We start from the raw sequence: 144,179 nt of genomic DNA, 5'->3' as shown, positions 1-144,179 counted from the left end.
TTCCTAAATATTTTATTCTTTTCATTGCAATGGTGAGTGAGATTGTTTCCTTAATTTCTCTTTCTGTTTTCTCATTATTAATGCATAGGAAGCAAGAGATTTCTGTGTATTAATTTTATATCCTGAAACTTTATTATATTCATTGATTAGCTCTAGTAATTTTCTGGTGGTGTCTTTAGGGTTTTCTATGTAGAAGATCATGTCATCTGCACACAGTGAGAATTTTGCTTCTTCTTTTCCAATTTGGATTCCTTTTGTTTCATTTCCTACTCTGATTGCTATGGCTAAAACTTCCAAAACTATGTTAAATAGTAGTGGTGAGAGTCGGCACCCTTGTCTTGTTCCTGACTTTAGGGGAAATGCTTTCAATTTTTCGCCATTGAGGATAATGTTTGCTCTGGATTTATCATATATGGCTTTTATTATATTGAGGAATGTTCCTTCTATGCCTGCTTCCTGGAGAGTTTTTATCATAAATGGATGTTGAATTTTGTCAAAGGCTTTCTCTGCATCTATTGAGATAACCATATGGTTTTTATCTTTCAATTTGTTAATGTGGTGTATCACATTGATTGACTTGTGAATACTGAAGAATCCTTGCATCCCTGGGATAAACCCCAACTGGTCATGATGTATGATCTTTTTAATATGTTGTTGGATTCTGTTTGCTAGAATTTTGTTGGGGATTTTTGCATCTATGTTCATCAGTGATAGTGGCCTGTAGATTTCTTTTTTTGTGGCATCTTTGTCTGGTTTTGGCCTTAGGGTGATGGTGACCTCATAGAATGGGTTTGGGAGTTTAACTTCCTCTGCAATTTTCTGGAAGAGTTTGAGTAGGATAGGTGTTAGCTCTTCTCTAAATTTTTGGTAGAATTCACCTGTGGAGATTTCTGGTCCTAGGCTTTTGTTTGTTGGGAGATTTTTTATTACAGTTTTGATTTCTGTGCTTGTGATGGGTCAGTTAAGATTTTTTTATTTCTTCCTGGTTCAGTTTTGTAAGGTTATACTTTTCTAAGAATTCATCTATTTCTTCCAAGTTGTCCATTTTATTGGTATCTAGTTGCTGATAGTAGTCTCTTATGATCCTTTGTATTTCTGTGTTGTCTCTTGTGATTTCTCCATTTTCATTTCTAATTTTGTTGATTTGATTCTTCTCCCTTTTTTTCTTGATGAATCTGGCTAGTGGTTTGTCTATTTTATTTATTTTCTCAAAGAACCAGCTTTTAGTTTTGTTGATTTTTGCTATAGTCTCCTTTGTCTCTTTTTCACTTATTTCTGCTCTTATTTTTATGATTTATTTCCTTCTACTAACTTTGAGGTTCTTCCTTTCTTTTACTAGTTGCTTTAGGAGTAAAGTTAGGTTATTTATTTGATTTTTCTCTTGTTTCTTGAGGTATGCTTGTATTGCTATGAACCTTCCTCTTAGCACTGCTTCTATTGAATCCCATAGGTTTTGGGTTGTCGTGTTTTCATTTTCATTTTCATTTGCTTCTATGCATATTTTTATTTCCTTTTTTATTTCTTCAGTGATTTGTTGGTTATTCAGAAGTGTGTTGTTTAGCCTCCATGTTTGTATTTTTAATAGGTTTTTTCCTGTAGTTGACATCTAGTCTTACTGCATTGTGATCAGAAAAGATGTTTGTAATGATTTCAATTTTTTTAACATTTACCAAGGTTGGTTTATGGCCCAGGATGCAAGCTATCCTGGAGAATGCTGTCTGTGCATATGAGAAAAAGTTGAAATTCATTGTTTTGGGGTGAAATGTCCTATAGATATCAGTTAGGTCTAACTGGTCCATTGTATCATTTAAGTTTGTCTTTCTTTGCTAATTTTCTGTTTAGTTGATCTATCCATAGGTGTGAGTGGGATATAAAGTCTCCCACTACTATTGTTTTACTGATAATTTCCCCTTTGGTTCAGTTCAGGTCAGTTGCTCAGTCGAATCCGACTCTTTGCGACCCAATGGACTGCAGCACTCTACCCTTCCCTGTCCTTCACCAACTCCCAGAGCTTACTTAAACTCATGCCATTGAGTCGGTGATGCCATCCAGCCATCTCATCCTCTTTCGTCCATTTCACCCACATTCAATCTTTTCAGCATCAGGGTCTTTTCCAATGAGTCAGCTTTTTGCATCAGGTGGCCAAAGTATTGGAGTTTCAGCTTCAGCATCAGTCCTTCCAATGAATATTCAGGATTGATTTCCTTTAGGATTGACTGGTTGGATCTCTTTGCAGTCCAAGGGACTCCCAAGAGTCTTCTCCAACACCACAGTTCAAAAGCATCAATTCTTTGGTGCTCAGCTTTCTTTATAGTCCAACTCTCACATCCATACATGACTACTGGAAAAACCATCGCTTTGACTATATGTACCTTTGTTAGCAAAGTAATGTCTCTGCTTTTTAATATGCTGTCTAGGTTGGTCATAACTTTTCTTCCAAGGAGCAAGCATCTTTAAATTTCATGGCTGCAGTCACCATCTGCAGTGATTTTTGGAGCTCCCAAAAATAAAGTCTCTCACTGTTTCCAATTATTTTCCCATCTATTTGCCATGAAGTGATGAGACCAAATTCTATGGTCTTGATTAGCTAAATGTTGAGTTTCAAGCTAACTTTTTCACTCTCCTCTTTCACTTTCATTAAGATGCTCTTTAGTTCTTCTTTCTGTAAGTGTGGTGTCATCTGCATATCAGAGGTTATTGATATTTCTCCCAGACATCTTGATTCCAGTTTGTGCTTCATTCAGTCCAGCATTTCTGATGATGTACTCTGCATATAAGTTAAATAAGCAGGGTGACAATATACAGCCTTGATGTCCTCCTTTCCCAATTTAGAACCAGTCTGTTGTTTTATGTCTGGTTCTAACTGTTGCTTCTTGACCTGCATACAGATTTCTCAGGAGGCAGGTCAGGTGATCTGGTATTCCCATCTCTTTAAGAATTTTCCACAGTTTGCTGTGATCCACACAGTCAAAGGCTTTGGTGTAGTCAATAAAGCAGAAACAGATGTTTTTCTGGAACTTTCTTGCTTTTTCTATGATCCAACAGATGTTGGCAATTTGATCTCTGATTCCTCTACCTTTTCTAAACCCAGCTTGAACATCTGGAAGTTCACAGTTGACATACTGTTGAAGCCTGTTGGAGAATTTTGAGCATTACTTTACTAGCATGTGAGATGAGTGCAATTGTGCAGTAGTTTGAGTATTCTTTGACATTGCCCTTCTTTGGGATTGGAATGAAAACTGACCTTTTCCAGTCTTGTGACCACTGCTGAGTTTTCCAAATTTGCTGGCATATTGAGTGCAGCACTTTCACAGCATCATATTTCAGCATTTGAGATAGTTCAACTGGAATTCTATTACCTCCACTAGCTTTGTTCATAGTGATGCTTTCTAAGGCCCACTTGACTTCACATTCCAGGATGTTTGGCTCTAGGTGAGTGATCGCACCATTGTGATTATCTGGGTCTTGAAACTCTTTTTTGTACAATTCTCCTGCGTATTCTTGGGACCTCTTCATAATATCTTCTGCTTCTGTTTGATCCATACCATTTCTGTCCTTTATCAAACCCATTTTTGCATGAAATATTCCTTTTGTATCTCTAATTTACTTGAAGAGAATTCTAGTCTTTCCCATTCTGTTGTTTTCTTCTATGTCTTTGAATTGATCACTGAGGAAAGCTTTCTTATCTCTGTTTGCTATTCTTTTGGATCTCTGCATTCAGATACATATATCTTTTCTTTTCTTCTTTGCTTTTTGCTTCACTTCTTTCCTCAGCTATCTGTAAGGCCTCATCAGACCATCATTTTGCCTTTTTGCATTTCTTTTTCTTGGGGATGGTCTTCATCACTGCCTCCTGTACAATGTCATGAACATCCATCCATAGTTCTTCAGGCACTCTGAAAGATCTAATCCCTTGAATCGATTTCTCACTTCCACTGTATAATCATAGGGATTTGATTTAGGTCATACCTGAATGGTCCCCTTTCATACTTGTTAGCATTTGACTTATGTATTGAGGTGCTCCTATGTTGGGTGCATATTTATTTATAGTTGTTATATCTTCTTGGGTTGATCCTTTGATTATTATGTAGTATCCTTCTTTGTCTTTTTTCAGTCTTTATTTCAAAGTCTATTTTATCTGATATGAGTACTGCTACTCCTGCTTTCTTTAGGTCTCCATTTGCATGAAATATCTTTTTCCAGACCTTCACTTTCAGTCCGTATGTGTCCCTTGGTTTGAAGTGGGTCTCTTGTAGACAGCATATATAGGGGTCTTGTTTTTATATCCATTCAGCCAGTCTTTGTCTTTTGGTTGGGGCACTCAACCCATTTACATTTCAGGATGGGGAACACATGTATACCTGTGGCAGATTCATTTTGATATTTGGCAAAACTAATACAATTATGTAAAGTTTAAAAATAAAAATAAATAAAGTAATTATTAATAAGTATGATCCCTTTGCCATTTACTTTGTTGTTTTGGGTTCAATTTTATAAGCCTTTTCTGTGTTTCCTGTCTAGAGAAGATCCTTTAGCATTTGACAAAGAGCTGGTTTGGTGGTGCTGAATTCTCTCAGCTTTTGCTTGTCTGTAAAGTTTTTGATTTTTCCTTCATATCTGAATGAGATCGTTGCTGGGCATAGTAATCTGGGTTGTAGGTTTTTCTCTTTCATCACTTTAAGTATGTCCTGCCATTCCCTTCTGGCCTAAAGAGTTTCTAATGAAAGATCAGCTGTTATCCTTATGGGGTGTTATCTGTGTGTTGTATCCCCTTGTGTGTTATTTGTTGCTTTTCCCTTGCTGCTTTTAATATTTGCTATTTGTATTTGATCTTCATTAGCTTGATTAATATTTGTCTTGGGCTGTTTCACCTTGGGTTTATCCTGTTTGGGACTCTCTGGGTTTCTTGGACTTGGGTGGCTATTTCCTTCCCCATTTTAGGGACATTTTCAACTACTAACTCCTCAAGTATTTTCTCATGCCCTTTCTTTTTGTCTTATTCTGGGTTGCTTTTTCTTTCTAAGATTTTTTGATGTGGACCATTTTTAAAGTCTTTATTGAATTTGTTACAATATTGCTTCTGTTTTATGTTTTGGTGTTTTGGCCATGAGACATGTGAGATCTTAGCTCCCCTACCAGGCATCAAACCCATACCCCCTGCATTGGAAGATAAAGTATTAATCACTGGACCACCAGGGATGTCGCCATCCCCTACTCTTTATTGATGACCCAGCCAGTCCTTTCTGCATTCACACTGCAGTAGTCATATATGCCTATGACAGCTGTACTTCCAGAAGTCCCCGATTTGGCTCAGTCATTTCAACCAGGGATCACCAAAACTGAATTACCACTCAAACACTCTGGATGTTTGAACACAGCTCCTGGATCCCTGGGTGCTTCTAATCATCAACCAGGGGGAGCAACCATTCAGCTAACCAACAGCAAGAAGGTGGAGAAATCACAGACCCAAAGCTGAGGGAAGGGGAGAGTGAGAGCTAGCTGACCTCGGGCTCTGAGAGCCTTCCCTCTTACACCTTCCCACGGTACATCTCAGTTTCCTGTATCACCTAATATTGATGTTACAGCAGCATCTGGGCTACTTCAGATTGACAACCTTGAGGGCTGCAGCATCATGTCAGCTGTCACTTTGAATTCACCCTGGATCATCGGAGTAATTGCATAGAAAGGCAGCAGAATGCTCAGGCCCCACCCAGCCCCTCATATGGTTCTCTCTTCTGACTTCTCTCATTCAAAATACAGCTTCTGAGCAGAATCACCCTTTTCTCCCAGCTCCCACCTCCATCCTGTCTTCAAATCCACTCTTCAAAAATCCTCCTTCCTAAAGTGCACAGTTGTTATAGAATATTTTTAAGTTACAAAGGGATTGTACATATTCCAAAAATTTCCTTGTTGAAATTTCTTTGGAACTCAAAGCACATTTCCCCAAAAAAATGGTGTCAGACAGATTCTTAGATCACCCATAAAGCTCTGTTTAACATATGATTAGATTAATTCATCATACTTTACTCTTTTAGTTACTGCTTATGTGATGGATGAGTAAACCAAGGCCCACTGAAAGTGAGTTGCCCAACCCAAGGCTCTCAAGGAGATTGGAGTGAGGACAGAGAATACTTGGAGGTTGTGTGACAGGTGGCTTTGATGGGCTGGAGCTCAGGCAGTGGAGAACATGCTGGAGACAGGGTTGTATGGACACAGTTCGAAAGGCATTAGAGGAAAAGGGATGGAGAGTCTCTGAAAATGGATAGAATTTCAAAACTGAATATCACAAACTTTAGTCTCCAATAAAGACATAAAAAATAACCAAAGAGTGCAGATCTAATATGTGGAAATTGTCATGGCAACTCATTCCAGGGTCAGGGAAAGCAAGCATCTGAGAACTGCATAACCCTGTCTTCTGACTCTTTATCAGGGGACTGGGTGATTAAGGAGAATGAGAGGGCAGCTGTCAACACAATCACAGTAAGTGTCTCCCTTTCTTCACTGCCCACACCACCTCCCCATCAGTCATAGATATCTCACAGGTGGGCCGTCCATGATAGAACATAACCCTCCTTTAAGGAAGGGAGTAGTGTTTCCCACGGAGAAGGCAATGGCAACCCACTCCAGTACTCTTGCCTGGAAAATCCCATGGGCGGAGGAGCCTGGTAGGCTGCAGTCCATGGGGTCGCAAAGAGTCAGACACGACTGAATGACTTCACTTTCATTTTTCACTTTCATGCATTGGAGAAGGAAATGGCAACCCACTCCAGCGTTCTGGCCTGGAGAATCCCATGGACAGAGGAGCCTGGTGGGCTGCCATCTATGGGGTCGCACAGAGTCGGACACAACTGAAGCAACTTAGCAGCAGCAGCAGCAGTGTTTCCCATTCTTGCCTTGATTCAGGCCTAGAATGTAAGTGTCCGGAAAGCTGGGAGGCCCCTCAGTTTCTGGACACACCATGGGCCTTGGAACGACTCCAACACTGGAGGGGAGGGGACCTGGGGAATGTCTTCACTTGCCCCTGGGGAGAAGTAGTGTGGTGAACTTGGAGCAGTGGCTCTGTCACAGTGGTCCTTTAATTTAAGTGAATCTTCAACATATATTGAGCACCTGCCATTGTGTGAAATATTTCCACATATTGATCTTGAAGTTTGCTTTAATTTGATTCTATCTATATAAAAATAAGTAAATTGAGGGGGCAGGAAAGGTACTCTTCCACTCCTGCTTTTCTAAGTGAATATTTATTTTATAGTTTTCCTGTCATAAGCATATGAAGAAGGCCCACTCTGTGTAAAACCTTGTGATCAATTGTATGTGTGGCAGGAAAGTTTGCAAATGTAAAAACAGTCCTTCAAAAGACTTTGCAGTTTATATGGGAAATCAAATGTGCCTCAATCATATGTGGAAATTAGGCAAAGGAATGCTGATTGTGGAAGAGGTGTACTAAGGGTCAGCCTTGATATTCCAAACTGGGATTCTGCTCTTATGAATCCACTTTTTCATAGTTCATTTCTTTTGAATAAGTAAAGCATGCCTGGCAGGCTACAGTCCATGGGGTACTCCCAAAAAGTTGGACATGACTGAAGCGACTTAGCACACATACATGCATGCTCACAGTACAAACTCCAGTAGGGACAAAATGATATTCAGTGAATAGCCTATCTTCCCTTCTTCCCAGTCTTCTCATTTCTGTCCCCAGATGCAACCATATTTATAATTTCTTATACAACCTTTCGGAGTTTTCTATGTATTTACATATGTCTGTTATTTTCTTCCTCTTTGATTTAATTAACAGCATATCTTAGAATACTTTCCAGAGTAGTGTTTACATAGACTTCCCTTGTTTCTTTAAATTAGGATGGGCAAGATGCAGCCTACAGCATCATATCTAGTCTCTGTCTATTTTTGTAAGTGAAGTTTTATTAGAACACGATCACCCCCATCATCCACACATTGTCTGTGGCTGTTGTTACACCACAATGGCAGAGTTGAGCAGTTGTAACAGAGAATGTACGATCTGCAAAACCTAAATGCCCTTTACTGAATAAGGTTATGACCCCTGTTTTAAATGACTGCCTAATGTTCTATGTATGAACTGTCAAAATTTAAATAGCCCCCTATTAAAGGACAATTCAGTTATTTCTAATGTTTTGCTATAAATACAGCTATAATTGACATATTACTATTTGTGTTATTCTCAAATATGTGAGTATATCTCTATAATTACAGGAGGAGACTACTGGGAAAAAAATGTCATAGATTTTTCATGAATATATGTGTTAATGATGTGAAAGAAGGCTAAGACCAGAATATAGACCAATAGCAAGAATGAACTGAGAGCTCTGGGCTGCTAGGAGATAAAATGAAGAACACTATTTCAAAAGAGAGTAAAGGTGGTTGCTTTCATCCATTTCCCTGAAATGGGACTGTGGGGATCTGATGGATAGAAAGTACATTGTTGTTGTCGTTGTTTAGTTGGTAAGTGTCCAACTCTTTTGTGACCCCGTGGACTGTGGCTCACCAGGCTCCTCTGTCTATGGAATTTCCCAGACAAGAATACTGGAGTGGGTTGCCAATGTCTTCTTCAGGTGATCTTTTCAACACAGAGATAGAACCCATGTCTCCTGCATTCCAGATGGATTCTTTACCAATGAGCCACCTGAGAAGCCCACATAGAAAGTATGTGTCTCATTCACATAATCTACTGATGTATCACAACCGTGGAAACCAATGCAAGAGCATTCACTCCTGTGAAGGTCACTCTTTGTCCTAATTGCAAACTCCTCTCCACCTCCCTCCCTCTTCTCATTGCCCAAAAAGAGCTGCGTCAGAGCCTTGGAGGCAAACACGTTTGACTGTCAGAGCTGCCGCTTTTGGGGACAGCTGCATAGATCACTGGGGTCAGGGAGTTTGACTTTGTGTGGACAAGTTTGCTTGGCTTTGCCTTTACTAGACTGAATGGGTCTCGATGATGGGGCTCTGGGTTCCCCAGCCTAGGAAGCCAATTTGAGTTCATGTCCTTGGAAATGTGGATCAGGAGTCAACAAGCTTTGGGAAGAAAATCTCTCCAAGAGACTCAGAAGAGTTCAGATCTTCTCTGTAGAGAACAAGAGGTGGATCCAAGAACTAGGAGCAAATCAGGCTTCTTCTTTCACCCACTAATGCCCTTCTGGGTGCCAAGCCATATGCTAAGAGTGAGCATGTAGGGATTAAGAAGAGAACTTGGATGCCTGGCCAAGGGCTCACAGCCTAGTGAAGGGAAACAGGAAGACTTGCAGTTCTCAAACTGTGTGCACCTTTTAAATTTTCAAGAAATACACATCAATGCCTCTGTCAGACATGGCACAAACAGCTGACTCAAAGTAGTTCACAGCTTCAACTTTAGATTGAAACAATCCTTTCAATAATGCCATATCTTTGCAAAGCTAGGCTGTTGGAGGTTATTGTACTAAAAAGAAAATAACACATAAAACTCAACATAGAAGAGAAAATGAGGGTGGTAGTATCCAGTTTGACTTCAAGTTTGAGAAGCTATGTATGCCAAGTGGGTACACACATCCCACTGGTAAGTGAATGTGGTTAAGAATGAAATAAAGAATGACTTTTTTTCTCCCAATTTATACATATATACTGTTTTGTGAAATGGCTACTAAGTTATCAGGACAGAAATATTTATAAGTAAATGGAACTATTACTATATTTTTTTTGGCCTTTGTGCACTAGGAAAGAAGTTCAGGAAACACTAGGGCACTGAGAACTGAAAATGTTTAGGAACTCTGAAATGGACATGTAACACTACTTCCAATATTGTGGCCTAGTGAAAGTTAACACTCCAAGCTCAACTACCAGTTCCTCAACTATAAAATAGGGATAATAAGACTGAATACCTTTGGGAGGGTATTGTGAAAGTTAAATGAGATAATGCAAGTAAAGAAACACTGGCAAGTCTAAATCCACAGAACCTTGGGTACCATAAGAGAAGTAGAGTTTAGCCCTAACTACTCTGACCTACACGAGCTTCAATCCATTTGTAAGCCTTTGGGTTCTCAAATCAAGTGCTGTTGCCATGGTAACTGTTGTAATGTCTGTAATATCTGGTGTCAATCAACTCATTCTGAAACCAGAAAATTAACAATCCCCCTGAGATTTGTCATGGTATTATGTGAATGATTTCACCATCAGTCTTTCATTAGGGCTTTCCTCCTAACATTAGTTCACAGACTGCTTATTCTGTTTGAGAAGCCTAAGGATCCTTGAAGAAACAAATTTAAGACAAATTGTATCAAAAGTATTCTCAAGAGTCTCTGAAATATTTCTGTTTCAAAAAGCTCAATTGGCTTGACTATGGTACAGTTTTATTTTGGTTTATACCTATTAAAAACAAATTTTGTGTCTGAGATCTTATTTCCCTCCCAAAGACAAATATATAGTAAGATTTATTTGAAAAAAGAAACAAACAAGAAAATCCTTCCATTTTGGATGCCACCCTAATTCCAAAGCATCCGTGAGGATGGCTGTTTCTATCATTAAACAGAGCCTTCCAAACCTTTCAGCAAAGCTGGTAACTTTTCTGCTAGTTACAGATGGGTTTTAAGAATTTAATAGACGTGTAAACTTTAGGAAAGATGATCTGATTAGATAAAAGAAGAGAGAAAATCCACACTCTAATTGTCTAAATCAGTTGTTCTCAAATGGCGTGGGGCGGGGAGGGGGAAGCGTGTTCACACATTAGAAGACATTTGGCAATGTCTGGAGACATTTTTGATTGTCACAACTGTGGAGGGGACATTGCTACTGGCATAGAAGCCAAGATTGCTGCTAAATTTCTTAACAGTGCATACTGGACAGCCCCCACAACAAAGCTTTATCTGACCGCAAATGTTAAGATGACTGAGGTTGAGAAGCCCAAGATGGCCTTGCTATTATTCCTTTTCTTCATTGAATCACACTTTTTGATTCTTCCTTCTAATACCTCTTCTCCTGACCTTATGGATTTCTTTGAATAATTAGCTTCCGAAATTAGGTTACAGTAGCTGTGGAAAAATATCAAGTTTTTCTCCAAATCAGTGGTCCTCAACAGTTCTGCACATTAGTATAACCTGGGAGAACTTTCAAATTATGTCAGTGTACAGACTCCACCTTGACCAATTAAATCCATATCGTCAGGGTTAGGACCTAACTGAGTATGTTTTTAGTTTCCCAAATGACTCTAATGGGCAGCCAGGGTTGAGCACCAGGAATCTAAATAAAGAGAAAGGTTATTTACTATACTGTTCATGCACCCATGAAGAGAGAACTCAGTTACAAGAGGGTGGGTAGTGATATCTTTATCAATGTAGAAATGCTTTTTCCCCCCAGGGCTCAGGTTGACTATTTGAAGGAAGGGCTGTTTGAGATTTTCACTCATGAGGCTTGATCACCTGTAATATTTCACTTTTTGGTGGCTAAACTATGCATGACCAAAATTTTATGTACTTATAAGTTCTCAAAGCTTTCTTAATCTTTTAAAAAAAATTACAAGTAGAAGAGAATTATATAGCCCTCTTACAGTACCCCCAAAACTTGACTTTCACTGTTCCCCGAGTCTAAAGAAGACTGGAGTATTTTTTCCCTTGGATCTCATTCACCAGTGGAACCTGGTGCTTCTTAGCATGCTGAAAGGCCAAAGGGAGGTTTTCCGATTTACCCTTTCTCTGTCCCTTTCACCCTCACCCGCTACCCCCTTAGCAAATGCTGCTTGAGCAGATGGTTTTGGTGTGATGCCCCAGAGGTTAACAGATGTTAATTCTGATGGAACAACAAGAGGACAGAGCTTTTCATTGCCACATTCAACCTAAACTTATGGTGTTCCCCCAACAAACAAATGGTGCTTCAGATGGCTGACTTTAAAAATCCAAGCCAGGGTCAAAGAATTCCAAGAACAAGGGGAGAAGTAGAAGTCATCAAGGGAGAACTGATTTCAGCATCACAAGAAATGAAAAATTTTTAGTAGGCAACCTACTTCTAATTCCCCAAGGATTACCACTGTCTGGCCCTGCCCAGTGTCCTCCTTGAAGGACACCAGATATTTAGGGAAGTAGACCTCTTTCTCTTGATGGACTGTGATAAACTATAAGTGTTCTATCAAAATGGAGCAAAGGCCCATAGATATATCCTCAAGAGTTCAAGAGTTTCTTTTGATGAATATTTTTAGTATTATGCTGTCATGTCATTCTAAACAGTATGCGTTAGTCTCTCAGTCGTGTCTGACTCTTTGAGATCTCGTGGACTGTAGCCCATCAGGCTCCTCTGTCCATGGGGATTCTCCAGGCAAGAATACTGGAGTGGGTTGCCATTCTCTTCTCCAGTTCTAAACAGTCTATTAGCACAATTCTGATCATCTGAATAACTACTTAAAATTAAGATGCCACTCTCTATAGGTTCCTGAAATTGTGTTTGTGTTTATGTTCAAACCCTGCAAAGGGTCAGTAATGTTGCTGAGTGTTGCCCTAAAGCTGCAGTAGTGGTTTGACTACAGAAAGATAGGATAATGGAGTTATCACCTTCCCATAGCATAACAATCCTACAATATTTGTTCTATGAATGGATACCCTGCATGGATACCAGTTGTGAACATACCACCTCGAGCCAACAGTTATTGACAGTGAGCAGAGTAACATATAGACAATAAAGCACTTTTTGTTCAATTCAATAAAAATATTTTAATTATTACTATTAACACCATTTTATTATGTCTCCTTATGATAACCAGCGTTCACTACTTTAATGCTTTTATTTTGAAGTATAAAATGACTAAATTTAGAATTGTACCAGAGGCTACTTCTTTCTAGCATTAAACTCCAAATCATCTTTTTTGCTTCTGCAAATCATTATTTATCATATTTAATTGGTATTTTAAATTTAATTTGCGTTAGTCTTATATTTTGTTTATCCTTAATGTACACATTAAGGATCCTTAATGTACATCCTTAATGTACACATTAAATGTCTGTGCTTTGTATTCACATAAAAGCCATAAGTATATACATGTTTATATTTAGGGAATATTAACAATGTTAGTTCTTACTGGAATTCTATGAGCACTCATTTTTTTTCCTTAAAGATTTGCACATTGGTTAATTTTGAGAAATGCAGGACTAAAATGTTTCTTTTGAAACCAAGGCTGGTTGAAACCTCAGATTTAGACTAGATCTGAACTTGGAGCCTAGGTGAGCCAACAGATTGACATTCTCCACTCTTTTGAGAGGATATTAAGACAGATTTTACCCAATTTTCCCTGCCTTTACCAGAAGATGAATAGCCATATTTTCTTCCTTCCTAGGTAGACTTGCTGAATACTTGTTCAATAATAACGGGAAGGAAAAAAGAAGTTTAAAAATAGACAAATATAAATAAATCTGAAAACAAGATTACCAACAGGAAGAATACAGATTGTAAACTTTACTTCCTATTGGTATAATTTCAAAACTAATACCCTTAATCCTTTTATCTAAAATCTACTGTAACCTATTTCAGTGCATGATCCCAGACCCCGGCAAAGTCCTCCTGATCATAGAGCTCAGTGTTCTCAGTCTCACAGATGCTCATGAAGGCATCTGGTCAGATACCATGAGATGCTGACCGCTTCTTTCCCTGCCCCTGCTGGCAGCTCTGTAGCGGCCAGTCCTCCTGTCTCAGTTACCATTTGCTGAACACTGCCCCTGATGCCTGTGCTCTTGAGTTAAAAGCATTGGGAATATCCCCCGCCTCTTTTTTTATGTAACATTTTGTTAGCAGGATACCAAAGGTCTTGTGCTTTCGTGTCTTACAGATTTTCTATTTAAAGGGAAAAAAACAGTTTTTATCTTTAGCTCTCTTTCCCTAGGACCAAGAAGTAGAATTACTAATACAAAGGGAGAAGGGAAAAGACAGGTATCTACAAGGCAAGGTGAGAGTCCCCAAAAGATGCTAACTCTGCTGACACCTTGACTGTGGATCTCTAGCCTCAGAATTATGAGAAATCGATTTCCGTTTAAGCTACCATGTCTGTGGCACTTTGCTGTGGTAGACCAAGCAAACTGGTACAGGGAGAAAGAGCTTGGGGCTTTCAGAAATCCACAAGTACTATGGAGGGGCCCGTATGGGGTCAGTCTTACTTTTCTGCAAATTTCTCTGTGTGATCAAGTGACCTGTCAATAGATTTCCTTAGTATACAGTGAAACATTAGTTCCCACTGTTTCCATCCCAGGTTATAATATTCTCTGAGCTCTCACAGACATCTTACTTGCACCTTTATTATAAAGCTATGTCTTATGTTTAAACTGTCTGTTTCAACCGTTGTCCAGTTCTCCAGAAGATAATGAGTCTGAAGAACAGGGACTGTGGCTGTTTTTTTGTCCTCTAGTAGATAGTAAGTACTCAACAAATGTTTATGGAACAATGATTTAATAAATGAATATGACAGGGATTTCCCTGTCAGTCCAGTGATTAAGAATTTGTTTTACAATGCAGGGGAGACAGATTTGATCCCTGGTTGGGAACTAAGATCCCACATGCCATGGGGCTGCAACTACTGAGCCCATGCACTCTAGAGCCCATTCTCCACAACTAGAGAAAGTCTAAGTGCTGCAAGGAAGACCCAGTGCAGCCAAATTAAAATAATAATAATAACTAAAAGTAAATGAATGAGAAGTATATTTAAAAAGAACAACAACAAAAAAATAAATACATTAATAGAAAAAAGCCACCTTTTATAATTTATTTATTTTAAGTAGAGGCTAATTACTTTACAATATTGTATTGGTTTTGCCATACATCAACATGAATCCACCACGGGTGTACACGTGTTCCCCATCCTGAGCCCCCCTCCCACCTCCCTCCCCATACCATCCCTCTGGGTCATCCCAGTGCACCAGCCCCAAGCATCCTGTCTCATGCATTGAACCTGGACTGGCAATTCATTTCTTATATGATATTATACCTGTTTCAATGCCATTCTCCCAAATCATCCCCCCCTCTCCCTCTCCCACAGAATCCAAAAGACTGTTCTATACATCTATGTCTCTTTTGCTGTCTCACATACAGGGTAATCATTACTATCTTTCTAAATTCCATATATATGCTTTAGTATACTGTATTGGTGTTTTTCTTTCTGGCTTACTTTACTCTGTATAATCAGCTCCAGTTTCAACCACCTCATTAGAACTGATTCAAATGTATTCTTTTTAATGGCTGAGTAATACTCCATTGTGTATATGTACCACAGCTTTCTTATCCATTCCTCTGCTGATGGACATCTAGGTTGCTTCCATGTCCTGGCTATTATAAACAGTGCTGCGATGAACATTGGGGTACACATGTCTCTTTCAATTCTGGTTTCCTCGGTGTATATGCCCAGCAGTGGGATTGCTGGATCATAAGGCAGTTCTATTTCCAGTTTTTTAAGGAATCTCCACACTGTTCTCCATAGTGGCTGTACTAGTTTTCATTCCCACCAACAGTGTAAGAGGGTTCCCTGAAAAAAGCCACCTTTATCCAAAAGATAACTTGAAGGAGATTTTTTCCCTGGGAGACTTAGACTAAACCAGTTAAAATTATTTATCTAGCCCTTAAGTCAAAGTTGTGGTGACAGCTGGGCACCAGAGTGGTGCCACTTTTTGGAAGCTACCCAAAAGCCACTGCCTATTTGCCCAACCATGGAGGAGGTCATCTACACCCTGCACGTTCTCTGGAGGGAAGAGGCCCCCAAGTGCTCTGCCCTGGGAAATCTGCAATGGCCTCCTATCCCTGGGAGGGACCTCTGTTAAATGCTAGCAAGGGAGAAGCTGACTGAAGTAAAAAATTTGCTCACTCGGACACATTTGTTGTTGAAAGGGTTTATCGCTCACCTTCTGAACCACTTTCTTTTTAGGAGCTACTTGATGCTGATCAGTTTTCCTAGGCAGCACACATTTTCTGTAAAGGGCCAGATAATCAATCCTTTGGCCTGTGTGGACCATGCAAATATGCAGGTAAATATTTCTAGAAAGTAATGGACACTCTACTCACTCATTTCCAGCTCACTGAGAATGAGCAAACATCAAGGGCTGTCCTCAAAGACTGGAAGAAAATGAAGATAAAGGATACTGGAAAGGAAATAAGATAAAGCCACGTTTAGCCCAACAAAGCCTAGGTTGCCACCTGCAAAACAGCTCATTTAGGTTACAGCTCAAGTTATGTTGATTTTTCATTGAAAAAGGATGAGCTTATTTCTCTCATCAGAGTAAATGCTCTCATTTCAGACAAACCAAGGAAACCGGTGACTCGCTGACCTCAAATTCAGTGAATGCCCATGAGGGGTTGGCCTGGTCCTCGGTACAAAAGAAGGAGAACTCACAGCTGATATGACCTGGTGTTGTGCCAGTCTGTGCAGAATTAGAAGATGGATTATTGTGGATTTGTTTTCCTTTAGGAATTAGGGCTGGCACTGGCTTAGCTTCAGTGCAGCTGAGGTATTAACTGAAATGCATTTCTATCTTAACAGCCACATCCCATTTAGCCCAGTGACTTTGGGGTGACTTCCAAAACAATCTCATCAGAATGAGTTGGCAGATTAGGGCTAACTTGCATGTCAGAACTGCAGGCAAGGAGAAATGAAATGCACGACATTGGTCCTCCTTCTGCTTGCTGCAGAAGATGAAACTGCACAGTATGAGGTAGGCAAATGAGTATTGGTTGAACTTTCAGATGGATCTCCTTTAGTCAGCTAGCTTCAGGAAGATTCAAAGCAGTGTAGAACCTTCATGACTAGGTAAAAATATGCCACCATGTCTGGCCACGCATGATGCTGGAAGGCTTTCTAGGTTCCATGTCAGCTCTGATTTGAAGTTTTCCCCTATCTCCTTACCTGTTTGGTGAATTCATGCAGTTCAATCAGAACAAATATGTGCACATGTACTGAGCATAACTCCCTCTAGATGGCCCTCCCCTTAACTGAGAAGTCTCCTAGCTCTGGAAGGCTCAGTTTTCTTATCTGCAAAATAGGGCTTAGCCTCCACATCTCACGATTGCTGTAAGGATTAGAGCAATAACGTATGATAACACATGTGAGGATGGCTTATAAACTCTACAAACACTGGCTTTCATTTTACCCTCTCTCCTTGCCTAGAATCCAAACAGAATGTGTTTTATTCAGCTGCCTGGAAACTGGGGAATGGACAGCTGAGTCAGCGACCCAAAAACTTGATCTCTCATGGTCTTCTTGCCTTTTGCTTCCATCAATCAGCTCTTATCAAAAGAATGTATGCATTAGAGCAGGAGACATTTGCTTTACAGAAGCATGTATTTCTTGAAGGATTGGGACTAAAAATATTTTTTCAGATGCAATTCAATTTGTTAGTAGCTCCTAATTTTTACCTGTCCATCCCTGCCAAGCCAGTTCTGCACAGATCTGTCCTTTAAACACACATAGAAAATCCCCAACACAGTACCATGCAAATAAGCACTACATACACACAGAATCAGTCTTACAAACGGACAGCCAGGTGATCACCCATATTCTGTAATATAGGAATGCTGCTGAGGTTTCTCTGCTGTAAAATACCTCTCTACTAACTTGGGCTATATTCCCCAAATGCCGCCATTATGGAGTTGTTCACTTAAAAAAAAATTTTTTTTAATTTGTATATATTTGGCTGCAACAGCTCTTAGTGGCGGCATGCAGATCTTCATTGTGGTGCATAGACTCTCCAGTTGTGGCACAAGGGGTCAGCAGTTGCACCAGACAGGCTCAGTTGCTCCACAGTGTGTGCGATCTTAGTTCCCTGACCAGGGTTAGAACCCACATCCCCTACATTGCAAGGTGGATTCTTAACTATTGCACCCACCAGGGAAGTCCCTGGAGTTGGTCACTTAACTACAGAATTGTCCCTTTTAAAAAGCAAATATTTCTTAGAAAGGTAATATTTTGCAACAACCAGATATTAACAAGTTCATGTAAATTTCTTTATATCTTTTCTAAAGTGCAGCCAGGAGCTTCCTTTAATCTAGTAGAACAGAGAGGGGTACTGGGGACACAGAAAGGGATGTAGCATGTATCAAAGAAAAGAATATTCCCATTTCATCCCATGTACTGTTCTGTAGCACTTTCCAGTGGATTCTTGACTATCTCCTCAGCTTTGTGTCAAATGCACCCTAGGGAGTATTCATTTGATTGGTCAACCCCAGGTGTCATGTCCATTCCCTATCTGCAGAGTTGGGGATATAAAACTGCCAAGGTTTCCACTTCTTGAGTGGGAGAGGTACTCTGTATTATGTTAAAAAACAAAATCCCACTGGGTAAATTTTAAAAATCTTACTGGCTCTATTCAGCAATTCCTGAATCAGGCAATATCCAATCTGGCAGAGAGGAAGGAGCTCTGAAGAGCTGAACAAGGAGAGATTTTTATAGGCCAAAGTGAGCAGAAACAAAGAAGTTATCCTGTGTATTTGCTGATTGGTCGAAGCAGAGTTTGTTTCCGTATATGGAACAAAGGGAAGTCTTAGAGCCAGGTCAGGTAACTTGTGCTAAGTAGACAAGAGCTAATTGGCTGACCTAGGCCTGCCTTTTCTGGGAGAGTAGCATATAGAATCTTAGTTTGGGCTTGCTGATGTGGGGCTTAGCATGAGTGAATCCATCTGGGCTTGTTGATGTAGGGCTTAGCATGAGTGACTCCATCTCCAGGGCCCAGTTTGGTTACACTGATAGCATCAAGACTCATATAGTGAATAATTCCCTCAAATATAACAGGAGTGAAATGGTAGACAGTTTCCAAAATGACAAACGCCCTTTATTCACCTTTCATATGTCAAGTACTGTGTTCAATTCCAGGGATAAAACACAGCCACTGTCCTTAAGTAATTGATAGTGAAATGGGAGAAACAGACATGTCAGGGGACAGCTACACAGCCGTGCCCATTATAACAGTACTTAATAGGTTGCAAAAAGTACTATTGGATCCTGCTGCAGAGAGCGACTAAAACCCAGAAAACTGGAAAAGGCCACAGTGAGGAAACACCATTTGAAATGAGTCTTGAAGGATCAGTAGAGTCTGCTTCCTGCAGAAGAGAGGGAGGTAACTACCTTTCTTGTGTGGGGAGGACAGCTTGTAGAAAGGTGTGGAGTCATAAAAAGTGAACGACTCGGAATTCTTTGTTATAATCAACTTCCACTGATTTAGGCCAGCTTATTTTTTTTTTTAGTTTTTATTTACTTTTTTATTTATTTTTGGCTGTGCTGGATCTTCATCGCTGCATGCAGGCTTTCTCGAGGTATGGTAAGTGGAGGTTACTCTCTAGTTGCGGTGTACCTGCTTTTCATTACGGTGGCTTCTCTTATTGCAGAGCACAGGTTCTAGGGCACACAGGCTTAGTTGCCCTGTGGTATGTGGAATCTTCCTGGACCAGGGATTGACCCTGTATCCCCTTAATTGGCAGGCTGATTCTTAGCCGTTGGACCATCAGGGAAGTCTGGCCAACTTAATTGGAAAATGAATTCATGAGATGTTAGGTGATAGCTCAGAGTTAATAGAAAGTCTGGAAAACTGGTAGGAATCAAGGGATTGTAGCTAAAGGGCTGGATCTTGCCCGAGTAGCAGCTTGTCAGGATCTCACCACTGTCCTTTAACACGGAATGTTGCTGCCACTGCCACCGGCAGAATGGATTATCGATGGCCTTTGCATCTTTCAAAGTCCTGGGCCAGAACACTCAAGTCACCAAACCAGAGGGTACACCCATACTTTCACCACTCCCCAGTGAGAATGCCCTTGGACTCCCACCCAAACTCACCACTTGGGATTCTCCCCAAATACGAAAAGGGTTTGTAAACTGAGCAGCCAAAAAAGTAATAAATAAACTAACATAGGTTCTCAGCAAAGAGTATGGCCTAGTCTGAGACTATTCAGAAATTCTTATTGTTAGATTCTAGGGTAGTGGAGGAAAGGGATGATAGAGGAGGTTGGAGAGAGAAGAAACCAAAATTTTGAAGACTTGAATGACCACCTCATTAATTTGAACTTTCTCCCATAGGCAGAGAGGGTCAGCAGAGATAGTAAGAGCCAAATGACTGTGTGCAATTCTTGTCTTTCCAGAAAGATAATGTTGGTGGCATTGTGGACAGTGAACAGAAATGGAAAGAGATGGAGAGGAGGGTCAGTCAGGGCTTGTTGCTGGATTACAAATGAGAGACACAGAGAACTTGGGCTTAGACAGTGGTGGGGCTGGAGTTGAATGACAAGTAGTGAAATTTGATCAACTTGAGGTTGCACAGATTTTACCAGCTTCACTCCCCTGCTCAGTGACTTCAGTGTGGAGAGTAATAGAGAGCCAGGAAGCAGCTGCAGATAAAGAAGCCTATCTTCCCCACTTATCTATGCCTACCCCAGGAGCCAGCCGAGGTACTTGTGGTTCAGGGCAGAGAGGAGATCCTTTGTGTTTTCCTCATCGAGGCAGGACCCTGTATTCTGAGGCTCCTTAAACACTCTCTACTGCTGGGCCTTAGTGGCCTAGAAGAACTGAAGGTGTGATGATGTCCTGGTACCCTGCTGAGAACTCCATATCTGCTCCACAGTCAGCTCATTTTAGAAGTGTGGACCTTAAGTTCTCAGCAGTCTTGATTTGTATGTTGTCACCCTGCTTATTTAACTTTTATGCAGAATACATCATGTGAAATGCTGGGCTGGATGAATCACAAGTTGGAATCAAGATTGCAGGGAGAAATATCAATAACTTTAGATATGCAGATGACACCAACCTTATGGCAGAAAGCAAAGAGGAACTAAAGAGCCTGTTGATGAAGGTAGAAGAGGGGAGTGAAAAAACTGGCTTAAGACTCAACATTAAAAAAACAAAGATCATGGAATCCAATCCCATCACTTGATGGCAAATAGATGGGAAACAGTGACAGACTTTATTTTCTTGGACTTTCTTTCAAAGTCACTGTAGATGGTGACTGCAGCCATGAAATTAGAAGATGCTTGTTCCTTGCAAGAAAAGCTATATCAAACTTAGCATATTAAAAAGCAGAGCTATCACTTTGCCAACAAAGGTCCATATAGTAAAAGAACTTTCCTGATAGTTCAGTTGGTAAAGAATCCACCTATAATGAGGAGACCCTGGTTCGATTCCTGGTTCAGAAAGATCCACTGGAGAAGGGATAGGCTACCCACTCCAGTATCCTTGGGCTTCCCTTGTGACTCAGCTGCTAAAGAATCCAGTTGCAATGCAGGAGACCTGGGTTTGACCCCTGGGTTGGGAAGATCCCCTGAAGAAGGGAAAGGCTACCCACTCCAGTATTCTGGCCTAGAGAATTCCATGGACCATATAGTCTATGGGGTTGCAAAGAGTTGGACATGACTGAGCAACTTTTACCTTTCATGGTTTTTTCTAGCAGTCATGCACAGATATGAGAGTTGGACCATAAAGAAGGCTGAGCACCAAAGAATGGATACTTTTGAACTGTAGTGTTGGAGAAGACTCTTGAAAGTTCTTTGGACAGCAAGGAGATCAAACCAGTGAATCCTAAAGGAAATCAGTCCTGAATATTCACTGGAAAGACTGATGCTGAAGCTGAAACTCCAGTACTTTGGCCATGTGATGGGAAGAACTGACTCATTGGAAAAGACCCTGATGCTGGGAAAGATTGAAGGCAGGAAGAGAAGGGGAGGACAGAGGATGAAATGGTTTGATGGCATCACTGACTCAATGGACATGAGTTTAAGCAGGCTCCAGGAGTTGGTGATGGACAGGGAAGCCTGGCATGCTATAGTCCATGGGGTCACAAGGAATTGGAACAACAACAACAATTCTTGAGAGCTTTATTGCCTGAATTAATTTCACTCTCTCATCCATTCTATGGGCTAATTGTTATTCTAATACATATTTTACATGTTACTAAGCTGAAACACAAAATTAAGTAACCTGTGCAAGTTTAGAAAACTGACAAGTAGGAAAAGCAAGACGTAAGGCCAGGAATCTGGCTTCAGAGGCCATACTCAGCAGCCCCTCAAGAAAGGAAAAGGCAAGAAGGAAGTGATCCAAAAATACTGTGCCTATTAGCCCTACAGTCCATATGGATTTGACTGGGAACACCATGGTGTCCATGTTCTGGAGCAAGGTCAGCAGTGGTCTTCACACCTGAAAACAAGTGCCCCCCAGGCATATGCAGAGGCTTTCCAAGTGTATTGAGGGTGCAGTCAGTTTTAAGGGGACTGATTTCCATGGCCTCACCTTCCATGTGTTCTTTCCTAAGACGGATCTTCTTCAGAACTTACCAGTATAGATAGGCAGGCTTTCCTTCCCATCTCCCTTCCATTAACATCAAAAAAGCACACCTCTTGTCCTTCCCAACTATTGATTATCCCAGGTTGTAGGGCCTCAGACAAAGGGACAATTGGAAATTCTGGAGCTGAGAAAGCAAATAACTCTAATGATTGGACAACACAGTCTTTAGAAATCAATGTTTCCAATACTTGGCTTTCAATAAGACTGAAACTACCTAATAGAGATAAGAAGGGGATGACAGATGGTTGGATGGCATCACCGACTCAATGGACATGGGTTTGGGTGGACTCCGGGAGTTGGTAACGGACAGGGAGGCCTGGCATGCTGCGGTTCGTGGGGTTGCAAAGAGTTAGACATGATTGAGCGCCCGAACTGAACTGAATAGAGATAATGGATCACTAAAAATAATTGTCAATGCTAGAGCACTACAGAACTTCTGGCATATAATTCAGGAGTCTGAGAATTGGATGACACTCCCATAGAGAAGGGCTTCCCAGGTAGCACTAGTGGTGAAGAACCCACCTGCCAATATAAGAGACATGAGATTCGATCCTTAGGTCAGAAAGATCCCCTGGAGGAGGGCATGGCAACCCCTCTGGTATTCTTGCCTGGAGAATCCCATGGATAGAGGAGCCTGGTGGGCTACAGTCCACAGGGTCACAAAGATTGGACTAGAACAACTTAGCATGCATGGATGCTTATAAAAATACCTCTTCAGGTATGCAAATATGTGAACAAGATTATTTAGTACTCATATCTGTTAAAATGGAACTAGGAATATAATTTTACCTTCATTTAAAATATCCACCCATGGGTATATAGCACTATTCAGCCACGGATATATGACTAGTTGGAGGTTGGAGGTGACACCCACTAAAGATGTATTTCCCAAAGTTTTACTTTCATCCTTCTTTTAACTGAAGTATGGTTGATTAACAATATCGTGTTAATTTCAGACATACAGCACAGTGATAAAGTTATACACACACACACACACACACATTCTTTTTCAGATTCTTTTCCCGTATAGGTTATTACAAAATATTGAGAATAGTTCCCTGTGCTATACAGGAGGTCCTTGTTGGTTCTGTATTTTACTTATAGTAGTGTGTATATTTTAATCTCAACTTCCAAATTTATTTCACCCTCCTTTCCCCTTTAGTAACCATAAGTTTGTTTTCTATGTCTGTGAGTCTCTTTCTGTTTTGGAAATAGTTATCTGTATTTAAAAAAAAATTTTTTTTAAGTAACCCAGACAAAGAAAGATATCATGTGATATGGCTTATTTGCATAGTCTATTTTACCTTTAATAATCATCAAAATTTATAATATAATTATATTGTCTTGATATATTACACACCAATAGTCATTTTGATGATACCTCAATGCAGAAAACTGTTTTTAACACTTAGACAAAAGGTTCTCAAAGGTTTTATTGTGTCATAGCCCCCTTATTGAACCAGAAGTATTTCCACTTAATGATATTTATATCCTAATAACATAGTAGACATTTGCAAAAATTAAACACATAAAGTGAAAGGAAAAATAATATTTCTATTTCATTCTTAAATAACCACAGTTACTTAATAAGACGTGTGCACCTGTTGTACTCTGCACAGCTGCTTAAACCTGGTGGTCAGATTGGGCACCACACCCTCATCGCCTGTCCCACACTGACTTTGTGCTGACTTGCTTTCAAGTCAAAGCAACTCCCGAAAAAACAGTTTTTCAAAAATGTAACCTCATCAAAGGAATGTAGAAGCTGTAACTACTTCTAAATTGGCAGTTGACACAGTGTTTCCCTTGCAAATTTAAAATATCCCACAGTTCCCCCATGAATTCACTGAAAAGCCCCTGGCACACCTCTTAAGTAGTTTGGGAGTGGCTGTCTTAGAGCCTTAGAGTCACAGGAAATAATTCCTTTAATTTCAATTTATGCATCTCTTTTGTTGCAGAGAAAATGATTGTATAATTAATAAGACTTACAAGCATAAACTACATTTTGTTGGAATAATATTCCATGGAGGAGGTAGAATTTAAATACCCTTTTTCATGTGTCTTTTTAAAAAGATGCTAATATGTGTCAATTTGATATGGTATTTAAATATCACTGGATACATTTAAAGGAATGATATGACCCTTATTTTAAAATATTTATTTTTCAATATCAGAATTAATGACATATCAGCTGTTAACATGCTTTGCCACTGTTTAAGTTTGTGATTAAATATTTACATGTCAACCTATGTGTGAAGGGGCTATATTTTTTCAAAATTCCTTTAGGGCAGGGCTTCTCAACTTTAGCACCATCGGCACTTGGGGGAACTGTGGAAGTCTTTGCTGGAAGGGCTGCTCTGTCTGGTAGGTTGCTTATTAGCAGCAGTCCTGGCCTCTTTCCACTATAGCCAGTAGTATTTCGCCTGACCATTTTGACAACCAGAAATGTTTCCGCTGCTGCTGCTGCTGCTAAGTCGCTTCAGTCATGTCCGACTCTGTGCAACCCCATAGATGGCAGCCCACCAGGCTCCCCCATCCCTGGGATTCTCCAGGCAAGAACACTGGAGTTGGGTGCCATTTCCTTCTCCAATGCATGAAAGTGAAAAGTGAAAGTGAAGTCGCTCAGTTGTGTCTGACTCTTCGCGACGCCATGGACTGCAGCCTACCAGGCTCCTCCGTCCATGGGAGTTTCCAGGCGAGAGTACTGGAGTGGGGTGCCATGGCCTTCTCCAGAAATGTCTCTAGATATTGCCAAATGTCTGGGATGAGGGTGGCAAAACATCCCAGTTGAGAGCCATTGTTTTTGTGATGTTTAAGTAAAAAGGTACAAAGACCATAATCTAGACTTGAGTTACGTGAGAAGCAATAAAGCATAATCCTTAGGAATTTATGTTTTAGAATTTCTGGTCCTACTCTTACTTGCCTTGGGTGAGAGACCCGATTTCTCTAAACCCATCTCTTCATCTATAACCAGAAACAAATTTTATTAGCACTCCAGAGAGCTGTTGTGAGCCTTAGATGAGAATATTTGTGTGAGAGCCATAGTGAATCTGACACACAGTAAGCTGTTGATAAATCTTAGGCATTATAAATAGTTATGCCCAACACTTCTTCAGAATGTACTTCCCTATGGAGGCTCCTTGTCTATAGCATCATCTGCCTGAACTCCTCTGTCTAGATATTCAGAACTTTTATCATCTGTCCCCACATTCTCAAGCTAGCCTTATGCCCTAGTGAGGAAAACATTGCACACCAGACTCAACATGATGCAGTCTGATTTTTGTCTGAGTCTAGTTTCTGATTTTGTCACCAAAGACCACTGTGATCCACTAGACCTATTTCCTGGTGTATATGTATGTGTGTGTGTGTCTGTGATGGTGTGTGTGTTTGTGTGTGTGTTAAGAAGTCTGCAACAAGATATCAGTTCATTTCAATCACTCAGTTATGTCCAGTTCTTTGCAACCCCTTGGACTGTAGCACGCCAGGCTTTCCTGTCCATCACTCCTAGCGCTTGCTCAAACTCATGCCCATTGAGTCAGTGATGCCATCCAACCATCTCATCCTCTGTCGTCCCCTTCTCCTCCTGCCTTCAATCTTTCCCAGCATCAGAGTCTTTTCCAATGAGTCGGTTCTTCCATCACATGGCCAAAGTATTGGAGTTTCAGCTTCAGGATCAGTCTTTCCAATGAATATTCAGGACTGATTTCCTTTAGGATGGACTGGTTGGATCTCCTTGCAGTCCAAGGAACTCTCAAGAGTCTTCTTCAACACCACAGTTCAAAAACATCATTTCTTCAGTGCTCAGCCTTCTTTATAGTCCAACTCTCACATCCATACATGACCACTGGAAAAACCATAGCCTTGACTAGATGGACCTTTGTTGGCAAAGTAATGTCCCTGCTTTTGAATATGCTATCTAGGTTGGTCATAACTTTCCTTCCAAGGAGTAAGCGTCTTTTAATTTCATGGCTGCAATCACATCTGCAGTGATTTTGGAGCCCAAAAAAATAAAGTCTGACACTGTTTCCACTGTTTCCCCATCTATTTCCCATGAAGTGATGGGACCAGATGCCATGATCTTCGTTTTCTGAATGTTGAGCTTTAAGCCAACTTTTTCACTCTCCTCTTTCACTTTCATCAAGAGGCTTTTGAGTTCCTCTTCACTTTCTGCCATAAGGATGGTGTCATCTGCATATCTGAGGTTATTGATATTTCTCCCAGCAATCTTGATTCCAGCTTGTGTTTCTTCCAGCCCAGCATTTCTCATGATGTACTCTGCATATAAATTAAATAAGCAGGGTGACAATATACAGCCTTGACATACTCCTTTTCCTATTTGGAACCAGTCTGTTGTTCCATGTCCAGTTCTAACTGTTGCTTCCTGACCTGCATATAGGTTTCTCAAGAGGCAGGTCAGGTGGTCTGGTATTCCCATCTCTTTCAGAATTTTCCACAGTTTATTGTGATCCACACAGTCAAAGGCTTTGGCATAGTCAATAAAGCAGAAATAGATGTTTTTCTGGAACTCTCTTGCTTTTTCCATGATCCAGCGGATGTTGGCAATTTGATCTCTGGTTCCTCTGCCTTTTCTAAAACCAGCTTGAACATCAGGAAGTTCATGGTTCACATATTGCTGAAGCCTGGCTTGGAGAATTTTGAGCATTACTTTACTACCGTGTGAGATGAGTGCAATTGTGCGGTAGTTTGAACATTCTTTGGCATTGTCTTTCTTTGGGATTGGGATGCAAAGTGACCTTTTCCAGTCCTGTGGCCACTGCTGAGTTTTCCAAATTTGCTGGCATATTGAGTGAGCGCTTTAACAGCATCATCTTTTATGATTTGAAATAGCTCAGCTGGAATTGCATCATCTCAACTCTTTTGTGTGTAGTGATCCTTCCCAAGGCCCACTTGACTTTGCATTCCAGGATGTCTAGCCCTAGGTGAGTGATCACACCATCGTGGTTATCTGGGTCATTAAGATCTTTTTTGTATAGTTCTTCTGTGTATTTTTGCCACTTCTTAATATCTTCTGCTTCTGTTAGGTCCCTACCACTTCTGTCCTTAATTATGCCCATCTTTGCATGAAATATTCCCTTGGTAACTCTAATTATCTTGAAGAGATCTCTAGTCTTTCCCATTCTATTGTTTTCTTCAATTTCCTCTATACCAAGCTAGACTTGTTAATCTCAAATTGTCTCATTGAACTTAAGTGAAAGTCGTTCAGTTGTGTCTGATTCTTTGCGAGTCTTTGGACTATATAGTTCATGGAATTCTCCAGGCCAGAATACCGGAGTGGGTAGCCTTATCCTTCTCCAGGGGATCTTCCCAACCCCGTAATCGAACCGGGGTCTCCTGCATTGCAGGTGGGTTCTTTACCAACTGAGCTATCAGGGAACTTAAGAAAGAGGAGAAGGAAAGGAAAAGGAGAGGAAGAAGAATTCAGAAAGGAGAATTCTGTAGACCATGGCATGAAATTCTTTACTTAAGGCAAAACTCTCGGTTTGATGTCTTCCAGGCCACACTCCCTGCCTTTATCTGTGCTGTCCCTGCTCCTCTCTGCCATTGTGATTCCCTCAAGCCAGTTTAGATTCCAGTCTCCTAAACCTGCTCTGCTCACACAGTTGTCTCTCACCTCTCTAAACTCCTTTAGCACTGATGATCTGTATCACACAGTGTAATGCTTAATACCCTTGTAGTACCCACTGTAATACCCTGTAATACCCAGTGTAGTGCTTATACCCTTCAGTCACGCCCCTTGTTCTTTATGTCTGTTGCATGGCCCCATTGAGATGAGTTCTTTAGGGCAGAAAGTACCTTACATCCTTTTTAGTATGTGTGTGTGATGCTCAAATGACAGCACACAGCATTGAGTCAAGACGGGTTAATCAGTTAATTGTCTGGATCATTATATTTTGGCATGTGCTACTCATGACATGTGTGTCCTAGGAAAGTTTATTCAGAAATTATCGTGGGATTTGAAAATAAATAGCTCCTCAAAGTTGTGCATGCATAGTCAGACAAGGCTATGTTGTGGAAATCCCCCGGTTGTTTCAGATTTAATATGTCCTTCTGTGATTGAACGCTGATGGGAAGGACAGGGAGCATTAGACACCCAAGCTCCTCTTGTTCATGTACGTTTATAGTCTCTAGTGTGCTCTCCTAAGTAATTCCCTCAACTGTGCTTCATTAACAGCCGTTAACAGCCCCTTCTGGCCTTAATTAATTACCTTGCTTTGGAGTTAAAGAGGGAGAATGCTTGTCAAGGGCATTATTTGCTCAATTACCCGAAAGCCATAGATAATGTGTGGTAATGAATTGGAAGATGGAACACCCAGCCCTTCTCCAACCCCATAGTGGTAAAACAGTTCTGCCCCTCAAGGTGTGTAACGTCAGCCCTTAGAAAGAACTTGTATTCAGGACGACCCTAAATGAAATGAGAGGACATAATATCTTCATTTTCCTTCCAGCAGAAACACTAAAATTCTACATTAATGACACGGCTCGGTTTTTTAGATGATTCAAGGACCAATTACCAAGGCTTCTTGCTTTTCTTTCATTGCCTACTCCTCCTCATGGTCTGCTTTTTTGGTCATTTCATGGCTATTTCATAGCTGGCTTCATCCCTAGGCTAATTATATATTGTACGGTATAATTAGACCTCTTTTTGCAGGGGCTTCTGTTATAAAACTACATTTTACTTTTGTTTGCTTTTTAAAAAGCATATTCTGTTAGGCTTGGGTTTTAAACTATAAAAGGAATACTTTCTCCTTTATTAAAGAAAGAGTGATCTTCATCAGACTGGAGATAAATCTGATCCTCTTTGAGATAGTTGCTCAGGAGATACTTGGTATTATGTGGAAAATAACAAGGCTTCAGTGGGTAAAGAGCTAAGGTGAAGAGAAGGAAGACAGAAGCCAACCACCTCTTCTCTAATAGGAAAGTGAAATCATGGCATTTTCCTTCTCTAATAGAAAAATTATATATTTTATGTCCTTGAGATCTTTATCTTTGTACTTGAACCAAGGGAATCTGAAAGCAAATTTTTTGATTGCGTCATGAGTTGTCAGTAATTGTGACTTCCTTCTATCTACCTCTAGCAGATTTTGAACTGATATTGGCTTGGGGTCCTGAAACTATGACAGTTCTAGGATCAGTGAAGGGAGTGAGTAGGGATGGGGTTGGATTAAACAGTGGTTGCAAACCACTTGGGAATTCACAGCACTTGAAATGTTGTGATTCTGTACAGTATTTAGATATAATTATTAGAAAATGTAAGGGCTTCCCAGGCAGCACAGTGGTAAAGAATCCACAGGAGACACAAGAGACATGGGATCAATCTCTGGGTCAAGAAGATCCCCTGGAGGAGGAAGTGGTGACTCATTGCAATATTCTTGCCTGGAGAATCCCATGGACAGAGGAGCCTGGTGGGCTGCAGTCCATAAGAGTTGCAAAGAGTCAGATATAACTGAGTGACTGAGCATAAGGAAATTATTGTTTAAAATTGTAAGATATGTGTAACAACAGGGGTATATCAACTTGCACGGCTAGCACTGAGAAAGAGTCTCTAACTTTCTGGTGGTGGAAGGGGGGCTCTATGAGGTGTGTGCGCATGGATGTATGTTCACGTATGTGGTTGGTGCATGAGTGTGCAGTATGTGTAAGTATCCACGTTTGTGGTATGGTGGGGTGTGTGTGTGTGTGAAGGCTTCACTCAGAAGGTAACTCCTGAGCTGAGTCTTGAGGAATGAGTGTCCCAGGTGGATAGAAGGGTGAAGACCTTTCAATCAGAATAAACAGCACTTCAGCAGTAGAGAGACAATGAGGAAGCAGAAGCTAGATTCTGCTAAAGTGGAGAGTGCAGGCTGGAAGATGAGACTGTATGAGCGGCTACACACCAGCTTACAAATGCCTTGTCTGCCCATGTGCTGTGTTGTGCTTAGTCGCTCAGTTGTGTCCGACTCTTTGCAACCCCATGGATTGCAGCCCATCAGGCTCCTCTGTCCATGGGGATTCTTCAGGCAAGAATACTGGAGTAAGCTGCCATGCCCTCCTCCAGGGGATCTTCCTGACCCAGGATCGAATCCAGGTCTCCCACATTGCTGGTGGATTCTTTACCATCTGAGCCACCAGGGAAGCCTAAGAATACTGGAATGGGTAGCCTAACCCTTCTCCAGGGAATTTTCCCCACCCAAGAATCAAACCAGGGTCTCCTGAGTTACAGGCAGATTCTTTACCAGCTGTCATATTTGGCCTGAGCAATACTCAGGCCAAATATGACACCTGAGGAGAGGGCAGCTAGTTGATCATTGATCAGATAACTATTAAGCTGGCAGCATGGAGCTCACCCTTTTGTGCTGAGGCCTGGCCTCTCTGCTCCTCAGCCATCTCCTCAGGTTCCCTTGTCCTCAGAAGCTAACCTAAGCCAATTTGTTTAGACTCACTGGATTCAAACTTTGGTCTACTCCCTGAGTCAGCCTGTTATGGCCTATGTGGCAGACACTTTAGGCTTTGACTCCAGTTGCCAACTCTGAATCTGATTCTTTTCAGCTGAAGGGCACATCCACATCCTTCCTTAAAACGGAGGTTCCAGATCGTTGCTTTTGTACATACCTCATTTCTGTACCTTTCATATCCACCTCCTCAACCAAGTGTTTATCTTATTTTTATTTATTTATGGCTGCGCCGAGTCTTTCACTGTTGTGTGCAGGCTTTCTCTAGCTGAGGGGAGGGGGCGCTACTCTTCATTGTGGTGCTTGGGCTTCTCATCCCGGTGGTTTCTCTCGTTCAGGAGCATGGGCTCTAGAACTTCTGGGCTCCGGTAGCTGCAGTGCATGGGCTTTGTTGCTCCATGGCATGTGGGATCTTCCCAGACCAGGGGTTGAACCCATGTTCCCTACATTGGCAAGTGGATTATTAACCACTAGAAGTCCTCAAGTGTTTATTTTGAACATTCTTTTCAGTTCACGACACAAACTTCAAATATCTCTTCTTACCTATTTGAATAAAAGATTTATTTTGTTTTGTTGTGTCTTAAAACACCATTGACTGAAAAACTATATGCCATCCTTCCCCCCACTGTGGCACAATAGGAAATATATTTGATCTTTGTCCTCAGCAACTTGGGATTTCCTGAGTAATAGGAATGTCTTTTGTCATTCATAAGGAGTGCCTTTGAGCCTACCTGAGTTTATGTTAATGAGGTCACTTAGTTTTGATTCATTAGACATGAGTTTGAGCAAACTCCCAGAGATAGTGAAGGACAGGGAAGCCTAGCATGCTTCAGTCCATGGGGTCACAAAGAGTCGGACACGACTGAGCAACTGAACAACAAGTGGCCCATAGGTAGCCTCAGGATGCGGCTGGTCACCAGAAATCCTAAGAGATTAGAAAGCTGGAATTTTCAGTCCCACCTACTGACCACTGTAAGGAGTGGCTGCATATTAAGTCCTATAAAAACTCTTGAACCACAAGAGCTGATGGGACTCCTTGCCGGTAAGGGTGGTACACCTCAATTTTGTGAGAACAGAAACTTCTGTGCTCGGGGTGCTTCTGAACCTTACCCTATGTATCTCTTCATCTGTAGCTTTTTTAATATCCTTTATAATAAACTGATAAAAGTAAGAAAATGTTTGACTTCTGTAAGCTGCTCTAGCAAAATGTTTTAATCCCAGGAGGAATCACAGGAACCACCAATTTAGAGCCAGTGGGTCAGAAACACAGGGAACACCTTGCACTTGTAAATGCCACGGGAAGTGGGCCAGTCTTGTAGGACTGACCCTCAGCCTGTGGGGTCTGACACTCTCCTGGTAGATAGTGTCAGAGTTGGGTTAAATATGCAGTACACCCGTATGACCACTAAGAATCGGAGAATGGCTTGGTGATGTTAGACAACATACATCAAACCCACTAATCAACCCCATTTGGCCATTTAGGCCAAGAGGTCTCATTATCACTGTTTCCCCCATCCTTCATCAGTCATGGTTTGGCACAGTCCTTCTCGAAGATAGAAAAACAAATTTGGAATCTACCAAAGTTCTTCCAGTTCTCATTACTTCATGATTTTATCCCTAGGTTTATTTGCAGCTCATAAATGCAAACAATGAAAGCTAATACTTTTTGCATAATTTCTTTTTCAATTTCTCATCCCTGTATATCACTTTTCTGTGTCAGAGGAAAGCATGTTGACACTCTGTCTCACAGAAAGAAGGAAATGTCCCCAGGAGCTCCCCAGCTGCCACTCCTGATGCCAGGATAATGAGTGCTGATACCCTCACTAGTATCGAGGCATCATCAGCCTGGAATTTTTGCATGGGCTCCCTCATTCTGGGAGGGAAACATAATAATGTTTAATTATTAATGTTTAAACACATAATGAAAACAGACAGAATTCCTGATTTCAGTAGGCACTTGACATCCAAGAAACTTGACTGTAGGACTGTGAGATGATTTTAGCTCACATTTGATCATATCTCAGCGCCTGGCTCAGTTTGATGGTGTCACCACTATCTCTGGAGGTCTGGCACACCTTGGCACCTCATGCAGATTTCTTAGTAACTCCACATATTTGCAGTTTGTAAAATGATCAGATCTTGTCTTTGTCATTTGGGCTGCTATAACAGAAGTATTAATACCATTGAGTGGGGGCACCTAAACAACAAATATTTATTTCTCGCAGTCTGGAAGCTGAGAAGTCGAAGACCAAGGTGCCAGCAGATCTGGGGTCTGGTGAGTCCTGTTCCTGGTTTGTAAATAAATGTCTTCCTGCTGTGTTCTCACATGATGGAGAGCTAGACTGAGAAGAGACAGTATTACGGACTGAAGCGTGTCCCCCCAAAAATCATGTTGAAGCCCTAACCCCAGTACCTCAGAATGTGTTTGGAGATAGGGCCTTTAAACAGTGATTAAGTTGAGGACTTAAGAGTCAGCCCTAGTCCAGTCTGATCAATGTCCTTATAAGAAGAGGAGATTAGGATACAAAGAGAGACACATGGATGACCATGGATGTCATGGTCCATGACTGGATGCACACGGAATGGCCATGTTAGGGCATGGAGAGAAGGTGGCCATCTGCAAACAAACAGGGCTCAGAAGAAACTAATCCTACCAACATCTTGATCTTGGACTTCTAGTCTCCAGAAATGTGAGGAAATTAATTTCTGTCTTTTAAACCACCCAGTCTGTGATATTTTGCTATTGCAGCCTGTGTGGTCAGGCCATTCAAGACGGCTGTTCTCTTGCCCTAGGTGCATCCCCTTGCTCAACTAGCCCCTTCACTCACATGACTATTCAATTCTCACTTGACCTTCCAATCCTCTTAATTAGAGGGCATCATCAGTAACTGTCTATGTACTTGCCCCCTGCCCCAGCCACTGGTTTCCCTGGTAACTGATGAGCCTACCTGACAGTAATTCCCCCTGTAAACGGGAGCCTCCTTCTCTCCTGAGTAGCGTAGACTGCTGCCCAGGCCTGCCTGCTGTCTGTCCTTCACAGTGGGGTGTTGCTCCAGGACCTTTTGTTTCAGATTTGTAAGATTCCGTATTCAACAAACTATTGATGTCTCTATTGCTGTCTCTGGGCTCTTTCTTTTGTCTTGTGGCTGGGCAACTGGAAGGCCTGTGAGATGCAGCGAACACAGCCTTAGCAAATTAACACATATCCCAATAGACAATTGTTAGTAAGCATTTAAACAAATAAAATAAGAAACTTCTTTTTGCGGTCATCATGTAAAGCAGAAATAGAATGACCTAGTGATTTTGCAGTCTTATCCTTGTTTCCAGGGTGTTTGGAGGAAAGCAGCAGCACCATAAGCCCACTGAGAACTGAACTGGGCTGATTCTGGGTCTGAATTACTGCCACTACTCAGGTGCCTGTGCGTGCATGCCCATGCTCAGTCGTGTCTGAATCTTTGTGACCCTATAGACTATACCCCACCAGGCTCCTCCGTCCGTGGAATTTTCCAGGCAAGAATATTGGAGTGGGTTGCCATGTCCTCTTGTGGGGAATCTTCCTGACCCAGAGATCGAACCTGCATCTCTTGAGTATCCTGCATTGGCAGGCAGACTCTTTACCACTGCACCACCTGGAAATCCCTATTCAGGCACGTAGTAGTGAACTATGGATCATATGTTTTCACCTATTGTAGATCAGTTACTGTCTACCGCTTCTTTTCAGTGCCCACTTTGACTTTGAAATGTGTCCTGACTTATATGAGCAGTGATATAGTCATCTTTATAGGTAAGTTTAGGTAACAGGCTTTTCTACAAGAAATCTCTTTTGAGCTTGGATCAGATCCATTATACTGTGGGATCTCCTCCATAGGCCCATATATATTTATGCAGATGGAGCAAGTAAAATTGAATGCCTTTATTTTTTTTAATAAATATGTCAGTTTTTAAAAAAATATTTTTTTACAACAGTTTCCCTGGATGATCTGCTGAGGGAGAAAAGGTGCCAAGTGTCAGTGGCAATGTGGCAAGCTCATACCACAAAACAAATGAGCAAGCTAACAAATAAAAAGCAAGGTTTGTTAATGGTACATTGTTATAGGCCTCAGTAACCGCCCCCCACCACGCCATCAGCCTAGAAACACACCATCAGCCTAGAAACCCTCCACCACCCAAGTGCATGCATGGGGTTGCATTTCACCTGACCTCTCTTCCTCCATGTTCTTTCAAAGGGTTTCTAGAGGATTTTAGCTTTGATGATTTCTCCCATTAAGCCTGCTTTTTAAAGAAATCCAGTAACTTCCACTGATGGTCCAGTCTAAGACTCTGTACTCACAGGGGCTCAGGTTTGATCTCTAGTCAGGGAACTAAATCCCACATGCCACAACTAAGACCTGGCACAGCCAAATAAATAAAAATATTCTTTTTAAAACTGACATATTTATTAAAAAATAAAGGCATTCAATTTTACTTGCTCCATCTGCATAAATATATATGGGCCTATGCAGGAGATCCCACGGTATAATGGACCAGCTACCCTTGACTTCCTGTCTCTGCACAGAGAGCGGAAGGATATTTTCCCTTCCTGCAAGTAAATTTGCTTACAGGCAGAATGAATGCAAATACAATTTTTAAAGAATAGCTGTAAAAAAAGAAGATCCTAAGTGTTCTCAGTGCATATGCACACACAATGGTAATTATGTGAGGTGATGAATGTGTTAATTAACTTTAGTATGGTAATCATTTCATAATATATACACATATCAAATCATCCCCTTGTGCATCTTAAATTTACACAATATTATATGTCAATTATATCTCAATAAAGCTGGAAAAATGAAAGAGCAGCTATGATGAGGAAGATGGCTAGCAAGTAACAGTAGCTTAAGGAAAAATAAAATCTTTATATGAAATAACAGAAAGCTTGGGAGGTAGCCTCCTAGATGCTATTTTTATTTTCAGCATTTCAGGTTAACACAGATTGAGTTAATGATGTTTTCCTATAGCTCCCAGGCAGCTCAGCAATGGCAGGGCTCAGACTAGCAGAGATGCACTTCATGCAGATTTGGAAGAGATGAGAAGTCAGGCCTGGGGGGTGTGCTGAGTCTCCAGACTGCAGACATAGAGGAAAGCAGTATTATGTCAGGGATTTCCTACTGCACCCTAGACACATGGCAATTTTCACAGGTCTTTTCCTTGTCAGTTTAACCAGTTTGACTCAGCTACCCAATTTCAATGGCTAACAGGCTTTTTTATTAAAGTAACCCCAGAGGTTCAATGATGGAAAATGAGCCGTATTAGAGCAGAGGATCATTTAAGAATCCTGAATTCCATTTCACCCCTGGTGTTTATGTTTTCCAAGGGAGAGATAAAATTGTGTATGTTCAGAAAAAGGAAATTTCTGAAACCCTAATGGGAAAGTTTGAGATGCTTCCTGCTGCAAATGGATTGTTAAAGACTAAAGAATCAGCTCAAACTGAGGTCCACTTTTTGGTTGACTGGTGATTGCTACTTAGAGACTTTATGTCAATCTGTTTCAGTCAATGAAGATTGGTTGAGACATTTTGAAGTTCCAGTTCCACTGTCTTTAGAAACATTTTCTCAATATATGCCTTTTATGGAATTATTTTCTCAACATTATTCAATTATTCAAAAACCTGACTCATGAATGCTTCATGAGTTTCAGCAAGTTGTGTCTGTGTGTGTGTGAGTGTGCACACATGCTCACATGCATGTGTATATTTCCATGTGCACTCTTTGGGCAACTCTCTTAAGTTCTCTGGACAATTGTCTGCATTGGGGTCATATTCTTTGAATCATAAGCTCCAATAGGACTACTCCTAGATCACTGAGTATTGAATTCTATTATTGTATGATGCTTAAAACATAAGCATAATAGAGATGGTGTAAGATAGAGGGTTTTCCTGAAAAGGGAATTGGAATTTTTTTGATATTCCTATCATATTATAATTCATATTATCAATGCACATTGTCATATTTTGTTATTAAATTAAAATGGTATAGGATTCGTGTATCCTTTTTTGCCCTCCCTGGCCCCAAAATGCATTCAAGATAAATGAGATAAAGACAATCAGCCTGATGTGACCTATAAAAACAGACGTCATAAATGTTTGGTCTTCCTATCAAACTCTTGACCTTTAGGCAGCATCTGTTTCACATCAAATGCACTATTGTGTTTTTATTGACTTGTTTTATTGTGGCAAAATCACAGAACATAAAATTCACCATGTTAACCATTCTTAAGTGTACAGTTTAGTAGGGTTAAGTATATTTCATTGTTGTGCAAAGGATCTACAGAACTTTTTCATCTTGTAGAACTGAAAGTCTATACCCATAAAACAACAACCCTATCTTTCCTCTTTTTCTCAGCCCCAGGTAACAACCATTCTACTTTCCATTTCTAAGAATTCAATTACTCTCTTGTAAGTGGAATAATAGGTATCTCATGTAAGTGGAATAATACAATATTCATACTTTTTGTGATTAGCTTATTTCATTTAGCATAATGTTCTCAAAGTTCATCCATGTTGTAGCATCTGACAGGATGTCCTTCATTTTTAAAGGCTGAATAATATTCCATTGCATGTATATGTCACATTTTGTTTATCCATTCATTCATCGATGGACATTTGAGTTGCTTCTACCTCTTGGCTATTATAAATTGTGCTACCATGACCGTAGGTATGTAGATATCTATTTGAGGTCCTGACATCAATTCTTTTGCATGCATACCCAGAAGTGGGAATGCTGGATCATACTATAGATGTATTTTGAAATTTTTGAGAAACCACTGTCTGTTTTCCATAGTGGTTGAATCTTTTTACAGTCCTACTAACAGTGCACAAGGGTTCTAGTTTCTCCTCATCCTCATCAACAGTTGTTATTTTCTGTTTTTCTGATATTAGCCATGCTACTGGCTATGAGTCTTATTGACTTTTGATTAACAGGTTTCACAACTTTTTTTTAGGATACATTTCAGTCGCCTATAATCCTCACTATTGAAATTTATTGGTTTCCGTTTTTTCACTCAGCCTTCATTTAGCACTGACTTTGTGACAGGGATAAGGGGATACAAAGACTTTTTTAAAAGACACCTTACATGCCATCAGAGAGCTGACAGTCTCATCAGGGACAGACCTGTAAATATATAATCATGTATTTACATGTGATAAACATGTTACATGTACATTACATGAGCAATGTGCCAAGTGTCAAAATCACTCAGATACAGTGTTACATGGCAGTGTTAAGGAGGGAGTACTTAACTTCTTGGGGAGAGAACCTCAAGGAAACAGTGGTTGAGCTGATTCTTGAAACATAAGACAGAGAAGAAGACAGTAAAGGCTTAGGGATTTTGCATGCGCAGAGGTACAAAAGAATGGAAGAACATTCAAGCTTAGGAAACCACCAGGTGTTTCTTCTGGATATGGTCAGAGCATGGCATATGTAGAGAAGTGTGAAAAGGCACAAAGGAATGTGACAGAGGAAATGGCAGCTTTGACACTAAAATGTATGCAAGAGTCATATACGAAGAGTCTGTGTGTCACGCTCTGGAAGAGGATGTCACTTCCATGATTAGGGAAGTGACATGGTTGCAAAGTGCGATGGGGCTGGAGGAGGGTTGGTGGGGACAGGAATGAAGATAAGGAGGACACTTCAGAAATTTCAGTTGTCCTCTACAAGTTAAATTCAATAGAGATGTTGATGTTGGGCCAGATTCAAAAGAGGCTTAATGGTTGAATACATGGGGTCTGGTGAGTCTTTTGAAGTGATGCATAATGGAAGGTGAGGAATCTAGGATGGCTCACATTTCTGATATTTCTCATATTTCTGAAGGGTGATGGCATTAGCTGAGAAGAGAAAATAGGAAAAAGGACAAGCAGGCTGTTGGTGTTTGTCAGGGTGAGACTCCGGGAAGATGACAAGGAGATAGAGCGGTAAGAAGCACCTGTGAGATACAGAACAAAGATGCTTAAAGACGTAATTGGAAAAACTAGGCTGGAGTCCCAGAATGAGGTCTGAGCCAGAATGGCATAGATTTGGAAGTCACCATTGGTGAGTTAGTAAAGCCATGGGAGGGGATGACATTATTTAAACAGACCATGCTGATCAGGAGAAGTTTGAGTACAAAGCTCCAGAGACCCCAGTATTCACAGGGTGAGGACTTTAGAAGAGCCAGAAGTAAAGGGTTCTCTGGTTAGCCAGAGAAGTGACATAATGACTGAAAATTGTCCAGTGAACTTGGTAACCAGGTTATAGTTACCTTGGCAAGAGCATGTTCAGTGGATTAAAGGCTTCAGAACTCAGATTGCAGTGACCTGAGGGAGGTGAGGACTGAAAACCCTAAAGGCAGAATACTCTTTCAGGATTTTTGTAAAAAAGAAGAGGAGAGGGTAGGAGAAATAGCTGGAGAACCAGAAGAAAGTTTTTTATTTTTCACTTTTTTTGGTTGTTAGTTTTTCTGAGGTGCATATTAGGAACCAGTAAAGAATAAAAAGTTGGCAATGGAAAAGAAGGGGGAAAATGGATGAATTGAAAATTTGGATGGATTCAAAATAATGAGTAAAGACAGCATATTTGACCAAAATAGAGTCCCTTCTTCTTCAAGAAAAAAAAAAAAAAAAAAAGATGTTCTAGAGTATACATCTGTATATGTAAGTGGTATCATTCCTATTCTTTATAGAAAATCTCTTAATTCTCAGCGAAGATAGAGAGTGGATCAACATTTTTCTCCATTTGTAAAACAGTAACAGAAATACAAATCCTTCTATCTAAATTTCTACTCCTCTTAGTCATTAGAACTCCAATTAAATCTTTTGTAAAAGTCACCTTTGATTTGAATGATCCAACAACAAACAAAAGTTTTCTCCTAGGCATTACTTTTTAGGATTTCCTAGCAAAAGAGGGATCCTGAGTTCATTAATGGTGAGGTTACTATGCAATGATGGCACTATCTAATATCTACCACAATGGCCCTTCAAAGCTTCTAAACCAGGTAAGTAACAATGTGTCCAGTATATTCATTAAAGGACAGGGGATGGTATTACTCCTAGATCCTGCATAGAAAACTAATGAAATTGATGAGTAGATATTTCTTGAAATGAGATCTAGAGTTAACACTTCTCTCACCTTCCAGATTAGAACTCTCTGGTTAAGAGCACAAAACTCTGGTTACCACAGTTCAATTAACTAAACAAGGAGGCCATGAGAGTGGGGTGGCTTTACTTCTATTGTGGCCCATGTAAGCAAAGCACAATCTCAGCCTATAAATGCCTCCAGGTTACAAAATTGAAGCCTGAGGACAACCAATCACAAACAGCCAAATTGCTTAAACTATACTTGATCAACAATTTCCTTGCTCTGTTCCATCCTTTCTCTAAAAGTCTTTCCTTGAGCTCCTGTTTGGAGAAGGAAATGGCAACCCACTCCAGTATTCTTGCCTAGAAAATACCATGGACAGAGTGTGGCAGGCTACTGTTCATGGGGTCGTGAAGAGTCGGACATGACTGAGCGACTTCACTTGAGCTCCCGTTAGTGGAGCACTCCTCACCACTTCAGATTTGGCACTATTTCAAATATATTTTTGCTCAGATATGCCTCAGTTTATCTGTTAACACCACTCTATAAAAACTATGGACTGGATGAATGAGGGAAAAACTTGGTGAATAATACCTGGATTCGATTTTGCAATTCACATCTATTCAAGCAAATGGTCTTCTCTTTCCCCTAAGGGCTATTTCACTGCAAAATATACTCTGGTCTGCCTCCTCAGTGAGATGTTCCCTCCCAAGGTAATGGCCTCTACAACACTGCTGTGTCTCTCATGCCTGTCATGGGAATCTACTCAATATTTATGTCAGGCTTCTGCAATGATCCCTGCTATCTATTCCCTCTAGAAAGCACTTCAAACATTCTAATCTAGTTGCCTTCCTTCAAGATCTGGAGAAAGAGATTTTGGAATATTAACTACCATCTACCTAGAAGAAAATAACTGGCTTTTCAAAGGTGCGTGTGTGTGTGTGTGTGTGTGTGTGTGTAGCACACAATTCTGGTACATTTTGAACAGGCATCAGATTGTGTTACTACATCTGCTCTTCATATGAATAAAGACTGTAGGTCTGAAATACAATCTGTGAGAGTCAAATTTCCACCCATAAAGACAGAGCTACCTTGAAAAATGCATATCACTGAAATTTTATTCTAAATGAATATTCAGAACTGCTGCTGCTGCTGCTGCTGCCGAGTCGCTTCAGTCATGTCTGACTCTGTGCGACCCCATAGACAGCCTCCCACCAGGATCCCCTGTCCCTGGGATTCTCCAGGCAAGAACACTGGAATGGGTTGCCTTTTCCTTCTCCAATGCATGAAACTGAAAAGTGAAACTGAAGTCTCTCAGTCATGTCCGACTCTTAGCGACCTCATGGACTGCAGCCTACCAGGCTCCTCCGTCCATGGGATTTTCCAAGCAAGAGTACTGCAGTGGGATGCCATTGCCTTCTCCATTCAGAACTAGACATGCAAATTAAGAAATTGATTTTAATACAGTAAAATTGATTTCACCACAGTTCCAAGAAACTTGGAAAATAGAACTTCACACTTGGCAAACTTGGCCATAAAAATGCACTAAGGTATTTCATTCTTCTCATCAACCATAACTTTTGATCAAAAGTGAATGGCTTACCAGAAAAACAAACGACCCAATCAAAAATGGAAAGAAGACCTAAACAGACATTTCTCCAAAGAATACATACAGATGGCTAATAAACACATGGAAAGATGCTCAACATTGCTTATTATTAGAAAAATGCAAATCAAAACTATAATGAGGTATCACCTCATATCAACCAGAATGTCCATCATCAAAAAAAAAAAAAAAAAATCCACAAACAACAAATGCTGGAGAGGGTATGGAGAAAAGGGAACCCTCTTCATTGTTGGTGGGAATGTAAATTGATACAGCCACTATAGAGAACAGTAGAGAGATTCCTTTAAAAACTAAGAATAAAACTACCATATGACCCAACAATCCCATTATTGGGCATATACTTTGAGAAAGCCATAATTGAAGAATACTCATGTACCCCAATGTTCATGGCAGCACTGTTTACAATAGGACATGGAAGTAACCTAGATGTCCATCGACAGGTGAATGGATAAGGATGTGGTACGTATACACAATGGAATATTACTCGGTCGTGAAAAGGAACACATTTGAGTCAGTTCTAATGAGGTAGATGAACCTAGGGCCTGTTATACACAGTGAATTAGGTCAGAAAGAGGGAAACAAATATCATATATTAACACATATATATGGACTCTAGAAAGATAGTACTGATGGACCTACGTGCAGGGCAGCAGTGGAGACAGAGACCTGCAGACACAGTGAATGAAGGAAAGGGTGGAATGAATTGAGAAAGCAGCATTGAAACATATACATTACCATATGTAAAATAAATAGTGGGAATTTGCTGTATGACGCAGGGAGCTCAAATCCTGGGTTCTGTGATGACGTAGAGAAGTGAGATAGAGTGGGACGTGGGAGGGAGGTTCAGGAGGAAGGGGACATATGTATACATACGGATGATTCATGTTGATGTATGACAGAAACTAACAATATTACAAATTACAATTATCCTCCAATTAAAAATAAATTAAAAAAATAAATGCCTTTGTTACCTACAGATTTGTTTGTTTACCTCTGTCAGAGACTCAAGCTGTCCATAAAATTTCATGTGTTCATGTGGATCCATATTGGCTAATTTTTCTTAAAAGGCATGGATTTGAGGACTTTTCTGCCCTGTTTAGACACAAAAATTATCCTAAACTGAAAGATGTTTTGTGTTCCTTTACTCCCCTCTGCTGGTAAGTTCTAATATAGTGCTTAACTATTGAAAAGTTGATAGAAAATGTTCACTGTGTTCTTAAAACCATAAGAGAAAATAATGTTGAAAATCATGCAAAAAAGTTTGCAATTCTTTCAGTTTTATTTATTAAACATTATTTTCTAGAATAAATCATTGGCCTCAGTTCAGTCACTCAGTTGTGTTTGACTCTTTGTGACCCCATGGACTGCAGCACGCCAGGCTTTCCTGTCCATCACCAACTCCAGGACCTTGCTCAAATTCATGTCCATCGAGTCGGTGATGCCAGCCAACCATCTCATCCTCTGTTATCCCCTTCTCTTCCTGCCTTCAATCTTTCCCAGCATGAAGGTCTTTTTCAATGAGTCAGTTCTCCTCATCAGGTGGCCAAGTACTGGAGTTTCAGCTTCAGCATCAGTCCTTCCAATGAATATTCAGGACTGATTTCCTTTAGGATGGACCGGTTGGATCTCCTTGCATTCCAAGGGACTCTCAAGAGTCTTCTCCAACACCACAGTTCAAAAGCATCAATGCTTTAGCGCTCATTGCCTATATAATTTGTTTCTAGAGTCCACATATGGTTTTCCCCCATACTTGTATTTAATACATGGTCAAGAGAATGGAGGACTTCCCAGGTGGCTCAGTGTAAAGAATCTGCCAGCTAGTGCAGAAACCACAGGAGAAATGAGTTCAATCCCTGCGTTAGGAAGATCCCCTGGAGTAGGAAGTGGCAACCACTCCAGTATTCTTGCCTGGAAAATCCCATGCGTAGAGGAACCAGGAGGGCTACAGTCTGTGGGATCACAGAGCCGGACATGACTGAGCAACTGTGCATGCATGCACCCAAGAGAATAGAGTCACATGGAATAATAGAAAAAGGGCATTTAGCCATAAGACTGAGTGCATTTACAAACTGAAATACTCCCATACCTTGTTTGTATAAGCCATTTAGTTTACAGAACTTCCTCGCATCAGTCTCATTTATTTCTTACAACAGTAGCATTTGATAGATATGCACATTCTAAAATATAGAACTTATTCTTCCTAAAAAGCAAAAAGGATCACTGGGTTGGCTACAGGTAAAATTCTGAAATAGACTCAAGTACTTGGCACCTCCAACTGTTCCTTTTTTTTCCTTTTTTTTTTTTTTTTTGGCCATTTTCTCTGTAAAGTCCTCTTTCTCTTCTTCTGGTGATGCATGATCTAATATTATCAAGGTCTTCCTTTAGGAAACAAAGTATGTCTCTCAGTGTAATTTGAGTTTTAAAAGAAAGTCAGAATGAAAGCTGAAGCGATCAGCCACTAACAGGAAATTACAGAGGATAGGAGGTTTTCAGTTGCTACTCAAATCAAGATGTGTGATGGCTTTTGAATCAAAACCAAAATATATAAGCAGCTCATGCAGCTCAATATCAGAAAAACAACCAAATCAAAAAATGGGCAGAAGACCTAAGCAGACATTTCTCCAAAGAAGACATACAAATGGCTAATAAATACATGAGAAGATGCTGAACTTTGCTCATTACTAGAGAAATGAAAGTCAGAACTATCATAAGATATCAGAATGACCATCATCAAAAAGACTACAAATAATAAGTGCAGGAGAGTGTGTGGAGAAAAGAAAACGCTCTTGACTGTTGGTGGGAATGTAAATTGATACAGCCACTATGGAAGACAGTATGGAGATTCCTTTAAAAACTAGGAATAAAACCACCATAAGACCCAGAAATCCTACTCCTAGGCATATACATTGAGGAAACCAAAATTGAAAGAGACACATTGTTCTTTGCAGCACTATTTACAGTAGCTAGAACATGGAAGCAACCTAGATGTCCATCGACAGATGAATGGATAAAGAAGTTATGGTACATATACACAATGGAATATTCAGTTCAGTTCAGTCACTCAGTTGTGTCCGACTCTTTGCGACCCCATGAATTGCAGCAGGCCAGGCCTCCCTGTCCATCACCAACTCCTGGAGTTCACTCAGACTCACATCCATTGAGTCAGTGATGCCATCCAGCCATCTCATCCTCTGTCGTCCCCTTCTCCTCCTGCCCCCAATCCCTCCCAGCATCAGAATCTTTTCCAATGAGTCAACTTTTTGCATGAGGTGGCCAAAGTACTGGAGTTTCAGCTTTAGCATCATTCCTTCCAAAGAAATCCCAGGGCTGATCTCCTTCACAATGGACTGGTTGGATCTCCTTGCAGTCCAAGGGACTCTCAAGAGTCTTTTCCAACACCACAGTTCAAAAACATCAATTCTTTGGCTCTCAGCCTTCTTCACAGTCCAACTCTCACATCCATACATGACCACAGGAAAAACCATAGCCTTGACTAGATGGATCTTTGTTGGCAAAGTAATGTCTCTGCTTTTGAATATGCTATCTAGGTTGGTCATAACTTTCCTTCCAAGGAGTAAGCGTCTTTTAATTTCATGGCTGCAATCACCATCCGCAGTGATTTTGGAGCCCCAAAAGATAAAGTCTGACGCTGTTTCCACTGTTTCCCCATCTATTTCCCATGAAGTGATGGGACTGGATGCCATGAACTTCGTTTTCTGAATGTTGAGCTTTAAGCCAACTTTTTCACTCTCCACTTTCACCAAGAGGCTTTTTAGTTTCTCTTCACTTTCTGCCATAAGGATGGTGTCATCTGCATATCTGAGGTTATTGAGATTTCTCCCGACAATCTTGATTCCAGCTTGTGTTTCTTCCAGTCCAGCGTTTCTCATATGTACTTTGCACATAAGTTAAATAAGCAGGGTGACAATATACAGCCTTAACGTACTCCTTTTCCTATTTGGAACCAGTCTGTTGTTCCATGTCCAGTTCTAACTGTTGCTTCCTGACCTGCATATAGGTTTCTCAAGAGGCAGGTCATGTGGTCTGGTATTCCCATCTCTTGAAGAATTTTCCACAGTTTATTGTGATCCACACAGTCACTCAGCCATAAAAGGGAATGCATTTGAGTCAGTTCTGATGAAATGGATGAACCTAGAACCTATTATACAGAGTGAAGTGAGTCAGAAAGAGAAAGATAAATATCATATTCTAATGCATATATACGGAATCTAGAAAAATGGTACTGAAAATTTTATTTATAGGCCACCAATGGAGAAACAGACATAGAGAATGGATTTATGGACATGGGGAGAGGGGAGGAGAGGGTGAGATGTATGGAAAGAGTAACATGGACACTTACATGACCATATGTAAAATAGATAGCCAATGAGAATTTGCTATATGGCAGGGGCTCTGTGTTAGCCTGGAGGGGTGGGATGGGGCAGGAGATGGGAGGGAGGTTCAGGAGGGAGGGGACATGTGTATACCTATGGCTGATTTATGTTGAGGTTTGACAGAAAACAGCAGAATTCTGTAAATCAATTATCCTTCAATAAAAAATAAATAAATTTTAAAAACAAAACCTATGGACAATAAAGATTGGAGAGGATGTGAAGAAATGGAAACTCTCCTGCACTGTTGGTGGGAATGTAAATTGATACAGACCCTATGGAGAATATAGGGAGATTCCTTAAGACACTAGGAATAAAGCTGCCATGTGTTAGTTGCTCAGTCATGTCAGACTCTTTGCGACCCCATGGACTGTAACCTGCCACGCTCCTCTGTCCATGGAATTTCCCAGGCAAGAATCCTGGAAAAGGTTGCCATTTCCTTCTCCAGGGGATCTTCCTGACCCAGGGATTGAACTCCAGTCTCCTGCATTGCAGGCAGACACTTTACCATCTGAGCCACCAGGGAAGCTATGACCCAGCAATTCCACTTCTGGGCATATATCCTGAGAACACCACAATTCAAAAAGACACATGCAGCCCAGTGTTCATTGCAACACTATTTACAATAGCCAGGACATGGAAGCAACCTAATTGTCCATCGACAGAAGAATGGATAAAGAAGTTGTGGTACATATATACAATGGAATATTGTTGTTGTTCAGTCACTAGGTCATGTTCGACTCTTTGCAACCTCATGAACTGCAGCATGCCAGGCTTCACTGTCCTTTACTATCTCCCTGAGTTTGCTCAAATTCATGTTCATTGATTCAGTGATGCTATCTAACCATGTCATCTTCTTCTCTTTCTGCCTTCAATCTTTCCCAGCATCGGGTCTTTTCCAATGAATCGTCTCTTTGCATCAGGTGGCCAAAGTATTGGAGCTTCAGCGTTGGTCCTTCCAATGAATATTCAGGGTTAGGTATAGTAAAGTGGATGAACCTAGAGCCTGCTGTACAGAGTGAAGTAAGTCAGGAAGAGAAGAACAAATATTGTATACTAACGCAAGTGTGTGTGTCCTTAGCTGCTCATTCGTGTCCGACTCTTTGTGGCCCCATGGAATGTAGCCTGCCAGCCTCCTCTGTCCTTGGGGATTCTCCAGGCACTATCACTGGAGTGGGTTGCCAAGCCCTCCTCCAGGGGATATTCCTAATCCAGGGATTGAACCCAGGTTTCCCACATTGCAGGCGAATTCTTTACCATCTAAGCCACCAGGGAATGGAATTTAGAAAAATAGTACAGATGAACTTATGTGCATGGAAGGAATGGAGATACAGATGTAGAGAACAGACCTATGGACTCAGCAGGGGAAGGAGAGAGTGGGACGAATTGAGAAAGTAGCATCTACATATATATATTATCATGTGTAAAACAGATAGCTAGGGGGAAGCTGCTATATAACACAGGAAGCCCAGCCATGTGCTCTGTGATGACCTAGAGGGATGGGATGGGAGAGGGCAGGGAGGCTCAAGAAGGAGGCTCAAATCATTACGGATGATTTGCATTGTTGTATGGCAGAAACCAACACAACACTGTAAAGCAATTATTCTCCAGTTAGAAAACAAAATTTTTAAAAAGTACGAAAAACAAAAACAAAAAAAGGCTGTTCTCAAGTTCACCGGCATTCCCTGCAGAAAAAGTGCTGCAGTCCAGTTGCGTGTGTATCAGACTGAGTATGTATTCTGGAGCCAGGCTGGAATATTAGCTCTGCCATCTAACAGTTTAGGACCTTGTACAATTTTCTTAACCTTGCTAAGCCTCATTTTCCTCCTTTGTAAAACAGGATTAACGCCTGACATGTTGTGTACAATAAACACTAGTTCCTTCTGCCTCTTCTCTTGGCGGAACTTCTCAGATGGCAGAGTAATTAAGTTTTGCCAAAGGTGAGACAGGAACACCATCGATCATTTCAGTTATGAGGTTGAGAAGGTGAGTAAGCTCTTTCTGAGGAATTTTTCTTAAGAACTATTTCCTAGAAATATTTACCAACCAGGCCCCATAGCTGCCTCACCCAGAGTTTCTGTAGGTATCAAGGATCCTCTGCTGAATGTGAGAGATCCATGGAGCTTCAGGTTTGCTTCTGTATACTCTTTCTGGGCTGCAAGGCTACTATCTACAGTGAACAACTGCTTCTACTTGTTACAAAATTGCTTCCATTTTAAGTTTTTGGTTTTTTGGCCATGAGGCACATGGGATTTTAGCTCCCCGACCAGGGGTCGAACCCACACTCCCTGCATACCACTTCTGCTTGGAGCGGTGCAGAGGGACAGATCCATGTAGGGCTGACCCTGCTGCATGGATAGTGGATGAACAGGTCATGAATTTAGGCTGCTGCTACTGCTGCTGCTGCTAAGTTGCTTCAGTCGTGTCTGACTCTGTGCAACCCCTGAGACAGCAGCCCACCAGGCTCCCCCGTCCCTGGGATTCTCTAGGCAAGAACACTGGAGTGGGTTGCCATTTCCTTCTCCAATGCATGAAAGTGAAAAGTGAAAAGTGAAAGTGAAGTCGCTCAGTCATGTCCGACTCTTAGCGACCCCATGGACTGCAGCCTACCAGGCTCCTCCGTCCATGGGATTCTCCAGGCAACAGTACTGGAGTGGGTTGCCATTGCCTTCTCTGGAATTTAGGCTGATCAGCATCATAGACCCAGGGGGTTAGCTCCCCGGTATCCTTGAGAAACCACCAGCACTCGTTTAACCATCACTCTTGTCTCAAATGTGTGAAGATGTCTCGCCTGCTCGCCTGCTGGTCCTGTGATCTATCACCCACTCTTGTCTCACCTTTCAACTTCAGGGAAAGTTCCAAAGCCATAAGAGTTCCCCATCACATTGAGTTCCATAGAGACAGAATTCTGTGGACACCGAAGGTGGTTCAATGAATTTAAGACTGCTGGCAGGGCTTAAGAGAATACACTTGTTTTAATTCTGGCCATAAAAATGTACTGAGGTAGTTCATTCTTCTCATCTCCAATAAATTTTGATCAAAAGTCAAGGCATTTGGATTTTAAAGCCTCATATATTCTGTGGATTATAGTAATGTACTTTACTGCCATGACCTTTTCAATTTTCTGGAATTTGCTTGACTCAGTCTGGAGCTCTTCTCTGTTTACAGTATTATTGACCTCTCTGCACGAGGCACACAGAAGACACAGATGAACACACTAAACTCTTTGAAGGACACTTGCAAAGGGGAAGTCTCATATCAGCTTTGTCAGTCTAACAGTGAAATGGGGATGCTATTCTTTCCCCTTGTGTTCAGCATTTGGGAGTGAACGCCTTTGCTCTAAGGAGTAGGGAGAAAGGATCACATTCAAAAGATCCCAGAGAATTCTACACACCGTACGGCACACAGAGGTAAACTTCTCCTATGGTTTGGCATTTCCTCCAGCTGTTAGAATTCCCCAATGGCTGAGACTTCTGAGTTTGTACCAGCTACAAATACTTGCAAGGAGATCCAACTAGTCCATTCTAAAGGAGATCAGTCCTGGGTGTTCTTTGGAAGGACTGATGCTAAAGCTGAAACTCCAGTACTTTGGCCACCTCATGCAAAAAGTTGACTCATTGGAAAAGACTCTGATGCTGGGAGGGATTGGGGGCAGGAGGAGAAGGGGACGACAGAGGATGAGATGGCTGGATGGCACCACCGACTCGATAGACATGAGTTTGAGTGAACTCCGGGAGTTGGTGGTGGACAGGGAGGCCTGGCATGCTGCGATTCATGGGGTTGCAAAGAGTCAGACACAACTGAGTGACTGAACTGAACTGAACTGACAAATACCTGTAATACTTATTAACAGTTAACATTTATTGAAGTCTTCAGTACACTGGGCAAGACACTAATAATTTAATGAGTCATGTAAGTCTTATAAGAGGTGGATACATTAATAATTTCTCACTATAGGTGAGGAATCTGGGGCTCAGACAAGTTAGGTAACTCTTCCATAATTACATGGTAGAGCTGGAATTCAACCTCAGGTCACCTGACTTCACTCTCTCCTAAGGGTATTCTCAATGGGCTTACATGAACACCGTGAACATTCCTCAAACATCCACCACCAAGTGCTTGGAAATAATGAGAGAAAAAATAACTTACCAGTCAAATGCAGGAAGAGCAGCCCCACTCCCTCCTCTTATTAGAAAGTCCCAGTGCACAATGACATTTTTAAAGCCCCCGGAGTCCCTGTGGTGAAGAAACTGTTACATTTGTTTGACAGGAGACCTTTTTAACACTCCACACAACTAGAGATCAGGAGTCTGTGCCCACAGACGTGCTGGCCTACGGGACCCCTGCCTTCCGCTCCTCCCAAATCCAGAGTCTTTCCGTTCTCATCCTCCAGGTGCTTTGTTGCTTTTGTTTGTCTGATTATCCTATTCTGTAAGAGTGGGAGGGAAAGCTTTTCTTGCTAATAGGAATCCCTTATTCAATAATTCAAAAAGCATTCATTGAGATCTTTAGTTCAAGTTCAGAGCTACATTTTATGGGAAGTGAACATGAACCTGGCCCCTGCCCTCTCAAGGGAATTTAGACCTGGAGGAGGAAAGTGATGCGTGCAATTAGCTGCTCCCACCAAGGATTCTAGTGTTGCCTCTCTGAACCTTCAGGGAAGGTTTTGTGGGAGAAATCACCTTTGTGCAGGCTGATGAGTGTCATCTTCCTTCAGATCAATTACAGCTCCATTTAATTTTCAAAATGGCAACGACTATACTTTTTAATGCTTGTCAGGTAACATCTGTATTAATTTTCTAGGGCTATCTTAAAGAAGTAGCACAAACTGGGTGCCTTCAAACAACAGAATTTTATTTCCCACGATTCTGAAAACTAGAAGTCAAGGTTGGTGGGGCAGTGCTCCCTCTGAAAACTAGGGGAGAACACTTCCTTAATTCTTCCTAGCTTGTGGCAGGGGCCACCAATCTTTGGTGTTTCTGGGCATGCAGATTCAGCACTTCAATTGCTTTCTCCATCATCACACAGCATTCTTACCTCACATGACTGTACCTCCTCTTATGATAAGTAGAATATTTATATTGGATTAGGGTGCCACCCTACTTTGGTATGACCTTATTTTAACTAATAATGTCATATTTTGAGATTCTGGGGGTTAAGACATCAACATATCTTTTGGAGGGACACAATTCAACCCTCAACAATATACCCATTATAAATATTCACGTGGTGCCCATTATATCCATTATAAATATTTAAATATTATCACTTCTGTAAAAAGTGGTAATAGAAGAAAAGCACAAAGATGAATGTAAAAGTCACTTGGCTATGTTACCACTCGGATGTAACTACTGTTAACATCATTCCATTTTTCTTTTCATATACACATATAAAGCACAACAATCATACTATTCATATAACTTTGTGACTTGCTTTTTCTCAAATTATATCTTGAACACCCTCCAAATCAATAAACTTATATCACCCATGTATGTATGTATGTGTTAGTCGCTCAGTTGTGTCTGACTCTTTGTGACTCCATGGACTGTAGCCCACCGGGCTCCTTTGTCCATGGGATTCTCCAGGCAAGAATACTGGAGTGGGTTGCCATTTCCTTCTCCATGTAATGGTGCTCATTAACTTATCAAGCCTGTATTGTGGTTGAAGGCACTATGAAACTGCCCACTTTGTAGTTTTGTGAAAGACAGAACAATTCTTAAGCTTTTCTGTACTTATAGCTTTTATTTAATCATTTTGGCTTATCTATCATTGTCTTTTTCCATTCCATTTTCCCTACCTTCCCTCAGACCACTGCAAAAAAACCAGCTTGAATTTCTTGCTCTAGAACAGAACAGAAATTTGCATGTGTCTCTTCCACTCACAAGTCTCAGAAGGCTATTATTCTATGTTTGACACCTTTTGTCTGTCATTTCAGAGTTGTCACAAGTCCTGGACTATTCTTTTGGATATCAGAACACCATACAAGGCAACCTCAAAAGGCAAGAGAAAACCCTGTGACCTGAGATTAAAAGACCTAAACTTGAGCAGTCAGATGATAACATTTACTCTCTATTTGTATAATATAAAATACAACAAAACATGTTGTTGGGTTTTCCCACTTAATAACCCACAGGAAGAAATATTTTTGAGTTCAGACCATTGTCCTTTGAGCCTAGTCCAGAGTTTCTTAACCTTTAGTGTACAGACAACTCATCTGGAAACATAAAAAGGCAGATTCTGATTCAGTAGATCTGGAGTGAGGCCTGAGTTACTTCTTTTCTAACTTTTCCATGTTGACAGCAATGGTGCTGATTCATGGACTGCATTTTGATAGCAAGGCTCTAGCTGAGAGCACAGATTAAGGAAAGCATAAATCCTATGCCTTAAGTTGGGCTGCCTGAATAACAGGCCCTGAGATTTGTGAGCAGGAGGCTTACTGGGGCAAACTCTTGGAATAGCAACAGCAAATGAGTTTGGAAAGCAGAACTGGACAGATGGAAAGGCTGAGTTGTGATACAGTTGCCACATAGGCCTCAGCTCATCCTATAAGACTTTCTAAGGTTGGAAGGCCGTTCAGTTGTCCTAAACTGAGGTAAGGGACAGGTCTATGTCCCCCCACATGGACCAGACATGGCACACAGACTGCCCCCAGGAGGAGGTGTCATCTCGGGTGAGGCAGCTCCCTTCTATGAGAGCAATTCTCTGTCCTCAAAGGAACTTGGCTATGAGCTGTCTGTAGCCAATACTCCTGTAAGCAAAGAAGAGCAAGCATCTCAGTCTTGGAGGGCAATGTAGGTGAAGCATCGCTGTGCCATTATTCTGGTGAGAACTCCACTGACCTGAGAAAATCACTAAATTATTTTCTGTTAGTCAAGCTGAATTTTAGACATCTTCCCAAATGTTTTGGTTTATTAATCAATGAAATCATGTCTGTACAATGTGCCAAGCCTTGAAGGCAATGATTTCAAGGCCGATCACTTTGGCTTTACAGAGAATATCTCCGGATCTGATTTGGAAAGCTACTCAAGTCACCTTCTCCCAAGCGGGGGTGCAGGAAGAAAATGTAGGGAAGAATTGTGAGAGATACTTGATTAATTTCACAGAAAAGAGAGTGAGATAGCTAAAGAAAAAGATGTGTGCTGCCTAGTGGTGCTAACTAGAAGCAAAGTCTAGGGAATCCCCTTGCCATCTAGTGGTTAGGACTCTAGGGACCTGGGGTTCAATCCCTGATCGGGGAATTAAGATCCCCACAAACTGCGGGGCACAGACAAAATTAAAAATAAATAGATAAAAATAAAGGCAAAGTCTAATGATCCAGTCAAGGTACTCTGTGGGGCATTCAGTATAGTGTATTGTTACTTCTAGAGGTAGGTGTGGGAGTTTGCTGAAGTGAGAAAAAATGTCTAGGGATGAGTAGCCATATGGAAAAAGATAAAGCTTGATACAGCCTTTATTCTACAATGGATAAATTCCAAATGGATCAGAGATCTAAATTTTTCAAAAATGAAACCATACTGGTATTTTTTCAAAAAGAATAAATGAATTCTTTTATAACTTGGAAGTGGGAAAAACATTCATACCTATCATTCAGAGTCTCATTAAGGGAAGAGGTTGATTATTTTAACTACAGTTTAAACAGACAACAGACAAGCAAAGCAAATAGTCCAATAAGGGTTAGTTTTTAAAAGTGCAACACAGGACTTCCTTGGTGGCCTAGTGGTTAAAGTTTCACCTGCTGATGCAAGGGACATGGGTTCGATCCCTGGTTGGGGAAGATCCCACATATTGCAGAGCACCTAGGCCCCTGCACCACAACTATGGGCCTGCCCTAGAACCACTCTCTGTACCAAGAGAAACCACCTCAGTAGAGGTCTGGCTGAATAAACTATAGTACATTCATAATAACCAAAGAGAAGATGTATATCTAGCTCATTTTAAACACAGTATTTTTTCTGTACATTTCCAGTGGGACACTAATATGGAGGGAAAAAACACACATGCAAATTTAAACTTCATTCAGTAGTCTTATGTTAGTAATACTGCTATTCTTATTCTGTTAATATATATGTATTATTTATACATATATATTTATATGCGTGTATTTATAAATATGAATAAAGAAGTAAATAATTGTGTCAATACATTAAGAACTAGTATTTTCATCTTAAGAGAAAGGACAAAACATAAAATCAAAGCACTCAGCTTTAAAGAAAAAGCATTAAGATACAGTTAGAAAAATTAATATTCAAGAGATACAGTGGGTCCTAAAACCCAAAACAAAGGGAAGTTTGGGTAAAGGAGGAGGCTAAAAACCATGTAAGTAATTTTTTATAGTTATGTCTGAAGCAGGAAGAAAAGAGAAATACGTTTAGTAGAGCTTCTGATGCACTACTCCTATTAAAACTGATGGCTTTTTCTGTAGTGTTTTTGTCTTCTGAATGCTAGGCCCAGTCCACCATTCCACCTTCACTTTTTATTAAGTTAATTTCTGCTGATTCTTCAGATCAGTTCATTGTTACATCACCCCTCCCCCATCAAGGATCTTTCATTGTACCCTATCATAGAATATTCCTTTCCTTAGGGCATGTCTCTTAGTTAATAATTATGTCCCCATTCATATAATTACTTGGTTGATATTCTCCCCTGCTCCCTCCCCCCTTGGAGGGCCAAAATCGTGTCTGGTTTCACTCATCCTGTACCAAACTGCACGTGTGTGCTCAGTCGCTTCAGTCCTGTCTGACTCTGTAACCCCATGGACTGCAGTCCGCCAGGCTCTTCCTTCCATGGGATTCTCCAGGCAAGAATACTGCAGTGGGTTGCCATGTTTGTTTCCATTTCAGGGCATCCTCTTTAGATTGGAAAAGGTAGAATATCTAAGTACATGAACTCCAAAAGGAACAAAATGCTTCTAAGAAAACTGTTTCCCATTTAAACCCTTTCAAGTCGGGCAAATGACGTATTTGGCCTCTGGCACTATTAGGCGATAAGCACACAACTGGATAAGGCAGATACAGTTTTGTATTTTGTTTTAGTTTTTGCTACTCTTGCCAAGTTTACATGGGACTGAGGAACGGTGGTAATAAACGTATGCTGTATTGTCTGTAGTATTTGAGTCCACATCTCCAGCCCTAAAAATATTTAATCTCCGATGGGACTGCTGACGTTTGAGAATGGAAAAGCAGCCCGGGACGAGGGCTGGGTATGTGCGGTCTTGCCTGTCAACAAGATAAACCACGCTCTCTGCACCCTGAGGGTCAGGAACCAGTCTCCTTCGTGGTCTAAGTCCAGACCCCACCGAATGAAGCTTTTGCAGCGGCCGCCTCCCCTAGACTTTCCTCCCGCACTCCACCCTCTCGACAGGTCTTCTTTGTTGTATTTTAACTACCTAAACGCAAAGATCTGGGTGTCATCATCAGTCCCCTAAGTATGGACCAGTTCCCAAAGCCGAAGTTTCCACCAAACATTCCCGCTTAGGGTTACTAAAATCAGCGTTGATGAATCCCGACCAAATGGTCTCCCTTACGGTTCAGTAGAACCGGTTTCTCCGTAAAAGGGCCTTCGGCCTCCGCCGAGACCTAAAAAAAAAGAGAGAGAGAATGAGGTGTCTATTACATTTCCCTAAATATATTATCTCGGGTTCAGGCCAGGTGTTTTAAAATATATAATAGATAGTATTTCCCTGTAAATTATGGCTAAGAAGGAGCAAGTGGAACTCATCTTTCTTTCCGTGTTTCTTAGTTTTGCCCTCCAAACCTTTCGTGCCCAACCCCGTCGCCCGCCCCCGGCCGGTAACCCGGTAACTCCATGGACAGGCAGCTCCTGGCCACCTTCCGGGGTCCTGATTTTGAAAAGAGGAGCGGACCAATCAGTGTGGAGCGCTGTTTGGCGCTGCCATTTGAGCTTGGGTTGAAACCGAGGGTGGGCCGGCCGCTGCGCCTCCGGTGTCTTCAGAGGCGGTGGGGGCGGAGGAATGAAGAGGGTCGCTTGACTTCAGTAAGCGCACCGGGATGTGTTGGCCGGGGCAGCCGGCAGGCTGATGGGGGAGGGAAGGAGCAGCCTGTGAGACGGGGTGACGGCGGCCACCAGCCCGGGCGGGGACCGGGACTGGGAGAGGCCTCTGAGCAGCCGGCTGGTCCGGTGGCTGGGCTAGGGTGGGGGGCGTGGGGTCGCAGGGATAGACGCTCAGCTGAGCCTGCTGGGGTCAGGAGGGCGAGAAGAAGGGTAGTCTTTACTATTCGGAGAGAGCCGAGGACAAAGGGAGGTTTGGAAGAGAGTGGCTGGAAGTAGTGAGAAGCTGGTAACAGGCGTGCTGCAAGGAACTGAAAGGATCTGAGAGAAAGAAGGGAAATCTGTGTAAGTAGCTGAAAGAATTAAGTGACAAGAAAGGCCAGTGAAAGTGAAGGAAAGGTGAGGGGTGGCACAGAGCTAAGAGAAGGGTCGGTGAAAGTGTATAGAGGATCGAGGAAAAAGCCGTGGAAGTGGCTGGGGTCCGGGGCCAGAAGAGTGTCAGACGGGGCCGGAAGGCAGCGGAGCTGAACGCAAAACTGAGAGTGTTTGGAAACTGGAAGACTTGGTGGCGAAAGAGGGTCAGGACTCAGATCGCACCTCGGAGAGTGAGCGACATGTCCGGGATGTGGGATCAGAGGCTGGTGCGTTTGGCGGTTGTACAGCAGCTTCGGGCTGCCTATGGAATTAAGGTCAAGGGTGGCCGTGCTCAGTGCGATCGCAGGAGACAGGAAACAGCAACCACGGAAATAGTGGTAAGTTCTGGGGAAAGAGGTTTAGATTTTAAAAGGGGCCGGGGAGGGGGGGTGCGCATTCTGTACCATCGCTTATTACTAAGTCATGCTAAAATGTTCATTCTGTATGGATCCAAAAGAGAATATGTTTAACTGTGTCAACCGCAGCAACATTGACATTTTGAACTAGATAATCCTTTGAGGGGCCTAAGGGTCAGCTGTCGTGTACATCATAGGATCTTTAGCAGCATTGGCTTCTACACAGGAGAGGCCAATAGTGTGTCCCAATTGTGACAATTAAAAATGCCGCCAGAGATTGCCAACTTACTGTATTTTGAACAAGTTGCACGTGGGAAGGGAGACAAACACTTTCCCCACTGTTGAGTAACATTTGGAAAGGGGCAAGGGATACCAGTCCATTTTCTAAATGAATCAGTAAATGAGGAGATGTGATAGCATTAGGAATAGGCTTTAAATGAGTAAATTGAGAAACCACAGTAGAATGGTTCAGAAGCAGTTGATTTTTGGGTGGTTGAGGTAAGGGGATTTTGAATGAGATTTTAATATTTGTACAGAATCCTGAAGAATTTCATTGTGAAAAATAAGTTGTATATAAGGATTTTGTTTTAGATTTATATCTAAATATAAATCAGATCAGATCAGACCAGTCGCTCAGTCGTGTTCGACTCTTTGCAACCCCATGAATCGCAGCACGCCAGGCCTCCCTGTCCATCACCAACCCCCAGAGTTCACTGAGACTCATGTCCATCGAGTCAGTGATGCCATCCAGCCATCTCATCCTCTGTCGTCCCCTTCTCCTCTTGCCCCCAGTCCCTTCCAGCATCAGAGTCTTTTCCAATGAGTCAACTCTTCGCATGAGGTGGCCAAAGGACTGGAGTTTCAGCTTTAGCATCATTCCTTCCAAAGAAATCCCAGGGCTGATCTCCTTCACAATGGACTGGTTGGATCTCCTTGCAGTCCAAGTCTTCTCCAACACCACAGTTCAAAAGCATTGATTCTTCGGCGCTCAGCCTTCTTCACAGTCCAACTCTCACATCCATACATGACCACAGGAAAAACCATAGCCTTGACTAGACGAACCTTTGTTGGCAAAGTAATGTCTCTGCTTTTCAATATGCTATCTAAGTTGGTCATAACTTTCCTCCCAAGGAGTAAGCGTCTTTTAATTTCATGGCTGCAGTCACCATCTGCAGTGATTTTGGAGCCCAGAAAAATACAGCAGTTTCCACTGCTTCCCCGTCTATTTCCCATGAAGTGATGGGACCGGATGCCATGATCTTCGTTTTCTGAATGTTGAGCTTTAAGCCAACTTTTTCACTCTCCACTTTCACTTTCATCAAGAGGCTTTTTAGTTCCTCTTCACTTTCTGATATCTAATATATATATATATATATATATATATACCTAATTATATGGTACTTTATTTTAAGATCACAAATATAGTAGGTTTGTAAGTGTGTGAAAGAATTTGTGTGCATATTTCTTTTTTTTACTTCTAAGGAAAACTGACACTTTGCTTTTAGAGTCAGATAGACTTTGTTTAGGCAATGGCACCCCACTCCAGTACTCTTGCCTGGAAAATCCCATGGATGGAGGAGCCTGGTGGGCTGCAGTCCATGGGGTCGCTAGGAGTCAGACACGACTGAGCGACTTCACTTTCACATTTCACTTTCAAGCATTGGAGAAGGAAAATGGCAACCCACTCCAGTGTTTTTGCCTGGAGAATCCCAGGGACGAGGGAGCCTGTTGGGCTGCCGTCTATGGGGTCACACAGAGTCGGACACGACTGAAGCAACTTAGCAGCAGCAGCAGACTTTGATTTGTGTTTGATTCCTGCTCTCCTCCTATTTGGGGTGTGATCTTGGGCTGCTTGTCCTAAGCCTCAGTTTCCTACTCTATAAAATTGGAATGATATCTCTCCTTGAGTTGTTTGGGGGAGTTAAAAAATAAGATTTGTAGATAAGACTAGCACACAGTGCCTGTCACATGCCACTTATTTATTCAGCCAGTTGTTATGATAATCAGAGATCTACATTCTAATTAGTAGTCATGCTAGAAACCCTAATAAAGTAGAGAAATACAGAAGATCGTTGTGTTATGAGCTCTAACATGTTAGGTAATTATTTAAATACTAGATTTCTTTAGTTCTTTGGTGTTTATTATCTAATGAGAGTTTTGAGCTCTTTACGAAAAGTGCTAGGCATCTTTTTAAAGATGGTATTGTAAGTGGTGTTCTAATAAAATTTTAAAAGCGTGTTATTAGTTTTATTTTATGAGATTAAATTATAGCACTTATTTGTGAAGTCAATTATTGAGTGTAATGAACAAAAAAACACCAACTCTGAATTCTAGGTATGTGTGATATTTGTAAACTTCAGCTTCGGCATATGATTTATTTTTGCATTTTGTTTGATTGTGTAGTATCAAGAAAATTCTGATTTACCCAAATAAGGGGTTGCCTATACTAACATAATTTTTTTTTCCTTTAAATTTTTTTTGGCTGCACCTTGTAGCATGTGGGAAATTAGTCCCCGACCCGGACTTTTTCCAATGAGTCAGCTCTTCCAAATCAGGTGGCCAAAGTACTGGAGCTTCAGCTTCAGCATCAGTCCTTCCAATGAATATTCAGGGTTGCTTTCCTTTATGATTGACTGGTTTGATCTCCTTGCAGTCCAAGGGACTCTCAGGAGTCCTCTGTAGCACCATTTTGAAAGCATCAATTATTCGGCACTCAGCCTTCTTTATGGATCATCTCTCACATCTGTACATGAATGCTAGAAAAACCATAGCTTGACTAGACGGACCTTTGCTGGCAAAGTGATGTTGCTGCTTTTTAATACGTTGTCTGGGTTTGTCATAGCTTTCCTTCCAAGGAGCAAGCGTCTGAATTTCATGGCGGCAGTCACCATCTGCAGTGATTTTGGAGCCCAAGAAAATAAAATGTCACTGCTTCCCCTTTTCCCCTTCCTATTTGCAATGAAGTGATGGGACCAGATGCCATGATCTTCGTTTTTTAAAAGTTGAGTTTCAAGCCAGCTTCTTCACTCTCCTCTTTTCACACCCATCAAGAGGCTCTTTGGTTCTTCTTCACTTTGTGCCATCAGAGTGGTTGTTACTGTTCAGTTGCCCACCCCTCTTCCATCTCCTTCATCGGCTCCCTTTTTCTTCTATTCCTTAAGTGTGGATCTTCCCCAGGGTTCAGATCTCTGTTCCTCTTTTCTGCTCTGTCCCTTTTGTTGTTGTTCCATCGCTAAGTCATGCCCAACTCTTTTTGATTCCATGGACTGCAGCACTCCAGTCCTCCCTGTCCTTGACTGTCTCCTGGAATTTGCTCAAACTCATGTCCATTGAATCCATAATGCTGTTCCACCATCTCATTCTCTGTCACCCTCTTCTCCTCCTGTCCTCAGTCTTTCCCAGCATCAGGGTCTTTTCCAATGAGTCGGCTCTTCATATCAGGTGTCTAAAAATATTGGAGCTTCAGCTTCAGCGTTAGAGTAGTATCATCGGCATGGCTGAGGCTGTTGATATTTCTCCCAGCAATCTTGATTCCAGCTTGTGATTCATCCAGCCCGGGATTTCGCATGATGTACTCTGCAAAGAAGTTAAATAAGCAGATGACAACATACTGCTTTGTCATACTCGTTTCCCAATTTTGAACCAGTTAGTTTTTCCATGTGTGGTTCTAATTATTGCTTCTTGACCCGATACAGGTTTCTCAGGAGACAGGTAAGGTGGTCTGGTACTCCCAGCTCTTTAAGAATTTTCCATTTTGTTGTGATCCACACAGTCAAAGACTTTAGCATAGTCAATGAAGCAGAAGTAGATGTTTTTCTGGAACTCTGTTGCTCTTTTCTATATTCATCTACTAAATTGAACCAGATGCTTGAGAAAGGACTAGTAAGATTTTGTCAGATCATTAAGAATGTAAATGATTTTGCCATGTCATGCAGCTTGCAGGACCTTAGTTTCCTCCACCAGGGATGGAACCCTGACTCAAAGCAGTGAGTCCTAACCACTGGACTGCCAGGAAATTCCCTGAATGATTTATTATTGTAAATAATAGTTAAATGTTAATAACATGCTTTTAAAATGTTAAGTGCTTCAAGAGCATTCAGGGAGAGCAGATGTATCTAAAATAAATTAGCATATATGTGATTAGGTATGCCCACTTAATCTAATTTTATATAAGCAGACATGTACAGGCTTGAATTAAAACTAAACTCAAGTCTAAGGTATTGCTACAGCCTTCTTAAACAGTGACTCATTTTTGAAGTTTGAATATAGGCCCAAAGATAGTGATAGATTCTTTATCCAGAGGTGTGCACACTCAATCAACATATGGATATACTCTTGGGATCTTCAAATGTATTAACGTTTGAACATAATACACTCTATTGTGACTTCTTAAAAATGGTTTTCAAAGTGTGAAATAAAATTTAAATTGTTTACAAAATCCTTTCCTTCGATATTCAGAGCAGTTTGCTTAGTACTCTCCAGTAATGTGGAAAGTGTTCCCAGATGGCACAGAGTAAAGACTCTGCCTGCCAATGCAGGAAATGCCAGAGATATGTGGGTTCAATCCCTGGGTCAGATCAGTCAATTTGACCTTCTGTTCAAGTTAGTAAATATTTATAAGGTGACCAATAGAAAATTTAAGGTCAGTATTTATATGTAGTTACTGAAGGAGCTTGTAGTATTTTCCAGAAATGTTAGTATTTGGGGCCAAATTCTGTATAAGAATTTCCTGACCGAACACTAAATGGATTAAAAGATTTTCCATTATGGGATTGGAAACAGGGAATGTGCTTCCTTGCTTAAGGGCAAAGTGACTGTTTTTGCACTCCCAGCACCTAGCATCTTAGTATACAGTAGTTACTTTTTAACAAATGCACTTGATGTAACTGTTTTCTATGTCTTGACTAATAGTTTATTTTTGCTATCTTGTTTTATTTTTTCAATTTTTAATTTACCTAATATTTAAGACAGCTTATGTTGAGCCTAATATTTGTGTTAGAGTAACTGAATTTGTCATTCTAGGGTAAAATATTTGGAGTACCACTAAATGCATTGCCCCAGTCCGTTGTACCAGAATATGGACATATTCCAAGGTGAGCAAAGTTTGAAATGAAGAGTAAATATTTCAAACTACTATTTGAATGTATGAAAATAAATAATTGATGCACACAATTAGTTGGAACTAGCAAATGATTTTTATTTCTCAACATTGACTCAGATTAAAAGTTGTTTATTTTTAATTTTGCATATTTTAACTTTTTAATTTGTATTCATTTTCAGGATTGAATTTTAAGGTTCAGTAATGAATAAATGTTAGAAACAAGAATATTTGGTTCTCTATCAGTCTTTTCACTGCTGTTCTGATTATACTCAGTGATATACTAAACTACCAATTCAGTTATAATTTTTATTATTTTTTGTTTTAGAAATGTTGGATAAAAGAATATTTAAGCTTTTGGGGTATTTGTGAATATAAATTATATAACCCATGAACTTTTTTATATCATTATTTGTAAATAACCTTTTGGACTAACTGCATCAGAAATTACTAGGGAAGTTTACATCTTAAGAAAATAGTTTAAAAGTGTGTAATATAAACAAAATACCTTAGCTCTTACTAATTCATTTCTCCTCTATCCAAAATAGGGTTCATTCTGGTTACTATTGTCCAATAACCTAAGTTTTTAGTTGATGTATTCTCTAAAAGCTTTTGAACTCCTTTTTGCCTTAGGACAGTTTTCCCTCACTCACACTGTAGATTCACAGTCTTCATGAGGTAACCACTTAGTATTTTGCCTTTTAGGTGGCCTATGAAAGGCCTTTTTATGATGATATTCAACATTTAGAATTGCAGTCATAACCCTAATGTGTGTATGTGCATGCTAAGTCGCTTCAGACGTGTCTAACTCTTTGTGATCCCATGGACTGTAGCTCGCCAGGCTCCTCTGCCCATGGGATTATACCAGCAGGAATACTGGAGTGGGTGGCCATGCCCTCCTCTAGGCATCTTCCCAACCCATGGATCAAACCCACCTGTCTTATGTTTCCTGCATTGGCAGGTGGGATCCTTACCACTAGTGCCACCTGCGAAGCCCCATGTCCCTAGTAATAATGACTAAATCTTTGTTGTAATTTGTTTGCCTGCTTTAAAAAGAAAACTTTTCTGTCAGTAATTCTGCAATCTTCTGCCACTCTACATCAGTAGAATGCCTTCATTTTCTTGCAGCTGACATCCATTCAGATTTGTGTTACCAGCTGTTAACTAAGCATATAAAGCCAATATTGATTGTTAAAAATTATTCAGTATAAAGAAATTAAGCACACACTTCTAGAAACATGAGAAGGGTTGTAAAGACTGGGATCAATTTATCCGACTTTCTGAGAGGTAATATTGATGAGGGAAAAAACCTTCACTTATTTTGGGGCAAATGTGCAGATGCTAGGTTTTTTAAGCTATGTGTGTTGTGCAAGATCACCTGTGGAAAGAGAGTAGGTAAAGAAAAGAAGGAGGCCTTGGAGCCCTGGGTGATCTTAGGATGGAGAAGTCTGGCAGAAAAAGAAGAACCAGAAAAGAAGTTTGAGAAAGAGCAGTCAGGCAGACAGCAGGAAATAAGTGTAGTGAAAAAGAGTATTTAAAAGATCATCAGGAGTGGTCAAGTATCAAGCAAGATAAAGACAGTGACTTGACTCTGGATTTGGCAAGGCAGAGACCATTAGTGACTTTGATGGAGTAATGGGGATGAGTTTGATTGTAGAGGTTTTGTGCATCTTGCCACCTGAAAAGAGTTCTGTCTTTCAGTTTCCTTGTTGATGCTTGCACGTCTTTAGAAGAGCATGTTCATACAGAAGGGCTTTTTAGGAAATCAGGATCTGTTATTCGTCTAAAAGCACTAAAGGTAAGCATATGCTTGAACTCTGTTTGTACCACTCTTTGATTTGGTTTTTAGGATTGAAATATTTAGAATTATTACATGAATTATTGACAGAAATTGAGTTTGCAAACAGCTTTTTTTCATGACAGAAGAACCTTTTTCCAAAGTGTGTATCATTTATATAATGCTTTTTTAAAAAATTGAGGTCTAATTCACAAATATATTTAAGGCATACAACCTGATGTTTTGATATACATATATGTTGTGAAATGATTTTCACAATCAAGCTATTTATATAATGCTTTAAAAATTTACAGAGTACTTTCAAACTCATGGTCCTTGTCCCTCTGTATGATAGGAAATGAAAGTTTGTTTAAAATTTTGTTTTTAGCCTTCTAAAAAGTACTGATATATACTAAAGAGTTAAGAGAAATTCGTTCAAGAAAGCTCTTTAGAGTATAAGGAAGGATACTTTATTTGTGTTAAACCCTCAAACCCCAGAGTACTCAAAATGATTATATTTATTTTAGAATAAACTCGATCATGGTGAAAGATGCCTGTCTTCTGCACCTCCTTGTGATACCGCGGGACTTCTTAAGCAGTTTTTTAGGGAATTGCCAGAGCCCATTCTCCCAGCTGATTTGCATGAAGCACTTTTCAAAGCTCAACAATTAAAAACAGAGGAGAAGAATAAAGCTACATTGTTGCTCTCCTGTCTAATGGCTGACCACACAATTGATATATTAAGATACTTCTTTAACTTTCTCAGGAAAGTTTCTCTTAGGTAAGTAGTAAAAAAAAGTTTTTGGGAAATGACAGTTTAATTTCTCAACTAGCTAGATATACCCTTATGATAATAAATTTCATTTGGAATAGAAATTTTTCTTAAAAATATTATATTTTTCCTTACTATAAGAAGTATATCCTGTATAATGAAAAATATGTAATATTTCCTTGCTGTCTTGGGGTTGCCATTGTGAATGCCTTAGTGGCTTATTAGTGTTACAGGATTCTGAGGCCATTAAATGGCTTCTAATGATTACTGTGTTTTTAAAATATTTGTGGTTTGCTTTTCAATTTGTCCCTTCTGCTGGCTGTCATTGAGCCTGTTTGTTCTAGACATACTTACTGCCTTCAGTACTTTGAATTTTCTGTGTGTGAAAATCAAAGAAATGTGTTCAATTTGTGTGGGGGGAAAAAAGTGTGGACTCTAGGGGTAGCAGTGTTTTTGTGACATATATTTAAGCACACAGAGGTTGTGTATTTCTGATTCTGTCTTATTTCAAGTCAGTCATGTAGATGGGTAGGTGAGGGGTAACTGTATCTTGGTTTGTGTTTAACTGGTAAAGTGAGAGGTCTTCAGAATGTGCTCAGTGTTATTTTAACTCTGTATTTTTTATCTTTGACTCCATCTTATAAAACTTTTTTTCATTTAAGGTCCAGTGAGAATAAGATGGATAGCAGCAATCTTGCTGTAATATTTGCACCAAATCTTCTTCAGACAAGTGAAGGACATGAAAAGATGTCTGCTAACACAGAAAAAAAGCTACGACTACAGGCTGCAGTAGTACAAACTTTTATTGATTATGCATCAGATATCGGTAGTTGCATTCTTAAGTAATGGGATTTGTTTAAATGAGGGAGATCCCAGCTTTTTCTAAGTGAGCTACCAAGACAACTGTTGGGAAGTAGTTATGTACTATTTAAACATTTTGGAAGGGGGGGAGGGTTGAGGAAAAATCTTGATTGTGAACATTTTCATTTAGGGCATGTTCCAGATTTTATCCTAGAAAAGATACCAGCTATGTTGGGTATTGATGGTCTCTGTGCTACTCCATCACTAGAAGGCTTTGAAGAAGGCGATTATGAAACTCCTGGTGACTATAAGAGAAAACGAAGACAAAGTGTAGGAGGTAAGTGGTCATAGCAGCCCCATATGTGGAGGTATGGCAGTTTGCTTTTGCCTGAAATGTGTTTCAACATAAAAAAACATAAGTTATTAACTGTCCCATTGCTTTTTTTAATCTTTTGGCTTATATGGTATTCCCACTTTCTGTTTCTTCTTGCCTTCTGTAGAGGTTTTCCTTGTGCCTTCCTTGTAGATTTTCCTTGTACCTTCTTTGTTCTGTAACAAAATACTTATGGTCCATCCCATATCAAGGTATTTATCCAAAGAATATGAAAACACTAATTTGAGAAGACATATGCACCCTTATGTTCATCACAGAATTGTTTTCAATAGCCAAGATAAGGAAATAACCTAAGTATCCATCAATGGATGAATAATAAAGATGTAGTATGTACATATATTATGAATACTACTATTGTTAATTTTTTGAGGAGTTCCATAATGTTTTCCATAGTGGCTGCACCAATTTACATTCCCTTTTCTCCACATCCTCTCCAACACTTGTTATTTCTTGCCTTTTTGATAGTAACCGTTTTAACAGTTGTAGTGTCTCATGGTTTTGATTTGCATTTCCCTAATTGTCAATAATTTTGGACATCTTTTCATGTGCCTGTTGGCCATGTGTGTGTCTTTAGAAAAATGTCTATTCAGTTCCTCTGCCTATTTTTTGACTGGGTTGTTTGTTTTATTTGGTTGTTGTTGTTGAATTATATCAGTTCTTTATATATTTTGGATATTAACCACTTATCAGATATGTGATTTGCAGATATCTTCTCCCATTTAGTAGGTTGTCCTTTCATAAAACTGATGTCACATAGGCTACTGCCTATGTTTTCTTCTAGGGGTTTTATGGTTTCAGGTCTTACATTCAGGCCTTTAATCCATTTTGATGATTTTTGTCTGTAATGTAATACAGTGGTTTAATTTCCCTCTTTTGCATGTGACTGTCCAGTTTTCCCAACACCATTTATTAAAAAGACTATTCTCTCTGCATTTTATATTCCTTTGTCGTAAGTTAATTTTCCATATATGTATGGGTTTATTTCTGGACTCTTTCTGGCTTCCCTGCTGGCTCAGTGGTAAATAATCTGCCTGCTAATGTAGGAGACGTGGGTTTGAACCCTGGATTGGGAAGATTCCCCAGAGAAGGAAATGGCAACCCACTCCAGTATTCTAGTCTGGGAAATCCCATGAACAGAAGAGCACAGTGGGTTACAGCCCATGGGGTCGCAAAGAGTTGGACACGGCATAGCAACTGAGCATGTACATATACCTACATTTATCCACTTTGTTTTGGCTGCCATTTGCTTGTAGTATCACCTTTTATCCCTTCACTTTGAGCTTATCTATCTTTAGAGCTGAGGTAAGTCTCCTGGAGGCAGTGTATAGTTGGGTTTTGTTTTTTAATCCATCCAGCCACTCTGTATCTTTCGATCAGTGAATTCAGTCCATGTACATTGTGGCTCAGACAGTAAAGAATCTGCCTGCAAGGCAGAAGACCTGGGTTCGATCCCTGGGTTGGGAAAATCCCCTGGAGAAGGGAATAGCCACCCACTCCAGTAGTCTTGGACTTGCCTGGTGACTCAGATGGTAAAGAATCTGGCTGCAATGCAGGAGACCTGGGTTTGATCCCTGGGTCAGGAAGATCCCCTGGAGAAGCGAATGGCAACCCACTCCAGTATTCTGTCCTGGAGAATTCCATGGGCAGAGGGGCCTGGCGGGCTACAGTCCACGTGGTAGCAAAGTCAGACTTGACTGAGTGACTAACACTTTCACTTTCACATTTAGGATGATTATTAACAGATGAAAACTTAGTACTGCCTAAACTATAACTGTTTTCTGGTTGTTCTCTTTGTCCATTGTTTCTTTTTCTTTGTGTTTCTGTCTTCCATTTTGTTCTGTGGTGTTTTTCTGTTTTCTCTTTCATGGTTTGTGTCTGCTCTAGATTTATATTTTGTGGTTACTGTGAAGTTGGTATAAATTGTCTTGTAGATGAAATAGTCCTTTTTCTGCCAACAGCGTCTTATTACCTTCACTTGCTTATATGAGTTTCATCCTTTTCCTCTTCCTCTTTTGTGTTTTTGTTGTCTCACATTATGTCTTTATGTTGTGTGTTCACTACCAAATTGAAGTAGCTACAGTTTTACTGCTTTTTTTCCCTTTAACCTTTAATATAGAATTGTTTGACAACTTATTCTGATACAGAGTTGCAATTTTCTGATACTGTTTATCCTCTTATTCAAGGCTTTGTTTACTTTTGCCTTTTTTTTCTGGTAGAAGAGTTCCTTTCAACATTTTTGTAAGGCAAGTCTAGCACTGATGAACTCCCTCAGCTTCTATTTCTCCTTCTAATCTGAATAATATAGCTGACAGTTTTTATCTTTAAATATTTTGAGTATGTCATGTCATTCCAATCTGTCCTGGCTTGTTGTCCTGGCTTGTCCTTAGTCATCAAAATTAGAATTCTGCTCTTTTCTCATTCCCATATCCTACTGTCTACCAAGTCTTATCACTCTGATCTTGTAAATACCTTTATAACTGCTTGTTTCCACAGGACCTACCTCAGTTCAGAGCCTCATCTCTTGCCTGGCTAATTCCCATTCTTCCTTCAGGTCTTACCTTAAATACCACCTCCTCAAAGATACCTTCTCTCACTCCACGATTTAAATCTGTTGTTAATATTTGTACTTCATGCTATTTACCCATTTTTCGATAGGTATTTATTTGCTTGTTATATTTAATGTTTGCTTCCTCCAATAGAAAGTTTCATAAAGGTCACTGTTTCATATTTTGGCTACTGTTGTATCTTCATTGTGTCTGACACATAATAGGTACGAAATATATATTTGTTGAATGACTGAATAACATACTTAGAAGAACCTTTAGCTAGTTTGCCTATCTCCAAGGAGGCTTACACACACACACCCACACACCCACACACATACACACCCTGCTGCTGCTGCTGCTAAGTCACGTCAGTCGTGTCCAACTCTGTGTGACCCCACAGACTGCAGTCCACCAGGCTCCTCTGTCCCTGGGATTCTCCAGGCAAGAACAGTGGAGTGGGTTGCCATTTCCTTCTCCAATGCATGAAAGTGAAAAGTGAAAGTGAAGTCGCTCAGTCGTGTCTGACTCTTAGTGACCCCATGGACTGCAGCCCACCAGGCTCCTCCATCCATGGGATTCTCCAGGCAAGAGTACTGGAGTGGGTTGCCATTGCCTTCTCTGACATACACTCTACCCCCAACTAATCTATTATACTGCTGCCAAAGCGCAGAAATGATGGTTTTGTTCCTTTTTCCCTTTGAAGAACTTCAGATTCTTCAAAATTATATACAGCCTTGTTTTCCTAACACACAAGACTTCTCTCTTAACCATATCCACTGTTCACTAGATGCTCTAGCTGTATCAAACTCCTGGCTTCTAGTATGCATACATTCTGTTTTGTCTTACATGTCTTTGCATATGCTAGTCACCTAGCCTGAATTCTACCTTCTACCTAATCAACACCTACAAGGTTTTATTTCCCTTTCCAAGCTTTCTCTCTTGGTGCCATTTCTTCCCTTCCTCAAAAGGTAATGATACCCTCTTCTGTACTCTTTTATACATTGTATTCATTTTATACATTGTAGTTAGTTGTTTTACGGTTCATTCTGTATTTAATGTTTTCCTATTTATTTATGAGTTATTGATGAAAGGTAAATGTTGTTATAGTTGATTATATTATATATGCCTTGCATTTCAGATTTTGTTAGTGGAGCATTAAATAAATTTAAATCTAACAGGACACCTTCTATTACACCTCAACAGGAAAGAATTGGTAGGTATTATATATTTTTATTTAATTGGACATTTATATATGTACATTATGGGCTTCCCTGTTGGCTCAGAGCGTAAAGAATCTGCCTGCATTGCGGGAGACCCAGGTTCTATCCCTGGATCTGATAGACCCCCCCTGGAAAAAGGAATGGCACCCAACTCCAGTATTCTCGCCTGGAGAATCCCATGGACAAAGGAGCCTGGTGGGCCACAGTCCATGGGGTCACAAAGAGTCAAACATGACTGAACAACTAAGTTTCACAGTTTCATGTATATTATACAGAAATTAATTGTGATAATAATTACCTGATTTATTTTGGTTAATCAATTCCAAGTGTAATTTTTAGTGGAGATATTGTACTATAACACTATATTATGACATTGGATATAAATGTGTTTATATATATAATTACATTGGATATGTTGAACTTAATATTATAGGTAAGAATTTATTTTAGTCTGTGTTTGTTTGTTTTAATTTTCTTGTTTTTCTTTTGAACTTTTAATTTTGTATTAGGGTATAACCAGTTAACAATGTGATAGTTTCAGGTGAACAGCTAAGGGACTCAGCCATACATATACAGTATTTTAGTCTGTTGTTATATCTGTGATCTTCTAAGTCATGTTCTTCCATTTGCAAGTGGGATGCTACTGAACATGTGAGACTGAAAAACTCAATCTCATTTTTATTCAGAACCAGAAAATTATTAGTGTTTGTTCCAGTTTTTTATTTTGATTTGCTTGTAGCTAAAATTATTTAACCTGGTAATAGAAAATTTGATTGTTTTCATTTTCCAGATTGAAGACATTAATTGGTTAATAGTTACTATGAAAAGCAAAAATATTTAGATTAGTTTTTGTTTCAGCTGTTACTAAGAATCTTGCCTCTTTACAACTTCACTTTTTAAGTAATTGCATAGTGTTAATTTAGTTATTAATGTATTTTTGATAATACTAATGTAAACATCCCCCCATTTTTGGTTAGTTTTAAGTAATAGCTTTATAGGAAGAAATTATATGAAGTGTTTGTATTTTATCAACTCTGGGAGAAAAAACAAAATTTTTTTTTCAGCCCAGCTATCCGTTTCACCAACAATTCTTACACCAAATGCTAAGCGTAAACTGCCGGTAGATTCTCATGGTCTCTCAAGTAAGAAAAGGAAGTCCATCAAGCACAATTTTAACTTTGAGTTGTTGCCAAGTAATCTCTTCAGTAGCAGTTCTACACCAATATCAGGTAACAAATAGAATTTGTATAACTGGATTATAAACATTAACAGGAGTGCTTATTCTGGACAAAGTGCTATTTCATAATAATTCCTTTAGGAGGAAGATTTTATTCTCTATTTTATCAAATCTCTGGATTTTGTAAAGTCCCCTAACTTTTAAAATAGACAGTGTGGTTCAGTGTAATTAATGTGTGTGTGTGTGTGTGTGTGTGTGTGTGTTTTACCGCCTTGCCTGTTGAAAGCTATGGGTCACTGTGAATAGGAATAGTACTGGCGCTCAGGTTTTACCTGATTGAATAGCCTGAATTCTGCTTTAGTTGCTTCTGGATCTATGGCTGTGACTTGATTATTGCCTTCTGTTGAATTGAGGTCACCAGCATTAGAGTGTCTCTGAATTCAGAGTTGGGGTGTTACCATTAATGTAATCATTGTGGGTTAGTTGGGGGGGCTTTTATAAAAAGCCTTAAAGGCTTTAACACTATTCCTTATGACATGGTTTCCACATCCCTTTACCAGCCCGGTCATTTTATTCTGAATGAACTGCAAGTTTCTAATGTGGCCAACCAGAGCCTCCAGAGAAAAATAAAATCACAGTAATTTGAATACCAGGTTTTTGTTAGCATGATCTTGGATTGGCTTGGCTCCTTTAACATGTACGTGTAGAATACAAGTTGGCTCGTATTAAACTATGATCAACCCAAAATGAAATGAAGCTCTAAGCCCAGAGTCTTCCATCTCATATTTGTCTCACATTTAGTTAAAATTTGAGTGGTCTCAGATTCTTTTAGATTTTCTTTGTTTTCAGACAATGTTTAGAGTTCTACTTTGAATTTGTTAGCTGGATTATGAGGTCTTCCCAAAAGCCTCTGTTTTGTTTCTGTTATCCAAAAGCTTTACATTTTACTTGTCTGTTTTATTTTAAAAGATGAACAGAATAGCAACTTGTTCTCTATGGTTCATTAAAGTATAATAATAAGAACTCTGAAGCTATGTCTGTAGTTCTTCCAGTGTTTACAGGTTGGAGATACAAACTTTAACTTAGTATATTTTTAATGTTCAGAGTTTTCCACTTTGGAGGACTATTTCCAAATGGCAGATGTGCATCGGCATTCTTCTTGCCTTTGTTTATATTAGCAATACAATATCTTCCTCAGGAAACAAACCTCCTTCTCTCCACGCTCCTGACCCTAGAATAAAGCTACCTGAGTCACATTTGATATATCATGGTGCCTCCAAGTTTGTTTTTTTTTTTTAAGGCAAACGCACCCAAAAAGTCACTGTAATGGAAAATTCTAGGGACCTGTGTAAATTCTTCATCAGTACCAGTGGGAAGTTGAGCGGGTTCATGTTCGCTGAGTGTATACTGGGCGATATTCAAATACAAGTCAAATGTATATGGAGCCTTTGCTCATAACTCATTATACTTTACCCCTACTTTTTTTCATTATAGTTGGTTTCATGATATAGTGTTAAATAACTTTATCAAAATGAGCTATTGTAACCTCCAGTTGTTAGCATGGAACATGGCAGTAACCATGTGGTTATATGTGTGTTATGGGTCATCAGTTTTTGTCAAAAATATTGGACAAATTACACTCTAGAGTCAGATAGACAGGAGGTTGGCTAGCAGGTGCATACTGCATACTCAGACACTAAATTGTTTTCAGTAGTTCATTTTTGATAATGGCATTAATTAATCTTATTCACCAGGTTCTGTGCTAGACATCTTATATACATTATAGCAATACTTATATTCACCATAAAAATCCAAATTTAGAGCCTAAAGCCATTTAGTAAGTGGTGGACAAACTCAAAGTCTGTCTCAAAAGCTTATTTCTCTAAACTGCAACAGTGCCCATCTCTCCCTTGTAAGCAAGTATTGAGTTTAAAGTAAAACTCTAATATAAAAATAATGTTTAATCTGACCTTTAATTGGCAACTAAAAAGAAATTGATACTTTTTTTTTCTTTTTTGGTGAACTTGGGTTATTTGGCCCTTGAAGAGTCTAACCAGAAATTATGTGATTTTGTTGTTGTTTAGGGGTAGAAGTTAAGACTTTAAATCTAATTGCTGTTAATATTTTATACTTTGAAAAGCAAATAAATATGTATGGTCCATCACATGTGGTTGTTTTTATAGTTCACTGTGATACAAGCCCGGAAGGGTCATCTCAGAGTTCATTCTCTCCTGTCGCCATCAGTGGAAACCATTTGATCAGTACAAATGTGCTAAGGCGAAGTAAAAGGCTTGCAAGCAAAAAGGTTTGCAGGTAAGTTATCCAGGTTGGGTAAAAATTTGATATATATACTTAAAAAATATTTTGTTTTTCTATTGAAAATCATATTTGAATAATAATTTTTTAAAATCCCCTTTGCCTATAGTCTTATTAATCTAGGGCCTATCCTCCAGAGAAAGATTCCTAATTTGAGTCCATTTTGCCTGTTTAAAATCCTATTTTATGTTGATGTGGGTAATTTTTAAATTTCCTGAATATAAAAAGCTAGTCTAATGATTCTGGTTTATAAGTGACTGAACTCTTGTGATCAACAGGAAAGATCATTTTTTATGCATATACAATGTGTTCACGTATGGTATCTTAAACCTGAAAAATTATTACTCTATTCAGTTACTAACAATGTGATTTGCTCTGGGCTTTCAAACTTTATTTTGTAGGAATTCCTCTAGTTCTTATGCTGTAAACTGATGTTTTTAATTTCACTCTTTCTAGGGTGGAATCAGGAAAAGCAGGCTGCTTCTCTCCTAAAATCAGCCGTAAAGAAAAGGTTCGAAGATCTCTTCGTTTGAAATTTAATCTAGGGAAAAATAGCAAAGATGGAGTAAGTGTCTTTCACCATTTCCCTGCTATTTATATTAGTGTAAAGCTGAAGACTTGATGCTAAAAGACCCTCCCAACCCTGTCTCTCCTCCATCTACTGCCCTGTTCTCAACTCTTCTTTATACCAAGCATTTACATTTACATTGTTATCTCCAGTTCCTCCTTTTCTATCCTCCTGAAATCAATTCCAGTGACGCTTTCATCCCAATCTCTCACTGAAATAGATCTCACAAGATTACTCATGAATTCAGCACTGCTCAAACAGGTGGACTCAATCCATCAGCAACATGTAACCCAGCTAATGACTTGCTCTTCTTTGGCATATTTTCTTTCCTCGCTTCAAGGACATTTCCTTGCTTCAGGGACATTTTTATTTTCTTCCTTCTTTGCCAGTTAATTTTCTAATTCCTTTATATTGGAGTACCCAAAAAGCTTTGCCCTTGTATTTTTTATCCCACTGCACTCACTCAAGGTGATCATCAGCTCTAACTAAATATCATGTATTTACTTAAAACTTCAAATTTGTATTTCTAGCCCACATTGCTCTCCTGAAAACAACTTGACTACTTAACATTTACCTATTTGACCTCCCAGTTGGGAGGTACTGACATCTTAATAGAGCTCCTGAGATGCATTTCTTCTTTGCTGTTATTTCTCCACTCCTTCCTCTCTCCCCAACCCACGCTTCTGCCTGCAGTCTTCACCGTCTCAGTTATGGCAACTTATTCTTCCAAGCGCTTAGGCCAAACCATGCAGACATTCTAAGCCATTAGGGAATCCTGTCTAACTCTGCTTCCAGAGTCTATCCAGACTGACCACTTTTCACAGCACTTTATTTCTAACTTTTTGAGTTATGTCATTTAAAACTTAGATTACTACAATAAGTTCCTACCACCTGCTTCTATTTTGCTGCAGTACTAGGACCAAAATTATCCCCTAAAAAGCAGAGTTAAGTCATGTCACCCCTCTTTTCAGAACCCTCCAGTGGCTCCCTGCTTCACTCTCAGGAGAGAAATAAAGTCAAAGTCCTTACATTGACTTGCAGTGCTCCACATGGTCTATTCCTGGCCTCCCTCTTGGAGCTCTCCTCCCACCACCCTCCCCTGCTCCTCTGACTTCATTCATTTTGCCTCTTTGTGATTTCTTGAATGTGCCAGACCTTGCGTCAGCATTAGAGGCTACAGTGGCATTTTCCTTTCCTTGGAATGTTCATTCCCCTTATATGTTCATGACTCTCACTCTGTTTACTTTACTCACAAATGATCTTCAGATCAATGTATTTAAAATTGTACCTCCCCCCGGCCACAAAAAAATTATACCCCCACCCTTCACCAGTCCATATCCTTCTTACTCTGTTTTACTTTTCCTTCTAGCACTTTTCATCTTATGTATTGTATATTGTACATTATAATTTATTGTCTATCTTATTCTGGTCTGAATCTCCCCATCAAGAATGTAAATTCCATGAGGGTAAGATTTTGGTCTGCTTTTGTTTTCTTTCACTCTTGTGAACAGTTCTGGGCACAGAATCACCACACACAAAAAATTTTTAAGTTAATGTATGAGGCTGTTTTATTTTAGATCATAATATATCCATTAATAGCCAGTCAAATGCTTATAGTTTCCATCAGCATGCATGCAAATATATTGTTTGCTATAAAATTATTCCTAAATTATATATATCTACCTTTTAAAATTAGCTATAGAGGATTTTGATAACTACAAAACAATAGTCTGTCTTAATATTTTGAATTAACTAGGTTTATTTGTTAACCAAAACTTTTTCAATTTTTTCTGTACAGAATGAGTGTTCTGGTGTCAATAGATCTGAAAATGTTGGTCGACGACTTGCAAATCAACAAAGTTTAAAAAATAGGATTGACTCTGTAAAAACAGGTCTGCTTTTTAGTCCAGATACTGATGAAAGATTAACACAGAAAGGTATGTTTACATGATATTGGTAGAGTTTTACCCCAAAAACCTACTTAATTTTTTTTTAGTTTTCTTTACATTTTATTGAGATAATTGACATATAACCTTTAGTTGCTTTTTTAGTGATAAAATGTGTTAAGTACTTTACTGTTCTAGAAATTGAAAATTTATGTTTGAATAGTGAAAATATTTGAATTGGAGTGTATGTTTCTATGAACAATTGGATCTTTACAATGTAAATACAAAAATGTTGAATATTTATACATTAAAAAATTACTTTTTTTGTATTGACTTGTCATTTTTTATCCACACTTTAAACTTTTTATTTTGTATTGGAGTATAGCCAGTTAACAATGTTGTGGTAGTTTCAGGTAAGCTGCAAAGGGACTCAGCCATACATATATATCATAAAAAATTATTTTTAATACAAATCTAATTTATTGGAATTAAATGCTTAGTGTTTCATTTATCATGTATTTGAATAACATTTCAAAAGTAAGTCAAATATAAGTTTAAAAACACTGAACTGCTTTATTTTAGGTTCGAAAAAGATCAGTAAGTCGGAGGAAAACTTATTAACTCCAGAGCAACTAAGTGGAACAAATTACCGGATATCTTGGATAGGACCTAGTAATTCTGATTTTCAAGAAGTAGATGGAAATGAAGCTTCTCCAATAGATGGAACTCTTGAGGTGGAGAACTCTTCTTTGGAGCCTGATATGATGGTTGAAAAGTCCCCTGTGAGCTCATCCGGGCTCACCCCTCCTAATGTACACAGTCAGCACAGTAACAACACAACTGGCAGCTCTCTCAGTGGTGATGAAAATAACTTGACCACAGAGACTGTGGTAAAAATTCAGAAAGCATTTTCTGAATCTGGAAGTAATCTTCATGCATTGATAAATCACAAGCAGTCATCATTAACTAATGTGGAGAAAGTAAAATTCAATGAAACATCTTCTACCAAAGGTAGCCCAGAGAAAAATCTCTTGAAAACTAATTTGACTGTGATAGAATCAAATGGACACCATACCAGTAACAATGAAGATAGCTTTTCAGAAAGAGACTTCTCACTACATCAGCCTCAAAAATCAGATAGAGAAGCCACTGTAAAATGTTACTCAACTCAGTTGAAGATACAACTAGAAAACAACATTCATTTCAATATACCAACAGATTATTTAAGCAAGCAGGAGTTGCCCAGTGATGAACATGTAAGGAAACAAGAGTCCCCAAGGGATACCCTCAATACTAAATTAAAGGAGAATGAAAATTTGATTGAAGAGAACTTACTGAAACACACAGCTTCTGGGGAGGTTGTGGCTAGCACCTCTTCCTTGGGACAGAGCACGTGCAGTAGCACAAACTTGTCAAAACCTAGTCCTGGGGGAATCATTAAACAGCAGTCACCAGTGGAGACACGTGATGAAACGGTTTCTGAATGTTTACAAATGACAAAGCATGGAAGGGTTTCAGACCACATACAGTGGTTTAACAATCTGTCTTTAAATGAACCAAATAGGACAAAAGTTAAGTCACCTCTTAAGTTTCAGCGTACGCCTGTCCGTCAGTCAGTGAGAAGAATCAGTTCTTTGTTGGAGTATGGTGGACAACCTCCAAGGCGTAAATTAGCAAGTCTTGGTGATACTGCTTCTCCTCTGGTTAAATCAGTGAGCTGTGAGAGTGCTCTTCCCTCTTGTGTAGAAAGTATGACAAAAGATTCCTCCCATCCATGTACCAGATCAGGTCCTAAAGAACAGAAGTCTTCATCTTGCAAGCAGTCAAATATTGATATGATTTCAAAATCAAGCATGGAGGTAACTTCTACATCTTTCTTACAAATGAAGAGGCACCCAAACTCTGTGAATGCTTCTCTTGGGTCCACCAGAGTTTGTAAACAAGAAGTGATATCTAATAGCCAAATTAAGGTTCCCTTGGATGATCTAACAAACCATGATATAGTAAAATCTATTGTAAGTAATGATAAGGTCTTTCCCCCTGGCGTAAACAGCAGGGTCCTTAGAAAACCATCAGAAAAAGAGCGGATCTGGTATAAAGGTTCTCCCAAAAATCCTATTGGAAAACTTCAACTACTACCAACAAGTAAACCTGTAGACTTATAGTTGGTAAATGTTGTACTCATCATTAACGTATATAAAATTATCAATTGGTGATATGACTTGCAAGGTAATTGATGTGTTTGTAGCTCAGGATGATTGTTATGTGATGAATTTAATTTCATTGCACAAGCAACTTGAATTCTTATTTTTCTTAATTATGGCAATATTTAAGCTGTCTTTAATTTTATTGTGATCTCTTAAAGCAGAGGTTACACTTAACTTTTTTAAAGAAATTGTTGACTGGGTTTATAAGACGTTAATTTTTGAGAATTGGATGAATTTTATTTTTTAACGTGTGATAGAATGGAATGAGTCGTGCTGATTTCTTGTTACTCCTAGGCCAGATGAGGTTTCTCCAAGAAATCTTAACACATAGAGGGAGAGATAAGCCCTGCAGATCTTATTTCTCAAATTCCATTAATGTTCAGTGTCTTTAAAAATCCCTAGAAATTAATTTTCTTCAATAGCATTTTAATCCTTTGTTCCTTTTGGGTGTAATTAGGTTTATATTGCCTATAGATGTGACAGTGTGTTCCCTTGAACTAAGAATAATGGCCGATGCAGAATGACGATGACTCAAGTGTGCTGATATAGTATGAGGCTGCAGAAATAACAGATGACTTTTAAGCCATACTATATTTTTAAAGTTAATTTGCACAAATACAATTGTATCTGTTTTGTCCGATATAGAATTTAAAAAATTTTAAGGAGTAATTAAGCTTGGGAGATTTTAATCAAAGTGATTGCTTGTATGCAGATGCTTGGTTTTAGACTTTGTAGTAATTGATGCGCCTCTGTACATTTACCTTGGATTCTTAAAAGAACCTGTGATGGTTTGTCATGTGTGTAAATGTTATTTATTTAGCATAGACATTAAAGATAACTTTCTGGAAAATGACTTGCCTGAGACTCTAATGAAATTCAAAGTACCTTTTAGAATTTGATCCAGATTGTCAAGCTAATCTAATTATTAGAAATAACAAAGTTTTAAGGACAGAATACTATCAACAGTAGAGTGTATTTAAGTTTTAGAAGAAGGAATAGGTGTGCAGAATCCATCACTAAAGATAGTTTTGCAGGCCAGGTGTTAGCATGCCTCATTCAAAGGCGAGGGCAGGACAGAACCACACTGCACACCACGCAACAACCAGGCAGTGTGAGTATGTGGGAGGAACTGAAAGTCATCAGAGGTTTGCTTTACCAAGTCCTCCTTGATAGCGGTACATCTTATTTAAAAGCTATTTCCTATTTCTATAATCACTACCTAGGAATTGACCCTTTCTCAGAATTAGGAAGTATTACTTATTATATATAAAGACTAAAATCTACAGATAGAAACATCATGTTTATCTGACATCAAAACAGGTTTTTAATACAGGTATGCCTTTCTGTTGATGGTATTTCTAATAGTAAATGGATATAGAAAATATTCATAAATTCTGAGATGTTTGTTGCTGCAAGCAGTTTTTTTAAACTTTATTTTAAAAATGTATTAATGTCCTTTGATTTCCATGGGAGTAGGTGAAATGTTGAATTGGAAGCCTAATTCAGTAAGAAGACAAGAAATTAACTGTACAAATCACCTGGATCAGTGGATTTTCTAAGAGACTAATCATTAATAATAAAAGATGTTTATTAAGGAAAAAAACTACCCACATGTCACTCCGTTTTTTGTTAGCTGAAAGCTGCAGTGCAGAGTAAAGGATTATGAAGGTGCAAAGCTTGGAGATGTGGGAACTGGAGAGTTGGGAAAGTTGAGTTTTAGACTTGATTTCGTATTCATGTTTTCATTTTTTCTTATACAATATAGAGATAATATTTTTAACCTCATGGGGATATTTAATCATATGATATACAAACATACTTAAAAGTCTGGGCATGTGCAGTAACTCCAAAAACTATTTTCATTTTATTCTTACAAGTAAGTAAAAATCTAGTATTAATTTGGTTATTATGGGCAACAAACAACACAGTTATGCATAGAACTTAATAGATAGCAACATTCTAAAATCACTAAAAATTTTTGATACAAGATTTTGAAAATCATCAAGCCCAGGATGTACAATGTTTTGTTTTTAGAATATAAAATTTCACATGAAGCATAAACAGTGTAGTTTGGTCAGATTTCCATTCAACACAAAGGCAGTCAATTATAATGGCATTTCTGTTTTTCCAGGCACAAAATGAAGATAATAGTGAAATAGTAAAGTAAAATTTAGAATTGGAAAAAGCCCTCATCATGTGTGAATAATAAATATTAAACTCCAGCATGGTCTTTAAGCCTAGAACCAATGGACAATATATTTGTTATTTTGTATTGTTAGCATCCACTGAAATAAAAAGCTGGAAGCATAAGAGCATCCACAGAAGAAAAGGTGCTAGGAAGGAGGTTGGCTTCAAACTAAAAGGTCATGGATGAATTTTGCAGGCCCCCTCTTCATTGCGTAAAATTGCTGTAGATGATAATGGATTTGGGGACAGAACAAGGATATGGAATTCTGGATTCTAACCTCATCAGGGTATTCACTCTGGGATCTCCAAGTACTTTACTCATCCCCAGTCTTGATGAAAGAAATTGAAATACTTATATTCATCCTATGGTTTTACATTTCAATTCTTGTGTTTGAAAAGAATAAAAATGGATACATTTTCCAATGTGCAGAGAGTATGATTTCTCTTCAGGCAAAAGAAATCTTACTTGATAGCTGGTGTGGAAGTTTAGAAATAACAATCAGAACTAATAGTCCTAGAGGTTTTCATGTGGTTTTGGTTTATCACTTTAACAGAAATTTATAGTATCTTGTATTAAATATCTCCAAAGTTTTCCTGCTCAATGAAAAGTCTTCTGAAAGCACTCAATATACAAAACCTTTAATGATCACTGCCATCATTAAAGGTTCTTAAGGCCTCAACTTTTGTCTCTCCTATCAGTGCCCCAGTGCCTGTTTCCTCTTAAAGCTAAAAGACGTTTAAAAAGGTGAAAGGTGTGCTATTGCGAATGAAGGACAGAAGTGGGGAGGCAATCTAGCACGTTGTTTAGATAATTGCTTGAGAAAAGGTTCATTACTTCCATAGGGGTCGACAGAGGAAGGGGGCGTCGGGGAGATGTGTATGTGGAATGCGTGGCCGGAAGGCCCCCGGCTTCTGGGTCGCCTTCTGGGGAATCCTGGCCAGGCAGCCTCCACCTGCTGGAGGAGGGACGGGGCGGGGCTAAGACGAGGAGGGAGGTGACGCACGAGCGACCCACATCACCCCGCTTCTCGCCCGACCCCCACCGAGGCCCAGACCGCGGCAGGCTCCTCCGATTGCAGCTCGGTGAGTCCTTCGCTGATGCCAGCTTAGACCTCCGCCTGACGCTCACCCGAGACCGACGGGTTCTTCGCGATCGGGAGTCGGGGAGGGCGTCCTGCTGAAATCCTTGAGCCGGAGGCTGGGGGCAGACAAAGGATGGGTAGAAAATCGGAGGGTCGGCTCTAAATGAGAGGGAAAGAGTCGGGAGGAAGAAGGTTGGGTAGCTCATCAGATCTGAACGATGTTGGCTGGGGGTGTAAATGAAACAAAGACATCCTGCGTGCAGAGCCGGGGAGGGAAAGACGGAGATGGCCGGAGAGGCGGATCCCTGCCTTTTGGTCAGATTGCGGGCTCTGCTGTCTCAGCTCTTTGTAGAACAAGGTTTTACATCTGAGAGTGGCTTCTTAAAAGCCTTTCCTTTACAGAAATAGAATTGGGGGGTTATAAATATTTCCTTTTCAGGGGAGAAATGCACGTCGCCTCCATCTCCGCCGGCTCCCAGAGAAGGATGGCAGAAGAGGGTTTGCAGGGCCCCTGCCTGAGATGTCCGCCCTAAGGTCCAGCAGCTGCAGAAGGAATCTGTGTGAATATTTGTTCTCTTGTTCTGCAGGCTTCTGGTTGCATAGGAGCCAACGTTCAGGACAGGTTGACTCCCCAGACTTTCACCTTCTCTTTCACTTGTTCTGTTTTCTCTCATCACCTTTCGATTCCCCCAATTCCAACCTCCAAAACAGTGAGGTAATATTGCCAACATAATAACAGCAATCTGGGGGTCTCTGTGCCCAGCACTGTTCTCAGTGCTCTTACACATGCTCCCACACTTATCCTCACAGTGACCCTAAAAGACAGATGCTTTTCTCGTCCCTTTTTGCAGAGAAGGAAGCTGAGGCTTTGCCTACCATCCCCTGCTCTCATTTGGTGCAGCAAGCAGCCCTCATCTTCCTTCCCAAGTTGCAGGGCAGTGTGAGCTGTGTGTATCTTCATCCCCACCCAGGATCTCAAGTGTATTCCATGTTTGCTAAGCTAAGATGGTCTCTTCTACCAGCCCCAAGCTTTCTGTGCTTCTTTACCATGTATGTCTTCCAACGCCTTCCCATGAGCCTTTTCTTCCCCAGGACTAGAAAAGTCAAGATGTCACTCTCCCTGTCCCTTTCTCAAGATGGAAGCAAAGTTTTGTTGTTTGTTTCTGTTTGTTTCAAAGCAGGAGAGAGTGGTGGAGTAGGAATGGTGCAGAACTTCCAGAGAGCTATGACGACAATAAAAAATGACAGAACTTCCATTATAGTCTAGTCTTCCCCAGGATGTGAGGACACAGGGAACTGGCCATCTCGGACAGTTTGTTTCTTTAATACCTTCTCACAGCTGATGTCCTGGGTAGCGTGGACACATAAGGCCTAAGCAAACCCTTAAAACTTTTCATTGCAGTCTCTCCCTGGGCGATCCTTGAATCACTCCCTGGAGGGAATCACATGATTGCATCATCACAGTTGACGATTGTGGCCAATCGATCTGTGTGTGGTCTTTTTTCTGCAGGTTAAAAATGGTCTCCAGGATGGTTTCTACCATGCTGTCTGGCCTGGTGTTATGGCTGACGTTTGGATGGACTCCAACAGCTGCTTATAGCCCAAGGACCCCAGACCGGGTCTCAGAAACAGATATCCAGAGGCTGCTCCATGGCGTGATGGAGCAGCTGGGCATTGCCAGGCCACGGGTAGAGTACCCAGCTCACCAGGCCATGAACCTTGTGGGCCCGCAGAGTATCGAAGGTATTTACTGTGTTCTGCCAGTTAGCAGTTTCTATTATTGCTGTTGTTCGGTTGCTAAGTTGTGTCTGACTGTTTGCACCTCCATGGTCTGTAGCACGCCAGGCTTCCCTGTCCTCCACTATTAGCAGTTTCTATTAGCAGTAAAATAATTAATCCATATTGAAGAAACTCCACTTTCTCCCTGTTTTCCCTTTCTTCTTATACTATACAGCATATACATGCAGACACATAAGAATATGTCCTGTGAGAACAGTGACCTTATCTAATTCACAGCTGTAGCCCTAGCATCTAGCACAAAGCCTGATACATTAGTATTTATCAAGGGAATGAAGAAACATCTAGTGTTGTCACTAAAAAAAGATTAGAACCCAGATCCCACATCTTCTCCCAAACTGATCTTTAGGAAATTGTATCTCCAGCTGCCTACCTCTGAGCTACTGCCAGCCGGTATTTGTAAAAGATCTTCAAAATGTAGGACCTAAAGGATCTGACTTGATTCTTAAGGAGGACATCAGATAAACCCAGAAGGAGCCAATGACGTACTGGCATTAAGAGTTTAGGTCAAAAACTTTAAAAATATATCTTCAAGTATAACGAATGTTAATTTAATTGTTTCATGGTGGTAAGACCATTGCCCCCTTGAGTTTTCCTGAGTTTCTGGCAATATACTTTTAATACTTTTGTTAGAAAGTGGTACTTTTTTGCTTAGTGCTTTATTTATAGAGAATTGGAGTCTAGGTCTTGAGCAGCTTTTAAGAGCAGCTGCCTTATTTCCATGCCTGGCTTTATAGCTCTGATTCTGAATGTTCTCTTTCCACTGAGGTGGAGCCCTAAAGCCGGAGCGTGGTTGATTTCATTTGAACACAAGAGAACACAAGAGCACAGGAGTGGGTCTGAAGAAAACATGTGAATTCTTTCTCTGAGTCTTGTCAAAACACACATCCAGCAAATGCTATGTCCTGTGCATCAATTTTGTATAATTTTGCCTAAGTCTATAAATTCTTACAACAGCTATCTGCCTTGGGAGTCCAGAGAATGCCATGGATATTGTTGACATATGATTCTCATTTCTGTCGTGTTACCCATAGCTTTAAACCACTGAGTAAAACTAACTCCATGGGATTGTTGTCTATGTGGCTAACATTTGATTTCAGGAGTGAATTAATGCAGATGACTTGAATCAAAAGCATGCCAGCCTAGCACAGGGCTTGAGGTGGAACAAATCAGACAGAGCTTCACACCACCCCTTCTGGGCTGAATCTAAATCCTGCCCAGCACCCACTGCCACCTCTGGCTTCAAACACACCTACCCATTTCAGACCAGCTCTTTCAAGACAGTGAATATCTGCCCCTTTAACCGTAAGTGCTGTTTAGTCACCCAGCTGTTGTCATGGAGATGGTTTCCCAGGTTTCCGTTAATCCTGGAAGCCTGATCATCTGTGCAGAAGAGAAACAGCAAATCCCTGGACATCAGCAGCCTGCGTTTATCCAGAGCCTCCTTACCTGCACTCAGTAGCCAGCTGTTTGGCACCTGCTCTGTGCCCGCCACCGTGCAGGAGGCTCTGAGACAGCTCTGTTCTAGAGGATTCTTGTCTGGGAGTAGGGGCGAGGCGAGGTGATTACAGTGTGTCACGGCCAGTGTTTTGACAGATATGCAGGCAAGGTGCTACCATGGAAGTGAAGAACAAAGTGTAACTTATTCTGCTTGGTGTAGATAGAGGTGGTGGCTTTAAAGAAATGCTTCTTTGAAGAAGCAATGTTTGAACTGGGTTTTGAAGTTTGAATAGGAATTCATCAGGGAATGGCAAGTGAAAGGACACAGAGATGTGAAAGTGTGGCTTAAAACAATTCACAATCAGAAACTGTGTTTATTACCCTTGGGGTAATGTGATGTTATGAGCTTCCCGGGTGGCGCCAGTGGTAAAGAACCCACCTGGTGCAAGGGATATAAGAGATGTGGCTTCCATCTCTAGTTTGGGAAGATCCTCTGGAGGAGGGCATGGCAACCCTCTGAGTGTTCTTGCCTGGAGAATCCCAAGGACAGAGAAGCCTGGTGGGCTATAGTCCACAGGTCACACAGCGTTGAACCTGAATGAAGCGCCTTAGCATGCGTGCTGTGTGATGTCATAGCCATGTTGGATCTCTTCTAACAGTGTCTGTGGATGGTATGAATATCAGCTTGTGTTCTAGATTTCTGTTACTGTGTAGAAATTATTAGACATTTAGCAGCTTAATACAATACTTGCTTGTTACGTCAGAGTTTCCATTCGTCAGGAGTCGGGCATGGGTTAGCAGGGCCCTCGGCTTGGAGTCTCATTAGGCTGAAATCTCAGTGTTGACAGGAGATGCAGTGCTGGCTGGAGCTTGGGGTTCTCTTCCAAACTCATCTAGGTTGTTGGCAGAATTCAATTTTTTGCTCTTGTGGGACCAAGGCCCCTTTCTCTGGTTGGCTGTCATTGGGGTCCCTCAGGTTGGTTGTAAGCCTCTTGCAACTTGGCAGCTTACTTTCTCAAAGCCAGAGGAAGAATGTCCCTTTAGTCTGCTAATCGTCATACAGTATAATTATAGGAGTGATGGTCCCTTTATCTTTGTCATTAAGTGATAGTCCTCTATGTTCCCAGGTCCCACCCACACTTGAAGGATTCATGCAGGGCATATGCACCAGTAGGTGGGAATCTTGGGGGAGCAGGGCGGTCATCACAGAATTCTGCCTATTACAGCTTGAATGCAAACTAATGGAGAAAATAATCCAAAGACTTTAGAGGGAAGAGGAAACAAACTGACTTTTTACCTGTTGTGGACTTTGGCATTTAAGTTATTGCGTGGTCTAATGTTTTCTTATGTGAGTGTATAATTGTTTCAACTCACTTGTTTATTTGAATTGTCTCTGCTCAGATGATCATTCCTGCTAATTCCCAGGGGTCTGACAGATGCATGGGTTATCTTCCATATACCTTCAACATTTATTTTAGTATTTTGTTATGAAAGACCAAGTTAGAAAGGTTTTCTGATTTTTATAGGAAGAATACCAAGAATATAAATACAAAAACCTCAAGATGAGAGCAGGGAGGCTGGTGTGGCTGTAGTTTCAAAGTCATCTGCTCAGAGAGGCTTGCCCAACTGCCCAGAATAGCTCTCCCCATTCTCTGATATGGTGCCCTTTTGTATTTTTTAAACTCTAGCGTTTAAAAAAAAATTATAATGAATGTTTATTTCCTTGCTTGTTTTTTGTCTGTCTTCCCGCTGGAATGTCAGTTCCACGAGGCCGCATGGAACATGGAACATTTTTTGTTTACTGCTTTATACCCAGACACATCGTAGGCACTTGGTAATTATTTGAAGATGAATGTGTATTTGAATAAATATTTAAAAACTCGATGTATCTGGCAGTGGGCTGTCTGGGTGGCTCAGAGGGTAAAGAATCCACCTACAACAAAAGAGACATGGTTCAATCCCTGGGTTGGGAAGATCCCCTGGAGAAAGAAATGGCAACCCCCTCCAGTATTCTTGCCTGGAGAATTCCATGGACAGAGGAGCCTGGAGGGCTACAGTCCATGAGGTTGGAAAAGAATTGGATACAACTTTGAACAACAACATATCTGGCAGCAGTAAGCATATGAGTATAGAATTTATATTCTATTTGACATCTGGGTCTCTTGAGACTTCTTCCCCAAGGAAAATATTCCATTTCTGTTGTCTCTTTTAAAAATCAGGAACTCAGTGATAATGTGCTCGTCAAAAGGTCTGTTTACTTTGACTATGACCGACCACCAGGGTGCAAGTTTCCTACCTTCTGTGCAGGGGCGTATTGAGAAATGGAGACTTTTTGCAGTTATGGCACGAAACCAGCAGAGGGCCTACTAGACCTGAAGCATATAGATGTAAGAGGATTCCTGAAGCCTGGTACCCAGCCACCGGGTTGTTAAGCCAGTCTCCTTGTTGACCTGCTCTAGATGGTCACTGGAGAGGAATCATTTGCCCAAAACATCAAAAGGTTGGAGGTTATTTTTCACTTCTCCATAGGTACCTTAATCATGACTTAGTAAGGAATATCTTTCAACTGTGTAAATTAGTAACCCAAAGCAAAACAAAAATACAGAGTAAAGACAAACAGGCATCAACGTATTGTTTTATAGAGAAGAAAACGCGCTTTAATGGAAAGGAAAACCTGAGTTGAGTCTTTTTTTTTTTTTTGGATGGTAGTTTATTTTTCCAGAGGCTCCAGCCTACTCACATGCGAAAAGCAGGTGCTATTAGTAACTGAATGAGGCCAGCCTTTTCTCACTTTGTGGAGTATCAGGAGCACAGCTGCAGTCTTTACTGGCCTTCCCTGGTATTACTGTGGATGATTCACCCAGTGAGCAGTACAGCTCAGCAGTGCTACTGTGCACCTTGCATCTCAGCAGCGTCCCCAAGCTCAAATCGGCTCATTGGTCAAAACGACATAGATAAGTGGCTACTGTTGTTATATTTTCCCCAGAAACAAGGAAAGCCACCAGCTGTCCAAGAGATTAGTTCAGAGAGCCGTTAGCTATGAGGTAGAGATGCTTGGGAGTCAGAAGTGGCTCTGCCAGCAGACACTAATGTTAGCTTTTGATGAATCCAATCAGAAAATGTGCTTCCGTTTTCAGGATAGCAGCCTCAGGTAGAAAGGGGTCTGCTCAATGCCACGGGTTCATTTCCCCCTACCCTCCTAGACCACCTGATAACACCAGATATCAAACCACTGAGAGATTTATATATATTGGCAGTTCATGGATCCCAAATAAATTTAAACTAATAATGCCAAACATAAAAATACCAAAATTCCTTTTCATAACGCTAAATTTGGGGCTTTAATTTTTTTTTTACTTTAAAGAGAACAAAAAGTGTTTACTTAATAAATGTCAGGTAGAGAAAGAATCCGTAAGGTACGGTTTATTTAAAGGGGTGGATCCTAAGGAGCCTCTATTTCATCAACCTCTGGCCTCGTAAAGGAACCGCAGTGCCTTCATTTGACCACAAGGGAGCACCAGTTGCCTCCTATTTGAAGGTTGATGGAGGTTTAGTTGCTAAAGCATGTCTGACTCTTGAGACCTCAAGGACTGTAGCCCACAAGGTTCCTCTGTCCATGGGATTTCCCAGGCAAGAATACTGGAGTGGGTTGCCATTTCCTTCTCCAGGGGATGTTCCTGATCCAGGGATCAAACCCTAATCTCCTGCATTGGTGTGGTCTCCTGCATTGTAGGCGGATTTTTTACCGACTGAGCCACTAAAGATGCAGGTTGGAGAGAAGAGTCTTAAACATTGATCACCTGACCTGAGCCTCTCAATTTCAGGTTAGCCTCTGTCTGCAGTTGGAGGAAGGGGTGGGGGCTGAGACAGATATCTTGACTATAATCTGTTTCTAGGTTATCCTCATTCTGGGGGAGCCAGTGAGAGCAATGGGCTTGCAGGGTTGTCTTTGAGTGCAGCAGGGCCTCCAGTTCGGCTCATGTCCTTTGGGGTTCTGCTGAGCTCATCCTAAATTAAAATCCTTAATATTTCCCTGGATGATTTTCAGTTTTTTGTCTTAGGCAATGACACCAATAGTGATAAGAAATTGAAAAGGAATAGGGGGAAATTTGTTTTTTTTTTTTTTTTTTCTGGTGGTAGGGGAATAAGGAGATAAAAATGATGACTTATTTTACTGTTGCTTTTAAGGTGTCCTGGGACATCCAGGTGTAGGTGTCCAGATGGCAGTTAGATGTATATGACACAGGAGAGCTCTTTGGGTGAAGGAAGGGGTTTGAGAGCCATTGTCATATTAGTGGTAGCTGATGTCATAGGAATGGATGAAGTTTCCTGGTCAAGTATTAATTAAGAAGAGCAGACACCTGAGAAAAAGCCTGGAAGACTCCATTTATAGGGTCAGGTAGAAGAATCTGCAAAGGAAACCAGAAAGATTGGGCATTAAGGAGAACCAGACAGGTGCAGTGTAAACAAAGAATGAGAGTTTCAGGAAGGGGCCGTGGTCACTTTGTCAAGATTAGCAGAGAGTTTGTATGAAATCAGGACCACTGGTGCAGAGTGTACCCTGAGTGTAACCGCCCTGAAGTTCCTGGGACTTTGGGTGGAACAGGTTCTGCAGAATAGTGGGGGCCAAAACCACAGTGTGGGAAACAGAAGACACGGTATAGAAGCTGTTCCCAAATGTCGGGCTGTGGGACATTCCCGAATGTCGGGCTATGGGGGAAGACTGTGAAACGGTTGTGGAAGGATGAGGGGGTTGGTGATGGAGAGATGAGGAAGGTTTTTGTGTAGGTTGTTTTAGAGATTTGAACTTGTCAAAGTGCTAACTGGCAAGAGCTGATGGAGAGAGGGGCTTCCCTGGTGGCTCAGACAGTAAAGAATCTGCCTACAATGCAGGAGACACAGGTTTGATCCCTGGGTTGGGAAGATCCCCTGGAGAAGGAACTGGCAACCCACTCCAGTATTCTTGCCTGGAGAATGCCTTGGGCAGAGGAGCCTGGTGGGCTACAGTCCATGAGGTTGCAAAAGAGTCAAACATGGTTGAGCAACTGAGCATGCATGCACACACGATGGAGAGAGAGTTAAAGTTACGGGATGAAGGGCAGATGACTGATGGGTAAATGTTCCTGAGGATATGAGAGGAGATGAAACCAAGAGCTCAGGTGGAGGCCGGGGTTTAGGTCTTTCCACAACTGGGAAAAAAGGGAAGAGGCAGAAGTGTGTCGGGATGCAGTGAAGTTCATGATTTGTTGTTGTTATTGTTGTTCAGTCGCCAAGTTGCGTCTGACTCTGCAACCCCATGGACCGCAGCATGCCAGGCTTCCCTGCCCCTCACCATATCCCGGAGTTTGCCCAAGTTCATGTCCATGGAATCAGTGATGCCATCCAACTATCTCATCCTCTGTCTCCCTCTTCTTCCCCCTTCAATCTTTCCCAGCATCAAGGTCTTTGCTAATGAGTCGGCTGTTCATGCTCACCCCCCACAATCACTCCCTTAATTCAGTTGAGGAGGGCAGGTATTCTTTGCCACACTGTACAGAGGTGGAAGGCAAAGTTCAGAGAAGTGACTTCTCTAGGGATGCAGTTCGTATTTGAACGTGGTTCAAACACACTAGACCCTGGTGTACCCTTCTTCTATTCTGGTCTGCTGTACGCAGCATGCTACTTCTTAGGCTAGTTGATTAATGGTATGGTAGAGCACAGGCTTGATCTTGGGCCAAACTGGGAAACAGATTTATCTTTAGGGATGATCCTTGTTCCTGGGCTCATTGTTGACCTTTCTTTAAATTTGCTGCTCCATATAGACTGCCTGTGAAGTGGCATTTATGATAAAGGGCTGCTTCCCTTCCCCGCCAAACTATGAGATCTGCAGGAGCAGATGCAGGATCTGACCTGCTTTTTCTGTATGCAGGGCCTAGACGGGGCTGGGCATGTAATAGATGCTCACGAAACGTTTTTTGAAAGAACCTCTCACAGTATGCGTCCTAGAAACATTGACCTCTGAGATGTCAGCAGGTGAAACTGGTATTATTTTAGCTCAGATCATCTAGCCTGTAAGTATATTTTGAGCATTTAACCCTGACAATCCAATACTCACTGGCTTTCCTCCTACCCGCTTATTTAGGATCTCAGCTCCTCAAAGTGTCTTAAATACATGCATGATCCAGAACACAGAGGACTGGTCCCTACCCCGGGGCACTTACCCATGTTCCCCTCTTTCCTCTCCTTGTCCCCTTCAGCTGGGCACCACCTCATCCTCCAGACTCCAGTTGAGCAGTTGCAGCCTCAGGGAGTCTGTCATAAAGTGTTGGGTGGCGAGGATAGGAGGAGACCCCTCTGAGTACCTTGTGTCCCTAAACCCTAGAGAGGTTTAGGAAAACAGAGCTTTCCATTTTATTTCTCACTGTTCCCAACAACCCCTACCCCACCCCCCACCCCCCCACCGTGCTCTCCATAGATTCACAGGAGAGGTTGCACAGAGAGACATGCCTACCTGGGCGTCAGGCACCAAAGGGGTGAGGGTGGAAGGGGCTTCCCTGACAGCTAAGTTGGTAAAGAATCTGCCTGCATGCAGGAGACCCCGGTTTAATTCCCAGGTTGGGAAGATCCGCTGGAGAAGGGATAGCCCCATTTCCCTCCACACCCCCACTGCCCATGAAGGCAGAGCTTATCCCTGCCTCTGGTTGGCCAGCCAGACTCCTTCTTCCTTTAGTTTGAGCTTTTCCCCAGGAGGTATCTCATTCCTGGTGCACACAGGCTTCTGGCGGATGTCCTCCCAGACACGCTGTCCCATCTGAAGCCCAGAGCAGGTTCAAGCTGGGACCTCGACCTCATCCCACATCACCTGAGACTCGCCATCTGGAGAGAGGGTGTGGCAACGGCAGCTGCTGAGTCACGGCAGGGCGTGATGTCCACAGATAATGGGAAAAGTGGGTCACACACGTATGGGAAATGGGAAAATGGTAACCAAATCTTACATAATACTCTATGGTTTGTAAAAAATCCTTTCCTGAGCCCTGTCTCATTTGATATAACCTTTCTAACCGTTAAGAAAAAAAAAAGATGTTGCCTACACCACTTGAGCTTTTCAATTTAGCTGGCAAGACAGCTGTGTTAGGTTTGATTGCATTTCTCCAGCCAGCTGTCTTCCATCCCCATCGACTTGGCTAATCCTGTGATATTTAGCTGAGAAGCTGTAATGATGCTGGGAGTGGTGGTAAACCACAGGCGAGTTGGGGCAGATGGTGTTCCCAGGATAGGAAGCTTCAGAAAGCAAATTGTCTGACAAAACTGCCCTCTTGGAACAAATTTGTGCAAATACCTAGGGCACCGTGGTCATAAAGAAAGCTATGGAAACCGGCTGGGAGGGTTTAGCAGATCCCAGCATGGCACTACAGTTAAAAGTAAGCGTGACTTAAACCCATGGCAGGCCGTGGGATTGGAGTAGCAGAAGGGGCATGTGGTGTGCATGGTGGGGGACGTGGTCACCGTGGAGCTGAGCAGGAAGAACGGTGAGGCTCGAAGCCCAGAGGTTTGGGTCCTGGCTCAGACCAGCTGCGTGGCACTAAGTCAGTCCCTTAAACTCTATGAAGCTTAGTTTCCCAGTCTGAAGACAGAGGTGAGCTACCCAGACCGTCTCTTGGGGTTGATATAGTAGTCATGTTAAATCAGGTATATAAAAGTGTTTGGGGCACTATGAAGCTTTACTCATAATGGGAAGTACCACTGTCATGGCCGTTACTGCTTTCATTCAACCATATGTATTTCCAGGTGTAAATGGCTCCAGGGCTGGAAGATGGTATGTCTGCAGTGGTATCCTGTGTTTCCTGTTCCCCGTGTCCTTGACTTGGCCTGGGGAAAACTGCCTGCAATAGTTAGACTTGGAGGAACCAGTTGACCTCTGGCCTTATGAACAACTATGCCGCCTGTTAGTGTTACCTTAGGAGTTAGGGTCTGTGTCTGCAGTGAGGATGGATGGTTTCTGAAAACCAGTAAAGAGTAACTTTTCCATACTCAACAGTGCTCCGTTCTGCTTCTTTTCTGGGTGGCTATATAAGCCTTGTGTTTGGCTGTGACGTGGGTTGTAGAAGCATCTTAAAAGTCAGGAAGACTGGCTGTTTAGTCAACTGCCGAGCCAACAGCATGCCCATGTGCATGTAGGAGACACTGATGTGAGGATGGTGTGCACATGGGTTGGAAAGCGTGTTCTCAGGGGCTTGAGAGGAGGCTATCTACATGTCCGTGTTTCCATGGACGTGACTGGCAGGCCAGGATCAGTACGCTTCCCCTGAACCATGCACTCTATCAAAATGCCATTTAACATATTTCCATTTTTATTAACTTCCTAAGTAATTATTGAGTGCCTACACATTCGGGCTTCCCAGGCGGTGCTAGTGGTCAAGAACCTGCATGCCAACACAGGACGCGAAGGAGACAAGTGCTCGATCCCCGGCTCAGGAAGATGCCCTGGAGGAGAGCATGCAACCCACTCCAGTATTCCTGCCAGGAGAATCCCATGGACAGACGAACCTGGCGGGCTGCAGTCCATGGGGTTGCAGAGTTGGACACAATTGAAGTGACTGAAGTGACTGAGCAAGCATGTTACCACGAGCCAGGAACTGTGGCCTGGACATTTGCAAACCAACCAACATACATCTAATGTATTTACAAAGGATCTTTGTGAACTAGTTAAGAGTCAGCCATTATCTTCTAACCTATTAGTAAAGGTTAAACTCTGACCTGAGGGACTGAGGCGTTTTCCCGAGAACCGGGGCTGCGGCAGGACTGGACAGGTTTTCCCCTCACTTTCGCATCCCTGGATGCGTTTTCCATTGGCGCTTCAGTCTCGAGGCCTCCAGAGGAATGCGTGTGTGCTGAGTCGCTTCACTCGTGTATGTCTCTTTGCAACCCTGTGGACTGTAGCCCGCCAAGCTCCTCTGTCCATGGGCTTCTCTAGGCAAGAATGCTGAAGTGGGTTGTCATTTCTACTTCAGGGGATCTTCCTGACCCAGGGATAGAACCCACGTCTCTTATGTCTCCTGCATTGGCAGGCAGGTTCTTTAACACTGGCACCACCTAGGAAGCCCTCCTGAAGGATAAGAATCAGAGAACACAGGCAAGACCAGGAATGATGAGCTGTGTTTTCACGCACCTGCTAGCTCCAGTGGGGTGGGCGGGCTAAACACAAGCTCATGTCCAAGGAGCTGCTGGTTAGTGGCTGGGCCCGTGTTCTCTTATTGTAACCAGAAGCCCTTGTTTAAGCAGCTTGAAGTCTAGGTGAGGAAAAGGGATGTAAAAATGGAAATGCACGCTTTCCACAGGCTGGGATAGAAGCTGGGAGTCCAGGATATAGTTCTCATAGTCACCATGACAGGAATTCTGTGGGGAGTAAGGTGATGTGCCCGCAGCCTGCCCCCCACCAGTTGAAAAGATGTAGCCGGCCAGTTGAACTTGAGCTGGGCTTCCTTGAGGAGGGAGCGTGTGGATCAGGGGGACTCAGGTTCAGGAAGGAAGAAGTAGGAGGAAATAGACTTTTTTATCTAGATTGTGTTGAGTGCAGGATGGTTGGGGGTGGGGAGGAGGTGGCAGGAAAGCTGGACACTTTTAAGGTTGTCACTGAATTTCTCTCTTTAAGGGGATCTGGGGGGACTTAACCTGGCAGTCCAGTGGTTAAGACTGTGTTTCCACTGCAGGGGGCATGAGTTTGAGCCCTGTTTGGGGAACTAAGATCCCACATGCCAAGCAGTACAGCCAAATAAAGAAATAAAAGCTCTTAAAAAAAAAAAAAAAAGATTTATACAAAGAATGTTGCAAGCACCTCTGGGGACAGGGACACGTGGTCTGTGAGGCTCAGGGCCCTGAACTCCCCCAGGGAAGGACCTGCCTCCCCAGCCCATCCCCTTGTCGGCAGAGTGTCCAGTGAGCTCTCTGTCTGCTGGCAGATAAGTCACCCGAGTCTGGAGGTGCCCTGGAGGCAGCAGTGGGCTGGTGGTACTGGGTGGGACGTGGGGTGGATACTGCTTTATGTTTTGGTCAAATACATGCACACTCGGCACAGCACTGTTGGAGTCTCAGGGGCTGGAGGTGGGTGTCGCTTCAGTCACTCAGCACGTGTGGACGTCAGAGAATAGAGGGAGCCTGCCTCCCACCATGCTCAGCATGGGCAGATGATCTACCTGCATACCCGCTCATTCCTCTAGTGGCTTCACTATCCTGGGTAGTTCTTCCCTTGGACACCCTAGATTGTAAGCCCCCAGGGGAGCAGACACTGACCCTTCCCAGCACTTCAGAGGACACTGATGTCCTGTGGGAGGTGACACTGTGCAGTGGGAAGAGAGCTTTGGCATGGCATCTGGCCTGAGCAAGGCAGAGCGATGCTCCCCCAGGGCCCATAATGACTGTGGTGATAGGCCCTTCCCCTGGGGCTCCCCGGCAGGCTCAGGACACCACTGGCCCCCTCCCATGGAGGCCTGTCAAGAGTTTATCTTTGCACGAGACACTGTGGCCGAGGAGACAGTCAGTCCAGGAGACTGGCTGGCCCTGCAGAGGCTCAGGGGACCTGCCTGGTACCATCCTCCCCGTCCAAGGACTCAGCAGGCCTGTTGTCAACAAGCCCAGCCCAGTTTGGATGAGATGCGGGTGACTAACGTTTTCCCCCGGGCAGCAGGAGGGGACCGGCCGGCTGGGAGGAGTCCCTTTGCTGTAAACTACCAGAGACGCCCGTCTCCCGAGCTGAACCAGTGGGTGTCTTGCTTTCTTCTTCTTTTTTCTTAATCCTTCAGCAGATGATGGGAGGGGTCATCTGTTGAGTTTGTCCAGACTCTGAATAGCCCTTGGTCACTGGAGTGTGCAAAAATATGGCAACAATGCAGGTGCTCTTGTCTGAAAATGTTTCCGAAAGGATGGGAATAAGAGCAGTTCTTCTGACAGTAAATGATGCATTATGCTAATATCAGAAGGACTTTTTTTTTTTTTCCTCCCCACATGTGTGGTCAGTGAAGAGAATTTTGGCAGTTGGTTCTCATTGAACCAGGTCTGTATACAGCACTCTGGAGCCCGGTCATTGCCTCTAGCTTTTTTTACAGGCAGGGTTGCAGTGCCTAGGGGTCTGGGCTGTGACGGCAGGACGTGCCTGCAGCAGGCAGGGAGTGGTCAGCCCACTCTCAGCTCTCCAGATCCAGGCCTTAAGCAGAGTAAGCTGTTGATACCCACACAGCTGTCTTTGCAGCCTGCCCGCCCACCCAGGCTTCCCGACCCTGCTTCAGGGCATTCATTTGTGGTTAATGATGAGTCAAATCTCATCCTTTACCCCCAGTTACAGCACTGAGGAGAGCACATGGTGACCATCAGCCTCGCTCCAATCTAAGCAGAGGAGCTGAGAAGCAACTAGTGGGATACATAACAGTGTTCTTTCTTTAAATGTGTTAGGGGAAGAGAGCTAAGATTTATTTTGTATCTACTATGTGCCGGATACTATATATATATGTGGTGGCGGTGGTGATTTAATCGCTAAGTTGTATCCAACTCTTGCAACCCCATGGACTGTTGCCCACCAGGCTCCTCTGACCCTGGGATTTCCTAGGCAAGAATATTGGAGTGGGTTGTCATTTCCTTCTCCAGGGGATCTTCCCAACCCAGGGATTGAACCTAAGCCTCCTGCAATGCTGGTGGGTCTCCTGCGTTGCAGGTAGATATACATATGTATGTGTGTGTGTGTAGTGTGTGTATATATATATATGTGTGTGTGTGTGTATTTTTGTCCTCAGAAATCCTATGTGATGCTTTCCTCTTGCAAGGACAAGTTGAGGTGGAAAGTCGGTGAGTAGTTAATCGGGCAGGACTGACTAGCTAAGGGGGATATGGGTCTAGATTCAAATTATGTGAGTTTGACTCTAGAGCAGGGTTTCATTCTCAGGACCTGTGATATTGGCCAGAGACTCCTCTTGTTGTGGGGCACCTCTAGATGCTGGCAGAACGCCCTTGCTTATAACAACCAGAAATGTCACCTGTAGATCATATTGCCCCCTATGGAGAACCAGTTTTCTACAGGCTTTATTATTCCTGCCACAGCACATTTCAAAAGGATATTTGGGGGTACCTTGGTGGCTCAGAGGTTAAAGCGTATGCCTGCAATGCGGGAGACCTGGGTTCGATCCCTGGGTTGGGAAGATCCCCTGGAGAAGGAAATGGTAACCCACTCCAGTATTCTTGCCTGGAGAATCCCATGGATGGAGGAGCCTGGTGGGCTACAGTCCACAGGGTAGCAAAGAGTCGGACATGACTGAGCGACTTCACTTTCACTTAAAGACTCTCTAGATGGTATGGACTAATTATTTATATTAATTTTTATTATAAAAGTAATAAAGGTCATTATGGATGATTTGGAAAATCATATATAATTGCATATATTTCTATGAAAAGAAAAATTAGGTCAAACTCCATGCATATTTTTAGGCTCCATTTCCTACATAGTATCAGATTGATTTCTGTAAATGTTCGACTAATAAGGTTGTTCTCTCTCTCTCTGTTTGTGGGAATCTTATTTCACTAGTTAACTATGAGTATTACCTTACAAATCCTTGAATTTAACAGGCACAAAAGACGTCTCTTTGTTTCAGTTTGTATTTATTTGATTACTAACAAAACTGACCATCTTTCTATTATGTAGCTGTTTGTTTTTCTTATTCTCTGAAACATTTGTTAATAATATGTGTTTTTGTTTAGTAGATCCAGTTGTGTCTACCCACTTTCAGAGTTTGCCTTCTTCACAGCGCAGGCTCATAACTGAAGTTCCTTGTGCTTTTTAGCACTAATTGAGGGATTGGACTCTGGGAAAGGATTGGGAGAAGAGAGGAAGGGAATGCTTGTGTATAAATAATTGATACCTAAATTATAATGAATCGAACCCTGAAGTTGGAAGCAGAAAAGAGGAGAGAATGGCTTATGTCTGAGGTCCTCAGACTGTGAGAGAGAAGGGAGTGCCCAAGTACCTGGTCAGAGAGTTCCCATGATGGCCACCAGGTGGTGCTATCGGCCTGGGACGATTTTGGTGTCTGGTAGGGGAGGAAGCACAGAGTCGGACAGGACTGAAGCGACTTAGCAGCAGCAGCAGCACAGGGGATTGAGGTGATAAGGAGGCTGAGTGTCCAACACAGAGGCTTGTTGGGTGTTTGGAGTTAACCTGCCAGTGATCACAAGTTAGCCTGGTGTGTGTATGTGTTTTTATATGTGTGTACAGAAGAGGAAGGGAAGGTTAGGACTGGTTATTATTTATTTATTGAGATGTAATTCATATACCATAAAATTCACCCATCTACAGCATACACTTTGATGGTTTTCAGCATATTCTCATCACCATAATCAACTTTAGAACATTTTTATCACCCCTAGAAGAAACCCCCTTCCCCTTAGCTATCACTCCCCTCCATCTCTGCCCCCCACCCCCTCCCTTCACTTCGTATTCCCCTTTCCCAGTCCCTGGCAACCACTAATCTACTTTCTGTCTGTCTGGATTTGTGTACTCTGGACACTTCATGTAACAGGATTGTACACGGGTGTTCTCTTGTGAAAGAGTTATTCTCTGGCTGTTACTACTTGTCCCAGCCAACACTACCCCAGTTGACTTTGTAGCAAGAGGCATCAGAGTAGCTGGATAGACTGTTTCAAGTGCTGTGGCATTTCCAGGCCTATTAGGATAGAGAAAACGACAGACAACAGCAAGATTCTCATTTGATAGATAAACAGAATCACCTGGGAAGCTTATGGAACTAAAGATTCCTGGCTCCCAATCTCTCCAGAGGGCTTCCCACGTGGTACAGTGGGAAAGAATCTGCCTGCCAATGCAGGAGATGTGGTTCGATCCCTGAACCAGGAAGATCCACTAGAGAAGGAAAATGGCAACCCACTCCAGTATTCTTGCCTGGGAAATCCCATGGACAGAGGAGCCCAGTGGACTACAGTCCATGGGGTCGCAAGAGTTGGACACAACTTAGCAACTAACCAACAACTTCTCCAGGAATTTATATTTGGTATTTCTGGGGAGTTGAGGCTGCTGAGGATTTTTTTTTTTTTTGGTGCCCTAGGTGATTCCAATAATTATCTAGCTGTCGGCAGTGGGCAGTCAAGTAGTGGAGAAAAAGAAACCTGCTTTGGAATATGGAGGCATGAGACCAAAATGACCTTTTCCTGCAGACCATCTCTTTTAGCTGCAGCTTCAAATCCAGCACCTCTCGTGGGAAGGGAGCTGCACGCTTATGGTCTCCACAACCGCGTGCTACAAGGCTGGTTCATGTCAGAGCGTCATCTTTGACTCGGCGTGACAAGAGTGCCTTTTTGAAGGCCATCAAAAACAATGACATCAGCCTTATTTAAATACTGCTCGGCTGGCAAATAGCTTTAATGGGGTATAGCAGAAAGAACACTGAATTAGAAGCCGGAAACTTGCCAGAATTCTCCACTGAATACTCCCTGGAGCTGTTGTGAGCATCTGGTGAGAGTGGGTGAGAGGTGTGGCCCCTGGCTTAGATTAGGGAAGCGCATGACCAGAGCGGGCTTCAGAGAGCATCTTGTCCACCTGTCTTGTTTCATGGTAGAGAACACTGGTCCTGAAGTTCCTTGCTGAGGTGACGGATGTACCAGCTACAGCAGTGCAGCCAGGAGTGGAGCTGAGGGCCAGGGTCCTCTGCCACCTACTTTCCCCACTGCGTCTCACTTCACATCTCTCTCTTTGGGGATCTGAGGAATCCTATTGAGTCACCTGTCATTTTCAGAAGTGAGGAAAACCAGGCCTAATTTGTCCAGGGTTCCGGAGCTAAATGATTTATATTTGCCTTGGATAAGTAGGAGTTAAAATAATGGCAGATGAAAACTTCACGATGGCATTCATGGATGGCTTTTAAGAACAAGCCCAGAACAGATCTAAGCTTTGTGAGGCCTGAAGCTTATGTAATTTGGAAACCCTCTTTAAGACAAATAATACCAAATTACAAAATTAGGTCCAGGGCCTTGGAAGCAGTCTATGCAAACGAAAGACTTTGAATCTTCAGCTTCATTCACTTCACTGTCAGTTCACCTCTAGGGACAGTTATAGCAAGATCCCTGGTCATGTGTGTCCTGCTAGAATTTTTTTATTTGTATAATAACATATATCCTGCTTTGAACCACTTAGTTACACCAGTCTCACAAAATGGAGGCCATTCTATCAACAAATACATCTTGAGTAGCTGCTGTACATAAAGAATACTGAAGGGGGCGAATTCCCTGGTGGCCTAGTGGTTGGGATTCTGGGCCTTTACTGCTGTGGCCTGGGTTCAATCCCTGGTCAGGGAAATGAGATCCTACAAGCTGTGTGGCCAAATTAAAAAAAAAAAAAAAAAGAATACTGAAGGGGACAGAGGCTACAGTAAGGAGTAAGTACAGTAAGTAACAGGAACTTCCCTGGTGGCTCAGACAGTAAAGAGTCTACCTGCAATGCGGGAGACCTGGGTTCAATCCCTGGGTCAGGAAGATCCCCTGGAGAAGGAAATGGCAACCCATTCCAGTACTCTTGCCTGGAAAATCCCATGGATGGAGAAGCCTAGTAGGCTACAGAGCATGGGGTCGCAAAGAGTCGGACACGACTGAGCGACTTCACTTCACTTCACTTCACAGTAAGTAAGGTGTAAGTACAGTAAGGAGACCACAGTCTCAGGATATGCAGTTCCAAAGTATATAATAATAAATCCCGAGACCACTCTTTCTTCCCAACCGTGGGCTGGGCCAGGGATGGATGCCTAAGGGATCTCAGCCTCTATTTGTGTCTTCAATTTTGGTCTCAGAGAGCCTTCTTCCTTTCACAGTCATTCCTCTCCCTCCGTCATATGGGGAACGGACATCAATATGAGTGAAACTCTTGGGGTTTTTGAATGAAAACCTTTTCATGATTTAAATGACATCTCTGTGGTTGGGCACCCCTTCCCAAGCCACTGCAAAGTCCCTTAAATCTAAAATCATTGTCTTCAAATGAATTAAAAGTACATTCATCCATCAGGGTCCCCTTTCCCTAAAACGTGCCTGATGCCATTGAGATTGTTAGAATAACATGAGTATCCTGAAAAATCTCTGTGAAGATTCTCAGGATATTTATTTCCACTTTGGTAAGAAGTGCGTGCATGCTATGTCACTTCAGTCCTGTGTGACTCTGTGTGACCCTATGGGTGGTAGCCTGCCAGGCTTCTCTGCTCATGGGATTCTTGAGGCAAGAATACTGGAGTGATTTGTTATGCCCTCCTCAGTATCTCTTATGTCTCCTGCATTGGCAGATGGGTTCTTTACCTCTAGTGCCACCTGGGAAGCCCTTTGGTAAGACATCTGTACTCAATTCTGTTTATTTAATTGATCATATCAGCATTAACACCTGTATTTTTTTAAAGGTGTGGGTTTTGCCACTTTCTGAGAGAAAGAACATGGTGATAGAGATATGTCTGGGTCAAGAGGGGGCCTAGGTCAGTGGAGGGTGTTTTGTGATGTTTGTTTTATTTCACTTTTTAACTGTTACCCTTAGTTTTATTGATTTCCCTGGAGAAATGGGGAGTCAGAGATGTGAATCCCTTTAGGTAAAATCAAGTACTGTTCACATCTTACTGAATTTCCCTTTCTATTGGTGGGAGGAATGGCTGAGCCCTTGGTGTCACCTAAAGCTCACTGTGATTCTCGTGGCAGTTTTATTATTAAAAAAAAAAGCCTTCTGGAACATTAAAGCATGAAGGGACATTAAAACCTTGGGAGGAGTTACAACATTTTGAAGTGCAGGGTGGAAGGTTCTGAGCCCCTGGGTAGAGGAATGGCTGTATCCTTCTGGTGTCATAAGCAATCCCATCACTCTTGGGACCCTCCCTGTTTTGAATCATGGATTTCAAACATCCTCAAAAGCTCTTCTCTGGTAATTCCAAAACTCTTAACAAATCAATCCTAAGAAAAAATAAACAAATATGCAGAGGAGCAGAAGGATATTTAGGATATGGTTCTAATTAAAATTTTTAAGTTTTCCTTCTCAAAATCTTGTATAAGCCATTAAATATGAAAAAAACAAACCCCAGAGTAGGAAAGCAGTCAAAGCCATTACCATTAGAGATTTTGAATTTTATAACACACGAATAGTTTGTTTTTCTTCTTATTAACACCAAGAGGATCAAGTCAAGGCTGTAACTTTAAAATACTGAATGGCCGTCTATTGAATTGGGCATACATAGGGACACAGCACAGAAGGTGAAACTCCATCCTCCATCAGCATAGGAAACAGCGAGCCTGCTTGCTGTCAGACGGCTTCTAGTACAGGCACCAGAAAAGAAACGCGTCTTGTGGGCCCTCTCAAACTGCCCGAGGTAGGTTGGAGCCATCTGGATGTTTTCCTGCAGTTCCCTTGTGACGACCGAGTCTGCCAGTTACCTCTGTTGCTGTTCTGTTGGCCTTTTGGCTGTTTCTCTGTTTGGTGACACCTGAAGCCAAGGGGAAAGAAACGAACGTTTATTAAGTCCTATGTTTGTACCAGTTAATCTTCTTAATGAAGCATTACTATCACCCCTGTTTTACAGAAAAGGAAAATGAATATTTTAAAAGGTAAAGATATCTTGTCCAGGATCACATAAGTTTTAAAGTATGGCATGCATGCATTGTAAAATGACAACCACTTAACATTTGCCAGGATCCTGCAAAAACTTTACAAAGTCTATTTTATTTTTATATTTTTTTACTTTATTATTTTATTTTACTATTTTTAAAAAATATGTTTAATTTAAAAGTTTTTTATTATTTTCATTTATTCATTTATGTTATTTATGCATTTCATTATCCTATTATCTTATTTTTTAAACTTTTTATTTTGTATTGGGGTGTAGCTGATTAACAATGTTATGCCAGTTTCAGGTGTACAGCAAAGAGACTCAGCCACACACACACATGTATCCATTTTCCCCTCAACTCCCCTCCCATCCAGGCTGCCACATAACATTGAGCAGAGCTCCATTCTAAGTATAACGGTGTGTACATATCCATCCCAAACTCCATAACTATCCCTTCCCCCATCCTTTTTTATTTTATCCTCATACCAACCTCTGAAAATTGACATAATTTGTATCCGCATTTTATAGATCAAGTCATAGAGTAGTATGAGGAGCCAAGATTCAAACTCAGGTAGGCAGACTGCAGGGCCCCTACTTTTGCACAGCATACCTCACCTCCTCTAACTTGAGCTGTCCACGTAGACCCCAGCCACAGGTGGCTGCCACACACTTGACAGATGCCTGGTTTGAATTGTGATATACTCTAAATATAAGCCACACACCAGATTTTGAAGGCAATACCATAAATAAATAAAAGAATGCAAAATATCTCATCAGCCCTTCTTATTTATGAAATGATAGCAATTTGCATTTATTGGGATACATTTTTTAAAATTAAGCTTCATCTGTTCTTTATTTTTTTGAAATAAGGCTTCTAGACAATTTAAAATTAACTATGTAGCTTTCATCATATTTCTGTAGGACAGCACTGCTATCTACTATTGCAAGTAAAGGAGGGGCTGTGAAATTTGTTTCTCATCAGTAGTTCTAGTTAAAATTTTGGTTAGTAGAGTGGGTGGGGAGGTTGAAGCCATTTCAAAATTTTTTTAATTGTTTTTTAAGGCTATTTTAAAATGTAAGTCTGGGTTTATGAATGAATTTGAATTATGCTTTCTTCACTCTCGGGACCATGTGTGGGTAAGAAAGACTGCCGTTTCTAAGGTTCAGAAGGAACTTGTGATCTATGATTTCAGTGTTGCATGGCTTATGTCTCTCTTGTGTCCTCCGTGGTGGGAGCTGCTTCCATTTCCACACACTTTGTGACAATCAACTTCGTGTCTCCTCCAGCATGCCAGGGGGCCCTGGCTCTGGGTATGGCACTTGGCACTTAATTTATACTAAGTAATGAAGATAGAATAAGTAGCTAAGCATTTTTCATTGGTTTTGATGTTGTCGTATTATTTTTTAAATTGACACTTAGTTTAAATTTCTATTTTTTAGCTATTATGGATTAACGTCTCTCTGAACATTGAGTACAAGCTTTTGTGGGGGGATATGTTTTCATTTCTGTCGGGTATATATCAATACCTAGACCTGGAACAGTTGGGTCATAGGATAGCTCTGTGGAACTGTTTGAGAAGCTGCCAGATTGTTTCCCAAAGCAGCTGCCTCCTGGTATTGATACATTCCCATCGGCAGTATGTGAGGATGTGGTTTTATTCTTAACTATTGCCAGGAAGAGATTACATGGATACAAAAGGAAGAAGTTGGGAATATTTGTGTGAGATAGGAAGACTACAGATCAGAAACACTATATACGGAACATTTGCAGGAGATTTAGTCCAAGTGTCCCTCCTTCCTCCAACACACATACCACCTGCCCTCTCCTCCCGAGGCTAGAATTCAGAAACAATAAAAAGAAAGAAAAAAGGTAACAGCTGCTTAGAAACTCAGAAAAGAATGTCCTGCGAAGAGATCACTGTTTGTCCAAAACAAATGCTTATGCTAGCTCTTTATAAAAATGCTTAGTTACTTACGGCAGCTTTGGATGGAGAAAGGGAAATAGGGACTATATCATGCAGGTACCGATTAGTAAGACTAAGTGGGAGCGTTCTTTGTCATGGCCCAAAAGCCTTCTCTGACCCCAATTCAGTTCCTCTGTCTTAATCTACTGACAAGGGGGCTGCCATATGAAATGATTAGATTCCTGAGCCAGGTTGCTGCTCCTCTGGCCAGTGCAGAACCTCAGAAAGTTGACGACTCCAAGCAAGTGGAGTGCCAAGCCCTATCACCTCTCCCATCTCCATCCCATTCCGAATGGACCCATCATGGTCTCTGCTGCCCCTTATTCACACTTCCTTCTCAGTCTGTTCCCAGTGGCCTGCTTCCCCTGTAACACTCATGCTTTATCAAAGAGCTTAAGTCCGGGGTAGAGGACCACCTCCATGATCATGAGGACTTGCTGTTGATTTCACCTATTGGCTCATCCATTCAGTGCTTCCCTATTTTACGCTTCTGCAGACATCCTTCCCTGGTGGCTCAGATGGTAAAGAATTTACCTGCAAGGTAGGAGACCCAGGTTTGATCCCTGGGTGGGGAAGATCCCCTGGAGAAGGAAATGGCAACCCGCTCCAGTATTCTTGCCTGGAGGATTCCATGGACAGAGGAGCCTTGTGGGCTACAGTTCATAGGGTCGCAAGGAGTTGGACATGACTGAATGAATAACACTTTTGCTTCACTTTCAGACATCCCTTATTTTCTTTTGTGTTGGAAGCTATTTCCTTGGGTGCTCAGTCTCTAACTGTGAATGTTGTAGCCATTTCCTTGGTTCTGGTTTGGCCTCTGAGGTCTTCCTTACATTGATTTTTGCCTGCCTACCTGGATCATCACTGCCATTGCCCTTTCTCCTGACCTGAGAACCTGACATAGCCTGCTTGTTTCTTTGGCTGGTACCCCAGGGGGCCGGGAACTCCTGTTAGTGAAGTCATGAACTTAAGTTAAAATAATTATCCCAGGAATTCTATAATGTGCAAAAATGTTATACAGGAGCAGAGTACCATGTGTTAATTCATACTCATTAGAGACCTCACCCACAGAAATGACACCCAGGACTTGTCACATCACTAAGAACGGAAATGTGGGGCCCGGATTTTGGACAGAGGATGTCTTCAGTAAGTGAAGTTTCAGAAAGGAAGATGTAGTTGGGAGCTTTGAGTAATTGGAGACAACAGGACTCTAGGCGGAACCAGGTGCTGGAGGCTCCAAGTTCATAGTTTGCCTTTTTTTTTTTAAACCAATATCCTCACCTAATACCCATCCCTACCCCAATTTTGTGTTGTTGTTGTTCAGTCGCTAAGTCATGTCCAACTCTGCACCCCCATGGACTGTAGCACCCCAGGCTTCCCTGTCCTTCACTATTTACCAGAGTTTGCTCAAACTCATGTCCATTGTGTCAATGATGTCATCCAATCATCTCATCCTTTTTCACCCCCTTCTTCTCCTGGCCTCAATCTTTCCCAGCATCAGGGTCTTTTCCAATGAGTCGGCTCTTTGCATCAGGTGGCCAAAATATTATAGCGTCAGCTTCAGCATCAGTCTTTCCAGTGAATATTCAGGGTTGATTTCCTTTAGGATTGACTGATTTGATCTCTTTGCAGTCCAAGGGACTCTTCAAGAGTCTTCAAGAGAACAATTTGAAAGCATCACATCTTCAGTGCTCAGCCTTCCTTATGGTCCAACTCTCATATCCACACATGATTCCTAGAAAAATCATAGCTTTGACTACATGGACCATTGTCGGCAAAGTGATGTCTCTGCTTTGTAATACACTGTCTAGATTTGTCATAGCTTTTCTTCCAAGGAGCAAGTATCTTAATTTCGTGGCTGCAGTCACCATCTGCTGTGATTTTGAATCCTGAGAAAATAAAATCTGTCACTGTTTCCACTTTTGTTCCGTCCATTTGCCGTGAAGTGATGGGACCAGTTTTGTTTATATGTCCCATTATTTTTTCAACATTAGTTGATACCTTAACTTAAGCTCCACTACCTCCCAATCAAGTCACATAATTTCAGCAAGAATCACAGACTACAGGTTTTAAATGACCCCAAATTGGCTCTAACCTCAGTACAAAAACATACCTGGTCTCCATACAAATTGCCAAATAGAGACTTCATTTCAGGCAGCAAATAAATTTACATGAAGGGACTGGAAATGCTACAATGTAAATTACCTGTTAAAACGATTTTTTCAAAACCCACAAAATTCACAGCTATCCTGAAAATGCCTCATTTTCAAATTAATGCATTTTACTTTAATTTGGGGTTTGAGGTGTACATGTTGGGAAGGGGCGGGGCTTGTGGCGGCTGCAGGCAAATGAGTTAAATTCACAGAATAGAATCTGAACTTTTGCAAATGAGTAAACAGCCAAAACAAACACCACTTTGGAAAAAAATACACATTTTCTCCTTTTGAAAAGCAAGCAATGCCTAAGCAAAATACCTTAAAAGTGAACTAAAAAGCTTTTCTAAAATAAACAACTCTGCTTGTGATCCTAAATTGGGACCATATGGACATGTGAAAGCTACAAATGCACTACATTTCGACTCCGAGTTTCTGCCTTCACTGTTTGCGTGCCTCTGAGTAGATGCTGATAATGTTGCCTTTGGTCCCAAAGGAACCTGAGATTCTTAGCTCCTAGGATGAGGGAGCAAGCAGAAGAAAGAAAAGGAATGAAAACAAATGCCTTTCAAGACAAAATATCTGAACAGTGAGTTCTATTTTTGCTTCCTTGCCAGCAGGCGCAACTCAATTCAAATCTCTCCAGCACATATAGGATGATGCCAGCAAAATGGAGTGCATTTTCCAGGGACGCTGGCTACGTGGGGAAGTCCCTGTTGAGGAATCGGGCTCACACTCAGAGCATTAGGATAGCTTTAGCAAGCCGCCTGGACTAGCCCCCTGCCCTGGGGCAAATCAATGAATAAGCCAATTCAGCATAGATAGAATCATTCCTTTGTTTTTCTCAATTACCAAATGTTGTGTGCTTTGGGGTCACTTGTCATGAGTTTAGAGAATGTGAATATTGCAACATAAGTCCTCACCATTCTAAACAGCTTAAACTGAATTCCATTACTAGGGAGGAGGAGAATTGAAGACATAGCATCCATCGCTAATTGTACATGATTAGAGGCTATTTTCTCATCCTAGGGTGCATCTTTCTTTTCTCCCACAGTGCTCATGGTCTGTTCCATGAAACTGGCACTTAAATTAGGTGTGTATTTATGTGGACATGTTTTGTTTCCTATAACTGGATAGCAAATCCTTGAGAAAGAGTTGATGCCGCCTGGTTGGGGAGGGGGCGGTGTGCTTGAAAACAATGAGTGAAGTGAGTTCAAGCATTAATTTTTTAGTTTTAAGTGAACGAGGATACACTACTGTTTAATAATAAAGAGTTCAGCTGTTTTTGAGCCCTTGTTGCTAACTGCCCCAGGTACAGAACTGTGGGCATCAGAATGAAAAATATGTAGGATCGTGAATCTGGCCTCTGTTAATTGTGCTATTAGGAAATATTGATTGGATAATGGAAGGAGTTTACATTTATTGAGTGCTCATTACATTCCAGGCACTTAGTTATGCATTTAGCATCTTATGCCCAAGTTAAAAAGGGTTTGGGATATCATCAGATGCCTGACAACATGTGGATTTGAACCTGAACAAAGGGAAGCTATAAAGTTTCTTAATATATAAGGTGTTCTTTTTGTGTGCATGTGTGCCTAGTCGCTCTGCTGCTGCTGCTAAGTCGCTTCAGTTGTGTCCGACTCTGTGTAACCCCATAGACGGCAGCCCACCAGGCTCCCCCGTCCCTGGGATTCTCCAGGCAAGAACACTGGAGTGGGTTGCCATTTCCTTCTCCAATGCATGAAAGTGAAGAGTGAAAGTGAAGTCACTCAATCATGTCCGACTCTTTGCGACTCCATGGACTGTAACCCAGCAGTCCCCTCTGATTATGGGATCTTTCAGGCAAGAATACTGGGTGGGGTTGTCATTTCCTTCTCCAGGGGATCTTTCCAACCCAGAGACTGAACCTGCATCTCCTCTGTCTCCTGCATTGCAGGCATATTCTTTACCCAGGCTTGTCTGTGGATCCTCAGTAAATGAAAATTAGTTGCTTTTCACAACTACATTTGACCTTTAGGACTCTCATTTCTCACCAGGAATCAAGGCAAAAAAGGCTTTAATGCACAGAGTTAATTTTGAGAATGGATATTTACAGAAACTACTTTAAAAAATTTATTAAAGTGTAAATAAATACAGTAAATATTAGAAATCAATATTGTATTAATTTTTGTACAGCAAAGTGATTCAGTTATGCATATAAATCTATTTTCTTTTCCATATTCTTTTCCATTTTGGTTTTCTCATAAGATATTGGGTATAGTTCTCTGTGGTATACAGTAGGACCTTGTTGTTTATCCTTCCTATATATAATAGCTTGCATCTGCTAACCCCAGACTCCCAGTTCTTCTCTCTCCTACTGCTCTCCCCCTTGGCAACTGCAAGTCTGTTCTCCATGCCTCTATGTGAGTCTGCAGAAACTACTCTTAATCATTTTCATTTCTTCCTTTGAGCCCACTGAAATTACTGGGTTTGAAGGAAGAAGAAACAAAGGTTAGACATTAAAAATTTTTTAAATCCCACCCCTTAAGTTGGCCATTTCTTTCAGGTGTTTCCCCTCTTTAATAAGGGCTAAGGTGTTTCTTTCCAGCCCTTTCTCCTTGCTTCTACTCTTTGCTCTAGTACAGACAGTCCTGTGCATTGAAACTGCCTGAATGCTATGCTGAGAAACCCAGGCATGATTGTATAGGAAGTGACAGATTACAGGCATTCTCACTTTATTGCTCTGCACAAACGATGCAGGGTTTTGTTTTACTTTTTTTTTTTTAAACAAATTGAAGGTTTGTAGCAACCCTGCATTGAACAAGCTGATCAGCACCATTTTCCCAACAGCATTTGCTCTTTTCTTGTCTCTGTCACATTTTGGTGACTGTCACACTGAAAGGGAAAGTGAAAGTCGCTCAGTCGTGTCCGACTCTATAGTCCATTTGATTCTCCAGGCCAGAATACTGGAGTGGGTAGCCTCTCCCTTCTCCAGGGGATCTTCCCAACCCAGGGATCAAACCCAGGTCTCCTCCATTGCAGGTGGATTCTCTACCAGCTAAACCACAAGGAAAGCCCAAGAATACTGGATTCACACTACTAGAAGCTTTTTCATTATCATATTTAGTACAGTGATCTTTTTGACCACTATGACTTTCTGAAGGCTCTGATGATGGTTGGCATTTTATAATAAAAATGTGTCTTTTTTTTTTTCAAATGTGCCCTGATACCCACTCCAGTGGAGAATCCCAGGGACGGGGGAGCCTGGTGGGCTGCTGTCTATGGGGTCGCACAGAGTTGGACACGACTGAAGCGACTTAGCAGCAGCAGCCCTGATACCAGTTTTTTCTTTTTCTTTTTTTTAATTTTGTATTGGAGTATAGCTGGCTAACAATGTTGTGATAGTTTCAGATACACAGCAGAGAAGATCCATGATACATAGTAAGAATGTATGTATCTTCCTAATGAAGGTATGTACATTGTTTTTTTAGACATATGCTTTGCACACCTAATAGACTACAGTACGGTGTGAACATCACTTTTATATGCACTGGGAAACCAAAACATTTGTGTGACTGGTTTCATTGTGATATTTACTTGATGGCGGTGGTCTGGAACCAAGCCCACCACATCCCCAAGGCCTGCCTAGCGTCCTCCAAGTTGAGAAGGGATGGCACTTTTTGTAAAAGTGTGTGTGTTTACAGGTCGTGAGGTAAACACCACAAACCTTCAGGGCCAGCCAGCCCTTCCTCATTAAGGCCCCCCGTGTCCCCTCACGTCCAGCCGATGCTGCCCTGTCACAGGGTCCACACCTGCTCTGCAGCCTCAGAAACCACTCTCAGGCGCCCTGCCCGCCTCACTTTACCTTCTTCCTCAGCTCCTGGGGGAGAATGCCCAGGTGACTCAGTGGTAAAGAATCCATCTGCCAGTGCAGGAGAGGTGGGTTCCATCCCTGGGTGGGGAAGATCCCCTGGAGGAGGAAGTGGCAACCCATTTCAGTATTCTTGCCTGGGAAGTCCCATGGACAGAGGAGCCTGGCGGGCCACAAGCCATAGGGTTGCAAAGAGTCAGACACGACTGAGCACTTACACCTCAGAAATGTCAGCCCCGCCGGGGCCTTTGTTGTCTCCACTTTCTCTCCTCTTTCTCTGCTGCCCCCTCCTTTGCACCTTTGAAGGGAGAAACACAGGAGGGCTACACTCATTGGAATCACCTGACTGCTTCAGTCTCCCAGACTGTGAACAAAAGGAAAGCTGGTCATTGCTTTATAAATGATGTATGGAGACACGCGGAGGAATGAAGGCCCAGACCGCAGGGTATTTTTAGCGTCTGCTGTTTGTGGTAACATAAGTGAAAACTGCTGGATGCCTTCCCTTCAGCTGAATGGCTGGTATTCAGGCGAGTGTGCCCGCTGCCTGCCAGACTCTCCTCACGGAACTCCCTCTTTATGAGGTGGGTGACTGGCTCCTTGGCACCAGGCTGCCCCACCACAATTCTCCTTTATTGCCCAGTCGCATGGCTCCCCAGGGGCCCCAGCATGGGGCTGCGGGTGAGACTGCTGGCCGCGAGCTTGTCAGGGTGTTACCAGATTGCAAAGCAGAGTCTGCAGGGCAGGGGCTGTGTCTGGTTGCTCTAAACCTTCTGGCATGAGGCTGGCACTCAGACACGCAGGAACCACGATGGTGAGGCCCGTGGCTGGCGCCCCATCTCAGAGTCATTCTGCTGGTGCCTGGCTCGAGTAGGATGTCGACCCCCACTGGTCGCTGACACTCTGGAGCCTCAGAGTGAGATAGAAAATATGAGAGAGGCCTCTTTTATGCCGACAGGTCATTCTACCAATGATTGCTCTCGAGCTAATCTTTGCAAAGGGTCCGGATGGGCTGCCTGAGGCCCCATGGGGGCATGGAAACAGCCCTGGGATCCCAGGCTGCAAATAGCACTGACTGGCTGAGCAGCTTTAGGCAAGTAAAGGTCTCCCAGGACTCACTACTCACAGTTATGAGTAGTAACTCTTGTCCTACTGACCTCACTAAAACTTTTTAATAAAGATATTAAAGTAGTCTGAAACAATTGAAACCATAATGTTACAAAAAGGCAGGGGAGTGGTGCAGTCCCTGTTTATTGTCTTCATTTCTGACCAAACTTGACGTCTATCAAAACCATCCCCCTCGGACCCCAGCTCTTGCATCATGGGGTGACCCGTGGGGCTCCACTTATTCCCTGAAAGGACGTTGCTTATTCCACGAGAACATACCTTCATGCTTCATGAGCGAGGTCTTTGCTTCCAGTCCCTACAGGATTAGTTTGAATGAAGAAGGGTGCAGTGGGCTCCTTTTCTTGTGAAATGTGTGAGAGTGCCTCTATAATTGGAATAAAACCGTCTGTAAAGGGACTTCTGCTAGCTATAGTTCCCTTATCTGAAACCTTAAGTGACTTTCAAAAAGCCTCTCAGCGGCCACACTGAATGTCACAAACTCCACGAACCAAGATGGTCATGCCAACGTTCTCGGTGCTAATTTACTCTTAGTTTGCATCTAATTTGAGTAAGTCTGGCTCTCCTTTTCTAGCCCTTGATACTGAATGTATGGTTAATGGAGCAATAGCATCAACATCACCTGGGGGCTTGTTGGAAATGCAGTGTCAGGTCCGTCCCTCGTTTGTTGATCAGAGTCTACATTTTGACAGGATCCTCAAGTCATGCATATGTGTGTGGTAAAGCAAATTAGAAGACAAGACTTGCAGGACCTAGACCCACTATTTATTTATGCACTGTACTTTATTATGAAAAGGATTGAGGATGACTAGGATTAATAGCTTACAAAGAAGGAGAAGACAAAGAACTTTAAAAGCCCTAGCAGCTGGGACCACTTATTACAGTTGTATTACTGTATACATTTTAATGCTCTGAGAACACACTGCTACAGCACTGTAGAGTCACGGATATTCCCAATAATAGTCCCAAAGTATCAAGAAGAGGTAAGGTCATATTCCGAAGTTGCTGTTCATAGAAGCAAAAGGGCTTAACATTTATTTGGCAAGAATGAAATATTTTCAATCTATTCTAGAGACATTTGTGGAGTGATATGGCCATGATGGAAACAGATAAATAAAGCATCATCACCAGATAGAATTAATTAATTAATTGCCTGAAATAATTTAAAAGCTGTAGTGAAAGATCCCATCTTTAACCAATGGCATTATTTTCCCAAATAAAGGGGCCTCTAGATTTTGGAAACTTCATGTGAAATGGAGCAGGACCCCCATGGTCCCTCCCGCCACCCCACCCCCACCATGACCTCTGCCTGCCTTTCGTCTGTGGAAAACTTTAGTCAAGGGATAAGTTTAATCAGAGAAATGAGAACCTGCAGAAACAAAGGAAAACAGTCAACGGAGACCAAATAATAATAACGTAGTCATTCAGCATAGTCAAGGACCTTTATTTCTTTCTCAAGGGCTGTAGATAATATTCTGAGCCATATCCTGTGAGCTGTCTTATAGATACTAAAACATCAGGTGGAGAAGTTAACTACATGATGACCAGACTGTACCCAGGACATGAGTTGCTACAATTCTAGGAGCTGGCCTCAAAGAAACGGGAACAAATGGACCCTGGAACTGAAGGTTAACTGTCCCTGAAGCAATCAAGATGACACTGGTCAGAGCACCGATGACCAATTTGAAGATGACTGTCAGATCAGAGATGACTGTGCTGTTTCTGCATGTAGCCCCCTCCTTCTGTCTGTCAAAGCTTGTGCCCCACTAGTTGCCAGTTGGGGGGCAGTCGGCCTTTGGACAGATGTCCCGCCCCTGGTTGCCAGCATCTGAAATGAAGCAAACTTCCCTTTCCACCAACCTGGCATGTTTATTGCTTTTGGGCAGTGAGCAGCCAGATCCCCTCCTCACCTGTCAGTGGCGCATGGACTCTTGACTCATCTCTCCCTTCTGCACTGTTTGAGATTTCTCTTATTTCTGCTTGTGTTGTGGCTGCTCCACCCCAATCTGTGTCACCTCTCCCCTGAGTGTCAGCAGTAGTGTGTTATGAAGGCTTCTTAACTTCCCTCCGGTCCACCTTTGTACAGTGGCCTTCAGAAAGATGCTTGAGTACAGTGGATCTGGAGTAGAGGGCTGGGATTTTTAAAAATTCCACAAGTGATTCTGATGTGCACCCTTGGTGGGAAAGAGGGTTTTAAACTATCGATAAATTAATGCTCTACACAACATCCTATTATTATATCACTCTTCTTCCCATACAGCTTTGGTTGCTGTTTGTTATTATATCACTTCATAATTTTCTGCTTGGTGTTGGCTGTCTCCCCTTCTATCTAGCTCCTCCCTTCCAAGCAGTGCTCATCACAGATGCTCAAATATTCCTTGCTCTCACCTACCTCTGTGCCCTACGTGTGGCTTTTCTTTCACCACCAATAAGGATGGATCCTGCCTTTCCTGCTTCAACTCAAGTGTCACCTCTTCCATGGAAGTTTTCCTGGAAGGTTCCCTATTTCCTGAATTTCCACATCGTTTATAATACCATAATGAATTCTATCAAGGAATGTATCTTATCATGGACCACTGGCTTGTTGTTTTGGTGCTAAACAACCAACTAGAATGAAGAACTAAGTAGGGAGCAGGAATCCTGTCTTTCACATTTGTATTTTCTATGGCCCAGAGCATAATCATTGGTACGTTGCTTCTTGCAGGCAATCCTTCACGTCGTAGATCTAGGTTAGATATTGCTTCTCTGCATACCTGTGACACCTCACTGTAACCCTGTCACATCATAACTCCACATCTTCAATGTATTTCCTTTCTTTTTATTGAGGTATAGTTAATTTGCAACGTTGTGTTAGTTTCAAGTGTACAGCAAAGTGATTCAGTTATATATATATATCAGAGAAGGCAATGGCACCCCACTCCAGTACTCTTGCCTGGAAAATCCCATGGACGGAGGAGCCTGGTAGGCTGCAGTCCATGGGGTCTCAAAGAGTCGGACACGACTGAGCAACTTCGCTTTCACTTTTCACTTTCATGCATTGGAGAAGGAAATGGCAACCCACTCCAGTGTTCTTGCCTGGAGAATCCCAGGGACGGGGGAGCCTGGTGGGCTTCCGTCTATGGGGTCGCACAGAGTCAGACACGACTGAAGCGACTTAGGAGCAGCATGTATATATATATATATATATATATATATATATATATACACACACACACGCACACACTTTTTCAGATTCCTTTCTATTACAGGTTATTACAAAATATTGAGCATAGTTTCTTGTGCTATAGAGTAGGTCCTCGTGGTGTACCTATTTTACATACTGTAGTGCGTATGTGTTAATCCCAAATTCCTAATTCCTCTCTCCCCTCCTCCTGCTCTCCCTCTTGGTCACTGTTAGTTTGTTTTCCATGTGTGTGAGTCTACTTCTGTTTTGTAAGTAAGTTCACTTGTATCATTAAATGTGTGTTTCATTATGTATCCCTTACAAAACTGTAGACTCTGTAAGAGCAGGGGTCATATTTACCTGGTTCATCATTGACCCTCTAGTCCATGTCTTGATGGTCATATATACTCAAGAAATATTTTTTTAAGCTGACTGAATAATAATTTTAAAATATGTTTGGTTTTTAGAGACAAATGGATCAGATAGTATCCATGGCATCCTAACAGTTTGATTGACTTGGTTTCAGGCGCAAAATAGAACAGCATAATCTAAACATTATACTGAACCAGTTAACTAGCATTGGATTGTATACTCAAGTATATAATTTTCTAGTTATTTTCTATACGTGGTTAGTTTTCTTGGCTGGCTTCCCTGATGGCTCAGGTAGTAAAGAATCTGCCTGCCAGATGTGGGAGACCTGGGTTTGATCAACCCAGGTTTTATCCCTGGGTTGGGAAGATTTCTTGGACAAGGGAATGGCAACCAACTCTAGTATTCTTGCCTAGAGAATTCCATGGACAGAGGAGCCTGGCAAGCTACAGTCCGTGGGGTCACAAAGAGTCAGACACAGCTGAACAACTAACACTTTCACTTTCTTATCTATAAAATTCAAGCTCTTGGAGAACAAAGGATAGCATTAAAATTTTTTTTTTTATTTTGTACTGTGGTATAGTCGATTAACAATGTTGTGATAGTTCCAGTTGAAGAGCAAAGGGATTCAGCCATACATATATATGTATCCCTTCTTCCCCAAACTCCCCTCCACCCATCCAGGTGCAAAAGATAGAATTTTTTTTTTTTAAATTTCCATCTAACTCTCATAGTTGCTCAGTGAGTATTTCTTGATTTGATGTAATTAAATGCAGTTTTAAAAGAGCCTGTGTTATATCTGCCTGGTGCTAAACATCTGTTGCTCCCTAACAAGTGTGCCATTCATTCTAATGGCACTGGTGCACAGAGGTAAACAGAGCCTTGGCAGGCCTTCCAGAAAGGAAACTGTGTTTGCTTCCTTCATTAATTACTAGTGGAGCATTAAGACATGCATCTCCCTGAAGCCAAGTTGGATAATTCCTGGCACTTAAGCCTAGGGTGCTTTCAAAAGTTGAGACATGTATGGACACACCAGAAGGCATGCCCTATAGCAATCACCAAGGTGACTCTAATGCCAAGATGGTATAAAGCCTCAGATATATCAATACCAAGCATACTGGTCTGTCTTTCTAAATTTTTGTGGGTCTTTCTTGGGTTAATGTGAGATAATAAATGTGAATTTCTAGAATGTCTCTGAAGGCAGGCACCTCAGTATGAATTGGAAAAATCTTCATAGAGATACAGAAAGTTTGAAAATAAAATGATCAAAGGTTCACCGAACAAAACAGCAGAATGAAACTGGCAAGGCTAATAGCAGAAATATGTGTCAAGATATGATTTGTCAATTGTTAATTTTACCAGTTAATGACAATTAAAATGAAGAATTTATACTCTTGGACATAGCAATTAGCATAGCATCAAAATGCTAAAGCAGAAACAATAAGAAATAAAAGATACTGACAGACACTTATTGGTAGTAATAAATTTTAACACAGCCACCAGATTATGATAGATAAAATATGAATAAGGTCATAAAAGAATGTGATTAATACTGTTGGATAATTGGCTATATTTAGGTATTTATGGGTTATATAAGAGTCTGGAAATTGACATACATTATATTTAAGTAAGGGGCTTCCTGGGTGGTGCAGAGGTAAAGAATCTGCCTTCCAATGCAAGAGGTGCAGGAGACAGAATTCGATCCCAGGGCTGGGAAAATCCCCTAGAGAAGGAAATGGCAACCCACTCCAGTATTCCTGCCTGGAGAATCCCACGCACTGAGGAGCCTAGCAGGCTACAGTCCATAGGGTCGCAAAGAGTCAGACATGACTGAGCGACGGAGCACAAGCAGGATATTTAAGTAAAGCAAGTTATACAACACGAACGTACTTGTTCTTATTCACTGCTGTGCCTTGGTGTTCAGAGCAGGCTTGGTATCTACGGGGCAACTAAATATTTGTTGAAGGGATGAAATATGTAGAGAAGGACAGAATCACTGAGCAAGTGCTGATAGGGTAATTGGTTAATTATTTTACATGCCCTAAAACACACAGTGTATATATACCAGAGTTAACTTTTTTCTTTTTTTGGAAGTATAGTTGACTTGCAATATTATATTAGTTTCAGGTGCACAACCTAGTGATTCCATATCTTCATAGATTACATGCCATACAAATTGATTACAATGCTATTGACTATTCCGTGTGCTGTATATTGCATACCTTTGACTTATTTTATAACTGCAGTCTGTGTGATTCCCTTCCTCTACTTTCATTCAACCCCTTGCCACCCCCATTCCCCTCTGGCAACTATTAGTTTGCTCTCTGTATCTGAATCTGTTTCTATTTTGTTATTTTTTTCATTTGTTTTGTTTCTGAGATATCATATATAGGTGAGAGCATATAGGATTTCACTTAGTTTAATACCCTCCGGGTGCATCTATGTTGTCATATGGCTGAGTAATATTCCACTGACTGACGTTCTCTCTCTCTCTCTCTATATATATGTGTGTATATATATATATATACACACGTATATACACACACACATCTTCTTTATCCATTCATCTGTTGATTCATTCAGTTGCTTTCATATCTTGGCTATTGTAAATAATGCTGCAATGAATATTGGACTGCATATATCTTTTTGAATTAGTGTTTTCATTTTCTTTGGATAAATACCCAGGAGTTGAATTGCTCGATCACATGGCAGTTCTGGTTTTCATTTTTTCAGGAACCTCAACAGTGTTTTCACAGTGGCTGTACCAAAGAGTTAATTTTAAAAATAGAAAACTGAAATATCTAAATACTGATAATACCTTTGTGAAGGGCCAATAGTTTTGTAAGTTTAGAAGGTGAGAGGAGATCTTGAAGGATAACAACAACAAACCTACATAAGTTTTAAAAACGTATGTTAGCAAACTATTACAAATATATCCACAAGTCAGACAACATGGAAAGTGTTTGCAGGAAATGTAATGGCCAAAGACTTGATACCTTTATTATGTAAAATGTCCTTGAAAGTTGATAAGAGAAACACTAAAATTCCAAGAGCATAAACAGACAACTCACAGAAAAGAAATTAAATCGGGTAAACAAACATGGAAAAAAATCGACTGAGCTAGAAATCAAAGACATTCAAAAGGAAACAGTACTTTTTCTAAAAGCCTTTAAAATTAGCAAAGAAAACATAAAACTTTATTTTTGTAAAACCCAATACTGGTTAAGATGTATAAATATAGAATTCTCAGATTTTGTTGATATTTTATAAATTGGTACCTCCTTTCTGGAAAACAGTTTGGCAATATAATATAAAGAGTCATAAAAATATTTATAGCCTTTGACCCAGTAATTTGACTTCTGGGAATCTTTTCTGAGGAAAACTAATCCAAAATATGGAAAAAATTAAATGCCTAAGAGCAAATTGGGAAACACTAAACATCCCACAATGGGGGAATGATTAATATGTTGTGGTGGAATCACTGGATTGAAGACTACATGGTCATTTATAATCATGGGGATAGAGACCGTGCAGCCACATGCTTTAATAGTAAATGAAAAATAAACAAATGGATAGAAAAAGATGCACAGGGAAGAAAAAATTGAAATAAATACACCCAATTTTAAGTGGTTGATCTAGAATGGGAGAAAGTCAAATATTTTTTTCTTCATCTCCCTTCTATTGGTAATTGGTTGTCATTTAGCCTGTTCTTTTATCTGGATGCCAGTTGCACCCTTTTCTCTTCCCTGAGCCCCGTGCCCAACTTGCAAAGCCCAGCCCTTCTGTGTCAGTGCCACTCAAGCTCCAACTTGTCCAAAAGTCCTCCCGTCCTCTCAGCCTAATGGAACTCTCCCTTTCCTCTGTTCCAAGTACTGTATTTTAACATGTCCAGCATAGCACATATATAGTGTGCCCTGAGTGGAAATGATCTTTGTGCAGTTTGTGCCTGTTTCCACAATGAAAATTTTAACCCCCTAAGGGGCAGGAACTATTGTATTTCCTTTTCTCTCTCCACAGCATAGAACACAGTACTTTGCTTGTATGGTATGCCTGAATAAATAGTAGTTGAAATGAATGGCATTGCCCTGAAATGATCTACTTTTGATTTCCTGGCAGGTGGAGCTCATGAAGGTCTGCAACACTTGGGTCCCTTTGGCAACATCCCAAACATCGTAGCAGAGTTGACCGGTGACAACATTCCTAAGGACTTCAGTGAGGACCAGGGCTACCCAGACCCTCCAAACCCCTGTCCCGTTGGAAAAACAGGTAGTGGGCATTAGTGGGCATGCTCCTGGGTTCCTGTGAAAGGTAGGAGCTTTTGGAGGAAATTAAAAATGCTAACGTTGGCCACATATGTTCGGAGAAATAGTATTTCTAGTCCCATGAGCCCCTGTGAATTTACTTGTAGGTGGATTGGAAAAGGAAATTGATTCTAGAACTCTTGGTGAGTTCTGGTGTTCAGATATACCTGCAGAGGACTCTCCTGCCAAGGCTTCATCTTCTCTCTCCCTCTTTGGGAATTGATGCTCTTTTCTGCATGTGCTTCACTTTTTAATAAAAGAGAGGGTTTTCTCTTTTTTCCTCTCTTCTTTGATACAGTTGCTGCCCACTTTGGAACTTGTTTCCTTTGTGGATGATCCATGTCCATTTGTTTTCCTCACTTCTCGTGACAATTGACATTCCAACTGTGTTGTAACCAGTGAGCATCTATCCTGAAATATTTCTTTGGGAGTTTGGGGGTGGCATGAGAGAGAGGGGACCCAGGAGGGTACGTTGGTTAAGGAAGTAGGTTGAAACCTTCCTTGCTGTTCATGTATTGCTCCCAATTTTCTACCCCCCAGTGCCAAAGAGGATGAATGGTGAGTGAGCTTCACTTATGCTGGGCTTTGAGCAGCTTATTTTGCTGGTTCAGAGGAGTTGCTCTAGACAGAGGACTACCTGAATTCAAACCCCTGGTCAGGAGATGTGACCTCGAACAAGTTAATAAACTACTTGCATCTCAGCTTCCTTATTTGCAAAATGGGGGTTATTGGGGAGTTAAATGAAATTATCCATGTTAAGCACTTGGCACATCACCTCACACAGAGTGAGGACTGGTTAAATATCATCCAGATTGTAAATAGCTTTGCCACTGGTAAGCAACCAGAGTAGTCTTTTCCCTCCAGCCCAATAATAATAATGTCAGTATTTATTGGGCTTCCCTGATGGCTCAGATGGTAAAGAATCTACCTGCAGTGCAGGAGGCCTGGGTTCGATCCCTAGGTCGGGAAGATCCCTGGAGAAGGAAAAAGCAGCCCACTCCAGTATTCTTGCCTGGAGAATTCCACGGACAGAGGAACCTGGCGGGCTACATGGGGTCGCAAACAGTCGGATACGACTGAATGACGAACACTACACTTAGTATTTATTATCCTTACTTTACATATAATGAACCTGAAGCTTCCGAAATAGCTTGCTCAAGGTTATTCATGTAACAAGTAGCTGAGCCAAGACTCAAACTTGGGTCTATCTGATTCAGGACCATGGACCCAACCACTAAGACACACTGCCTTGCTCTGAAAATTCTGCCAGTGTTGGTACCTCAGCTTTTCTTAAACACAATACAGGCTCTCTTCGAAAGACGATCCCTCTGAAAGATAGTCCTCTTTTCATTTACGGTAAGGTCTTTGTTTCCCATGGGGGACAGAGCCTCCATCCTGGGATGGGACAACCAAAATAGTTGGACATGGCCAAGCCAGTGTGGGGATGCTGGCCCAGGATAGGAAAACCTAAATGACTGCACAGAACCAGTGATTCAGCCACTTTTCACTTGATTGTGAGGCTTTGGATGAGCAGGAAGAAAGACCACTTTGGAGTCTGAAGAATAACAGTCTCCATGGGGATTTGGTTAAACTGATTCAATATCATATCGGACAATAGTTCTTAAAATGTAGCCCTGGCAGTATCAGCGTTACCTGGAGACTTATTTGAAATGCAGATGTTCACCTCTATTCCAGAGCTATTGATTTAGAAACCCTGGGGGTAAAAAATAAAAAAGTAAAATGTTAGTTGCTTAGTTGTGTCCAACTCTTTGTGACCCCATGAACTGTAGGGAGCCCAGCAGGCTCCTCTGTCCACTGAAACAGAAACCCTGGGGGTAGGAGGCAGAAATCTGTATTCTAAGCGGCCTTTCCTGTGATTCTGGAGGATCCTGAAATTTGGAGAACTGCTGTTAGAGGAGAACAGAAAGAGAGGCAGAGTTTGCGCCAACAGATCTGCCATCTAGTCCTCATTACAGTCTGTCAGTTTACCTCCTTGGGCCTCAGTTTCTTCATCTGTAAAATGAAGACATAGTCAGTGCCTTAAAAAAACATTCAGTGTAGTCCTAGCTAATCCTTGAAACAAGTAATATAGAGATCTATGTAATCAAGCCCTAATCAGTAGCTCTTAGGAGCTCTGAGATGGAGCAATCCTGGCTGGCTGAAAGAGTTGGATAAAAACCTAGCTCCCAGGCCCTTTCTTGTCTGCCGTTATCTTCCCCTTCCCTCCCTGCCTTTTCATTAAGCTAACATACTTCTCCTTCTTTGTTCTATCATAATCTGCATTCTACAAAAACCTCACTTGCTAAATTTAGCCATTTTTTGTAAGAAATTGCTTGAGACATGCCTCATTGAGAATCATGACACCGCATAATCCAACCATCCAAGAATAACCTTCACTTCCCTCCCCAAGCCACACTCACCTCTGAATCATGGCTCACTCAGCCCGGTAGAGCAGCAAACAGAACTCACAGTCTGTCCTAGTCTTCAGGGATGTGAATTCCAGGGAGCATTTTCAGGCTCCAGACACCTTGGGTTCCCAGAGCCACAGGGCTCTATCTCTGCATCTCAGTTTGGGCCCACTCAGAGGTACCTGAGAAACAATTAGGAAGAGGTTGTAAAGCTGCCATGTGCAGACTGCCTGACCTCTTTTGCTTTGCTCTCCCTTTCCTCCATGTTAATTGCTCTAGATGAAGAAATCAGATAACCAGTTCAGTGAGAAGTGGGGAGCCATGTTAGTCACATTAGGGTCTTTTCCAAATGCTAGTGCTTTCCTCACAAGCTTCATGCTGCTAAGGACTGAGATACTGGATGCTGAAAGCTGCTGATAGGCGTCAGAGCGCTCTCAAGAGACCAGACTACCTGCCTGATTGCGTTAGACCGCTTTTAGCATTGACTTTGATGCTTCACTCTCCCTTTGAAAGGAAGTCTCTTTCATTTCCCTGCTGCTGCTGCTGCTAAGTCGCTTCAGTTGTGTCCGACTCTGTGCAACCCCATAGACGGAAGCCCACCAGGCTCCCCCGTCCCTGGGATTGTCCAGGCAAGAACACTGGAGTGGGTTGCCATTTCCTTCTCCAAAGCATGAAAGTGAATAGTGAAAGGGAAGTTGCTCAGTCGTGTCCAACTCTTAGCGACCCCATGGACTATAGCCTACCAGGCTCCTCCATCCATGGGATTTTCCAGGCAAGAGTACTGGAGTGGGGTGCCATTGCCTTCTCCATTCATTTCCCTAGTTAGTAGTAGTTTAGTTGCTAAGTCGTGTCTGACTCTTGCAACCCCATGGACTGTAGCCTGCTAGGCTCCTCTGTCCATGGGATTCTCCAGGCAAGAATACTGGAGTGGGGTGCCATTTTCATTTCCCTAGTCCTGCACAAACCACCCTCCCAACCTCCCCTCCCCTAAAGCTGTTGTCTATAAAGCACATTAGAGACAGGAAAAAAAGGACTCCATTTCAGAGCACTGTGACTTGTAATGACGGGGCTTAGGTAAAAGCAGCAGTCAAGAGGGATAACCTTTTTCTGTGTTTGAATGGAAGACATGCTTTATTTCAAAGAGCACTGATAATATGAACTGTCATTTAAAGAGAGATGATGAGAAGGAAACTAAAACATAGAGGAAACCTATTATGTGCCAGATGCTGTCTATATGATCATCTCTATTCTCCATAGCTACTCTCAAAGGTAAGGATTTGATTATTCCCATCTCATAGGTGAATAAATGGACTTAGGCTAAGTTAACTCTCCCAAGGAACTAAACCCATCTATCAATCATGAGCTAAGATTTGAACCCTGAGCTCAGGTCTATGTTTCTGACTCCAGACTTACCCAGTTACCACTACAACACACACCATCAAGTTCTGTCTAATAATTATTTTTCTTATATAATGGACTTTCTCCAAGAAGCCAAAATCATTTCTAAAGAGCCACCCAAGAGAAAACAGAGTAAGTCATGTGGAATGGAAGTATATCAGTAAAGGAAATAATTGCTGTTATGACAGACAAAAAATAACACTGGCTTAACACAATAGAAGCTTATTTCTTATTTGTGTGAAGTCCTGCCAGAGGTGGGTGAGGGTGTTGTGGAGGTGGATGGTTCAGCAACCCAGACTGTCATCTTTCATCTTTACACTTGACATCCACAGTTGCCCTGGTCGGCAACGTGTAGCAAGCAGACCAACAGATGCTGGGGGTGAGGGTGGGCTTGGGAGAGCGAGAGAGGGGGTCCTCTAGAGGGTTTTTATGGACCAGGCTTGGAGGTGGAATACATCACTTCTGCCCACATTCCATCAGCACAAATCCAGGCATATGACTCCACCTGATTGCATAGCAAGGCTGGGAAATTAGCCATGTGCCGACGGGGAATGGGAAGTGGGTTTGGTGAGCAGCCAACCATTCTCTGACATGGGTAGGAGAGGAATGGGAATCTGGGATGAGTAAATCCCAGAAGTATATTGATTTAGAATGACTGATGTGAATACATTCTGACCTTTGGATGTCTAGTTGTTTTTAATAAATTAACTCTTAGAATAACAATAGATACTTGGCTGTTCCTCAAAAACCTTTTGTTGTTTGCAGTAGATGATGGATGTCTAGAAAACACCCCTGACACAGCAGAGTTCAGTCGAGAATTCCAGTTACACCAGCACCTTTTTGATCCAGAACATGACTATCCAGGCTTGGGCAAGTGGGTAAGTCCAATCTTAATTGCTAGTAGGTCATATACTCTGGTACTCTGAAGGTACTGGTGGGAGAGAAAAACAATATGGGTGGGGAGAGAGAAGGAAAATTGTTTAGACTCTGATTTTTTTTTTTTTCCCAGAAATCTCTAGTTGAGAGGGACTTTTAATTCCAAACCACACTCACTGCCTAGAGCACAATATACCAACCCATTTGAAGAGTCAGTGACCTGAACCAATCTCATCAGCTCTTATCTCAAGAGGGTTCTACTGTGGTCTGCTCCATAGGCTGTGTCATAACACATCCTAAAATCTCACCAGTGTTTCATGCACCTCTTACAGGATGTATATGAAACTTCTGTTTTAAAAAAAAAGGGTACTAAGAAAATTTGCAGGTTTTTTCCCCTAGACTGAGAGAGGTGCTCTCTGCAGAACTAAAGGAAAACCATGCCAGAAACTGAGAAACAGACATACAATTCTGCTTTATGGAAAGAGAAGAAAAATTCCAAAATATGTGGCAGTGAACTTGCCATCAATGGCAAGAACCTATAACTGCCAGTTAAGGAAATTGTTTATATGCACTTGGAAAGAGAAATCATGACCATTTGGCATAGGCTTGCTAAAAACAAGTTTTGTCAATCTAATTGTATTCTTCCACTTGCCAGCATTATTCATTTACTTGCCAGCTTGATGAGGGAAATGAAGTGAGCATGGTGTTTTTGGACTTTAGCAAAGTATTTGATGAGCTCTTTCATGATATCCTGTTGGAAGAGGTAGAGAGATACAACCCAGGCAGGAAAACATCACCAAAAGGGAGCTTATTAAAGAGTCATGTCGAGAGGGAGAGCAGTTTCACATGTATCCTATGTCTTAGTGATATCCCACTCCACATTTTTATAAATGTTTGTAATAAAAGCTATAGAGCATATGCTTATCAGATTCTCAAAGAAAGACACAAAGTTGGAAGGGAGAGCATTGAATGACAGAGTTGGGATTCAAGAAGATCCCAACTGGCTGGAATAATGAATCGAACAAGATTACAATTGAATGGGGATAAATCTATTTTCCTGTGGTTTGGATGACGTAATCAAATGCAGAAGCCTTGTGAGCAAAGTGGAACACTACTAAAGAGGGTTAGTTCACGTATACAGAAGTGGTCAACACACCTGTAGGAGTGAGTGAATGAGGAATGAGCAGATACTCCTAACTGCCTAAGCCTATCTAAAGCTATAGGTCTCCATCACTGGCAGCCAACTTGCTACCTACTTTACTGGGAATACTGTGGTCTCAGAACTACACTCTCTCTCTTCCTTTTTACATTGTTTTAGAGAGAGAGAGAGGTCCCTCCTCATTAATGACCACTTCCATTTTTTCCATCATCCAAGCACTGAGTTTGATTCCCTCTCCTATCAATATGCAAGTTTCCTGTCTTAAAATAACAAAGCAACGATGCCCTCTAAGTTAATTTTGCTTCCTCTAATATGCATTATTCTATTTCTCTTCTTTTTCATGAGCGGTTATGTTAGGGAGAATTTGTAGAGCCATCCTGAAGCCTACTAGCAGGGTTTAAACATGTTGAATTACATAGGCAACCATCTATAGGTTCTTGAATAAGAGGCAAGTGTTCTATAAAAGTTATTCTGGTGGCATATGGAAGGAGGAGATGTAGAGAGAAGAAACTAAAGGTGGGAAAAAAATAAAGGAGATAATTCTAGTTATGAAGGCTGTGAACACAGAGAATTTAAGTGAATCTCACTGAAGCAATAAGAATCCAGGACATTTCAAAGGGAACTAGGGAACTGACTAGATTTGGTATATGGCATAAATATAGCATGAGAAGGTAAAAAGAGCTATGTCAGGTTTGTAAGAAATGGATGGTATGAGCGTTTCCTCTGAGGAAATTTTTTTTAAAAGAAAGGAAGAAGAGAGGGAAGTAGGGGTGAAAGAAAGGAGCAGAGGAAGAGTAGGAAAGAGTAGATCACAGAGGAGCACTAGGAAGGAATCTGCAAGAGATGGGCAGAAGTGCCACCTATCAGAAGCAAGGGCCTGGACAGAGCCTGCTGTGTTCCAGGTACTGTGCTGGGTGCACGATATACAGTAGTCATTGACATGATATTGGTCTCAAGGAGCTAACCAACTTGGGATAAATTGCATGCAAATAAAATGAACCCACCTCAGCATGATTCAGCTTCCTGATCAAGCTCTACCAGGTGCAGTGACTGGGGGAGATGGAAGAGAATAGTCAAGGGAGACCCAGGACTGAGGACTCACATGGCCAATTGTACAGTAACCACTGATGATGCCGAAGGTGCTAAGAAGGGCAGCGCTGAATTCTACGGTGACACATCTACCTTGCATGACCGCCAGTCTGGAGATGAGGGGAAGGTGCAAGGGGAAGACAGAGACCAGTCTGAGTGAGGATGTGAGAGAGGGAAACTTCTCTCTTGCCAACGTTCCTCCCCTCTTCTTGAAAATCTTTACAGATTTCTCTCATCATGTTCCACTCACTCCCAGCACTCCAGTATGAAGTCAGCCACCATCTCATTGTTTTTGCCTCTTTTCAATACTGATTTCTTTCCTTTGAGTCACTGCTACTCATTGTCTACATCAGAGCTAAAGACTGGAAGTTTAGGACTATTACAGATCAATGACCAGGAGCAATGTTCACACACCTTCCTCATTTGTAATTATGTGTCTGTTTAAACTTGTTTCCTTCATTTATTTTCTCATTACCACCTAGCAGTTAAGCATGGGTTCCACCTCATGTGGAAGTGTGAATTGAGTATGTCTTGCTTTTCTAAGCTGGGGTCCCCAAGCTTTCCTTAGCATTCATAAAGAATGAGGGTCTCAAGCTCCACCGTCCTGTAAATTAGCAAAGGGATCATCTTTCACAAGAGAGCTAGCACAAGATCCTGATTCCTTTTTTTTTGCTGGTAATGTTTCCCTGTGTTTGAGCTGAGCTGGAGCTCAGCTGAGTCTTGAGTAGTGATTCACATAAATATCAGCATCTGTCTAATTTCCTGCATTTCTCTCTGTTAATGCATCCAGACACATTTATTAAATACACATCATATAACTTCCAGGCCCTGCATTAGGTGTTCAGTTCAGTTCAGTCACTCAGTCATGTCCAACACAAAGATGATAATAGTCATTGTATTTTATAATAAGACAGCAAATAGTCATATTTGTTGAGCACATACTCTGTGCCAGACAGTGCCAAATACTTTATGTGACTTATTTCATTCTATCTGCCCTTCCCTATCATGCTCATTTTACAGATGAGAAAATACAGGCTTAGAGACTTCCCTGGTGGCTCAGACCGTAAAGCGTCTGTCTACAATGCGGGAGACCCAGGCGCAGTCCCTGGGTTGGGAAGATCTCCTGGAGAAGGAAATGGCAACCCACTCCAGTATTCTTGCCTGGAAAATCCCATGGACAAAGGAGCCTGGTAGGCTACAGTCCATGGGGTTGCAAAGAGTCAGACACGACTGAAGCGACTAAGCAGGGATGCAGGAAGAGGGAGTTTAAAAGGTCTGCCTAACCCCATGGAGCTGATCATTGACAGAACTGAGATTTGAACCAGAACACTGGACTCTAGGAGTTCTCTAAAAAATGGGTAAATTCCTTTTCTCTCCATGGCTCAGCACTCAGAGTGTGTCCTGTACGGTGGTTCTATCGAGTCTTGTCTACAACTGGTTCTTTCCGATGATATGTCACCTGGAGCTGCCGTAGAAAAAGGCTGGCTACCATAGGTGTCAGCCAACCCCTCCTTCACACGTTCGTTACTGAGTGTTACTCACTTAGGAAGAAGTTGTCTTGAAAAGCACATGTTTCTCCTTTCCAAGTGCTTTTCACATCTTTTCACCAGCAGCTTGGGTGACTAGAGGCTCCTACTTAACCGGATGCAGCTGTACTGAGCCTTGAACCTGAGCCATGGGAGAAATGAGACACAGGACCCTCTGCCTTTCTTTGTCTTTCACGCCCTCATTGTGTCTGAAGAGTCAGATGCTCTTCAGTTTGGGTTTCTCTCATGTTTCCATGTCATTAGTCATGAGCTATGCCTTTCTGATATGTTCTTCTTAGTGTTTCCCTTGGGCAAAGTGGTGTCTGCCAGGTTTCTCCAGTGTAAAGTTACTCTTTTCCCCTTTGAAATTAATAATTAATCTGTGGGGATTTACTTCAAGACTGTATAAATATTCTGTCCCCATTAAAGTTTCAACTAACAGTTTTAGTATCCATTGATGGCACTCACCAGAATAATGATAACTATGGTAGTTTTAAAATGGTGATTTATTTAAAAACCTTACTATTCTTTGGCATTTCTTGGTTGGCATTCTATTCTAAGCAAGAGTTTCCCCTGTTCCCCATTAAAAAAAAAATTTTTTTTATTAGTATAGATTCATTGTTTCCTATTATTATTTATTTTGCTGTTCAAATTGTCCTAGATTTAGCCAGTGGGAGTCTCTGCAGGCTGGCTTTTCTTTCCTTTCACGGTGTCTCATCACTTTTTGAGTACTTCCTTACTTTCTGGCCCAATTAGATATCCCAACTTCATTCATCCTTGTACTTTCCCTGCCCTAGCTCTGGAATCAGACATTTCTCCAAGAAGCCTCCCTGGTTCCATTTAGGAATGGAATTTGAAACCAAGATCTAGGCAGTTGTCCAAAATCTTGATGGCACAATGGAAAGCCCTCTTTGTGAACTCAGACCTGCTGCTCACATGGAAAACAGGCTCAGTGCTCCCCCTCCCCACCCTATCTACAGGGAATGGGTGTCAGGAGGGGGGCTGGTCTCTTTGCATTGGCTTTGTGTACTTCTTTCGCCCACTGGAGACCTGTCAATCCCTGCCTTCAAATCCATACAATAGCAGGGCTAATCAGGAATGCCAAGGTCACTGGCAGGCAGGGGTAGGAAAGCATCTGGCTCACCCTCATCTGCACTCTTAGGGAAATACAGGGACCATCTTTGAGAGGAAGGCTTGCAGTATCTTTCCTTTTCTCTTTGAATGAAGGCCCTTATGAGTATAACCCTGGCCTTCTAAAGGGGAGTAACTAAGATGCTGCTGTCTTTACCCTGCTGGTGGCAGAGGACCTTGACCATGGCTGATTGGCTGTCCCACCCCATGGTACTAGCTCGAGGGCCCTGTGCCCTCCCTCCTGCTCAGGCAACTGATCCCAGTGATGCACAGAGCCTCTTTCCTGGCCCTCTATCTCCCAACCCCTGTCCCCAGCTTTGGCATGAATTCCCAGGACTTTCTCTGTCACCAGGAATTGTTCCATCTACAGAAAGGCAAGCACAGACAGAGGAATGAGCCTCACAGCAATACCCTCATTCCTCGAGTGAATGATCTGCACTTTTCTCCCTTCTGAGATGAAACTCATCAGTTCTCCAAGTGAGCATGAGATTTAGGCTGTGGCCAGGACCGATCTTTGGGGCTGTGGAGGCTCCTTGACACTCTGGCACGGCCTCTGTGCATAGTTGAGGTTGGGCAAGAGATACACATTGTAAATTGTGGGTGGAGTAGATTTTAATGAACATGAAAACTATGACCTCGTTCTTGGTATTTGTCATTTTCATTCCCAAATCTACCATGAAAAAAAAGAATAACTTGATATCCAAACAGCTCAGAAGATACAAGGGTTGTATAAACTTGTTCCTTACCAGAACTCTGTCATCTTCTTCTTTTAAAAAATCAATGTCAGGGTATTTTAGAGTAAGATGAATCACCTCTTTTATATGTTATCTCCCTTCTGATGGAAAAAAATTTTTGAAAAAAGTAAACAACTTGAGAAAGCCCCCAGTTCCCCATTTCCCATTCTCTCTTCAGGTTAAGTGTCCTGTCTCTTATAATCCCAATAGAAGGGAAATATATTCAACGTGCATGTGATATTCTAGAGCTCATTTAAATCCACTGTGTGTTTGAAATCCAGAAATATGTGGAAACACTTATACAAACTGTGGTAACAGAGCCTGTCCTGCACCCCTCTCAACAACATAGCTTTTCTTCTGCCAAGAAGATTTTTGGCAGTTTTTAAAAGGTTCACTCTATTAAAAATGTTATAGACCAAATGGTTTTCCGATTGTCTTGACTGGGGGCACTGACTCAAGCCACAAGAGGAAGGGTTGCAGAAGTCAGATGTCTCGTTTATTTACATAGAGGATTGTTGCTAATAGTCAGACACTCCTCTAGAGAACAGTTTATGTGTACAGCTCATAAAAAGGGAGTTAGACACTAAAGTAAAATAAGATAAAATTGTTTGTTTTAAACAAAGGCTGTTCAAAGTGAGGAGATGGGTCTCCAGTGCCCCTTGTGTGTTAGAATGTCGTATTTTCTGATTTATATGATTGTTGATGACATGGGTGTGCCTTGGGGCATCACAGAGAACTTTATTAAAAGCTGCACAACACCGGCTTTTCTCTTGTGGTCTATCTTTCTGACACAACACTCCTTTCATCTGGTTTTGTTTCTAAAATATGTGTATGCAAATATCCAGGGGGACACACCGAGGATATAATAGCCATTGACCAAATGTGATCCATACTTCTGCATTTGTTTTCTTTTCTCTCAACTCCAGAACAAGAAGCTCCTTTATGAGAAGATGAAGGGAGGACAGAGACGCAAGCGGAGGGTAACGTCTGACTGGCTGTGAGGCTGGGGGATGCCTAGAGCTTTCTGAGCGGGGCAGTTGACAGGCTGTTACCCTCGGGCGGTAACAGAAAGTAGCAGAGCCCTTTCATGTACGGTCCTGCATGAGGGCGAGGCTGAACAGTGGTTCCTAGTGATAACTGTGCCTAGAAAGTCTGCCCTTGGCTTCTGTGATGTCTTCTCCAGGCTGTAGCATGTAATTTTTAGTGGCATACCAAGTTCTTTTTCAATCTGGTTATTTTGTATCAGAGTATAGCCATTACTGTACAGTATGTGATAGTGTCAGGTAGACAGCAGAGGGACTCAGCCATACACATACATGATTCCATTCTGCCCGAAACTCCCCTCCCATACAGGCTGCCACATAACATTGAGCTGAGTTCCATGTGCTGTGCAGTAGGTCCTTGTTGGTCATTCTGGAATTTATTTTTTATTTTATTTTTTAATTATTATTATTATTCATTTTATTTATTTTTTTTAAGTAATTTTATTTTATTTTTAAACCTTACATAATTGTATTAGTTTTGCCAAATATCAAAATGAATCCACCACAGGTGTACATGTGTTCCCCATCCTGGACCCTCCTCCCTCCTCCCTCCCCATACCATCCCTCTGGGTCGTCCCAGTGCACCAGCCCCAAGCATCCAGCATCGTGCATTGAACCTGGACTGGCATCTCGTTTCATACATGACATTTCACATGTTTCAATGCCATTCTCCCAAATCTTCCCACCCTCTCCCTCTCCCACAGAGTCCATAAGACTGTTCTATACATCAGTGTCTCTTTTGCTGTCTCGTATACAGGGTTATCGTTACCATCTTTCTAAATTCCATATATATGCGTTAGTATACTGTATTGGTGTTTTTCTTTCTGGCTTACTTCACTCTGTATAATAGGCTCCAGTTTCATCCACCTCATTAGAACTGATTCAAATGTATTCTTTTTAACGGCTGAGTAATACTCCATTGTGTATATGTACCACAGCTTTCTTATCCATTCATCTGCTGATGGACATCTAGGTTGCTTCCATGTCCTGGCTATTATAAACAGTGCTGCGATGAACATTGGGGTACACGTGTCTCTTTCCCTTCTGGTTTCCTCAGTGTGTATGCCCAGCAGTGGGATTGCTGGATCATAAGGCAGTTCTATTTCCAGTTTTTTAAGGAATCTCCACACTGTTCTCCATAGTGGCTGGACTAGTTTGCATTCCCACCAACAGTGTTAAGAGGGTTCCCTTTTCTCCACACCCTCTCCAGCATTTATTATTTGTAGACTTTTGGATCGCAGCCATTCTGACTGGTGTGAAATGGTACCTCATAGTGGTTTTGATTTGCATTTCTCTGATAATGAGTGATGTTGAGCATCTTTTCATGTGTTTGTTAGCCATCTGTATGTCTTCTTTGGAGAAATGTCTATTTAGATCTTTGGCCCATTTTTTGATTGGGTCATTTATTTTTCTGGAGTTGAGCTGGAGGAGTTGCTTGTATATTTTTGAGATTAGTTGTTTGTCGGTTGCTTCATTTGCTATTATTTTCTCCCATTCTGAAGGCTGTCTTTTCACCTTGCTGATAGTTTCCTTTGATGTGCAGAAGCTTTTAAGTTTAATTAGGTCCCATTTGTTTATTTTTGCTTTTATTTCCAATATTCTGGGAGGTGGGTCATAGAGGATCCTGCTGTGATGTATGTCAGAGAGTGTTTTGCCTATGTTCTCCTCTAGGAGTTTTATAGTTTCTGGTCTTACGTTTAGATCTTTAATCCATTTTGAGTTTATTTTTGTATATGGTGTTAGAAAGTGTTCTAGTTTCATTCTTTTACAAGTGGTTGACCAGATTTCCCAGCACCACTTGTTAAAGAGATTGTCTTTAATCCATTGTATATTCTTGCCTCCTTTGTCAAAGATAAGGTGTCCATATGTGCGTGGATTTATCTCTGGGCTTTCTATTTTGTTCCATTGATCTATATTTCTGTCTTTGTGCCAGTACCATACTGTCTTGATAACTGTGGCTTTGTAGTAGAGCCTGAAGTCAGGTAGGTTGATTCCTCCAGTTCCATTTTTCTTTCTCAAGATCGCTTTGGCTATTCGAGGTTTTTTGTATTTCCATACAAATTGTGAAATTATTTGTTCTAGCTCTGTGAAGAATACTGTTGGTAGCTTGATAGGGATTGCATTGAATCTATAAATTGCTTTGGGTAGTATACTCATTTTCACTATATTGATTCTTCCAATCCATGAACATGGTATATTTCTCCATCTATTAGTGTCCTCTTTGATTTCTTTCACCAGTGTTTTATAGTTTTCTATATATAGGTCTTTAGTTTCTTTAGGTAGATATATTCCTAAGTATTTTATTCTTTTCGTTGCAATGGTGAATGGAATTGTTTCCTTAATTTCTCTTTCTGTTTTCTCATTATTAGTGTATAGGAATGCAAGGGATTTCTGTGTGTTGATTTTATATCCTGCAACTTTACTATAATCATTGATTAGTTCTAGTAATTTTCTGGTGGAGTCTTTAGGGTTTTCTATGTAGAGGATCATGTCATCTGCAAATAGTGAGAGTTTTACTTCTTCTTTTCCAATTTGGATTCCTTTTATTTCTTTTTCTGCTCTGATTGCTGTGGCCAAAACTTCCAAAACTATGTTGAATAGTAATGGTGAAAGTGGGCACCCTTGTCTTGTTCCTGACTTTAGAGGAAATGCTTTCAATTTTTCACCATTGAGGATAATGTTTGCTGTGGGTTTGTCATATATAGCTTTTATTATGTTGAGATATGTTCCTTCTATTCCTGCTTTCTGGAGAGTTTTTATCATAAATGGGTGTTGAATTTTGTCAAAGGCTTTCTCTGCATCTATTGAGATAATCATATGGTTTTTGTTTTTCAATTTGTTAATGTGGTGTATTACATTGATTGATTTGCGGATATTGAAGAATCCTTGCATCCCTGGGATAAAGCCCACTTGGTCATGGTGTATGATCTTTTTAATGTGTTGTTGGATTCTGATTGCTAGAATTTTGTTTAGGATTTTTGCATCTATGTTCATCAGTGATATTGGCCTGTAGTTTTCTTTTTTTGTGGGATCTTTGTCAGGTTTTGGTATTAGGGTGATGGTGGCCTCATAGAATGAGTTTGGAAGTTTACCTTCCTCTGCAATTTTCTGGAAGAATTTGAGCAGGATAGGTGTTAGCTCTTCTCTAAATTTTTGGTAGAATTCAGCTGTGAAGCCGTCTGGACCTGGGCTTTTGTTTGCTGGAAGATTTTTGATTACAGTTTCAATTTCCGTGCTTGTGATGGGTCTGTTAAGGTTTTCTATTTCTTCCTGGTCGAGTTTTGGAAAGTTGTACTTTTCTAAGAATTTGTCCATTTCTTCCTCGTTGTCCATTTTATTGGCATATAATTGTTGATAATAGTCTCTTATGATCCTTTGTATTTCTGTGTTGTCTGTTGTGATCTCTCCATTTTCGTTTCTAATTTTATTGATTTCATTTTTCTCCCTTTGTTTCTTGATGAGTCTGGCTAATGGTTTGTCAATTTTATTTATCCTTTCAAAGAACCAGCTTTTGGCTTTGTTGATTTTTGCTATGGTTTCTTTTGTTTCTTTTGCATTTATTTCTGCTCTAATTTTTAAGATTTCTTTCCTTCTACTAACCCTGGGGTTCTTCATTTCTTCCTTTTCTAGTTGCTTTAGGTGTAGAGTTAGGTTGTTTATTTGACTTTTTTCTTGTTTCTTGAGGTGTGCCTGTATTGCTATGAACTTTCCCCTTAGGACTGCTTTTACTGTGTCCCACAGGTTTTGGGTTGTTGTGTTTTCATTTTCATTTGTTTCTATGCAAATTTTGATTTTCTTTTTTGATTTCTTCTGTGATTTGTTGGTTATTCAGCAGCGTGTTGTTCAGCCTCCATATGTTGGAATTTTTAATAGTTTTTCTCCTGTAACTGAGATCTAATCTTACTGCATTGTGGTCAGAAAAGATGCTTGGAATGATTTCTATTTTTTTGAATTTACCAAGGCTAGCTTTATGGCCCAGGATGTGATCTATCCTGGAGAAGGTTCCATGTGCGCTTGAGAAAAAGGTGAAATTCATTGTTTTGGGATGAAATGTCCTATAGATATCAATTAGGTCTAACTGGTCTATTGTATCGTTTAAAGTTTGTTATTATTCATTTTAAATATAGCAGTGTGTACATGACCTTCCCAAATTCCCTAACTATCCCTTCCCCAACTCCCTAACTATCCCTTCCCCCATCCTTTCCCACTGGACAAGCTTAATTTTTTTTTTTTTAACTTTAAACTTATTTTGTATTGGAGTACAGGCATTACTATACAATGTTGTGATTGTTTCAGGTGGACAGCAAAGGGACTCAGCCATACATATACATGTATCCGTTCTTCCCCAAACTCCCCTCCCATCTAGGCTGCCACATAACACTGAGCAGAGTTCCCTGTGCTATACAGAAGGTCCTTTTTGGTTATTCATCTGGCACAGTAAGTTTTGTGGCAAATCCACCACCATCATTGCACTCACAAAAAGTCAGTTGCATCCCACCCGTGGATGTAGATAGGGATGTGGGGAGTACAGGAGTATATGTCCTTCCTCAAAGGATCTATAGGCCACTGGGGGAAACTGCCCACAAATCCATCTGCATCAGTTACATAAAAACTGGAACCAAGAACCAGGAAGTGTTGAACTGCCTGCTCCAGGCAATAATTTTGAAGAAATGTCGGGGCAAAAGATGACATGAACAAATCTCATTCCTTCTGCATGCTGTTTTTTCTTGGTCCAGATAGATTGATGTAAAAATCCACTAGATCCATTTCATTTGTTTACTGACTGGAATTTGCAGGGTTAGTTATTCACCATCCCAGGGCTGCCCAAGGTGCTGTTCACTTAGCCACTACAGTGATTCCTCTTGTAAAGCTGATGTCACTTGACTTTGGGCTTCCAGTGTAGTTGATGGTATTGAGACTGAACAAGTGGCCGGTGGTTGGTGCCTTTTTAGACAAAAGTGCCGGGCCACCTGCCATTTAGAGGCAGAATTTTGGCAGCATTGAACAGCATGTGGGATCTTAGTTCCCCCACCGGGCATTGAACCTGTGCCCCTCCCACAACCTGCTTCTGCCTACAACATTGGCAGCATGGAGTCTCAATCACTGGGCCACCAGGGAAGTCCCACCTGCTTTTTTTTTTTTTTTAATCAGATTTTAAAAGTTAAAGTCTGCTTGTTCCATAATAAAATGCTGCCAGATAGTAACCATCTTAGTTAAAATATACAAACCAAACCATACACGCAAGGCCACTGACTATTTATTTAGAATAGGAAGTACCTGGATCCTGGCAAAACTGGGGAGTTTGGACAGTGGTCATTGTGGCCTTTCTGAATAGTTTTGCCAAATCTAGTCAGAATGCTTGAAGAGGTATAGGTTTTCTGGACTCAGCATGAATTCCTCAGGCCCCCAAAATGGAAAGTTCCAAGCCCCTGTGCTGCCTGACAAAATACAGAAGACCCATGACCAGTTTTCTATTCAAGAAGCAAAGCTTTGCTTTGGAAACAGATGTTCAGAGAGTTAATGGGGTTTTTCAGAGATTTTTCTTGGATGATTACAGTTTTCAGTGGTAGATGGTGGCAGGGAAGGTCTGAAGGGTGTAATGTGGTCTTGAGAGAACATCAAGAAATTATATTCCAGGAGTTCAGAATACACATAATTTACCAGTAAGATGGCTTGTATGTCTCCCCATGGTGCAATAAGGACATTTCCAAATAAGAACAGTGACCATACTGAAATGGGTGTCTTAGCATGAAGCTTTAATTGTCTCTACTGCCTGGCTCACTATTCCTCTTGGCCTGCCTTGGTTAATGACTGCAGGTCATGATTTAGGTCATTTTGGTATGAGACCAGTGATGACCAAAACTCAATTTGGCTAGGACACATGTTATAAAGGATTTTACTTTGGCTTCATCTTACTCCACATAGGAAAGGCTGAGAATTTATGAAAATAGGGTCGTTTTGACTCAGAGGTATCAAGTTCTTCCTATTTTCAGACATCTTCAAAGATCCATGCTCATGCCATAAACCAGGGGCCTCTCAGGTCTGGAGGAGAAACAGAACTTACCTTCCCTGTCATCAGACCTCAGATTATGTTCCCATCTTGATTCATGACTTTGACGGCTCCCTCCAGTATGCAAATCAATATGAAGAAATTATGGGCTTGCTATTGTGAAAAATCAGGGCTTTCTCCAGTGAAGCACAGCATCTGCTTTGGGTTTCCAGAGGTCATCAGAGGCAGGGGTCCAATCCCAGTGGTTCTATCAGTTGTGAAATAGCAACTGTGTGACCTAGCGAGTCTCTCACCCAAGAGAGAAGGTAAATATCTAAGTGCCTTGAGTTCTTCAGAAGGTATTTAAAACCAAGTACCATCACTATTGGGCTTCCCTGGTGGCTCAGTGGTAAAGAATATGCCTGCTGATGCAGGAGACGAGGATTCGATCCCTGGGTCAGGGAGATCCCCTGAAGGAGGAAATGGCAACCCACTCCAGTATTCTTGCCTGGGACCCCATGAACAGAGGAGCCTAGTAGGCTACAGTCCATGGGGTCACCAAAAAGTCAGACACAACTGAGAAACTGAGCATGCACACACATCATCGTTATTATTAACCTTGTATGTAGGATTCAGTACTCAGACATTTATAAAAGAAGTTCAAGTGATTGCTCCTTTTACTTCCTCATTAATTCAGTTCCTTCATTCCCTGCTTCATTTGTTGCGGCCTAGGTCTGGGCAGAAGGACTTGCTCTCATGACAGTCCCTTACCAGGAAGGCTTCTCCCCAGAATTACAATGGAGCCTTGGGTGGTTTTATGTAGCTTTCTAAATTTGCTCAAATTCCAGTTGAATTCCTAGTTGGTTCAAGAAGAAAAGGTCAATAAATGACCTTTTAAATGGCAACAAATTTTTAATTCTTAGGAGGTATCTTGTTAATATTTGAGATCTGCTACTTATCTTAAAGAGTTTGTCAACCCTATATTTCTGTATTTGATAAACATGACTGTCATGAAGGGATACATGTATATGTATGACTGAGTCCCTTTGCTCACCACATGAAACTATCACAACATTGTTAATCAGCTATATGTCAATATCAAATTTTTTTAAATGCTCAAAAATCATATTGAAGAACATAGCTTAGAAAAAATATTTTTAAATGAATATTTCATATCCTTTTAAATATGTTAGAAATTTCAGAATATATTTTTACTAAGAAAAAAAAAATTGTAGTACTGAATATACTTTTTCAGTCCATACGGGCTCCACCTAGCCAGAGATTCTGAAATGATTCTCTGGGTTAAGCCAGGCCATTCTAGTTGACAATTCCTAATATAAAAAAGTAGTTTTTAAAAATGTTTCAAAGATGCTTCCCAGCAAAGTACTGTTATTTGGTGACATAGCACTTTTCAGATCAATGAGAACATTGCATACTTTGTAATTCTCAGCTTGTTTGTGATGCATTTTTGCAGGATAAGTTGGGCCTTTCATCATTCATACTTTTACCTATCAGAATGTGGAAGTGCATTTTTAAATACTAAATTCAGATTCCAGGCCTTCTGTTTAGGAGAATGTCTGCTCAAAAGTCATAGCAGACAATGTCCCATGGGCAAGAGAGACCTCTTGTGAAATGCCTCCATTCATCCATGGGGCCTAGAGGTGCCATGGGATTGCAGATACGTTGTAACTACAGTTTCTTTCTTATATTTGTGTTTAGTTATTGGAAGACAACCTCAATAAACAAATACCTTTCAAAACTTGAATTTTTGTCTGCTTGCTAAATACTGTTGTAAAACTCCAATTCCTAGTTCAAATCCAAACCTCAAAAAATAGATATAAAATAAGGAATGGAAAAACGTTGACTCATTCAGAATACAAACAGATGAAAAGAATTTCAGACAGTGGAGTCTTGAGTCAAAAATAAAGGAGTTATGTAAATAAGTTCATTTGCACTCTTTTTTTTTATTCTACATGTAAGCGATATCGTGTGTCATTTGTCTTTATGTGTCTGACTTGCTTCACTCAGTAAGACAATCTCTAGGTTCATCCATGTTGCTGCAAATGGCATTATTTTGTTCTTTTTTATAGCTAAATAATATTCAATTGTATATATGTACCCCATCTTCTTTATCCATTCCTCTGTTGATGGATGTTTAGGCTGCTTCCATGTCCTGCTATTGTAAATAGTGCTGCAATGAGCTTTGGAGTGCATGTATCTTTTCAAATTATTTCTCTGGGTATATGCCCAACAGTAGATTGCTGAATCATATGATAGTTGTATTTTTAGTTATTTTAAGGAACCTCCATACTGTTCTCTGTAGTGGATGTACCAATGTACATTCCTATCAACAGTGTAGGAGGGTTCCTTTTTTCCCACACCCTCTCCAGCATTTAGTGTTTGTAGATTTTTGATGACCATTCTGACCAATAAGGTAATACCTCTGTAGTTTGGAGTCACAGATGTAGAAAACAAACTTACGGTTACCAGGGAATAAGGGGGAGACAGAATAAATTGGGACTGCAATATACACATTATGCTTCCCTGGTGGCTCAGCTGGTAAAGAATCTGCCTGCAATGTGGGAGACCTGGGCTCAATACCTGGGTTGGGACGATCCCCTGGAGAAGGGAATGGCTACCCACTCCAGTATTTTGGCCTGGAGAATTCCATGGGTTGTATAGTCCATGGGGTCACAAAGAATCGGACACAACTGAGCAATTTTCACTATACACATTACTATATATAAAATAAGTAACTAGTAAGAACCTGCTACATAGCACAGGAAACTCCACTCACTACTCTGTAATGGCCTATATGGGAAGAGAATCTTAAAAAAAAAAGAGTGGATATATGTATTTGCTGTACTCCTGAAGCTAAATTGTTAATCAGCTATATGACAATAAAAATTTTTAAAGTAAAATATCACAATTTTATACATCCTAAAAAATAATAATAAATAAAGAAGCTTTCTGTATAATTTCCTTTCCTTCTGCTTTTGAATTTGACTGAGAGAAGGTGACAGTGATAGCTAGAGCCCTTGATGAGTCCTTTTTAAGTGGAATGCTGCTTTGGAAGAGTCAGTCACAGCAGCAGGTAATCTGTGACCACTCTTCCCATTTGGTTACATTCTGTCCTCTTCTTTAGAACACTCTTCTTGTAAAATGGTTTAATTCAGTTTGTATTCTCTCTTCTCTAAGGCCATGGGATAATAATTCTGTTTCGTGTGAGGCTTTGTATCTAAGTTAATAGTGAGGGTTTATTAGCTGGTTCACTTCCAATCTTTATTCCAAAAAAGGGAGTGGGACCAAACTGCATCTGATAATGTGTTGTGTGAAAGACGTAAGTAGATACATCTGTCAGTCAGTGTTTCTCTGCCTACTGAGGTACTGATTAGTGCGCCGAAGTCATCAATTGGTAGGTGGTAGGCTCCACTGTTATCTAGTTAACCCAATAGGTGAGGAGGAGTTCTCGTTCACCTCTTCTGTGAGATGTCTGTATCTGTTATTCACGTATGATTCTAAACCATATATATTTTTCAGAGTGTCAATCCATATCTACAAGGACAGAGACTGGACAATGTTGTTGCAAAGAAGTCAGTCCCCCACTTTTCGGATGAAGATAAGGACCCAGAGTAAAGTGAAGACTCAGTGTGGAATTCATGTGACCTGCTATCCCTCCTTGGTACTGCTTCTGCCCATGTGTTGTTAGAGCCCCTGTGAAGGACAGCATGTTTCTAATTTAGATAAGTATGGATGAAAAGCCAACGTATTTTGTTATTGTGTTGTCCTTCATGCCGATAGCTCTGCTTTCTGCTAGATTAGGATAAGAGCCTTTTTTTCCCCTTTACATGTGGATCTGCAATGAGCATTAAAATTGAAGTGTATGTGTCAACAACAATAAAAAGCAAATGAATGAAATGTCCTCTGATTTCTTGCAATTTAAAATGGTGTTTTGGGTGGCACTGTTTTGGCCAAGTCTATAAAAAGCTGGCATTTGATTTTTATTATGCAGTTCAGTCAGCTCTTATACATTGTTACACACCAGTGAAGGAAACAGTATCCAGGAGGAGGAGCTGACACATTTCACTTGGGTACATCTTAATAAATGTGCAAGCACAGGTATGTGGGTTTTTTAAAATTTGAGGCTCTAAATTTTTAAAATTAAAAAAAATTAATTTTTAAAATTAAATTTAGAGCATTATACAAATGATTTCTTTGCTTACCAGGACAAAATCTCAAACATGATCTTATTTTAACAACAATGCTGCTGCTAAGTTGCTTCAGTCGTGTCCGACTCTGTGCGACCCCATAGACGGCAACCCACCAGGCTCCCCCGTTCCTGGGATTCTCCAGGCAAGAATACTGGAGTGGGTTGCCATTTCCTTCTCCAATGCATGAAAGTGAAAAGTGAAAGTGAAGTCGCTCAAATACTGTGAAGTAAATATGGAGTCAGTATTATCATTCCCATTTTACAGATGGTGGGACTGAGACTCAGTTTCCATGAAACGCTGAAAGTGGCACAGTCAACAAACAGGAACTAAGGTCAACGGACTCTGAGTTGTTTTATTTATTCAGCAGACTTTGGGTTTCCACCATGCGTCAGGCACAGAGCTGGGCTCGGGGTTGGGGGTGCGGAGAGGGGCACGGGCAGTGCACTGGGGACTCAGACTGACACCAGCAAGGTCCTCAGGCAGCAAGCATCCAATCCGTGAGCTCCAGGTAGGTCAGGCGGCTCCACACTACTTTTAAATCTTGGAATGCAGATGCAGATGTGCTTTCCTGCATGTTTCTGAAAAGTCGGGCCGTCTTCTCTCAGCTGAGTCCTCCCAAGTCAGATAAATCAACTCAGAGAAAGGCTGGTGGGAATTAGTTCATTGGTGAGATTATTTTTGTGCTCTTTATACCTCCTCACTGTACAACTGTAAAGGAGATGATGGTTTCAGGCTTTGATATCATTGCCCTCAATATCCTTTTCTATAGAAGGGAGATGACAGTGAGAAAGCACTCAGGGACAAAAATTATTCTTTTTTAAAAAATTTTTGACTGCACAACACAGCATGTGAGATCTTAGCTCCCTAATTAGGGATCGATCCTGGGTTCCCCTGCATCCGAAGCACAGAGTCTTAACCACTGGACTCCCAGGGAAGTCCTAGAATGATCATTTTTCATTTTAATAAGTGAATGTGTGCTACATGCTAAGTCGCTTCAGTCGTATGTGACTCTTTGCGACCGTATGGACTTTAGCCTACCAGGCTCCTCTGTCCATGGAATTCTCCAGGTAAGAATACTGGAGTAGGTTGCCATGCCCTCCTCCAGGGGACTTTCCCGACCCAGAGGTCAAACTCATGTCTCCTGCATTGGCAGGCAGGTTCTTTACCATTAGCACCACCTGGGAAGCTCTAATATTTTGATTGCTCAGTCGTGTCTGACTCTTTGTGACCCCGTGGACTGTATGTAGCCTACCAGGCTCTTCCATCCATGGGATTTTCTAGGCAAGAGTACTGGAGTGGGTTGCCATTTCCTCCAGAGGATCTTCCTGACCCAGGGATCGAACCTGGGTTTCCCACATTGTAAGCAGATGCTTTACCATCTGAGCCACCAGGGAAGTCCTAAGCTCTAATAAGTGATTATTAAATCTAAATGTCAATGACTTGTGTAACAGAAATAGCTTGTCCATATTTAGTTAGCACCTGAGTAACAGAAATAGCTTGTCCATATTTAGTTAGCACCTAATCCGTATCACTTATACAAATTAGGAGAGGTATTGGCACCTGTTTCAGAGTAGGAAGCATTTTTCCTAAAGGGTTTCAGCAGCAATTTCTCCACAATCCATAGCATCATTTCAAAAGAATCATTAACACCTGATTTTAAAAGATAATTCATTCACATTCTAGAGATGTTTAGAGCTGGGAGGGTCTACCCTAGATATTCTGTGTTTCATAAGCATTTTAATTACAATTTATACCAATTTCAGCTCTCTTAGAAAAAATAAGAGAGACCTTTTTTCCAGGATTGACCAGAAGGAAGGAAAGGTGGCCAAAGACATATTCCGAGGTCAGGTGGAAGGAAGTATAAGCGAAGCAGGAGGAGGAGGTGGCTGTTTGACTCATTTGCCTTTCAATGCCTTTTTTTTTTTTTTTTTTGCCTTTCCCCGTTTCCTAGGCTCCCTTGTCAGCTGACATCTGGCTGGGTCTAACGTGAGGTGGCTGAGGGCAGAGTAGAAGGTGAGAAAATGAAAGAAAACAAGGTAATTCATTTTTGCGTCCAGTAGTGGCGTCTTCTCTGAGGCTCCATCTCCTGCTAGATAAGCCTGGTCTCCCTGGGCACCAGTTATGTCACCTCTTCCCCTGGTCCCGGCAGCCTACGGAGGTCATGGCTTCTGTCATATTGTTAATCTCTGGTTTATTTCACCAACTCCTGTTTGGGTTCCTGGCCCTACTATCACCTGTATAAACCACTTTCTATATTGAATTATTTCTGAATTATTTCTGAAATCCTTAGGATGGTTTCTATTTTCCCAACTGGTCCCTGACTGATACACTCATCCACAGAGGAATCAAGAATGAAGTATTATGGGAAAAAAAATTAGAACAACTCCTGTGGGGAACAGACAGGAGAGTGTTTCTTGATCGTTCATGATTCACTTAGGGATATCGTTAAAACTGCACATTCTGATACAGTAGTTCCAGAAGAGCCTTCTATTTTGCATTTGTTTAAGTTCATAGGCAGTGCTTTCGCTGCTGGCCCTTGAACAACATCTTGAGTAGCACAGAAATAGGGAATTAGAAAAAGGTGAAGAAAGTGTGTGAACTGCTCTGAGAGCCCAGTTTAGTAACTTAGTCTGAATTTGTAAGCACCCTGCCAACATGGTTTAGCAACCTTATCCAGTCACTCTCAGCACCTTGAGGGGAAGAGCTGATAGGGTAGACATGAGAGTGAGCCCTCCTCAGCTGACACATATACAACATTAAGGAGTCGAGATTCTAAGACACGAGGAAAAGCAACCCTGAGATGCCCCATTGTAGACATGAGGCTCTGTGAAGGGTCAGGTTGGCTCAACTGATCTGAGAAATGTCAAAAGAATTATGGAAATGATGTGACCCAAAATAAGCTTCAATAGATACAAAGGGGGATGAGAGGGAAAGGGAAAAGGGTTAGCAACCTGGGAGAAGCTGAGTTTGGATTCTCTGCAAAGGAAAAATTTCAAGTAACAATGAATGACGTCTCTGTTGTGACAACTACAGCAAGTAGAGTTGAGTGGAGCTGACGATCAATAGGCTTGAAGTAGAAGGTCAGGGGAACCAAAGACAGAATCAGTAATGCAAGAGGTAAAGTCTTATAGGGAAGGTCACGGGAGCAAGGTTCTGTGCAAGGTCAAACTTGTACACAAGCTTGTAGATTGCAGGCTGAATCTGAGGTCGAAGAACCTCTGATACTCACTGGAATTATGCGCCTCTGCATATCTGGAGGGGTGCTTTTCCTCTTATGAAGGAGTTCCAGATTCTCAAAGGGATCTGTGACCCCCAAAACCTCAGAAATCAATGCTAAAAGTAGTACTGTGAGCCATGTTGGTTGTCACTGAGGAGTAGAAAAGTCTGTTGAGGAGCCCTTGAATAAGGCAAGAGGGTGGAGTAAAACTTATGGGGATTTCAAAAGGAAATGTCATGGCCAATCATCATCAATGCCCTCTGACCACCAGGTGAAAGACCAAAGAGTTAATTGCTAGTAGATTCATCAGGCCAGCAGCTCCTGAACCCACTGGTCAATCAGATCAAACAAGAGACAGATATTATGGGCCTCTAGACCCTAGTAACTGCAGAATTGCCATAAAATTAAAGTAGACCAATACAAAATAATACTGCACTTCCTCTGACACTTAAGAACTGTATCCTATTTAGCCAAACTCACCGGGAGCCCTTTGGGAGTCACCAAGCACCTATTTAAGAGGGAAAGATGCTCCATCAGAGCATCAGAACTGCAAGGGGCACCTGGTGGGCTACTGGGTTCCTCACCACTTTGCAGTCAACACCACTCTCCATCAACTGCAGTGTTCTATGTTCAATAATCATTCAAGCACACACCAGCCAGGTGGTCCAGAATCCCTTTTCTTAGGGCCCCTCCAAGCAACAGTTTAAGAACCCCAGGACACTCCATCTGCTGAAGTCAGGTGGGAAGAGATTATTACATCCTTGTAGCCTCCTGTGCCATCTTGCTGCCACACAGCCTTGTTGGTAAAGTTGGTCTTGCCTGATGCATAGACACTTGCCTAGCTGGGTGGCTGATGTGGGGCTCCACGATTGGGATATGAAGTTAAAATTCTCTCCATTCACAGTCATGGCTGCTTTCTAGAGCACAGTCTAGCTCTAAGAGCATATAGAGCTGTTCTAACACCTGCCACCCTGTCACACTCTCCCCTGCCCTCTCTCCAAA

General features: G+C 41.4%; 2 protein-coding genes and 1 long non-coding RNA gene across 11 annotated transcripts; all 3 read left to right on the top strand.

Moving 5' to 3' along the window:
- The first annotated feature begins 55,723 nt into the window (after positions 1–55,723).
- ARHGAP11A (Rho GTPase activating protein 11A) lies at positions 55,724–78,980 on the top strand. 2 transcript variants are annotated; one of them, XM_027553463.1, is made up of 12 exons: positions 55,727–56,594; positions 61,635–61,705; positions 63,412–63,508; positions 64,015–64,268; positions 64,922–65,085; positions 65,251–65,397; positions 69,139–69,213; positions 70,285–70,449; positions 72,581–72,710; positions 73,170–73,278; positions 75,080–75,218; positions 75,750–78,980. In XM_027553463.1, exons 1-12 carry the CDS (start codon positions 56,457–56,459, stop codon positions 77,330–77,332), a joined length of 3,072 nt encoding a protein of 1,023 aa, XP_027409264.1. In that variant the 5' UTR covers positions 55,727–56,456; the 3' UTR covers positions 77,333–78,980. The 2 variants fall into 2 exon arrangements, with proteins under 2 accessions (XP_027409265.1, XP_027409264.1); XM_027553464.1 differs by lacking the exon at positions 75,750–78,980 and having other exon boundaries at positions 55,724–56,594; positions 75,080–75,232.
- A 1,555-nt stretch (positions 78,981–80,535) lies between these two features.
- Positions 80,536–139,667, top strand: SCG5 (secretogranin V). 8 transcript variants are annotated; one of them, XM_027553466.1, is made up of 8 exons: positions 80,536–80,644; positions 82,154–82,386; positions 118,212–118,361; positions 118,937–118,954; positions 122,062–122,073; positions 122,971–123,080; positions 129,644–129,697; positions 139,290–139,667. In XM_027553466.1, the coding sequence occupies exons 2-8, from the start codon at positions 82,161–82,163 to the stop codon at positions 139,383–139,385; spliced, it is 666 nt and encodes a 221-aa protein (XP_027409267.1). In that variant the 5' UTR covers positions 80,536–80,644; positions 82,154–82,160; the 3' UTR covers positions 139,386–139,667. The 8 variants fall into 8 exon arrangements, with proteins under 8 accessions (XP_027409267.1, XP_027409266.1, XP_027409270.1 ...); XM_027553465.1 differs by having other exon boundaries at positions 122,968–123,080; XM_027553469.1 differs by lacking the exon at positions 118,937–118,954.
- On the top strand, positions 84,391–91,890 carry LOC113900051. Its single transcript, XR_003513053.1, has 2 exons — positions 84,391–85,714; positions 91,648–91,890. It is a non-coding gene; the product is annotated as an uncharacterized LOC113900051 (long non-coding RNA).
- Positions 139,668–144,179: the final 4,512 nt, after the last annotated feature.

The sequence above is a fragment of the Bos indicus x Bos taurus genome, chromosome 10 (assembly GCF_003369695.1).
Source record: "Bos indicus x Bos taurus breed Angus x Brahman F1 hybrid chromosome 10, Bos_hybrid_MaternalHap_v2.0, whole genome shotgun sequence".
In the NCBI taxonomy this organism is placed as follows: Eukaryota; Metazoa; Chordata; class Mammalia; order Artiodactyla; family Bovidae; genus Bos; species Bos indicus x Bos taurus.
The sequence above is the reverse complement of the archived record's forward strand: the minus strand, read 5'-3'. Positions and strand labels throughout refer to the sequence as shown.

Bases quoted from the DNA above. Each gene is read 5' to 3' on its own strand.
- SCG5 (XM_027553465.1), top strand. From the start codon at position 82,161: ATGGTCTCCAGGATGGTTTCTACCATGCTGTCTGGCCTGGTGTTATGG. The intron at 123,081-129,643 runs GTAAGTCCAATC...TCTCAACTCCAG, and splicing joins ATCCAGGCTTGGGCAAGTGG to AACAAGAAGCTCCTTTATGA. The intron at 129,698-139,289 runs GTAACGTCTGAC...TATATTTTTCAG, and splicing joins GACAGAGACGCAAGCGGAGG to AGTGTCAATCCATATCTACA.
- ARHGAP11A (XM_027553463.1), top strand. From the start codon at position 56,457: ATGTCCGGGATGTGGGATCAGAGGCTGGTGCGTTTGGCGGTTGTACAG. The intron at 56,595-61,634 runs GTAAGTTCTGGG...TTGTCATTCTAG, and splicing joins CAGCAACCACGGAAATAGTG to GGTAAAATATTTGGAGTACC. The intron at 73,279-75,079 runs GTAAGTGTCTTT...TTTTCTGTACAG, and splicing joins GGAAAAATAGCAAAGATGGA to AATGAGTGTTCTGGTGTCAA.